The sequence below is a fragment of the Scyliorhinus canicula genome, chromosome 14 (assembly GCF_902713615.1).
Source record: "Scyliorhinus canicula chromosome 14, sScyCan1.1, whole genome shotgun sequence".
NCBI lineage: Eukaryota > Metazoa > Chordata > Chondrichthyes > Carcharhiniformes > Scyliorhinidae > Scyliorhinus > Scyliorhinus canicula.
This window is the reverse complement of record NC_052159.1, coordinates 121,312,472-121,456,650: the sequence shown is the minus strand read 5'-3', so window position 1 is coordinate 121,456,650 and position 144,179 is coordinate 121,312,472. Positions and strand designations below refer to the sequence as shown.

The 144,179-nt window shown below is 47.4% G+C and overlaps 1 protein-coding gene across 1 annotated transcript; it reads left to right on the top strand.

Annotated features, from left to right (window-relative positions):
* The first annotated feature begins 28,134 nt into the window (after positions 1–28,134).
* LOC119977239 (claudin-10-like) lies at positions 28,135–119,729 on the top strand. The gene is made up of 5 exons (XM_038817952.1): positions 28,135–28,354; positions 99,923–100,084; positions 104,480–104,561; positions 106,460–106,567; positions 119,594–119,729. Exons 1-5 carry the CDS (start codon positions 28,135–28,137, stop codon positions 119,727–119,729), a joined length of 708 nt encoding a protein of 235 aa, XP_038673880.1.
* Positions 119,730–144,179: the final 24,450 nt, after the last annotated feature.

The window sequence follows — 144,179 nt, the reverse complement described above, 5'->3', positions numbered from 1 at the left end:
CAGCTGTGATTAAGGAAGGCACTATGAAGGATTCGAGCAGTGAGGCAATATGGGCAGAGCTCAGAAATAGGAAGGGTGCAGTAACAATAGGCCGAGGGATGCAAATTATGTCCAAAATTTACTTGATTCTATTGTCATTTTTCAACCTTGTATTCATTTGTCCAAAGTGGAAGGATCACATACTTTGTCACCTTTGACCGGACAGTAAGTGACATATCACAATTGTGAATTGTGCCAGTCACAACTCAGTTGGCTGTTCATGTAGCCAGAATGCCTGACAATTGTCTACCAAAACAAATCTTTTACGGAGGGATTGAGTCTGAAGTGCACCCTAATGGCAGTCAAATAAAGCGCGACACGGACACTCTGTAGGTTACACTTCAGAGTTTTGATATTGATTTTGAATCCGGAAGAAGCTTGCTGAGGATTCCCTGGTGTAACCAAATAAAAAATGGTATGGTCTCCCTCAAAATCAAGTACAAATTAGAGACAGAAAGAAAATGCAAGGTGAGGAAACCCAGAGCCAGCCACTCATCCAAAATGCAATAATCTGAGGTGTCCGGTCCTATTTTCAGTAGAATCTTTGGGACCTATCAAACTCGTCCGATGATGAACATGGTTACCTTTGCCTTGAAGAACTTGTTTATAAGGCCTCTAGTTTTGGATTCTCCAAAAAGCAGGAAGACACATCTATCCAGTCTAGCTCATTAATTATATTAAAGATCTCTTTCGGGTCACCCCTAAATGTCCTCTTCTCCAATGCGAAAAGTTTCAATCTTTCCCAACAGTTGCACTCTGTCAGTTCTGATACCATTCTTGTAAATCCTTTTTGCACTATCTCCAATGCTTCAATATCCTTTTTTTAGTGTCGTGAGCAGATCTATGCACAGAATGCATAAGTGTGGCAAGACCAGAGCGCTACACAAATTTAACATAACTTCACCACTTTTTAATTCTTTTTCCCAGAAATATATTCCATGCTTTTTTAGCATTTTACTTGCTTTGCTACCCTGCAGAGGTTTCAATTTTTGTTCATCTGTATCCCTGAATCCCTCTACTGTTCCACTCCATTCAGTTTATTATTTTCTCAGATGTAGGTGATGTTTCTATAGTTCCTGTCCAGGTACGTCATCTGATGTTGAAATTTAATTCTGCACAGGTTTGTTGTTACATATCCATTACACAGATAAAGTTCAAATAGCTAAGATCTAAATTGCACTGGATCACAATAAGTATTTATAAAAGTTGTACACTGTGGTTTTTCAAAAGTATTATTTAGGAGTCACACAAAATGTGCACAGTCTGCGCATGTTTCAGAAAAAGTTTTTGTTAGTCTTTAAACATATTGGGCAGAATTTAATGCTTCCCCATGAGATGGGATTTCTCTCATCTACATCATGAATATATTGTGACTAGCTGGGGACCCAGCACCGATCCCTGCCGTACCTGCAATTCAGTCAAGGATGGGAAGACTTGAGGATGGCCTTTCTGCCTGGAGGCTAATTAAAGCCTGTAATCAGCCACTTACAGACCATTTAAGGACCTCATTTTGTTGGTATTCAGCCAGCAGCAGGCAGGGGTCGTGCTATATGGAAAGACCGCCAAGTAAACCCTAGCGGTGATGCCCACCCGTACTGGAGAGCAGCCAACTTCAATCTGGTTGACAGCTCTTAGAGGAGGTATGTCCATACCAGACAATATGGTGGGAAATGTCCCATGATAGAGCCTGGCAGCAAATAGAATGCATAATTGGGACTTAATCTATGTCAGGGCTCCTGGAAATAGCTGTGATGGGGTCTCCCCAGCTTTGTCGCTGGTGGATGAGCTGTCATAGAATCCCAACAGTGCAGAAGGAGGCCATTCAGCCCATTGAGTCTGCACCGTCCCTCTGAAAGAGCACCCACCCACTCCCCCGCCCTAACCCTGTAGCCACCTAACCGGCACATCTTTGGACTCTAAGGGACAATTTAGCAATACAGAAATAATGAATGTAACATTAGAGAGAGAGGAAATTGATAGTTGTTCATAGCAATCACACAAACAGTTTCAGAGAAAGTATAAATACAGCTTTTGTGTTTCTAAGCTATACTTTTCATTCGGAAAGTTTCTGCTTATTTTGAGGTTGCCAGTGGTACTTTTGTAAAACTAAGTTCACTTTCAAACAGCTAAGACAAAGAATAACTTTCCCTGGTGTACATCACCTCTTTCCCTCAATTACTTTCTGCAATGGATGAAAGATGTTGGTTCCTAGACATTTACACATTGGATTGGTGAATAAATAGTCTATTTGTGTCCTTACTCATTGCTTCTTTAGAAAGTCAGGGGAATACACTGACGTGCCATTTGTTCCTTCCAATAATGGTGTTGAGATGCAGAACCCCTTCCTGGCTTTCTGTTTGAAAATCAGATTTGATATGTTTGGCAAATGTCCTTATCAGTATGTCCCTGGACAAGACAGTGCAAGCCTTTATAATAATATAATCTGTCGCAACAAAAATGTCACTTAATAGACAGTTAATTGAATATTATTGATTGATGGTTTAATGAAGTGGAGAAAGCATCAAGTTCAAGGTCAGTTGTAAATTGCCCAAAACAGCTAATTTGCCAATATTCATACACGGTAAACCAGTTTGTTCCAAAGTATGTAATAATAATAATACTCTTTATTGGCACAAGTAGGCTTACATTAACACTGCACTGAAGTTACTGTGAAAAGCCCCAAGTCGCCACATTCCGGCACCTGTTCGGGTAACGGAGAATTTAGAATGTCCAAATTAGAACATAGAACATACAATGCAGAAGGAGGCCAGTTGGCCCATCGAGTCAGCACCAACCCACTTAAGCCCTCACTTCCACCCTATCCCCGTAACCCAATAACTCCTCCTAACCTTTTTCTTTGGACACAAACAGCATTTTAGCATGGCCAATCCACCTAACCTGCTGTGGGAGGAAACCGGAGCACCCGGAGGAAACCCACGCAGACATGGGGAGAACATGGGGAATCGTGCATATTCCGTACAGACAGTGACCCAGCCGGGAATCGAACCTGGGACCCTGGAGCTGTGAAGCAACAGTGCTACCCACTGTGCTACTGTACTGCTGTGTTGTAGCATGTGACCTGACCCAAAACTGAATGCAGACCTTGTGAAAAAGATCAATTCATGTTAAATTGATGGAATGAATTTGTGAAGTAGTCTGCAAAAGTCCGCTACTTTATATGTTCACGCGTGGCCTTTAGGAAGGAAACCTATTGTTTTTATTTGGCATGGCCTAAATAGAATTCAGTTCCAAATTGATTTTTAATTGCCTTTTAAAAGAAGCCTCGAAAGCGTCTTAATTGTACCAAATCTGGGATGGGCAATGTGTGTTGGCGGTAGAAACAAAGCTCACATCTCGAGAATGAATTAAATAAGATGATTGGGCCACTGTGTCCACTCTCACCTCCATCAACATGTTTGAGAAGCTCATGGACTTTAACATGAAGCTTGAGGCTATTCATTCAGATTGCTGCTTCGCTCCTTTCCTTGGCCGACTGGGCCGAATCTCCCCTAGGCTCCCTCTGCCCGATACTGTCTCTCCTCATGCCCTTTCTGAACTCAAGTCCAGGAGGACCTAAATCCCTGACCAACCAGCTTCCCTTTCTGGTTTTCACACCAGGTTTGGGTTTCCTCTCTTCAGGCACTATTCTCTTCCTTTCAAATATGCCATTGTGACTTCTCCCTTTAAAAGATACTTTATTGACTCCTTTCTTCCTTGACAAGGTGCTGCCCAATTCCAATCTGTGCCCACCTTTCCTGAAACTCCTTCAATATAGTTTCTGAACATGCCACACCACTCAAACAGTTGTAGATGTCACTAATGACATCCTGTGGATTGTGACAGTTCTGAATTATCCCTTCTTATCCTTACGGATCTATTGGTAGCCTTTGAAATGGTTGACATCATCGTCCAAAGTAAAAGGTCACATTCCATGCGTATATTGTTGGGGCCTCATTACTATCTCTCTTGACCATTCCACTGTCTCTAATTGTCACCCAGTAATTTCCTCCATTAATAATTGGGGAAACGGGCAGCACGGTGGCACAGTGGTTAGCATTGCTGCCTACGGCGCTGAGGACCCGGGTTCGAATCCCGGACTTGGGTCACTGTCTGTGAGGAGTTTGCATATTCTCCCCGTGTCTGCGTGGGTTTCACCCCCACAATCCAAAGATTTGCAGGATAGGTGGATTGCTAAATTGCCCCTTAATTGGAAAAAATAATTGGGTACTCTAAAAAAAAATAATTGGGGAAACCAAAACTCTATGCCCCAGCCACTAACTCCATTCCTCTCCCTGGCAGCTGTCTGAAGCTGAACCATAATACTCGCAACCTTGGCATCCTACCTGACCTTAGGTTAAGTTCCAATTCCATCACAAGACCATCTACCTCCACCTCTATAATGTTGCTGTCTCCTCCCTACCCTCAGTTCAGCTGCTGATGTGAGCCTCATCCTCACCCTCACCCTCATCCTAAAATCTGTCACCCACAGCTTGGAATATCCACTGCTTTCCTGGCTGACCTATCACCTTCTATCCTCTGTAAACTTGAGGTCATCCAAAGGGATGCTGGACACACATTAACTCTGATCAAACCTTATTTACCCTTCAACTCTGTGTTTGTGATTCAAGTCTCACTATGGCTTTGCTTCTCCCTATCTCTGGAATCTCCTCTAGTCATACGAACACTCGTGGTGCTCTTCCAATTCTTGCCTCTTGTGCCTCCCCAGCTTCCATCATACCACCATGGCCATGGTGCCTTCAGCACCTCGGAATGAAGCACTGGAATTCCCTCCGTAAACATCTTTAATTCGATAAGGTGCTGCACAAGAGGTTACTGCAAGATACACTGCAGTAACTCCCAAGGTTCCTTAGATAGCACCTTCCAAACCCATGACCATTTAGAAGGACAAGAGCAGCAGATACCTGGGAACCCCACCACCTGGAGGTTCCCCTCCAAGTCACTCACCATCCTGACTTGAACATATAATGCTGTTCCTTCGCTATCGCTGGGGCAACATCCTGGAACTCCCTCCCTAACAGCCCAGTGGGTGTACCTACAGCTCAAAGATTGCAGTGGTTCAAGAAGGCAGTTTACCACCACCTTCGAAAGGGCAAATCGAGATGGGCAATGAATGCTGGCGTAACCAGTGACGCCCACATTCCGTAAATGAATAAAAAATATACAAAATATTTGTATATTTGTGGATTTAGGATTAGTTAACAGAATACAGAAAATAGGAATTTGACCCATCAAGTCTGCACCAACCCTCCAAAAGAGCACCCCACCCGCCCGATCCCCATAACCCCAAATAACCTTTTGGACACTAATGGTAACTTAGCATGGCCAAACCACCTAACCTAGATATCTTTGGTCTGTGGGAGGGAACGGGAGCATCTGAGGATGCAGACACGGGGAGATCTTGCAAACTCCACACAGTCACCCAAGGCCAGAATTGAACCCGGGTCCCTTGCACTGTGAGGCAGCAGTGCTAACCATGGTGCCATTAGTCTGTAAACTGTGGAGTACCGCGAACATCAGGAATACAGGCAGCCCCTGTCAGTGACATAGATGAAAGGACTGAGTATAACATATCCAAAATTGCTGATGATTAAAAATTAGATGGGAAAGTAAGTTGTGAGGAGGACACAAAGTGTCCCAAATATAAACTCGTTAAGTGCAGAAACCAAATGAAGATACGGCAGATGCTGGAAATCTGCAATAAAAACAAAAAATTGCTGGAAATACCCAGGTCAGATTTCCACCATGATGGTGCTCCTCTAAATCATGGCAATTACAGCAGAAAAGCCCAAAATTCGCAAGTCCCTACCCCCAAACACGACACTTCCCATCTTCATAGGGCTAGCAATGGGGGTGTGGTGCAGTAAAATGGCCATTCAAATCATCAGCTGCCTCCACTGAAGTGGGATTTTTGTAGGCCGTTAGTGTGCGGATTAGATCAGGTGCGAACAGGTCTCAACATGGTGGATTCATTTGGTTCAGGGACACCTTTTGGGGAGGTAAGTACCCTCTTTGGTGGAAGGCATGGTTCCCTCCTCTTCCTGGTGTCCTCAAAACCCAACCGTGGACATCAATGGACCTGCTCTTTAGACCCAGCTCCCTCGCATGCTCATGGCCCAGAGAGCTCCTCCCCATACAACAAAAGGAAAAGCACATTCATGGCATGCTTACATTCCCACCCTGCCCAAACAGGGAGGCATCCTTTCCCGACACCCATCCTGCTGTTGGCAAGCTCAGCCTACCTCTAATGTTCTGAGAACTTAACTACAAAAGTTCACCCGACCATTGGGATTCTGAATTTTAGCCTCTGATGCAATTATGTTCCCTGGCCTGCCTCTCTTCCTAGTGCCAAGGAGCAGCCGAAGATTCTGCCCCTCACACTGTACTCATCTGATTCCGCTTAGGTGCTGAGGTCTGCCCATGGAGAATACATAGTGAGTTGGATCAGTAAGTTAAAGGGTGACAGAGGCATAGTTAGCATGGAGGGTATGAACGACATGGGGGTGGATAGAGGGCATGAGGTAGCATAGGTTGGCATGGAGAGTATATGTGGGGAAGGGGCAAGTGTTGGTGCAAGCTGTTTAATGTTTTATTCTTTATTTTTGGACACATTGCTGGAGCCCTTGTATTTTCCAGCTTTCCACAGTTTCACCTCAATTTGCTAATCTATTAATCTTACCCCTCTTCCATCATCTTGAATGTTATATATGTGGGTTGTTGTGATATTGTACGGTCACTTTAAGAGTTTAGCCATGTGTGCTTCATGTGTTTTTCCCTTAGTCTAGATCAAATCTTTGTTACAGCATTCTAATAAACCTGTGTTCAACCCATATGCTTCAGTGTTACATTCTTTTATCCTGCAAATAAAATCCACAACAGGATAAAAAGAAAACTAGCAACGAGGAACGGGTCAGAAGCAAAATTATTCTCCAATGACAAAAATAAATCAAAGTTTTCAACGGTCGACGTTGAGGCAGACCAACAGTAGGTCAGCGATGGCATTGGAATGGTAAGGTTGTTGGGCACAAATTTAAAAAAGGAAGTTCCATACCTTGAAGTTAATCTGCCACCCCAGAGAGCTCACACTGCAAAGCTTGCCATGTGCACTAGGGTAAAGCACGGGCATAGAGTGGGGCAAAGAAAATAATTCTGGTATCTGAAGCTGCTACAATTGGCTTATTCATCCTCATTAACTAGATTATTAAAAAAAACATATATATATTCAATGATGTTTAATTTATACACAATACAAAAACAAAACGACGCAACCAATCAGAATTTTAAAAAAACACACCCACCTGCCGCCCCCACAGATCATAGCCCCAGCCCTCCAAAAACATCTAACCACTGACCCCATTCCACCAAGCCTCCCCCCCCTCCCCCCCCCCCCTCCCCGCCCCGCCCACCACCGCCATTAGCAACTAGTTTTTTAAAATTGTGTTTCTTAGCCTGGGCAAATCAAATTAGCCACAATGCCATAGAGGAGGAATTCCTGGAGTGTATGCAGGATGGTTTTCTTGACCAATATGTGGAGGAACCAACTAGAGAGCAGGCCATCTTAGATGGTACTGTGTAATGAGAAGGAATCATTGCTAATCTGGCTGTACGAGACCCCTTGGGAATGAGCGACCATAACACGATAGAATTGTTTATCAAGATGGAGACTGAAGTAGTTGATTCGGAGACTAGGGTGCTGAATCTTAATAAAGGGAACTATGAAGATATGAGGAGTGAGTTGGCCTTGATAGATTGGGGAGAGTTACTTAAGGAGTTGACGGTGGATAAACAATGGCAAACATTCAAGGAAGCATGGGGGAACTACAGCAACTGTTCATTCCTGTCTGGCACAAAACCAAAGGAGGTAAGAGGGCCAATCCATGGCTTACAAAGGAAATTAGAAACAGTATCCGATACAAGGAAGAAGCATATAGATTGGCCAAGAAAAATAATGGGCGAGATTCTCCGCAAATGCGGAGAGTCGTAAAGGCTGCCGTGAAACCAGCCGTGTTTCACGGCAGCCTTCACGCCCGTTCCCGGGACCCGATTCTCCCCACCCATCGGGGCTAGGAGCAGGACCCCGGGAACGACCGTCGTTAAGGCCGCGCTCCAAGATGACGCGCGGCATGCTCCAACCCGCGCATGCGCGGGTGACGTTATCACGCCATTGACGGAACCCGAGCATGCGCGGTTCCGCATTTCTCCACCGCCGCCCGACAAGATGTGGCGGCTTGATCTTGTCGGGCCGCGGAGGGGAAATAGTGCGTCCCTTTTGGACGCAGGCCCGACGATCGGTGGGCACCGATCACGGGCCTGTCCTCTCCCGAGCACAACGGTGGTGCTCCCGCCCCAAACGGGCCTCTGAATGCCCCAAACGGGCATTCAGCACCCGTTTTTATGACGGCAGCAAGCAGGTGTGTTTGCTGCCGTGAAAAAACGGGCGTAAAGGCCCGGCTGCTCGGCCCATCGGCCGTGGAGAATCGCCGCTCGCCGTAAAAAACGGCGAGCGGCGATTCGTGACGTGGGTCGGGCGAAGGGGGGAGAATAGCGGGAGGGCGTGAAAAATGTCGGGAGGCCCTCCCGCTATTCTCCCAACCGGCGTGGGGGGGCGGAGAATCGCGCCCAATAGGTCTGAGGATTGGGAGCAGTTTAGAATTCGGCAAAGAAGGACAAAGGGATTGATTAAGAAGGGGAAAGTACAGTACGAAAGGAAGCTTGCAGGGAAGATAAAGACTGACATTAAGAGTTTTGATTGATATGTGAAGAGTAAGAGATTGGTAAAGAGAAATGTAGGCCCCCTACAGACTAGAAACAGGGAATGCATAATAAGGGACAAAGAAATGACTGTGCAATTGAATACATACTTTGGTTCTGTCTTCACAAAAGAGGACAAAAATCAGATCCCAGAAATGTTGGAGAATGAAAGGTTTAGTGAGAGGGAAGAACTGAGGGAGATCAGCATTAGTAGAGAAATGGTGCTGGGAAAATTGATGGGATTGAAGGTGGATAAATCCCCAGGGCCTGAGAATCTGCATCTCAGAGTGCTTAAGGAGGTGGCTCTGGAAATAGTGGATGCATTGGTGGCCATCTTCCGGGATTCTATAGACTCTGGAACTGTCCTTGCAGATGGGAGAGTAAGTCACGTCACTCCGATATTCAAAAAGGGAGGTAGAGAGAAAGCAGGGAATTATAGACCAGTAAGCCTAACATCGGTAGTGGGGAAATTGCTTGAATCCATTATCAAGGACTTTATAGCGGAACATTTAGAGCGCAGAGGCAGGATCAGTAAGAGTCAGCATGGATTTATGAAGGGAAAATTATGCTTGATAAATCTGCAGGAATTCTTTGAAGATGTAACCAGTTGACAAGGGAGAGCCAGTTGATGTGGTATATTTGGGCTTTCAGAATGTGTTTGACAAAGTCCCGCATGAGAGATTATTGTGCAAAATTAAAGCACATGGGATTGGGGAAATGTATTGAGGTGGATAGAAAACTGCTTGGCAGAGAGGAAACAAAGAGTAGGGGTTAAAGGGTCCTTTTCAAATTGGCAGGCAGTAACTAGTGTGGTACCACAGGGATTGGTGCTGGGACCCCAGCTATTCACAATATATATTAATGATTTGGATGAGGGAACAAAATGTAACATCTCAAAGTTTGCAGATGATACCAAATTGGGTGGGAGGGTGAATTGTGATGAGGATGCAGGGATCCTACAGCATGGTCTGGACAGGTTGGGTGAGTGGGGAAATCAATGGCAGATGCAGCAGAATTTGGATAATTCATTTCATAGAATTTACAGTGCAGAAGGAGGCCATTCGGCCCATTGAGTCTGCACCGGCTCTTGGAAAGAGCACTCTACCCAAGGTCAACACCTCCACCCTATCCCCATAACCCAGCAACCCCACCCAACACTAAGGGCAATTTTGGACACTAACGGAAATTTATCATGGCCAATCCACCTAACCTGCACATCTTTGGACTGTGGGAGGAAACCGGAGCACCCGGAGGAAACCCACGCACACACGGGGAGGATGTGCAGACTCCACACAGACAGTGACCCAAGCTGGAATCGAACCTGGGACCCTGGAGCTGTGAAGCAATTGTGCTATCCACAATGCTACCGTGCTGCCTGGTGTGAGGTTATTCATTTTGGAAGTAAAAACAGAAGGCAGATTACTACCTGAATAGTTGTAAATTGGGAGAGAGGAGTGTGCAGCGGGACCTGGGTGTCCTTGTGCACCATTCGCTGAAGGTAAGCATGCAGGTACAGCAGGCGGTAAAGAAGGCGAATGGTATGTTGGGCTTCATTGCGAGAGGTTTTGTGTATAGAAGCAGGGCTGTGTTGCTGCAATTGTACAGGGCCTTGGTGAGGCCACACTTGGAGTACTGTGTGCAGTTTCGGTCTCCTTCTCTGAGGAAGGATTTTCTTGCTCTCGAGGGAGTGCAGCAAAGGCTTACCAGACTGATTCCAGGGATGGTGGGACTGTCATATGAGGAGAGGTTGACTAGGTTGGGATTGTTCCCGCTGGAGTTCAGAAGAATGAGGGGGGATCTCATAGAGACTTGTAAAATTCTAACAGGACTAGACAGGGTAGATGCAGGGAAGATGTTACCAATGATGGGTGAGTCCAGAACCAGGGGTCACAGCTTGAGGATTCAGTGTAAACCATTTCGGACAGAGATAAGGAGACATTTCTTCACACAATGAGTGGTGAGCCTGTGGAATTCATTACCATAGGAAGTAGTTGATGCTAAAACTTTGAATATATTCAAGAGGCGGCTGGATATAGCACTTGGGGAGAATGGGATCAAAGGCTATGGGAAGAAAGCAGGATTACGCTATTAGTTGGATGATCAGCCATGATCGTGATAAATGGCAGAGCAGGCTCGAAGGGCCAAAAGGCCTCCTCCTGCTCCTATCTTCTACGTATCTATGTAACGGTGACCAGCTCTTTGTAATGCACAATAAACAGTTGCCATCTTTGGTAAAATCCCTCCATTGCTCCCCTCACTGTGTCCATGACTTTCTTGAGGTATAGGAACTCCATCAAATCTCCCAGCCGCACTGAGGCACTGGGTGGAGAGGCTGACCTCCACACCATCAGCACTCGCCTCCGAGTAATCAGCTGCACTCGCCTGCACCCCGGTGAGTCTGACACCCCAAATATGGCCACCAAGGGACAGGGCTTCAGAATCGCCAACATGGTGCAAATGCAGGAGTCCCAGAAAGCCACAAGCTTGGGACATGACCAGAACATGTGCACATAGTTGGCTGGACCCCTGGACAGCGCTCACACTTGTCCTCCACCCCTGCAAAGAACCGATTCATCCTGGACCTAGTTAGATGAGCCCGATACACCACTTTAATTTGTATCAAGCCAAGGCCTCGCACATGGGAACATGGCGTTTACCATTCGCAGGGCCTCACTCCACACATCATCATTCAACACAGGCCCCAACTCCTCTCCCCATCTGGCTTTAACCCCCTCCACTGATACTGAGTCCTCTGACATAATCCGCCCATAGATACCAGAAATTTTAATGAGAGAGAAAAATACAGCACAGAACAGGCCCTTCGGCCCACGATGTTGTGCCGAACTTTTATCCTAGGTTAATCATAGAATTTTGGACACTAAGGGCAATTTATCATGGCCAATCCACCCAACCTGCACATCTTTGGACTGTGGGAGGAAAGCGGAGCACCCGGAGGAAACCCACACACACGGGGAGGATGTGCAGACTCCACACAGACAGTGACCCAAGTTGAAATCGAACTTGGGACCCTGGAATTGTGCTATCCACAATGCTACCGTGCAGCCCTTAAGAAGAAATTAATCTACACTCCATTATTCTACCCTAATCCATGTACCTATCCAATAGCCGCTTGAAGGTCCCTAACGTTTCCGACTCAACTACTTCCACAGGCAGTGCATTCCATGCCCCCACTACTCTCTGGGTAAAGAACCTACCTCTGACATCCCCCCTATATATTTCACCATTTATCTTAAATTTATGTCCCCTTGTAATGGTGTGTTCCACCCGGGGAAAAAGTCTCTGACTGTCTACTCTATCTATTCCCCTGATCATCTTATAAACCTCTATCAAGTCGCCCCTCATCCTTCTCTGTTCTAATGAGAAAAGGCCTAGCACCCTCAACCTTTCCTCGTAAGACCTACTCTCCATTCCAGGCAACATCCTGGTAAATCTCCTTTGCCCCTTTTCCAAAGCTTCCACATCCTTCCTAAAATGAGGTGACCAGAACTGCACACAGTACTCCAAATGTGGCCTGACCAAGGTTTTGTACAGCTGCATCATCACCTCACAACTCTTACATTCAATCCCTCTACTAATGAACGCTAGCACACCATAGGCCTTCTTCACAGCTCTATCCACTTGAGTGGCAACTTTCAAAGATCTATGAACATAGACCCCAAGATCTCTCTGCTCCTCCACATTGCCAAGAACCCTACCGTTAACCCTGTATTCCGCATTCATATTTGTCCTTCCAAAATGGACAACCTCACACTTGTCAAGGTTAAACTCCATCTGCCACTTCTCAGCCCAGCTCTGCATCCTATCTATGTCTCTTTGAAGCCGACAACAGCCCTCCTCACTATCCACAACTCCATCAATCTTCGTATCATCTGCAAATTTACTGATCCACCCTTCAACTCCCTCATCCAAGTCGTTAATGAAAATCACAAACAGCAGAGGACCCAGAACTGATCCCTGTGGTATGCCACTGGTAACTGGGCTCCAGGCTGAATATTTGCCATCCACCACCACTATCTGTCTTCTATCGGTTAGCCAGTTCGTTATCCAACTGGCCAAATTTCCCACTATCCCATGCCTCCTTACTTTCTGCATAAGCCTATCATGGGAAACCTTATCAAATGCCTTACTAAAATCCATGTACACCACATCCACTGCTTTACCTTCATCCACATGCTCAAAGAAGTCAATACGACATGTAAGGCAAGACCTACCCCTCACAAATCCGTGCTGACTATCCCTAATCAAGCAGTGTCTTTCCAGATGCTCAGAAATACTATCCCTCAGTACCCTTTCCATTACTTTGCCTACCACCGAAGTAAGACTAACTGGCCTGTAATTCCCAGAGTTATCCCGATTCCCTTTTTTGAAAAGGGGCACGACATTCGCCACTCTCCAATCCTCTGGTACCGCCCCCTGTTGACAGCGAGGATGAAAAGATCATTGCCAACGGCTCTGCAATTTCATTTCTTGCCTCCCATAGAATCCTTGGATATATCCCATCAGGCCTGGGGGACTTGTCTATCCTCAAGTTTTTCAAAATGCCCAACACATCTTCCTTCCTAACAAGTATCTCCTCAAGCTTAACAGTCTGTTTCACACTGTCCTCTCCAACAATATGGCCCCGATCGTTTGTAAATACTGAAGAAAAATACTTGTTCCAGACCTCTCCTGTCTCTTCAGACTCAATACACAATCGCCCGCTACTGTCCTTGATCGCTCTAGGCATTCTCATATTTCTCACATATGTGTAAAAGGCCTTGGGGTTTTTCTTGATCCTACCCGCCAAAGATTTTTCATGCCCTCTCTTAGCTCTCCTAATCCCTTTCTTCAGTTCCCTCCTGGCTATCTTGTAACCCTCCAGCGCCCTGTCTGAACCTTGTTTCCTCAGCCTTACATAAGTCTCCTTCTTCCTCTTAACAAGACATTCAACCTCTCTTGTCAACCATGGTTCCCTCACTCGACCATCTCTTCCCTGCCTGACAGGGACATACATATCAAAAACACGCAGTACCTGTTCCTTGAACAAGTTCCACATTTCACTTGTGTCCTTCCCTGACAGCCTATGTTCCCAACTTATGCACTTCAGTTCTTGTCTGACAGCATTGTATTTACCCTTCCCCCAATTGTAAACCTTGCCCTGTTGCACACACCTATCACTCTCCATTACTAAAGTGAAAGTCACAGAATTGTGGTCACTACCTCCAAAATGCTCCCCCACTAACAAATCTATCACCTGCACTGGTTCATTACCAAGTACCAAATCCAATATGGCCTCCCCTCTGGTCGGACAATCTACATACTGTGTTAGAAAAGCTTCCTGGCCACACTGCACAAACACCACCCCGTCCAAACTATTTGATCTAAAGAGTTTCCACTCAATGTTTGGGAAGTTGAAGTCACCCATGACTACTACCCTGTGACTTCTGCACCTTTCCAAAATCTGTTTCCCAATCTGTTCATCCACATCTCTACTGCTATTGGGGGGCCTATAGAACATTCCCAACAAGGTGACTGCTCCTTTCCTATTTCTGACTTCAACCCATATTACCTCAGTAGGCAGATCCCCCTCAAACTGCCTTTCTGCAGCTGTTATACTATCTCTAATTAACAATGCCACCACCGCACCCCCCCCCCCCCCCCCCCCACCTCTTTCACCATCCTCCCTAATTTTGTTGAAACATCTATAGCCAGGGACCTCCAACAACCATTTCTGCCCCTCTTCTATCCAAGTTTCCAGGATGGCCACCACATCGTAGTCCCAAGTACCGATCAATGCCTTAAGTTCACCCACCTTATTCCTGATGCTTCTTGCATTGAAGTATACACACTTCAACCCATCTCCTTGCCTGCAAGTACTCTCCTTTGTCAGTGTTACCTTCCCCACTGCATCACTACGTGCTTTGGCGTCCTGAATATCGGCTTCCTTAATTGCTGAACTACAAATCCGGTTCCCATTCCCCTGCCAAATTAGTTTAAACCCTCCCGAAGACTACTAGAAACCCCCCCCCCCCATGATATTGGTGCCCCTCCGGTTCAGATGCAACCCGTCCTGCTTGTACAGGTCCCACCTTCCCCAGAATGCGCTATAATTTTCCAAATACCTGAAGCCCTCCCTCCTACACCATTCCTGCAGCCATGTGTTCAACTGCACTCTCTCCCTATTCCTAGCCTCGCTATCTCGTGGCACAGGCAACAAACCAGAGATGACAACTCTGTCTGTCCTGGCCTTTAACTTCCAGCCTAACTCCCTAAACTTGTTTATTACCTCCACACCCCTTGTCCTACCTACGTCATTGGTACCAATGTGCACCATGACTTCTGGCTGCTCACCCTCCCCCTTCAGGATCCTGAAGACATGATCCGAGACATCCCTGGCCCTGGCACCCGGGAGGCAACATACCTTTCGGGGGTCTCGCTCGCGACCACAGAATCTCCTATCTATTCCCCTAACCATTGAATCTCCTATTTCTATTGCTTTTCTATGCTCCCCTCTTCCCTTCTGAGCCCCAGAGCCAGACTCAGTGCCAGAGACCTGGCCGCTAGGGCCTTCCCCCGGTAGGTCATCCCCCCAACAGCATCCAAAATGGTATACTTGTTTTGAAGAGGAACGGACACGAGGGATCCCTGCACTGTCTGCCTGTTAGTTTTATTTTCCCTGACTGTAACCCAGCTTTGTCCAGTACCTTGGGTGTGGCTACCTCCCTGTAACTCTTCTTGATAACCCCCTCTGCCTCCCGGATGATCCGAAGTTCATCCAGCTCCAGCTCCAGTTCCCTAACACAATCTCTGAGGAGCTGGAGTTGGGTGCACTTCCCGCAGGTATAGTCAGCGGGGACACCAGTGGTATCCCTCACCACCCACATCCTACAGGAGGAGCATGCAACTGCCCTAGCCTCCATCCCCTCTTACTTTACAGAATTAGCTGCCCCGTAGACCAACTGGACGTCCGCACTCCGACTCTGCTTCCAGTCAGCTGTACTCTAAACTCTTGGCTCCCTTCACGCTCTTTGATAAATATAGGAAATGAAATGTAAGGAGCACCTTACTCCCTCCTCACCTAACTCCTTCAGTCACCAAACTCTCACTGTAGCACTCAAATGCAACAAGCTCAGCACTCCCTCAGTCATCAAACTCTCACTGTAGCACTCAAATGCAACCAGTTCAGCACTCCCTCAGTCACCAAACTCTCACTGTAGCACTCAAATGCAACAAGCTCAGCACTTCAGTGCTGAAATGCTCCCTTTCTCTGACCCTGCGAGCGAAAGAACCCTCTCCATCGCAAGGTTGGTGGCTATAGAGGCTAGGACACAGATCTATAAATATTTGTTCATAATAAACAGGTTACCACTGTTGCCTCGGTGCTCTGTCTAATGGGTCTGAGGGATGGGCCACTCTGGGTTGGTCGGAAGGTGGTAATAGTGCAGGCCCTGTGGGTGGCCCATGCTCCCCACCCTCCTCCCGCACTGCCCAGACCGTCCCACCACTGCCACCATCGCCTTTCCCAATTTCGGCATCGGCCGACGGAAAATCCCGCCCAAGGATTTCAGTAGCAGATGATCAGAGACTGGTGATGTTGTTGAGGTAGAAGTAGAAACACTTATGATGGAGCAATGTGGAGTTGAAAAGTAGGTTGCCAAAGTTCTGGATGTTCAGGTTCAGCCTAAGACAGTGGCCAAGGAGGAGAGAGAGTCAGTAGCGAGAGAAACCAAATTTATTGCGGAAAGAAATATTGGGCTGGATTCACCATTTCTAAGACTAAGTGTTGACGCTAGCGGAGGATGTGTGGAGTTTTACAACAGAAAAATTGTCACAACACCTGCACCAAGCCAGGAACTTTTAATGGGCTAGCACCGGCACCACGTGGAACACAATCAATTCCAGGAAAAACGGTGCCGGATTCGCCGGGTCCGTGATTGGCACTCAGGAGGCTGACACGCCGCAGCCGCACTGAAAGGGTCCTTCCCCCACACACACCGTCCCAGCCAACAAGATGGCTGGAAGGAGACCAGCGCCATGGTTCTGGGACTGAGCTGGACACCCTCCGAGACATGTTGGAGGAGAACAGATGACCCTATACCCTGGCCCAGGAGGAAGGCCGCCGGATGCCACCGTTTGCTGTGCCTGGCCGCAGGTGGCAGATGCAGTCACGCCATGGACAGCTTCACCCTAACTGGCATTCAGTGCCACGAGAAACTCCACAACCTTCTCAAGGTGGCAAGGGCGGGTTGGCTGCTCCGTGCCCCTGGCACTCACCTGCCCCCCTCCCCACACACCCGTAACCTGGCCCCTGACCCCTGGGGAACAGCCGAAGCTCCATCCTGCCCCACATGACAGAACCCATGCCATCCGCCATGCCGAGTGCCCTGGCCACTGACGCCACCTTCTACCCAACCCCTAGGTTGCATGCGTCGGAACGTCTAACACTGTCTTTGTATGTGTTTCCATCTAACCCCAGCTGGTGACCCAGAGGAAAGGAAGGTCGCCGTGGTGGAGTGCAGTCATGGACAAGCAGGTGAGATCCCGCAGAGTTGCGATTCCCCATGACACATGTGTCAAGACAATCCCTCACTCCCACACTCCCTCAACCCTCCACACCCTCACCCCCATTCAGTTTTGTTCTCAGTTGTATTTTCTAATTTACATTTGTCATCAGCACATTTTTTATTCCCTATATTAATTTCTAACTCTTTCACCATCCAGGGAGGTCTGAATTTGTTTGCTTCCCTTTCCCTTTCAAGGGAATATACCTTAGAACGTAGAACATACAGTGCAGAAGGAGGTCATTCGGCCCATTAAGCCCTCACTTCCACCCTATCCCTGGAACCCAATAACCCTTCCTAAACATTTTGGACACCATGTGCAATTTAGCATGGCCAATCCACCCAAACTGCACATCTTTGAGAGGAAACCGGAGCACCCAGAGGAACCCATGCACACATGGGGAGAACGTGCAGACTCTGCACAGACAGTGATCTAGTGGGGAATCGAACCTGGGGCCCTGGTGCTGTGAAGCCATAGTGCTAGCCACTGTGCGACCATGCTGCCCACCTTGACTCTGCCGGAATCATATTTTCGTTGAAGGGAGCCCATTGGTCATTTACCATTTTTCTTGCCAACCTTTTGCTCTAATTCAGCCTAGATCCATTCTTACTCCTTTGAAGTTGGCTTTCCACCGGGTAATTATTTGTACTCTGGCTTTATACATATGTAAAGAACATAAGAACTAGGAGCGGGAGTAGGCCATCTGGCCCCTCGAGCCTGCTCCGCCATTCAATGAGATCATGGCTGATCTTTTGTGGACTTCAAAAAACTATCTATCTTTATCTTGAAAACATTTAATGAAGGAGCCTCAACTGCTTCACTGGGCAAGAAATTCCATAGATTCACAACCCTTTGGGTAAAGAAGTTCCTCCTAAACTCAGTCCTATATCTACTTCCCCTTACTTTGAGGCTATACCCCCTAGTTCTGCTTTCACCCGCCAGTGGAAACAACCTGCCCGCATCTATCCTATCTATTCCCTTCATAATTTTATATGTTTCTATAAGATCCCCCCTCATCCTTCTAAATTCCAACGAGTACAGTCCCAGTCTACTCAGCCTCTCCTTGTAATCCAACCCCTTCAGCTCTGGGATTAACCGAGTGAATCTCCTCTGAACACCCTCCAGCACCAGTACATCCTTTCTCAGGTAAGGAGACGAAAACAGAACACAATACTCCAGGTGTGGCCTCACTAACACCTTATACAATTGCAGCATAACCTCCCTAGTCTTAAACTCCATCCCGCTAGCAATGAAGGACAAAATTTCATTTGCCTTCTTAATCACCTGTTGCACCTGTCAACCAACTTTTTGCGACTCATGCACGAGCACACCCAGGTATCTCTGCACAGCAGCATGTTTTAATATTTTCTCATTTAAATAATAATACCGTTTGCTGTTATTCCTACCAAAATGGATAACCTCACATTTGTCAACATTGTATTCCATCTGCCAGACCTTAACCTATCCAAATCCCTCTGCAGACTTCCAGTATCCTCTGCACTTTTTGCTTTACCACTCATCTTAGTGTCGTCTGCAAACTTGGACACATTGCACTTGGTCCCCAAATCATCTATGTAAATTGTGAACAAATGTGGGCCCAACACTGATCCTTGAGGGACACCACTAGCTACTGATTGCCAACCAGAGAAATACCCATTAATCCCCACTCTTTGCTTTCTATTAATTAACCAATCCTCTATCCATGCACTACTTTACCCTTAATGCCATGCATCTTTATCTTATGCAGCAACCTTTTGTGTGGCACCTTGTCAAAGGCTTTCTGGAAATCCAGATATACCACATCCATTGGCTCCCCGTTATCTATCGCACTGGTAATGTCCTCAAAAAATTCCACTAAATTAGTTAGCCACGACCTGCCCTTTATGAACCCATGCTGAGTCTGCCCAATGGGACAATTTCCATCCCGATGCCTCGCTATTTCTTCCTTGATGATAGATTCCAGCATCTTCCCTGCTACCGAAGTTATGCTCACTGGCCTATAATTACCCGCTTTCTGACTACCTCCTTTTTTGAACAGTGGTGTCACGTTTGCTAATTTCCAATCCACCGGGACCACCCCAGAGTCTAGTGACTTTTGATAAATTATCACTAGTGCATTTGCAATTTCCCTAGCCATCTCTTTTAGCACTCTGGGATGCATTCCATCAGGGCCAGGAGACCTGTCTACCTTTAGCCCCATTAGCTTGCCCATCACTACCTCCTTAGTGATAGCAATCATCTCAAGGTCCTCACGTCATAGCCTCATTTCCATCAGTCACTGGCATGTTATTTGTGTCTTCCACTGTGAAGGCCGACCCAAAAAACCTGTTCAGTTCCTCAGCCATTTCCTCATCTCCCATTCCTAAAACTCCCTTCCCATCCTCTCAAGGTCAAATATTTATCTCAGCCACTCTTTTTTGTTTTATATATTGGTAGAAAAATGTTTTTATATTCTGAGCAAGTTTACTCTCATAATCTATCTTACCCTTCTTTATAGCTTTTTTAGTAGCTTTCTGTTGCCCCCTAAAGATTTCCCAGTCCTCTAGTCTCCCACTAATCTTTGCTACTTTGTATGCTTTTTCCTTCAATTTGATACTCTCCCTTATTTCCTCAGCTATCCACGGTCGATTTTCCCTCTTTCTACTTTACTTCCTTTTTGTTGGTATAAACCTTTGCTGAGCACTGTGAAAAATCACTTGGAAGGTTCTTGACTGTTCCTCAACTGTTTCACCATAAAGTCTTTGCTCCCAGTCTACCTTAGCTAGTTCTTCTCTCATCCCATTGTAATCTCCTTTGTTGAAGCACAAAACACGAGTGTTTGATTTTACCTTCTCACCCTCCATCTGAATTTTAAATTCCACCATATTGTGATCGCTTCTTCCGAGAGGATCCCTAACTATGAGATCACTAATCAATCCTATCTCATTACACTGGACCAGATCTACGACCACTTGTTCCCTCGTAGGTTCCATTACATACTGTTCTAGGAAACTATTGCAGATACATTCTATGAACTCCTCCTCAAGGCTGCCTTGACCGACCTGGTTAAACCAATCAACATTTAGATTAAAATCCCCCATGATAACTGCTGTACCATTTCTACATGCGTCAGTTATTTCTTTTCTTTTTGCCTGCCCCACCATAATGTTACTATTTAGTGGCCTATAGACTACTCCTATCAGTGACTTTTTCGCCTTACTATTCCTGATTTCCACCCAAATGGGATTCAACCTTATCCTCCATAGCACCGATGTCATCCCTTACTATTGCCCGGATGTCATCCTTAAATAACAGAGCTACACCACCTCCCTTACCATCCACTCTGTCCTTCCGAATAGTTTGAGACCCTCGGATATTTAACATGTTTCAGTAATGGCCACTAAATCATAGTCATTCACGATCATTTGTGGCATCAACTCATTTACCTTATTGAGAATACCACGAGCATTCAGGTAAAGTACACTTATGTTGGCTTTTTACCTCTGTTTTGAATCTTAACACCTCGATCAGTAACCTCTCCTAAGTTATATTTCCTCTTAACTTTTCTCCTAGTTTTCCTTGTAGTTGAACCCATATCTTCATGTAACAATCTGCTTACGTTTTTACTTCCCGTTTTATTCCTTTTAGTATTACTGGGCCTATTTACTGAGTTTCCCCTCAGTCACTGTACCTTATACTGTCGCCCTTTTTGATTTTTGACTATGGCTTCTCTGCCTTACACTTTCCCCCTTACTGCCTTTTATTTCTGTCCCTGTTTTACTACCTTCCGACTTCCTGCATTGGTTCCCATCCTCCGCAACATTAGTTTAAACCCTCCCCAACAGCTCTAGCAAACAACCCCCCCCCCGAGGACATTGGTTCCAGTCCTGCCCAGGTGCAGACCATCTGGTTTGTATCTCCCCCAGAACCAGTTCCAATGCCCCAGGAATCTAAATCCCTCCCTCTTGCACCATCTCTCGAGCCACGCATACATCCTATCTATCCTGACATTCCTACTCTGACTAGATCGTGGCACAAGTAGCAATCCTGAGATTACTCCCTTTGAGGTCCTACTTTTTAGTTTAACTCCTAACTCCCTGAATTCTGCTTTTAGGACCTTGTCCCGTTTTTTACCTATATCGTTGGTGCCTACGTGCACCACGACAGCTGGCTGTTCACCCTCACTCCCCCAGAATGTCCTGCAGCCACTCCGAGACATCCTTGACCCTTGCACCAGGGAGGCAACATACCATCCTGGAGTCTCGATTGTCGTCTGCAGAACCGCCTATCTATTCCCCTTACGATTGAGTCCCCTATCACTACAGCCCTGCCATTCTTCTTCCTGCCCTGCTGCGCAGCAGAGGCAGCCACGGTGCCATGAACCTGGCTGCTGCTGCCTTCCCCGGTGAGCCATCTCCCTCAACAGTATCCAAAGCCGTATATCTGTTTTGCAGGGAGATGACCGCAAGGGACACCTGCACTGCCTTCCTACTCTTGCTCTGTCTTTTGGTCACCCATTTTCTATCTCCCTCAGTAACTTTCACCTGCGGTGTGACCAACTCGCTAAACGTGCTATCCACGACCTCCTCAGCATCGCGGATGCTCCAAAGTGAGTCCATCCGCAGCTCCAGAGCTGTCAAGCGGTCTAACAGGAGCTGCAGCTGGACACACCTCTTGCACGTGAAGGAGCCAGGGACAGTGGACGTGTCCCTGAGCTCCCACATCGCACACGAGGAGCATGACACGGGTCTGGGTTCTCCTGCCATGTCTTGAACCTTTGGTTAACTTATACAACTACAATTTCAAAAAATTAAAGGAAAAAAAAGAAAAAATTTAGACAATGAAAAGAAAACTGCTTACCAGTCACTTACCAGGGATAAAAAGCACCTCCTCCCCACCCAGCTTTGAATTCCCACCTCGCTTCAAATTTCCAAACTCACTCTCAGCTGCGTCTCACCCTGGCTCACTGGGGGAACTCACTGGGAGTGAGTTACGAGTTGCTCTTTTTAAATTGGCCTGAGTTGACTCCCCCTCCTCCACCTGCTTCTAGATCAAAGTAGAGAAGAGCGAGAGGGTAGCCAGAGAAAGGGTTGATCCAATCAAGGATATTGGAGGGAAATCTATGTTTGGAACCAGAGGAAATGGGTGAGATACAAAATGATTACTTTGCCTCAGTATTCACCAAAGAGAAGGACTTGGTGGCTGAGGAGTATAGGGTAGAGTGTGTAGATATTCTGAGTAATTTTGATATGAATAAAGAGGACGTGTTGGGCATCTTAAAAAGCATTAAAGTAGATAAGTCCCCAGGACCTCAAGGGATCTACCCCAGAATACTGCAGGAGGCAAGGGAGGAAATTGCTGGGGCCTTGACAGTAAGCTTTGTATCCTCATTGGCTGCAGGTGAAGTTCCAGAGCCAATGTTGTTCCATTGTTTAAGAAGGGCAGCAAGGATAATTCAGGAAATTATAGGCCGGTGAGCCTTACATCAGTGACAGGGAAAGCATTGGAAAAGATTTTTAGAGGTAGGATTTACTTACATTTTGAAACAAATGGACTTATTAGTGATGGACCGCATGGTTTTGTGAAGGGGAAGTCGAGCCTTACTAATTTGATTGCGTTTTTCGAGGCAGTGACAAAGATGATAGATGAGGGAAAGGCAGTAGATGTTCTGTACATGAACTTCAGTGAAGCCTTTGACGAGGTACCTCATGGTAGGCTGGTACAAAAGGTGAAGTCACGGAATCAGAGGAGAGCTGGCATGTTGGATACAGAACTAGCTTGGGCACAGAAGACAGAGGGTAGCAGTAGAAGGGTGCTTTTCTGAATGGAAGGTTATGATTAGAGGTATTCCACAGGGATTAGTTCTGGGGCCTTTGTTGTTCATGGTGTATATAAATGATTTGGAAGAAAATGTAGCTGATCTGATGAGTGAATTCGCAGACGACACAAAAATTGTTGGAGTTGCGGATAATGAAGAGGATTGTCAGGATACAGCAAGATATAAACTGGTTGGAATCTTGGGCGGAGAAATCGCAGATGGAGTTTAATCCGGACAGGTGTGAGGTAATGCACTTTGGAAGGTCCAATACATGTAGTAATTACACTGTAAATGGTAGAACTCTTGCGAGTACTGGCAGACAGAGAGATCTGGGCTTGCATGCCCACCGATCACTGAAAGTGGCAACGCATGTGGATAAGGTGGTCAAGAAGGCATACGGCATGCTGGCCTTCATCAGCCGGGGCACTGAATATAAAAATTGGCAAGTCATGTTGCAGCTGTACAGGACCTTAGTTAGGCCTCATTTGGAATATTGTGTACAATTCTGGTCGCCACACGATCAGAAGGATGTGAATGCTTTGGAGAAGGTACAGAAGTGGTTTACTAGGACAGTGTTTTCAAACTTTTTATCCGGGGATCCATTTTTATGAACTGGCCAACCTTCGGGACCCACGCCGGCCAACATTCGTGACCTATACCGGCCGACATTCGCGACCCACACCGGCTGACATTGACACAATAAATCAATCCATACCTTAAAAAAATCATCTTTAATCAGCTTTGTGCCTTATTTCAGCTTCTTCTTAATGGGCTGTTCACCAGAGGCCCTGGAGCTCATACCAACACTGCTTTGTCCTGCTGTGGATTCTCCTGAGCCACTATCTGCAGCTGGTTTAGTTGCGAGATCCTGGTCTGTTTGTGTCTCTGGCCCTCTCTTCCTTCTAACAAAATTATCCATTTTAAATAGAACATAGAACATAGAACATTACAGCGCAGTACAGGCCCTTCGGCCCTCGATGTTGCACCATCCTGTGAAACTACTCTAAAGTCCCTCTACACTATTCCCTTATCGTCCATATGCTTATCCAATGACCATTTGAATGCATTTAGTGTTGGCGAGTCCACTACTGTTGCAGGCAGGGCATTCCACGCCCTTACTACTCTCTGAGTAAAGAACCTACCTCTGACATCTGTCCTATATCTATCTCCCCTCAATTTAAAGCTATGTCCCCTCATGCTGGACATCACCATCCGAGGAAAAAGGCTCTCAATGTCCACCCTATCTAATCCTCTGATCATCTTGTATGCCTCAATTAAGTCCCCTCTTAACCTTCTGCTCTCTAACGAAAACAGCCTCAAGTCCTTCAGCCTTTCCTCATATGATCTTCCCTCCATACCAGGCAACATTCTTGTAACTCTCCTCTGTACCCTTTCCAATGCTTCCACATCCTTCCTATAATGTGGCGACCAGAACTGCACACAATACTCCAAATGCGGCCGCACCAGAGTTTTGTACAACTGCAACATGACCTCATGGCTCCGAAACTCAATTCCTCTACCAATAAAAGCTAACACACCGTACGCCTTCTTAACAACCCTCTCAACCTGGGTGGCAACTTTCAGGGATCTATGGACATGGACACCGAGATCTCTCTGCTCGTCCACACTACCAAGAATCTTACGATTAGCCCAGTACGCTGCCTTCCTGTTATTCCTTCCAAAATGAATCACCTCACGCTTTTCTGCATTAAGCTCCATTTGCCACCTGTCAACCCAGCTCTGCAGCTTATCTATATCCCTCTGTAACTTGTAACACCCTTCTGCACTGTCCACAACTCCACCGACTTTAGTGTCGTCTGCAAATTTACTCACCCATCCTTCTACGCCCTCCTCCAGGTCATTTATAAAAATGACAAACAGCAACGGCCCCAAAACAGATCCTTGTGGTACACCACTAATAACTGGACACCAGTCTGAACATTTCCCATCAACCACCACTCTTTGTCTTCTATCAGCTAGCCAATTTCTGATCCAAACTGCTAAATCACCCTGAATCCCATGCCTCTGTATTTTCTGCAATAGCCTACCGTGGGGAACCTTATCAAACGCTTTACTGAAATCCATATACACCACATCAACTGCTTTACCCTCATCCACCTGTTTGGTCACCTTCTTGAAGGACTCAATGAGGTTTGTGAGGCACGACCTACCCTTCACAAAACCATGTTGAACATCTCTAATCAAATTATTCCTTTCCAGATGATTATACATCCTATCTCTTATAAACCTTTCCAAGACTTTTCCCACAACAGAAGTAAGGCTCACTGATCTATAGTTACCGGGGTTATCTCTACTCCCTTTCTTGTACAAGGGGACAACATTTGCTATCCTCCAGTCCTCTGGCACTATTCCTGTAGACAAATATGACTTAAAGATCAAAGCCAAAGGCTCAGCAATCTCCTCCCTAGCTTCCCAGAGAATCCTAGGATAAATCCCATCCGGCCCAGGGGACCTATCTATTTTCACACTTTCCAGAATTGCTAACACCTCCTCCTTATGAACCTCAAGCCCCTCTAGTCTAGTAGCCTGTATCTCAGGTAGCCTGTATTCTCCTCGACAACTTTGTCTTTTTCCTGTGTGAATACTGACAAAAAATACTCATTTAGCACCTCTCCTATCTCCTCGGACGCTACGCACAACTTCCCACTACTGTCCTTGACTGGCCCACTCTTACCTTAGTCATTATTTTATTCCTGACATATCTATAGAAAGCTTTAGGGTTATCCTTGATCCTACCTGCCAAAGACTTCTCATGTCCTCACTTGGCTCTTCTTAGCTCTCTCTTTAGAGCCTTCCTAGCTAACTTGTAACTCTCAAGCGACCCAACTGAACCATCACGTCTCATCTTCACATAAGCCTCCTTCTTCCTCTTGACAAGTGTTTCAACTGCTTTAATAACCCATGGTTCCCTCACTCGACCACTTCCTCCCTGTCTAACAGGTACATACTTATCAAGGACACGCAGTAGCTGTTCCTTGAACATGCTCCACATTTCCATTGTGTCCATCCCCTGCAGTTTTCCTCTCCAGGCGATGCATCCTAAGTCTTGCCTCATCGCATCATAATTGCCTTTCCCCCAGCAATAACTCTTGCCCTGCGGTTTATACCTATCCCTTTCCATCGCTAAAGTAAACGTAATCGAATTGTGGTCACTATCACCAAAATGCTCACCTACCTCCAAATCTAACACCTGTCCTGGTTCATTACCCAGTACCAAATCCAATACGGCTCACCTCTTGTTGGCCTACCTACATACTGCATCAGGAAACCCTCCTGCACACATTGGACAAAAACGGATCCATCAAACGGTTATTTGTTTGCTGCTGACAAAATGGAGGAATCGCAATCGTGCCCAAAGCACATGATGTCAGTGTTCGGGGCGCATGACCTGCTCTCTGCCTCGCTTCAGGCAGGAAAATAACATTGAATTTAAAAAAAAAATCTTCTCCTGCGTCAGCGCGCTGATGTCAGGAGGAGGGGGTACTTCTAACTGGGTGCCGTGCATGTGCACTGATGAGCGGGCATGCATGTGCAGTGCGTCCACATTTATTTGTATGGTTGTGGCTGTCACATTCAAAGCAGCTCGCAGCCGGCATTGTTAAAAGCCTCCTGACACCTGCACGGGACACACCTGTGGGTCGCGACCCCCACTTTGAAAATGCCTATGCTAGGATGTTGTCTAGTATGGAGGAAATTAGCTATGAGGTGAGGTTAGATAAACTCGGTCTGTTCTCACTGGAACAATAGAGGTTGAGAGGTGGCCTGATAGAGGTCGACAAGATTCTGAGTGACATGGACAGAGTGGATAGTCGGATGCTCTTTCATAGGGTACATATGTTTAAAGTGCGTGGGGAAAAGTTTAGAACTGATGTGCGAGGTAGGTTTTTTACAGAGAGGGTGGTAAATATATGGAACTCGCTGCCTGGGGAGGTGGTGGCAGCAGGTACGATAGTTGCATTTAAAGGACATCTAGACGAGTATATGATTAGGGTGGGAATGGAAGGCTACGGACTCCGTAAGTGCAGATGGTTTTAGTTTAGGCAGGTACCATGGTTAGCCCAGGCTTGGAGGGCTGAAGGGCCTGTTCCTGTGCTGTATTGTTCTCTGTTCTTTGTCCTGTTCCGTAGTCATTCCTAAACATTATGATACAATGAACACTGCCCCCTGTACTGGGAAACATTCAAGAAGGTAATTCAATTAAATAGAATGTAATTGCTGCGTGCTCCAGATTACATCCTCTGTGTAAAACTATCAGATCCTCTCAGTTCGAGCATCCCTGGGAGATCTACTAAATATTTTCAATATTCCAAATGACGGTGGAAGGATTCTAGTGAAGAATCCAATCTTTGGGTTCAGTTTTTGAGAGTTAATGTTGTAGGGATACCTGAACTACTGCTGCATAAAATTCTACCATCTAATTTTTTCAGGAGATTATTTTGCCTGTTTTCAATTCGATGATAGACCTATTTTGAACTTACCCAATCAGTATTTACAGAAAATGTTCCCTTTAGTGTGTACATTAAGGTGTTAAATTGCTCACCAAGAACGTGATTCACTTTCCATTCAATATTGTGCTGGATTTGATCACACACATGAGATTGTGGACCAGGTTGATGTTGCTTTCCTGGAAATATCGTTTAGCAGCTTTGAAAATGTTTAACATATGTGGGGAGAGCCGCCTGTGCTACTTACCATATTTAAAGGTGTTGAACAGAGTGACTATCCTGTGACGTAAGGTAACTGATCAGGGCACAAGTTTCAGTAAAGTTCAGTTTGACTTTTTCTCCAGAGAAATTGAGGTTACGATGCAGATCCTGCCGAGGACTGGTTGCTTTTAGCTTCTTCAAAACCGAATGATACAAGAAAAGACAATCTGCTGAATTAGAATTAAGTTGTTTAAAATCACAACCAGACGACTAGACCATTACCATTCGAAATTCCTAAATATGGCGAATATGACAGTTGAAATCGTTGCCTTCATGCTGTCCGTATCTGGTTTTATCTTGGTATCTTCAACATTGCCCACAGACTATTGGAAAGTCTCTTCCATCGACGGCACAGTTATCACCACTGCCACTTTCTGGGCTAATCTTTGGAAAACGTGTGTGACAGATTCTACTGGAGTCTCCAACTGCAAAGACTTCCCCTCCATGCTGGCTCTCGACGGTTCGTGATTTTAATCAATAATCAGTCTGATTAATCCTTTCTAGCTCTCGGTCCTCGGCTCGCTCTGTGCTTGCCGCAGGTGTAATCATATCGAGCAGGTAGATTGCTGTTTCCACTTTCTGGGTCTATTGTTCCTTCAATTCCTGTCCAACACCGCGCGAGTAGAATGTTCTCGAAATACAGCAATTTGCCACATCTTGATTTTGGACATTTTGAAGGGAAGGGATTTTATCCGCTGTCGAAGAATTCTTGATTTGTTATTAAAAGAAGCTGCAAATGCTAGAATTACAGAGGAAGCTTCTGAATTAAAAAGCTGCGTCGACATTGGGGTTCTGGGTGGTTCTTTACTAATGGGTAAACTATTTTTTCTCAGAGTCTTACCAACCTGTGATAAGTGCAGGAATGTGCAGATTACCGATATTTGCAGTCTTGCCGATCGCTTTATAATTTACCTCTGCTCTTCCAACTTTCTATATCGTATTGTAAAAGAAGTATGCACCATGTACGATACATCATAGAATACATCATGTATCTTACACCATGTATCATACCTCATGTACCTTACACCATTTAGCTTGCATTATGTATTTTAAACCATGTATTATACACCATGTGTTACACATCATGTATTATACACCATTCATAATGCGTCACGTATTTTACACCATGTATTATACACCATGTATTATACATCACATATTATACACCATTTATAATACACCATAATACACCATGTACAATACACCATGTATTATACATCAGGTATAATACACCATGAATTATACACCATGTATAATACACCATGTATTATACACCATGTATTATACATCAGGTATAATACACCATGTATAATACACCATGTATTATACATCAGGTATAATACACCATGTATAATACACCATGCATAATACACCATGTATTATATACCATGTATAATACACCATGTATAATACACCATGTATTATGCATCAGGTATAATACACCATGTATAATACACCATGTATTATACACCATGTATAATACACCATGTATAATACACCACGTCTTATACACCATGTATAATACACCATGTATTATACACCATGTATTATACATAAGGTATAATACACCATGTATAATACACCATGTATTATACACCATGTATTATACATCAGGTATAATACACCATGTATAATACACCATGTATTATACATCAGGTATAATACACCACGTATAATACACCATGTATTATACACCATGTATTATACATCAGGTATAATACACCATGTATAATACACCATGCATAATACACCATGTATTATACATCAGGTATAATACACCATGTATAATACACCATGTATTATACACCATGTATTATACATCAGGTATAATACACCATGCATAATACACCATGTATAATACACCACGTATTATACACCATGTGTAATACACCATGTATTATACACCATGTATTATACATCAGGTATAATACACCATGTATAATACACCATGCATAATACACCATGTATTATACACCATGTATAATACACCATGTATAATACACCATGTATTATACATCAGGTATAATACACCATGTATAATACACCATGTATTGTACACCATGTATAATACACCATGTATAATACACCATGTATAATACACCACGTATTATACACCATGTATAATACACCATGTATTATACACCATGTATTATACATCAGGTATAATACACCATGCATAATACACCATGTATTATACACCATGTATTATACATCAGGTATAATACACCATGTATAATACACCATGTATTATACATCATGTATTATACATCAGGTATAATACACCATGTATAATACACCATGTATTATACATCAGGTATTATACACCATGTATCATACATCATGTACCTTACATATTTCGTATACATCACGTATTTTAAACCATGTATTCTACACCATGTATTGCACATGATGTGTTATACACCATTTATCATGCATTATGTATCTTACACCATGTATGATACATCACATATTATACATCATGTATTATACATCATGTGTAATACACCATGTATCATACATCATGTATCTTACACCATGTATTATACATCACATATTATACATCATGTATTATACATCATGTATAATACACCATGTATCATACATCATGTATCTTACACCATGTATTATACATCATTTATCTAACACCGTGTATTACACACCTTGTAAACACATCATGTTTTATACATTATGTGTTATGCACATTGTATTGGATATCTTGTATTTTTCACCATGTATTACACACCTTATGTAATACTGTGATGAATGCAGGATTGTGGATATATTGGATTATAAACATTTGGTAATTTAAAGGTAAAAGCCTGGGGTGGACTGTGTTTGAATGCAGTAGTCATATTTTAGTCATATTTTTTAAAATAATCTCGTTTTGCAGAGCCTGTCTTCCCAGTACTTTCCTTAAGCCACCAACACTGCAACTTCTTATGTCCAACTTTATTATAATGAAAACATATGTTTTCTTTTTACCCTGAGGCACACTCTCTTTTACATCACCAACTGACCTCCTTTGCATTGACGAACTGTGAATTTCTCATTTCCCTAGTTTCAATCCTTCACAGATTGAAATTGATGTTGAAAACCAGACCTTGGCTTGTGAACCAATTCAAAATCATCTGTCACATCTGCTGCCAGTCTAACAGTTTGAATCCTTAGCTCGTCCATATCCATTCTCACTTCTGTGGGAAGAGGCTCTTTAAAATGCTCCAATATGACTTCCGGTGGTGGCCATGGAGGAGTAGGTCACACATTTGATAGCTCCCACCTGTGACGGATTTTTGGACCTTTTTCCTGCATTTTTTTCTGGATTTTATGGGATAAATCGGTGAATAGCGGGACAGTAAGGAGAAATCCCCTCCGGTGTATGGAGAATTGGACCAGAAGTGGCTGTGTGAGAAGACTGCATTCTAAAAGGAATACACGAGCAGAGCTGGCAACGCGGGAAAGCATGGCGGAGAGCAAGGGCCGCGGGGAGACGCACAATGGTCGACAGAGCAGCTGGTGAAGTTTTTCGAAGATTGCTTCGCCAAGCTGAAGAAGGACCCGCTGGACCCAATTAAGGCTTTGATTGATCAAGTTGTGCAGAATCAAGAGACCCATGGGAGAGCGATCCAGGAGGTGGAGAATAGGTGGCCGAGAACGAGGAGTACATAACCGAGACCAAGGTGGAGATGATGAACGACCGCCAGAAAAGAATGCAGAAGCTGGAGGACCTGGAAAACATGTCCAGGAGGCAGAATCTTTGAATTGTCGGCCTCCCTGAAGGCAGTGAGGGATCGGATGCGAGGACTTATGTGACGGACATGCTGGAGAAGTTGATGGGGGCTGAGGCGTTCCCTCGGCCCCTGGAAGAGGGTAGAGCGCACAGAGCCCTCGCAAAGAAGCCCTGAGGGCCATGATGGTACACTGGTGCCACCTGCTAGCGAGTCGAGGAATAGGGAGAGAGAGCAGTTGAACACATGGCTGCAGGGATGGTGCAGGAGGGAGGGTTTCAGATTCCTGGACAATTGGGGCTCATTCTGGGGTAGGTGGGACCTCTACAAACGGGATGGTCTACACCTGGACCAGAGGGATACTAATATCCTGGGGGGGAGGTTTGCTAATGCTCTACGGGAGGGTTTAAACTAGTTCAGCAGGGGGTTGGGAACCTGAATTGTAGCTCCAGTACACAAGAAGTTGAGAGTAGTGAGGTCATGAGTAAGGTTTCAAAGTTGCAGGAGTGTACCGGCAGGAAGGAAGGTGGTTTAAAGTGCGTCTACTTCAATGCCAGGAGCATCCGGAATAAGGTGGGTGAGCTTGCGGTTTATTAGAGATAGGATGTATAATCATCTGGAAAGGAATAATTTGATTAGAGATAGTCAACGTGGTTTTGTGAAGGGTAGGTCGTGCCTCACAAACCTTATTGAGTCCTTCAAGAAGGTGACCAAACAGGTGGATGAGGGTAAAGCAGTTGATGTGGTGTATATGGATTTCAGTAAAACGTTTGATAAGGTTCCCCACGGTAGGCTATTGCAAAAAATACAGAGGCATGGGATTCAGGGTGATTCAGCAGTTTGGATCAGAAATTGGCGAGCTGATAGAAGACAAAGAGTGGTGGTTGATGGGAAATGTTCAGACTGGTGTCCAGTGGTGTACCACAAGGATCTGTTTTGGGGCCGCTGCTGTTTGTCATTTTTATAAATGACCTGGAGGAGGGCATAGAAGGATGGGTGAGTAAATTTGCAGATGACACTAAAGTCAGTGGAGTTGTGGACAATGCAGAAGGATGTTACAAGTTACAGAGGGACATAGATAAGCTGCCGAGCTGGGCTGACAGGTGGCAAATGGAGTTTAATGCAGAAAAGTGTGAGGTGATTCATTTTAGAAGGAATAACAGGAAGACAGAGTACTGGGCTAATGGTAAGATTCTTGGTAGTGTGGACGAGCAGAGAGATCTCGGTGTCCATGTCCATAGAGCCCTGAATGTTGCCACCCAGGTTGAAAGGGTTGTTAAGAAGGCGTACGGTGTGTTAGCTTTTATTGGTAGAGGAATTAAGTTTCGGAGCCATGAGGTCATGTTGCAGCTGTACAAAACTCTGTGCGGCCGCATTTGGAGTATTGCGTGCAGTTCTGGTCGCCGCATTATAGGAAGGATGTGGAAGCTTTGGAAATGGTACAGAGGAGATTTACCAGGATATTGCCTGGTATGGAGGGAAGATCTTACGAGGAAAGGCTGAAGGACTTGGGGCTGTGTTCGTTAGAGAGAAGAAGGTTAAGAGGTGACTTAATTGAGGCATACGAGATGATCAGAGGATTAGATAGGGTGGACATTGAGAGCCTTTTTCCTCGGATGGTGATGTCCAGCACGAGGGGACATAGCTTTAAATTGAGGGGAGACAGATATAGAACAGATGTCAGAGGTAGATTCTTTACTCAGAGAGTAGTAAGGGCGTGGAATGCCCTGCCTGCAACAGTAGTGGACTCGCCAACACTAAACGCATTCAAATGGCCATTGGATAGGCATATGGACGATAAGGGAATAGTGTAAGGGAATAGATGGGATTTAGATGGGTTTCACGGTCGGTGCAACATCGAGGGCCGAAGGGCCTGTACTGCGCTGTAATGTTCTATGTTCTATGTTCACTGTTTCCTGGACAAGGAACACGTTTTGTGGTGGGCCAAGAAGGAACGGAGCAGAAAATGGGAGAACTGTGAGCTGCGCATTTATCAGGACCTGAGCGCGGATCTGGCCAAGAAGCTAGCTGGGCTTAATCGGGGAAAAACAGCCCTCTTTTAGAACGGGGTGAAATTTGGGATGCTGTACCCGGCTGTGGGTCACATGAGGAACGGGACTTCTACTCTGGAACACCAAACGAAGTATGGACTTCTATTAAAGAAAAGAGGCTGGAGGCGAATTAAAAGCCACTGAAGCCCTGGAGAAGTATTGTGGCAATTTGTTGTGCTGGGTTGTATAAATATAAGGGGCAAAATTCTCCCCTACCCGGCGGGGCGGGTGTCCCGGAGTAGCGGAGTGGTTCACCTTTACGGGCTAGGCACGCGCTGGAGTGGCTCCCACTCCGCCGATTGCCTTTGGCGCCACGCCGCCCGGCGTCGGGGCTGCCCGAAAGGCCTTCGCCAGTCGGCATGTGTCTGCGCATGCGCCGGACGCCAGCGGCCGCTGACGTCACCACCGGCGCATGCGCGGTGGAGGGGGTCTCTTCCGACTCTGCCATGGTGGAGGCCGTGGCGGCAGTGGAAGAAAAAGAGTGCCCCCATGGTACAGGCCCGCCCGCCGATTGGTGGGCCCCAATCGCGGGCCAGGCCACCGTGGGGGCACCCCACGGGGGTCCGCTCGTGCCGCCTACTGCAGCCGGCACAGAGGTGGTTTAAACCACGTCAGCGGGAGAGGCCTGACAGCAGCAGCACTTTGGCCCATCACGGGCCGGAGAATCGCCGCAGGGGGCCCGCGGCGCGATTCCCGCTCCCGCCGATTCCCGGGTGGCGGAGAATTCCGGCCACGGCGGGGGCGGGATTTATGCCGGCCCCGGGCGATTCCCCGACCCTGAGGGGGTCGGAGAATTCAGCCCAAGCAGTGCTATGTGTAATAAGGGGCTGTTTGGATGGCTAACGGTAACTTTGTCTTGCAGGGAGCCGGTTAAGGGGGGATGGACTTTGGGGTTGGTTCTGCTTTTTGGATGATTATTTTTCTTAAGTGGCTGTTTCTTCCCTGTTATTTCTGATGTTTGTTTACTGGGGAATGTGATGCTTTTAAAGTGTTTGTCCATGTGGGGGGAGAGGGGAAAGAACAATGGGGAGACAGACTGCTTGATGCTAGGGGCGGGGCGCTATCAAGTCAGCAACAAGTCAGCTCTCGGAAGCGTAGTGGGGGTTGGGCAGGTGTTAAGCTGGAGCTGGACTTGGGGGGGGGTTGGGTTTCTGGTGTTGTTGCTGGGGGTGGGGGGTGGGGGAAGGGAGGGATGGAGCTGCTTTGCTGACAGGAGAGGAGCTGTTCTAGGGAACAAATGGGAGGTCGGGAATGGCGACTGCCCGAGGTGGGGTGCGCGAGGAGGGCGGAGGGCGTGAGCTCAAGGCTGGCCTAAAACGGGTGATGGCTCATCAGCGAGGCTGGGGGGGGTGGGGGGGGGGGGGGGGGGGGGGGGATGCGCGGCTGGAAGCCCCCCAACCAGGCTGATTACATGGAGCGTCAGAGGGCTGAATGGGCCGGTCAAGAGGGCTCGCATGTTTGCGCATTTGAGGGGGCTGAAGGCGGACATGGCAATGTTACAAGAGACCTAAAGGTTACAGACCAGACGAGATTGAGAAAGGGGTGGGTTAACCAAGTATTCCACTCAGGGCTGGACTAAAAGACCAGGGGGGTAGCGCTCTTGATCAGCAAACGAGTGACATTTGAGGCAGGGAGAATCATAGGTACATAATGGTGAGTGGGAAGCTGGAGGGAGTGCAGGTGTTACTCGTGAACATATATGCTCCGAATTGGGGCGATGTGGAATTTATGAGGTGGGTATTAGGTAAGATCCCAGACTTAGAGTCATATAACCTGATAATGGGAGGAGACTTTAACACAGTCATTGATCCGGAATTGGACCGGTCAAAATCCAGGATAGGGAGGGTGTCTGCTGCGGCAAAGGAATTGAAGGGGTTTATGGAACAGGTGGGGGGGGGAGGGGGTAGTACACCCATGGAGCTTTGCACGGCCAAGGGCGAAGGAGTTTTCCTTTTCTCCCATGTGCACAAGGTAAACTCTCGCATTGACTTTTTTGTTCTGAGCAGGGCTCTAATACCGGGGGTGGTGGATACTGAGTACTCGGCAATCGCAGTGTCGGATCATGCCCCACATTGGGTGGATCTACGGGTTAGTGTGGAGAGAGGGCAACACCCGCTATGGAGGCTGGATGTGGGGGTTGCTAGCGGATGAAGCGATCTGTCCACCCAGAACTACCTGGAAACAAATGATCCGGGGGTGGTCTCCGCAGCGACGGTTTGGGAAGCTCTGAAGGCAGTGGTCAGAGGGGAATTAATCTCGATACGGGCCCACAGAGAAAAGGCGGAACAGGCTGAGAGCGATAGGTTCGTGGAGGAGATACTCCAGGTAGACAGGAGATACTCGGAGGGCTGGACGCAGGGGTACTGATGGAGCGGCGGAGGTTACAGGTGGAGTTTGGGCTGTTGACCACAAGGAAAGCGATGGAACAGTTGAGGAAGGCAAGGTGGGGGGGGGAATTTATGAGTACGGGGAAAAGGCACGCAGCATGTTGGCGCGCAGCTCAGGAAAAGGGAGGCGGCGTGGGAGATATGTAAAGTAAAGAGTAGACGCTGTAATACTGTCCTGGACCCAGCGGGGGTGAACGAGGTGTTTAAGGACTTCTATCGCAAATTATATGAGTCGGAACGCCCGGCTGGGGTGGAGGGGATGAGGCAGTTTTTGGATCAGTTGAGGTTTCCGAGGGTAGGTGAGGATCTGGGTAGGGCTGGGAGCCCCAATTGAGATTGAGGAAATAATCAAGGGGCTGGAGGGCATGCAGTTGGGCAAGGCCCCGGGGCCTGACGGCTACCCGGTAGAATTCTACAAGAAGTTTTCAGAGATATTGATCCCACTGCTGGTGAGGATATTTAACGAAGCAAGAGAAGGGAGTCCTCCCCCAAACAATGCTGCAGGCCTCAATTTAATTGATCCTGAAACGGCAGAAGGATCCGGAGCAATGCGGGCAATTTCTCTACTGAATGTGGATACCAACCTGCTGGCTAAGATACTGGCCACAAGGATAGAGGACTGTGTCCCGGGGGTGATAGGGGAAGACCAGGCGGGATTTGTTAAGGGCAGGCAACTCAAGGCCAATGTTCGAAGCCTTTTGAATGTTATTATGATGCCCTCGGAAGGAGACGAGGTGAAGGTGGTGGTAGCGATGGATGCGGAGAAGGCTTTTGATCGGGTGGAGTGGAATTATCTGTGGGAGGCACTGGGAAGGTTTGGGTTTGGTGAGGGCTTTATTCACTGGGTGCGGTTGCTCCATCAGGCACCAGTAGCAAGTGTGCGTACGAACCGACTGAGGTCAGGGTACTTTAAACTACATCGAGGGACGAGGCAAGGGTGCCCCCCTCCCTGCTACTCTTTGCTCTGGTCATGGAGCCATTGGCCATGGCATTAAGAGCCTCTAGGAACTGGAAAGGACTGGTTCGTGGAGGGCTGGGGGGGGGGGGGGTTGTGGTAAACCACTGTTACTGTATTATATATATTGTGGTAAACCACTGTTAGTGTATTGTATATATTGTTTGTTGTCTCTGCTGGCTCCGCCTGTGGCCCCTCCCCTCAGGCTCTGTATAAAGGTGGCCGTCCTCAGGCCCTGCCGCAGTTCGGGATCAGTTGCCAGCAGGTTCTCGTTTAGCTTATTAAAGCCACAGTTTTGTTCCACAACTCGTCTTTGTTATAATTGATGGCACATCAGTGGTGGAGTACTGGGTCTCGCTTTACGCAGATGACCTGCTCTTGTATATTTCGGGCCCGTTGGAGGGGATGGGGGAAGTAATGCTAATCTTGGGGGAATTTGGCAATTTCTCGGGATATAAATTGAACATGGGAAAAAGCGAGATGTTCACGCTCCAGGCTCGAGGGCAGGAGAAGAGACTGGAAGAGGGTCCGCTTCGAATGGTAGGGAAGAGCTTTGGCTATCTGGGAATCCAGGAGGCCCGGGAATGGGAGGCACTGCACATGTTAAACCTGTCCCGGTTGGTAGAACAAGTGGAAGGGGACTTTAAGAGATGGGATATGCTCCCGCTATCACTGGCGGGGAGGGTACAGACCGTGAAAATGACGGTCCTCCCAGATTTCTGTTTGTCTTTCAGTGCCTCCCCATCTTCATCGCTGAGGCCTTTTTCAAGCGGGTGAATAAGATTGTTTCGGGCTTTGTGTGGGCGAGTAAAACCCCGCGAGTGAAGAAAGTGTTGCTGGAGCGCAGTCGGGGAGGGAGTATATGTTGGCGCTGCTGAACTACTGCACACTGGCTAAATCGCTGGCTTTGAAAGCAAACCAAGGCAGGCCAGCAACACGGTTTAATTCCCGTAACAGCCTTTCCGAACAGGCGCCGGAATGTGGCAACTAGGGGCTTTTCACAGTAACTTCATTGAAGCCTACTCGTTACAATAAGCAATTTCATTTTCATTTTAATTTCATTTCATTTCAATTACTACTGGGCAGCTAATATAGCCATGATTAGGAAGTGGATAGTGGGGAAGGGGTCAGCATGGGAGCGGATGGAGGCGGCGTCATGCAAAGACACCAGTTTGGGAGCACTGATAACGGCACCTCTTCCATTCTCACCGGCCCGATTCTCCACAAGTCCGGTGGTGGTGGCAGCTTTGAGAATCTGGGGGCACTGGAGGAGATATAAGAAAGTGCAGGGAGCATCGGTTTGGACCCCGATTTATAATTATCATCGTTTTGTACCGGGTAGGCTAGATGATGGGTCCCGGAGTTGGCAAAGGGCAGGAATCAGAAGGATGTGAGATCTATTTATAGATGGGAGCTTCCCCAGTTTGAAAGTCTTGGAGGATAAATTTGAATTGCCAACAGGGATTTGCAGGTGCAAGACTTTCTGAGAAAACAGGTGTCGGCCTTTCCGCTGCTGCCGCCACGGGGGATACTGGATAGAATAGTCTTCAGGACTTGGGTGGGACAGGAGAAGGTTTCAGATATTTACCAGGAGCTTTCAGAGGCGGAGGAGCTCCGGTGGAGGAGCTTAAGGGCAAGTGGGAGAACGAGCTAGGAGGAGAGATAGAGGCGGGTCTATGAGCGGATGCCCGAGGCAGGGTTAGTACCTCCTCATTGTGCGCCAGGCTTAGCCTAATACAATTTAAGGTAGTCCACTGGGCACACATGACAGTGGGTAGGCTGAGCAGGTTTTTCGGGGTAGAGGACAGATGTGCGAGGTGGGCAGGAAGCCCAGCAAGTCATGTCCACATGTTTTGGGCATGCCCGAAGCTTGGAGGGTTTTGGCAGGGTTTCGCTGAGGCAATGTCCACGGTGCTAAAAACACGGGTTGTGCCGAGTCCGGAGGTAGCGATCTTTGGAGTGTCAGAAGAGCCGGGAGTTCAGGGGGCGAAAGAGGCTGACGTCTTGGCCTTTGCCTCCCTGGTAGAACAGAGACGGATCTTGTTAATGTGGAGGGACTCGAAGCCCCCGAGTGTAGAGACCTGGGTTAGTGACATGGCTGGGTTTCTCAGTCTCGAGAAAATAAAGTTCGCCTTAAGAGGATCAATGTTCGGGTTTGCCCGGAGGTGGCAGCCGTTCGTCGACTTCCTCGGGGAAAATTAAAATGTCAGCGGATGCAGTATTCCAAGGGGAGGGCCAGATTGTTGTTGTATGGTTGGGGAGTGTGAAGATTGAGATGTGTGGGGGGAATGTTTATTATACCATGTTGATGTCATTGTCTATGTTAATTTTATAAAAACGTTCAAATACCTTAATAAAAATATTTTAAAATAATAAAATAAAATCTTCCAATATAATCTTTTCTCCAATAATGTCTACTGTTAATGCTCTTATCCACCTATCAAAATTATTTTATTTAATTCTTGCGGATTCTATATATGTCTGACCTGGCTCTCTCCATCCGTAGGCTTCTGGCACTAGTTTTTCTCACCTCATCATAATCCCTAGATACCTCTTCTGATAGAAATGTGAACACTTCACGCGCTCAACCTACCAATTTTGTTTGAAACAACACTACCCACATAGTCTTTGGCCAATTCAATTGTTTCGCCACTTTCTCAAATGAGATTAAAAAGGCTTCCACATCTTTCTCATCAAATCATGGCAATGCTTGAATATATTTAAACATATCCCTACTAAGCTCTTGACTGGGTAGTATTTTTCCTTCCTCTAGACCATCCTCAACTTCTGCCTTTAACTTGCGGTTCCAGTTTCCGAAGTTCAAATTTTCTCTCTTTTTCCTTATCTCTTTCTGCTCTGATAATTTTTCCATTTCTACCTCAAGCTTTCCATTTCCATTTGAAAAGACCTCTCTTATTCCTTTTCTTCCATTTACAATTTCTTCACTTCTATTTATAATTGAATTCTAGCTAGTTCTAATGATTCAGGCTGTGTCTGGAAAATGTTAATGTTGATCTATGGTTTGTATTATCTCTGCCTTCCTCACCCCTTTTGATAAGGTTAACTGCAGATTCTCCACCAAACCCAAAGGTTTTGTTTTAGTCTCCCTTTGTAAATCGCCCTGAGTAATCTCTTCCACACCACGAAAAACTTTTCAACTGAAAGAGCCATCGCTAGTCATTCCCTATTTAAACTTCAAAACCTGAAAGAATGCAATTATTCCACATACACTCACTGCCTTTAAGTTCAAAGATCACAAACCAAGCAAGTAATTATACTTAAGATCCTGGTGAAGAGTTCCGAATTTTATTATGATCCCAGACCAAGCCCCAACAGTGGCTAGTATATTGCACCGAACCCCCAATATTTTATTTTATTTATAAGACTGCAGAAAGAATACTTGGTTCCAGGAGTGACTGCACAAAGAAACAGGGATTTGGTATTTTAATGCAAAATGTTATTATTAACACATTAACACAGCATGGTAACATAGTGGTTAACACAATTGCTTCACAGCTCCAGGGTCCCAGGTTTGATTCCCAGCTTGGGTCACTGTCTGTACGGAGTCTACACGTTCTCCCCGTGTGTGCGTGGGTTTCCTCCGGGTGCTCCGGTTTCCTCCCACAGTCCAAAGATGTACAGGTTAGGTGGATTGGCCATGCTAAATTGTTCTTAGTGTCCAAAATTGCGCTTAGTTTTGGGTGGGGTTACTGGGTTATGGGGATAGGGTGGGGGTGTGGGCTTGGGTAGGGTGCTCTTTCCAAGAGCCGGTGCAGACTCGATGGGCTGAATGGCCTCCTTCTGCACTGTACATTCTATGATTATTAAACTCTTTAACATCGCACCCAAAAATAACTTGCAATTACCCCTTTAACGATGCTACTCAACCCAATAAATACAATACCCTCTATTCCCAATTAAACAACAAGGAAGAAAGAAATACAGCTCTCAAACCATCCAACATCCCAATGACACAGTGGGCTAAATAGCTGGCCTTTAAAGCAGACCAAGGAAGGCCAGCAGCACGGTTCAATTCCTGTACCAGCCTCCCCGAACAGGCGTCAGAATGTGGCGACTAGGGGCTTTTCACAGTAACTTCATTGAAGCCTACTTGTGACAATAAGCGATTTTCATTTCATTTTTTCATTTCATTTTTTCACAGAATAACACTTGCTTTCAGGAACAAATTTAGCTCTTGTTAGAACCTCTGCACACTCTGGCTGAATGTATTCAAAAAGCTGTCTCGACTAGCTTGATTCAGCTTATTCCTTGTCCTCAGACAAATCCGCACTGCTTCAAATACTATTAATCATTTTAATATTCTACTGTGAGCGCAAAATACTTTACTTGTGATCAAAAGGGTGGCTAGATCAAAAACTCAACTCAAAAATTCTTTCTCAAAATGTCCGAATACCTTAGCTCCACCCAGCAATGACATCATCTCCGCAAGCTGAAATCAAGTTAACTCCCCAGGCTGAAAACACATTCACTCCACAGGGAATCCCCTGAGTCAAATGCAACAGTGCATTAGCCCAGGCTTTTAACTCTGGTCAATTTTACCTCTGGCTCCGAAAAGCTTTCTGGTCTTGCAAAACAAGATTAGTTTTTAAAACATGACCACTGCAGTCAAACACACTCCAACCCAGACCCTTGTGTGATACACAGTTTATTCTACATCTTGTAATACACACATGCATTATACATATTATACACCTTGTATTATACACAGTATATTATACATCTTGTATTCTACACTATTATGCTGCATGCATTATACAACTTGTATTTGTGTATACCCACCATGTATTATAATGTATTATACATTATAATGTAACCCACCATTACATTATAATGTAGCATAATGACACAGTGGTTAGCATTGCTTTCTCAAGGGGCCCGGGTTTGATTCCAACGTCAGGTGACTATCACATCTTGTATTATACCGCATAGTATATAAACTGTGTATAACATTTTGCATTACACACCTTGTATTATAACAGGTAATATACCAGGTAATATACACCACATGTTATGCACTTTTTATTATGCATCTGGTATTGTACACCATGTATTATAGACATTTTATCATGCACCATATATGTCGTGGAAATTATAATAAAGACAAATTCTTCGAGGTTCAATTGAAGGAAATTTATTTACACAAATATTTGCGGAGAGGGGAGTGGTCTGGCTGCATAGCCATTCCACAGCACTCTGAATTATACAGTTAAAAACCATTATATTTATAGTGTGAAATAAACTACTTTGAAGAGATAAACCTTGAGAACATACACAAGTGGAAATACAACTGTTTTGCCCTTGGTTTAAAAACAAGTACGCATTTTGTTGTCCTTCAGAAGAACAACTTATCATAATAAGGCCGAGTCTAAAATATTAAGCAGTATTTTGTTTACGTTACCTGACCTACTTATTTTCATTCAAAACTAGTGTTAAAGTATAGTTCAGCATTTCCCAGCATGCTTCTAAGTGGGCAACTCATTAATTTCCCTTCCACAATATACCTTGTATTATACACCATGTGTTATACATCTTGTACTATACACCCTGTATTATACATCATGTATTCTACACCATGTAGTATACACCATGTTATGCACCTTGTAGTATATCCATTTTATTGTACACCATATATTATACACCATATGAAATGAAATGAAAATCGCTTATTGTCACAAGTAGACTTCAATTAAGTTACTGTGAAAAGCCCCTAGTCGCCACATTCCAGCGCCTGTTCGGGGAGGCTGGTACAGGAATTGAACCGTGTTGCTGGCCTGCCTTGGTCTGCTTTAAAAGCCAGTGATTTAGCCCAGTGTGCTAAACCAGCCCCTTATATACCATGTATTATACATCATATATATACATGTATTATAAATGTTTTATTGTACACCATATATTATACGTTTTATTTTACATTATGCATTTTACATGATGTATTATACACAATGTCTTTCTCATTTGAAGCAACACTTTTCTCTCTTATATTCCCTTTCCACCTCGTGGAATTCTCTCCTTAGCTTTTATATTTTGCCAGTCATCTATTTTTCTGATAGTTTTCTATATAACCTCCTTTCTGAGCATTTCTTTGCTGTTTTCTCAATTCTATTGCTTTCCTTTATCTTCCAATATCCACATTTTTGCTGTGAATATATTTCATAATCTTACAGCGTTTGAAGAAATCTTTTTCATATTACTTTCCTTTTAATATCACACCCTCTGTTTCTCCACTAGGAGCGGAAGGGAATCTGTGGACTTGTGCAACCCCAATTGCCAAAACTAAATTGCTAGCCGTGAGCCACTAATTGCCATGAGACTATTTGAATAAACTAAAGCAAACACAGTTGGCCTTACACCCCTTTCATCAGGGGTACCTCTAGTTCTGGATTTTGATCTATACTTATCTGAAATGTCAGTTCATTAATGGTAATTTGGATGTTTTGCATCATGAGATCTTTATCATTAAATACTGCGGCGCTGTGTTCACTATTGTCTTTCTCCAGACACTGCAAACCTATCTGTTTAGATGGAAGTACCTTCTTGTTCGTGTTATCCTAGCCACTTGTTTAGGCCCATTATCCTTGTACCAGTTTCAATATAGATGAAAGAGATCAGAGTCATGAGATTTGCTTGTCTTACCTTTGTGGAACAGAGCCGGCCTTGTCCTTACAAACTAAATCATTTCCATATCGACAAGCATATTGTATTCGTGAACACACTGAAACTAAACTCATTGGGTAAATGGCTGTCGTAATCGATACATTTGCTGCACCGAAGTTATATTATCTCGGTTAAAATAACCCCATCCAGCTCTTTTCCAGTTTCTCACCATCCCTTCCACCGATCTGTCCACACAGAAAATAGTGGCTGACTGAATTGAAATTGTTTCGCAACCATCATCAAGAGGAAAGTTAATTGTGACAAATGATGGAACAGGAATATTTCTCTTCATGATGTGGCCAATAAAATTAAAGATGCATTCTTAATATGTTCAGGATTTCTGCAGATATGCACACGGAGTGAATCTGTATTCTGATCAGATTGTGCTGAAATCAAAAGTTCTCATATGAAAACTGTATTACGCTTTATTTATTTATAATTCATAGTGATCTCTCTTTATAGGAGTTTTTAAGAGTAACGCCTCCCGGGAAACATGGAATGTGAACAGAAACTGCTACAAACATTCGGGGCATATTTATCACTGAGCTCTTGTCGCCCTGGTCAGGTCAAATTATCTCTCGTCATCGAGGCACGTTTACTTGTTCACGTCTTAAAAGATCCCTGTTCTAAAGTTAACATCCTTATGTATAGCAGATTGCTAGATATTACGAAAGGTTTGAGACATCAAATAATCGCTTGTATTTTTCAAAAAAATCCATAACCGATCTGACAAATTAATACTGAAACCCTTTGTAAATGTATTGAAACATATCAGAATAACCATGTGGTTTAATATTCGAGTGGAACTATAACTTCTCTTTTCCATGATCCGCTGGAATTCCAAAATTTCAAACAACAGATTTTCAGTTTTACTATTTTACAATACTTTGAATATTTAAAAAAATATGTATTGGATTAGATTTAAGGAGTGGGGATCTTAACATTCAAAACATGTCTAGACATTTTAGTGGTATTTTGAAGAGTTTATTAAACTGAGATAGTGATATGGCAATACTTCAGGTAAGAAAATGAACTTACTGAAACTCATGATTTCAATTAAAAATCTATGGATTTGATTTGCTTTGATTTATTATTGTCACATGCTGTACACCTGACGGAAGAAGGTGGAAGAGAGTATGTCCTGGGTACATGGGGTCCTTAATTATGCTGGCTGCCTTTCTGAGGCAGCGGGAACTATAGATAGAGTCAATGGATGGGAGGCTGGTTTGCGTGATGGACTGGGCTACATTCACAACCTTTTGTAGTTTCCTGCGGTCTTGGGCAGAGCAGGAACCATACCAAGGTGTGGTCCAACCAGAAAGAATGCTTTCTATGGTGCATCTGTAGAAGTTGGTGAGGGTCATGGCTGACATGCCAAATTTCCTTAGTCTTCTGAGAAAGTACAGTCGTTGGTGGGCTTTGTTAACTATAGTGTCGGCATGGGGGGACCAGAACAGGCTGTTGGTGATCTGTACTGTCATAATATGCATTCAGGCACATAATGAGGTAAAGGCAGGCAGTGATAGACACCCAGGTTAGCCAATCAACACACAGGACAGAACACAACCAATCACGAGACACAACACGAGAGGGGGGGCTTCCCATTATAAAACACACGAGACATCAGCACTCTGCCTCTTTCTACTGGTGACAACTGTAGTGACAGTCATGGTGTATATATTAGTTAGCACCTTCTACATGTGGCTCAGGGCTAGCCTGGTCTAGTTAGTTAGAGTTAGTATACTTAGAGTAGTAGAGTGTTAACCCACAGCAAGCTGTGTGCCTTGTCACAGAAGTTCAATAAATCTTATTGAACCAACATCTAAGTTTGGTGTCTGCTTTACAGTCTAACTGCATGCAGGTGCAGTCCGTATTATCCCAGGATTAATAACACGCCATGTACACCTAAAAACCTGAAGCTCTCGACCCTTTCTACTTCTTCCCCATTGATGTAAACAGGGGCATGTTCTCCATTAAGCTTCCTGAAGTCGAGGACAATCTCCTTCGTTTTGTTGACATTGAGGGAGAGATTATTGTCGTCGCACCAGTTCACCAGATTCTCTATCTCATTCCTGTACTCTGTCGCATCATTGTTTGAAATCCGATACACTACGGTGGTGTCATCAGCAAATTTGAAAATTGAGTTGGAGGGGAATTTGGCCACACAGTCATAGGTGTATAAGGAGTATAGTAAGGGGATGAGGACACATCCTTTTGGGGCACCGGTGTTGAGGATGATCGTGGAGGAGGTGTTGTTGCCTATCTTTAATGATTATGGCCTGTTGGTTTGAAAGTTCAAGATCCAGTCGCAGAGGGAGGAGCCAAGGCCAAGGCCACGGAGTTAGGAGATGAGTTTCGTATGAATTATGGTGTTGAAGGCTGAGCTGTAGTCGATAAATAGGAGTCTGACATAGGTATGTTTGTTATCTAGGTGTTTCAGGGTACAGTGCAGGGCCATGGAGATGGCGTCTGCTGTGGACCTGTTGCAGCGGTCAGCAAACTGTAGTGGATCAAGGCAACCGGGAGGCTGGAGTTGATTCGTGCCATGACTAACCTTTTGAAGCACTTCATGATGATGGATGTCAGAGCCACTGGACAATAGTCATTAAGGCACGCTGCTTGACGATTTTTTGGAATAGGGATGATGGTCGTCTTCTTGAAGCAGATAGGGAACTCAGATTGTTGTAAAGAGAGGTTGAAGATGTCTGCAAATACCCTCGTCAGCTGATCTGCGCAAGACCTGAGTGCTCGTCTGGGTACCCCATCTGGGCCAGGGGCTTTCCGTGGGTTGATCTTCGAAAAGGCTGCTCTGACACCTGCAATGATGATCTCAGATACAAGTTAATCCGCGGCTTCTGGGGTGGAGGGCTTGCTCTCGCTGCCCTCGTGCCCAAAGCGGGCATAGAATGCGTTGAGCTCATCAGGGAAGGGTGTGTTGAAGCCGGCGATTTTACATGCCTTCATCTTGTACCTTGTTGTGTCTTGCAAACCTTGCCATAGACGACGGGGATCCGTGTGGCTAGCCTGAGACTCGAGCTTGGTCCGGTATTGTCTTTTGACATCTTTGATGGATTTCTTTGGATCATATCTGGCTTTCCTGTAGAGGTCAGGGTCAAAAGGGACAATGCTGGAAAATCTCAGCAAGTCTGGCAGCATCTGTAGGGGGAGAAAAGAGCTAATGTTTCGAGTCCGATGACTCTTTGTCAAAGATAAAAGACAGAGAGAGTGGGAAATATTTATACTGTGAGAATGAAAGATGAGTCATAGCCACAGAAACCCAGGGGAAAGAGTTGTCACGAGTAGGCTTCAATGAAGTTACTGTGAAAAGCCCCTAGTCGCCACATTCCGTCGCCTGTCCGGGGAGGCTGGTACGGGAATTGAACCGTGCTGCTGGCCTGCTTGGTTTGCTTTAAAAGCCAGCGATTTAGCCCAGTGAGCTAAACCAGCCCATGTGAGCTAAACCAGCCCCTATATACATTAATAGATAACTATATACATTACTGTGAATATGCATATCACCACATCCACCTTCCTTTGGAAGTGTTAACATTTACAAACGTAACTGTGCTTCACCAAACATGATACGCATAACAATTTGAAACATGTAACTACACACATTTCACTACAAGTTCAGTCTCTCAGGTTTACAACATAATCTGGTTGATCTCCTGAGCAATGGCTGAATAGGTGATCATGTTCCACCTTCATTTATTGTTGGTGTTCCTGCTTCTTCTGTCTTTATTGCTGCGGATGTTTCTCTGAACGTTGGCTCTGATTGGTGGTCTGTATCCCCTTCAAATGTTTTGGGATTATATACAAATCAGAATAGTTGACAACTCACTGGAACCAGATCAGATGCATCCAAGGATATTGAAGTAAGTGAGAACAGAAATTGCAGGGGAGCTGGCCATAATCTCCTTGTTTTGCCTAGACTCAGGGGAGATGCCAGAGGATTGGAGAATTGCAAACGTTACGCCGTTTTTCAATAAAGTGTTGTGTGGATAAGGCGAGCAATTGCAGACCAGTCAGTTTAACTTCAGTTGTGGGGGAACTTCTAGAAACAACTATTTGGGATAGGATTAGTAGTCAAATAGAAAAATGTGGGTTGATTTGGAAGAGCGAGTATGGATTTTAAAAAAAAAAAATTTTTTTTATTCTCCTTTTTCACATTTCCTCCCAAATTTACACCCAATAATAAACAATAATCAGTAATGAATGCAATGTCAATCCCCATATCAATAACAACGATCCCATCCTCCCACCAAACCCCCAAACATTAGCCCGCATGTTAACATAAACAAATGACAAAGTGGAATCAGGAATCACCCATAGTCACCATTAACACATACAGTCCCTCTCCCCCCAAACCCTCCCAGCCCACAACCCCCCTAATGTTCGATGTGATCCAATTCTCAAAAGTGCATAATCAATAATGCCCATGAATTGTAGAACCCCTCCATCCTTCCCCTCAGTTCAAATTTGACCTTTTCTAGCGTCACAAATTCCAGCAGGTCCCCCTGCCACGCCAGGGCACAGGGTGGAGAGGTTGATCTCCACCCTAACAGGATCCTCCTTCGGGCGATCACCGAGGCGAAGGCTACAACATCTGCCTCCGCGCCCGTTTCCAACCCCGGCTGGTCCGACACCCCGAATATGGCCTCCTGAGGGCCTGGGTCCAGTTACACGTGCACCACTTTATTTATTTATTTAATTATTTTAATAATATTTTATTAAGGTATTTGAAAATTCTTATAACAGTAACATAAACAATGACATCAACATGGTAAAATAAACATTTCCTCCACAGCCCAATCATCACGCACCTCAACCATACAACAATCCGCCCGCCATCCCCACCCCTTTGGAATACTGCATCAGCTGACATTTTAATTTTCCCCGAGAAAGTCGACGAACAGCTGCCACCTCCGGGAGAACCCTAACATTGACCCTCTTCAGGCAAACTTTATTTTCTCGAGACTGAGAAACCCAGTCATGTCACTAACCCAGGTCTCTACACTTGGGGGCTTCGGGTCCCTCGACATTAACAAGATCCGTCTCCGGGCTACCAAGGAGGCAAAGGGCCAGACGTCAGCCTCTTTCGTCCCCTGAACTCCTCGATCTTCCAAAGATCGCCACCTCTGGACTCGGCACCACCCGTGTTTTGAGTACCGTGGACATTGCCTTAGCGAAACCCTGCCAAAACCCACTTAAGCTTCGGGCACGCCCAAAACATACGGACGTGATTTGCTGGGCTTCCCGCACACCTCGCACACCTATACTCAACCCCGAAAAACTTGCTGATCCGAGCCACTGTCATGTGTGCCTGGTGTACTACCTTAAATTGTATCAGGCTAAGCCTGGCGTACAATGAGGAGGTGTTAACCCTGCTTAGGGCATCCGCCCATAGCCTGCCTCCATCTCTTCCCTATCTCGTCCTCCCACTTACCCTTAAGCTCCTCAACCAGAGTTTCCTCCGCCTCCGAAAGCTCCTGTTAAATATCCAATACCTTCCCCTCTCCCACCCCGGTATGGAAACTACTCAATCCTGTATCCCCCGTGGTGGCAGCAGCGGAAAGGCCGGCACCTGTTTTCTCAGGAAGTCTCGCACCTGCAAATACCTAAACCCATTCCCTGCTGGCAATTTAAATTTATCCTCCAAAGCTTTCAAGCTGGGAAAGCTCCCATCTATAAATAGATCCCCCATCCTTCTAATTCCTTCCCTCTGCCAACATGCCATCTAGCCTACCTGATACAAACCTGTGGTTGTTATAAATCGGGGTCCAAACCGATGCTCCCTCCACTCTTTTATATCTCTCCCACTGCCCGCAGATCCTCAGAGCCATCAACACCACTGGACTTGTGGAGTATCGGGCCGGCGGGAACGGCAGAGGTGCCGTTACCAATGCGCCCAGACTGGTACCTTTACATGACGCCGCCTCCATCCGCTCCCATGCCTCCTCCTCCCCCACTACCCACTTCCAATTCATGGCTATATTAGCCGCCCAGTAGTAATTGTAGAAGTTCGGCAGCGCCAACCCACCCTTCCCTTTGGGGCAGCAGGGTAGCATGGTGGTTAGCATAAATGCTTCACAGCTCCAGGGTCCCAGGTTCGATTCCCGGCTGGGTCACTGTCTGTGTGGAGTCTGCACGTCCTCCCCCTGTGTGCGTGGGTTTCCTCCGGGTGCTCCGGTTTCCTCCCACAGTCCAAAAATGTGCGGGTTAGGTGGATTGGCCATGCTAAATTGCCCGTAGTGTCCTAATAAAAGTAAGGTTAAGGGGGGGTTGTTGGGTTACGGGTATAGGGTGGATACGTGGGTTGAGTAGGGTGATCATGGCTCGGCACAACATTGAGGGCCGAAGGGCCTGTTCTGTGCTGTACTGTTCTATGTTTTATGTTCTATGTCATTTAATTGGATTTGGAAGTTTGCATCTGGCGAGGCTAATGCCTCAGCGGGCGACATGGAGTGAACCCGCTGCACAAGATTCAGGATTTTGCAGGCCTGGGTACCGAGCAAGGAAGCTTTGTTGGATGCTACAATTTCGAAATGCAGGGTGGCTCTTGAAGAACGATGAGATACCACAAGCTGGCAAGAGCCACTGGCAGCAATGGCATTGCCATTGTAGGCGAGAAGCTGGCTGGCCGATGGAAGAATGTTCGGCTTGACATGGATGGTATCCAGGTCAGACTGCGAAATTAGGTTAGCTGAACTGCCAGTGTCCAGCCTGAAGCGTATGCGAGATTTGTTGACCGTAGGGTGGCACACCACTCGTCATCCGGATCAATGCTCATCACTGGGAGTGGTTTAGCCTTTTTTGCGGAAAGCATCGTCTGCTTGGTGATGATGCCCACCCGGAATGGGGATGTGAGATCCTCGGTGTCTGGATCTGGAACCATGTCGGAGTCGGAATCTGCATCGGGTTGCTGCACTGACAGGACGTTCCTGTGCTGCCGCTGGGATCGATGTGTGATGGGCAGTTGAGCAGATCTGTACAGGGCTGCGTAGTGGCCAAGCTTGCCATACTGGAGACAGCGTTAAGATTTCGCGAGACATTGCCGCTTTAAGTGGGCAGAGCCACAGTTGTTGCACCTCATGGCACCGACGTCAGGACACTCTGTGCGCTACCGTGCATGCGCGGTGCGGTCGAACGATGTACGCACCTGAGCAGTTCGGTCCTCGGCCTTGCCGTCCCCTCGGTCGTTGCTCGCCTGCGCAGGAGCCCGGGAAAAGCGCGCAAAATGGCTGCCCTCATCCAGACTCAGGCCCTGGCTCTGTTTTACGGCCTGCACCCGCTCCGCATCGTGGGGGCCTTGCCGTGCCGTTTCTACCGCCTTGATATGGGAGTACCGGCTATTAGCGTGCTCATGCCGGACGCAGGTCTCGATGGCGATGGCGATGGCGATTGCTTTACTTTAAGGAGCTGCTGGCGATGGGATTGGAGTTGACCCCGGAAACGATCTGGGCACGGATCATGGAGTCGGAAGTGGAGCCGTAGTTGCAGGATTGCGCAAGGATACGGAGATGGGTTAAAAACCCATAAAAGGTTCATCCTTACCCTGAAGCCTCTGCTGGAACACATAGCGTTCAAAGCTCTCGTTGACTTCGATGTCACAGTGGCTGTCGACCTTCAGCAGGACTGTTTTGAACTTTGTCTTGTCCTCACCTTCAGCAAAGGTGAGGGAGTTGAAAATGTGGATAGCGTGGTCCCCGGCTGTAGAAAGGAAGAGAGCGATCTTCCTGGCATCCGATGCGGCTTCGAGGTCGGTGGCTTCAAGATATAGCTGGAACTTCTGCTTAAAAATCTTCCAGTTGGCACCGAGGTTGCCGGCGATGCGGAGTGGTGGGGGAGGGCAGACGCTGTCCATGTTACCGGATGGCTGACAGCTGGTCAAAGGCAGACTATCTCAAGGTAGGTCCGTCAAACTCTAACATGACTCACTGGTACCATGATGTGTTGGGTATGCTGGGTCTGCGAGGACTGCATTTACTGCTGTGGTGAGAGAGACAGGCTTCCAACACTTGAAGAAATGCAACTCTATTTTATTGAACTCTTAACTATTAAACATACTTTAACCGTGGGTTGACACTATGCTGAGTTGACTGGAGACCTGAGGCTAACCTGACCAGACTATCTTACTACCACATGGTGCATGTTCTAGTTGTTGCTCACGGGCTCTGGCTGTCTCAGAGGCTGCATCCCAAGAGAGTGGGAAAACTAGTGCCCTCTGGCTTTATAGTGGCCGTGTCCTGTCTGGTGATTGGCTGCTGTGTTCTGTGTGTTCATTGGTCATCCTGTGTGTCAATCAATGTCTGTCTGTGCACCATCATGTACTTGTGTGTATATTATGAAAGGTGTGAGCCATTGTTTTTAGCGTCAGACAAAAATCCTGTTTTGTTTGTTTGGGAGAAGGAATCTGCATTTTATAATCCTGCTCTTTGCAGCTGCTGTTAACCCTTTGTGGGGTCTTGCCCTGTATTCTCTCATGTTTCTGAGACCAGATATTGCCAGACTTCCATGTTTCAAATGACACATCTTTCCATGTGTTTTAATTGGGATACAATTTCTTTTGCTCCAGACACCATGGGCGAGATTCTCCGCACTCCTGACGGTGCGGAGAATAGCGTGGCTCGTAAAATTTTACGGCCACGCTGTTCCGACGCCCTCCCGCTATTCTCCCCCCCCCCACGCCCAACTCCCGACACGAATCGCTGCCGCCGTTTTTTTTACGGCCGGCAGCGATTCACAGCTGATAGATGGGCCGAGTTCCCAGCCCTTTACGGCTGTTTTTACGAACGGCAAACACACCTAGTCTGGCCGTTCGTAAAAACGGCCGTAAACACTCGCATTTTATAACCATGGCACCGATTGGCACGGCAGTACCACGGCCGTGCCAAGGGTGCCATGGGCCCGCGATCTGTTGGCAACCGATCGCGGGCAGCGGGGCCCGATGCCCGCGCACTATTTGTCCTTCCGCCGCCCCGCAGTATCCATTCGTGGGGCGGCTGAGGGGCATCCCGGCCCGCGCATGCGCAGGTTTCGCGCAAATACGCGATGACGTCATTCGCGCATGCGCGGGTTGGAGTCTTCCGATCCGCGCATGCGCGGCTGACGTCATATGACGCATCAGCCGGCGCTAACTCCGGCAAGCGGGCTTAACAAAATTCGTTAAGCCCGTGATACCGGAGCTTACGGCGTCGGGCTGCTAGCCCCGACCGGGGACCAGAATCGGTTCCCGGTCGGGAAGGGGGGGGGTTGGCGTCAAACCCGCCCGGATTTGACGCCAGCCTTACGATTTCTCCCCATATGGGAGAATCTCGCCCCATGCTTCTCTAATTCAACTGTATGTTTACCCAGATTCTGAATGATCTTGGGCGAAATTCTCCGACCCCCCGCAGGGACCGGCGAAAATGCCCCCCCGCCCTGTCGGGAATTCTCCGCAACCCGGGAATTGGCGGGGGCGTGAATTGCGCCGCGCCGATCGGCGTGCCCTCCTCGATGATCGGCGAGCCCCTTGCAGCGATTCTGCGGCCCGAAGTGTCCTATTCTTCTGTCATCTAAATTGCCCTCCGTTTCTCATTGGAATGGGAAATTATGATATCATGTACCACCCACTGATTCCCTTGCTTCATTAATTTAAAAGGTTATTGGGTTACGGGGATAGGCTGGAAGTGAGGGCTTAAGTGGGTCAGTGCAGACTCGATGGGCCGAAAGGCCTCCTTCTGCATTGTATGTTCTATGTTCTATTATATATAACAGTCCCTACCAATTTACATGACATTTCTTCCTTAATAACTATTACAGCTCTTCAATGCAATATTGTTTGCTGCATTGGTAACAACTTTCCCACCTTGGCATCAAGCTACAAAAATTCAATCTGGTCGAAACCTGACCCCGATACATTACTGATATTGCTACTGCATTTACTTTAATTACTTTATTTTGATTACGAACAGATTTTTATGAAGGTAAGTTCCAAACATGACATTTTAACTTTATCATCTGTCCAATCAATGCTGCTAATGGGTTTTAATTCACTGTCTTCCCACCAATTGGGTCATATGTTTTAATTGTGATACAATTTCTTTTGCTCCAGACGCCATGCTTCTCTAATTCAACTATATGTTTACCCAGATTCTGAATGATCTTGGGCGAAATTCTCCAACCCCCCGCAGGGACCGGCGAAAATGCCGCCCCCGCCATGTCGGGAATTCTCCGCCACCCGGGAATTGGCGGGGGCGTGAATTGCGCCGCGCCGATCGGCGTGCCCTCCTCGCCGATCGGCGAGCCTCCTGCGGCGATTCTGCGGCTCGCGATGGGCCGAAGTCCCATCGCTGAGAGGCCTCTCCCGCCGCCGTGGTTTCAACCACCTCTGGTGGGGCGGGAATGGCGGCGCGAGCAGGCCCCCGGGGTCCGACCGCACCGCACCCCCCCCAGGTGCCCCCACGGTGGCCAGGCCCATGATCGGGGCCCACTGATCAGGGGGCGGGCCAGTGCCGTAGGGGCACTCTTTTACTTCCGCCGCCGCCACAGCCTCCACCATGGCGGAGGCGGAAGAGAACCCCCCTACCGCGCATGCGCCGGTTGTGATGTCAGTGGCAGCTGACGCACCGGCGCATGCGCGAACCGGCGAAGGCCTTTAGGCCAACCCCGACGCCGGCCGGCCGGCGTCAAAGGCCGTTGCCGCCGGTTTTGGCGCCAGTCGGCGTGTCGCCAACCACTCCGCACCTTTGGGGAGGCCCGACGCCGGAGTGGTTGGCGCCACTCCGCTACGCCGGGACCCCGCGCCCCGCCGCGTAGGGTAGAATCCCGGCCCTTATCTTTACATTTTACAGCTGTTGCACGTTTTACTATGGGCGTAAAACGCGTTTATTGGGGTGTATTAACTTCCAAGTGCTTAACACCACTAGGCTCTGTCTTATGTATTTATTCAGCTTTAGGAGTCGCCAGTTGCCGTGTAGACAACGTCACGAGTATTCCAAGGTCAAGTTCAAAGTAATAAAGACGATACACCGATTAGTAAGGTCCAAACGATAATATTTATTATACAGTAATAATAAATATTCATGCACACACTAAGAGACTAAGCTATGACTAAACTAAAGTAATCAGAATACTTATCTAACAGGAACAGGCAAGGTCAGGGAGCGAGGCCTTCGTCCTGGTCTTGGGCTGCAACCTTCAGCAAGCGTTCTGGTCACTGGGGGTTCTAGCGGGCTTAGTTCGCGTAGCGAGCGTCGTACTGGCACTTACGGTTCGGCGGCTGGTGCTCAACGGCTGGAGTCAGAGTGGATCTTCAAGGTCGTGGTCAGAGCCGGAGCACGGAAAAGCAGACCGGACAACACGAGGTCCCTATCTTTTATAGGGGTTCCATTGTCCTTCCCTCTTCTTGGGCGGGCTCTACCTATTGGGTCAATTCCTCATCGATACTGTTTTAATTCCCCAATGCGAGGGGGTCTCCGTGATGGGGGGGGCGTTTCTTATGCCCTTTTGTTTGGAGGTTTCTGGTGCCTCGATGTCTGGGCCTTGATTAAAATGTGTCCATTCAGAATCAAATGTATCTATTGTGTGGGTGTTCAGGTCTGATTGCCTCATTAGCATGCAAAGCGTTTTGCCATTTGCACCTAGCTAAGGTCTTCTCACCTGAGCCCAAACTGGTTTCTGCTGCTGCAGAATGCAAAAATGCTCTCTTTGCAGACTGCTGTTCTGGCTAAACTGTCTGTTTCCCAGCAGTCTTAGCGCTTGGCTTAATTTGTAGCTCAGCGTCCATTTTAGGTGGCTACATTCCCTCCTTGTGATCCTCACAATCAAAATATTGTGAAGGATCACCTATGTACGTCGCCTTGAGTGCATCTGGGTTGCCTTCTTGGTGTCCCCTGACCTCTTGCCAGTTCCTGGGCTACTCTGTCTTAAACTATGGGAAGAAAATTTTTTACCTAACATCTCTACTTGGCGCTATGTCAAAGGGGACATGCATTACCATAAACTGGGAACCTCTACCTATCACACCACAACATCACATTTCCTAACTCGGCAGTCGAGTATAGGACAATACAATACAGGGTCGAATTTTTTTTATTCATTACACAGTGCTTTATTCATCATGGGGCAAAGGGGATTGATGAAATCGGAAAATCGGAGATCGAACTCCATAGACGGAAGGGCAAGAACGGGAGGCTCTCCTCTTCCACTTCCTCAACCTGAGGGTCTGTACAAGGATAACGAGGATCGCAATCACCAGTAGTGATTCGATTACATATGACATGGAGTACCATGTCATAAATTTAGTGCACCAGGTCTGAACCTCACTGATCAGAGCTGAGCACTGGGGAGTGGTTGTAAGGGAAACATTTACTGTGGGGGTTGTGGGGGAAACGTGTCTTGTTTCCACACAAACAAATGCAACAGTTAACAACAATAGGTGAGCTTCCATCATCTTTAACTTGGTTTCCTTCTTTCTTCCTCCTGTATGGACAATCCTTGCTTCGATCCCTGTCTCTTCCTTCGAAAGCTATGGGATCAAGCACAGTATCTGTCAATACACAGTTTAAGATCTTTACCTGTTAGTGCATCTGTCTTTTATATTCCGATTGACCCTTTAAAAATGACTGGCCAAGTCACACCCTGTGACTCCCCTCATTTTTTTTCTTTTTCAAAAGCGAATTTGAAGACCAGAATACACCTAACAATCCTTCTCGTGCGAGCCGTCTCGCAGGCTTTGCTAGTTCACCATCCGAATGTTCCTGGATGTAAATAGCATGTGGGATGGCGGCCGAAGGGCTGCCTAACGAAAAATGGAAACAAAATTTTGAAAGAAACGTCCGAATGAGTTGCGTATGGGCCGCTACGGGTACGATTTGGATGGGATCCCCGGGTAGGGCGTGCTGTGCCATACCCGAGCTTGGCTGACCAAAGTGGGTTCTCAGACAGGGCCGGTCCTCAGTGCCGTTTGTCCACTGCCTGAGTAACCTGGAGTAAAACGGGTACGAATGTGTTAACCGTGACTTGCAGCCTCTATTCACCGAATAGAGGGGCACCTAAAAACAATGGAGCCAAGATGCTCCTTTTGGGAAATTGAGCTGGGCTTCAGACAATTTAGCTGATAAGGTGAGCTGCTCACCATAGAAGTTCTCAGACGTATCTGCAGATAAACTATTGGGTGTGTAAGGCTGTCACAAGTCTTACAACTTTGAAAAGATCTCCAATCAAACTGGTGTTTTGGAACCGAAGTTCTCAAAGGTATCGGCGGACAAACTAACGTGTATGTGAGGTGGTCACAATCTTTTCAGCTGAAAAGAAGATGTCCATCCTCCAGCTGAACCATTTACATTCCTGAAACAAAACAAACATAAAACGAAGACAAACATACGTGCAGGTTCCATCAGAAAGGACATCGTTTCCCTCAAACGATTCCTATTTTACATCATCTGGACACCTCACTTTTCCTCTGTCTCTGTGAACAGGGTCACAAAGGGGTTGCCGTGTCGGGATTCAGACACCGTGTCGTCCTGCTCTCCCGGATCCCACACCCTTGTGTGGATCAGGCATGCTATTTTCGAATTGTGTGACCGGGGGTCACTTTCGTCATTGCGGACAAGTCTGTACGAATTGTCCCTGTGCCACAGTGTTGTGTCAAGTGTGTTGTCGGGGTAGTCGGGGTCGGGTGGTGGTTCTGGGTTTTTAAGGTAAGTGACTTCCATGGGGTCACTGGAGTCGGGGTCGTAGTTGGTGCAGTGTGGGCTGTATGGCTGTGTGCTGTCGCTGTCCTCAGAGTCAGTGTCTGTCCTGGTGTCTCTGCTGTGGCAGCTTGTGGGCGTTTCGGGGCGTGGTCTGTCGTGGTCTGTGGGCGGAGTCGTGGGCGAGTCCGTTGATGAACTGGTCTGTGAGGGGGATGGTGGAAAAGTGTCTCTAGTGGGCGGGGTGAAGTGTTCTGCTGCATCTAGCAGTACATGATGAGCATGGTTAGACTGTGTCCCATATGCTTTAAGCTGGTTAATATGGAACCACGCGGTCTTCCCATTAGGATATTTTACCCTGTAAACTGAGGGGCTAATTTTATCCGAAATTGAGTAGGGACCGGAATATTTTGGAGCCAAAAAACTGCTGGGGTTGTAAACAGATAACATTACCTGTTGCCCAACCTGGAATTCTGTGGGGTGTACGGTCTTATTAAAACAAGCGGTGCGTTGTTGACGGCGTTTTCCAAGCTGAACTGCGGCTGCAATCTGTGCAGACCTCACAGTCTCAACCAAGTCTCTAACCGTCTTTTCGTGTGTGAGGGCTGTCACCTCGGGGCTGGTCATGTCCAGTCCTAAAAGGAATTCTGTCCCTTTCATAGGGCGTCCGGTCATGAGTGTGTGTGGTGTGTAGCCTGTGGAAGTGGAAACAGAGTTTCTTATGAACAGGAGTGCAAATGGGAGCACTGAATCCCATGTGGAGTTATTCTCCTGAACCATTTTTCTAAGGGTAGTTTTTAGAGTCCGATTCATGCGCTCCACAATCCCGCTGGACTGTGGATGATACGCAATATGGAAATTTTGTTTTATCCCAAATATTGTCAGGACGTTCCTCATGACCCGTCCTGTAAAGTGAGATCCCTGGTCCGAATCAATACTTCGGGGTAAACCCCATCTCGTGAAGATGTGGTGGGTCAGGATCTTTGCAGCTGTCTTAGCTGTATTTGTTCTGGAGGGGAATGCCTCTACCCATTTGGTAAAGGTGTCGATGACCACCAGAACGTATTTATAGCCATTCCTGCAAGGGGGCAATGGTCCTATGAAATCGATCTGGAGGTTTGTCCAGGGGCCGTTTACTGGGCGAGTATGCCGAAGTTGTGCCTTCTTAGAATACCTCTCCGGGTTATTCTGAGCACAAATAAGGCAATTCTCTATGTAATGCGTGACATCAGTCCTGAGATTAGGCCACCAACAGAGTTGCCTGAGGTGCCTCGTTGTTGCATCAATTCCCTGATGCCCGTGGTTATCATGGAATAAAGCAATCATTGCATTCCTGTCCTGCTGCGGGACCACATAAAGTTGTTCCTTTATGATCACACCCTCATGTGTGGTCAGTGCGTGTTTAAAGCTCTCGTACTCTGGCACAAGGTTGCCTTTAAAAACCTCCCGGAGGTCCTTATCCTGCTTCTGTGCTGCCACAAGATCTTTAATATCTGTCTGTGAGATTTGGACTGCGCTCACAGGGGCGCTAGCTGGTGCGCTAGCTGGGGGGTCCATAAGTGTCCTCGCCTGGAACCTGCCTTAGCCAGTGCGTCGGCTTTTACATTCCCAGGGGGGGATGACCTATGGTGACTTCTTACTTTTATTATTCCGAAGGTCCTGTCCTTCGCTTTTTCTAAAATATGCTGGAGTAGAGGGGCTGATGGAAGGGGTTTCCCGTCTGCGGAGACAAAACCTCGTGTCCTCCACAGGGCAGAAAATCTGTCAAGCTATTACAGACATATAAGCTGTCTGAATATATGTCTGCTGGGCTGGGGAAAGAAGCGGGGTGGTCCACTATATACGCTATGGCCGCGAGCTCTGCTGCCTGCGCGCCTAAGTGACCTGGTAATTTAAGAGCGATTTCTTCGAGAGCGCGCCCCTGCGCGTCCTCTACATAGATGCCGCATCCTGTGATACGCTCACCATTTAAAACTGTGGAGGAACCGTCTACGTAAATCCTCAGTGGTCCACACGTGTCTGTGGGTTGGGGGCTTTGTTTTGGGTTCCCTATCTTCCTGGGGGGTGTCTTTGCTATAAAGGGTCCTGTGTTATGCAGGGGAGCTACAATTTCACAGTCATGGGGCTGTCCGGGGTATTGGAGGTTGTCTGCTAAATATGTGTGTGTGTGCGGGTCCGTTTTACTGTAATGTCCCGTCCTTGTAAAAGTAGTGTCCGTCTAGCTGCCCTAATCTGGCTAACTGAACCGTCCTTCAGTCGACCGTCTAGGAGTAGCTGTGTGGGTGTGTGTTCGGTCAGAATAGTAATGGGGTTGAGTCCGGTAATGTATGAGAAATATTGCACTGCCCAGAAGACAGCAAGGAGGTGCCTCTCACAGGCAGAGAATCCTTGTTCTACCGGGTCTAACAGTCGGGAGGCATAAGCCACTGGTCTTAGCTGCTCGTGCCGTTCCTGAAGCAACACGGCCGAGAGGGTCAGATCGGTGCTCGCTACCTCTATTGCGTAGGGTGAAAGTTGGTCTGGGACTAGCAGCGCGGGTGCTGCGCTAAGGGCTCGTTTTAACTCCTCCACAGCGCCTGTATGCTGCGGAAGCCATTCCCAGGGGGCTCCTTTCTTAAGGAGGTCTGAGAGTGGGGCGGCTTTTGTCGCGAATCCGTCGATGTGGTTCCGACAATAGCCAACCAGTCCTAAAAACGACCGGAGGGCTGATACATTTTGGGGAAGGGGCAATTTGACAATCAAATCAATTCTTTTGAATTCGATCTCGCGTTTGCCGTGTGTGATGACTGTTCCCAAATACATCACTTTACTTTCCAAAATCTGGGCCTTTCTTGGGTTAACTTTACATCCAATTGAAGTCAACAGTTCCAGGAGTTCGGCCAGAAGCGTAATGTGCTCTGCCTTTGTGTCTGTCTGCAGTAGTAGGTCGTCTACATACTGTACCAGACATTCGGGGCGGGAGAATTTCTCTAAACCACTTGCCAACTGTCGGTGGAAAATGGAGGGGGAATTGTGGAATCCTTGTGGAAGGCATGTCCACGTATACTGCTGCGATTTGAAAGTGAAGGCAAATTTGTACTGGTACGCTTTTGCCAATGGTATTGACCAGAATCCGTTACTGATGTCCAATACCGTGAAGTATTTGGAGTTGAGTCCCTGCTTGAGCATGGTCTCGGGACTAGTAGCTACCGTTGGGGCTACTGCGGGGGTGACTTTGTTGAGTTCCCGATAATCGATGGTCAGACGCCATGATCCATCGGGCTTCCTCACTGGCCAAATAGGGACATTATTGGTCGAGGCTACCGTTCTGAGGACACCTTGCTCCAATAAGCTTCCTATCACCTTTTCTATTTCCACCTCTGCTTCCAGGGGAAATCTATACTGTTTCTGTGGTCGGGGGTCCTGTCCGGTAACGTGAACTAGTCCAGTCATTCTGCCACAGTCATAGAACATAGAACAGTACAGCACAGAACAGGCCCTTCGGCCCTCAATGTTGTGCCGAACAATGATCACCCTACTTAAACCCACGTAACCCGTATACCCGTAACCCAACAATCCCCCCATTAACCTTACACTACGGGCAATTTAGCATGGCCAATCCACCTAACCCGCACATCTTTGGACTGTGGGAGGAAACCGGAGCACCCGGAGGAAACCCACGCACACACGGGGAGGACGTGCAGACTCCACACAGACAGTGACCCAGCCGGGAATCGAACCTGGGACCCTGGAGCTGTGAAGCATTGATGCTAACCACCATGCTACCGTGAGGCCCCACCATGACGGTGACTTGCAAATGCTGTCCTGTGTTTGTTCAGTAGGGCTTTTATTTGTCTGTCGGTGTGGAGTGTAGTCAGGTCGAATGAGTACTCTCCCACTGCGCTAATCCGATTAGCGTAGTCTCCTACTGTGAGGGTGGCTGGTGCTCTGTCTGATCTAGCCATTCGCCAGACACACTGGTTCACTGGGTCGAACGACAAGCTATGAGCATTCATAAAATCTATCCCCAGGATGTGTTCTGCTGTCCGGGGGAGATTTACTAAAACTACGGGGTGTTTGGTTGAGATGTTCCCTAGCTGGATCGCTACGGGTGCTGTGATATGTCCCTGCTGCGAGTGTCCGGTGAACCCGCTAAGTGTAATGGTGGAGGTGGTCGGCCACGTGTCTGCGTGTGCCGTGGTCGTAGAGTTAATGGTGGTGCGGGAGCCTCCTGTGTCCCACAGTAACTCTATGGGCTTCCCTTTTACTCTGGCTGTGACTACGGGTCTCCCTGATGAGTCCCAGAGTGTGTCACAGACCCAAGTGGGGGAGCCCGAACACCGTCAGTTCGTCTCGTCCACATTGGTGGGTCCTGACTGTACTGCTACATTGTGGATGGGTTTTGCCTTACTGCGGTTCAGAGTGCCTGTCTGCTGGCCTCTCTGAGATCGCTGGGGTGCATTGCATTCTTTTGCCCAATGCCCTAACTGTCCACAGTTATAGCATTCCTGGCCTTTCTGCTGTGGGCTGTTCTTCCCTTCATTGACCCATGCGGGTTTCTGATGCTCTCTCACTGCCTGAATATCTGCGGCAGCCTGAGCCTCTTCTGGGGATTGAACCTTACTTTTTGCCTGAATTGATTTCTCCCAAGCGCGGGACAACCTTTTCAGGACCCATTTCTCATTATGGGCCTCTTCTGAGGGGTCATAACTGTTGCAAGCGCTCTGTCCTGCCTCTGTTGCGTGTGAGATTATGGTTCGCGTCCATTTGACCATATTTTCCCGGTTCAAATGCGCTCTGTTTAACTCGCCGAAAACTGCATTGAAATGAATCCACAGCCTTCCTGCGAATGCTGTGGGGTGTTCGGATCTTTTCTGCCGGCACTTATTAAGACCTTCTACGGGGTCACCTCGATTATACCCGATGGCATCTAAAATGGAGGTGTGCATCTCTTCTAGGGTGCCTCCTGCAACGTTCTGTGGGTCGGGGAGGGCTGCTACTACTGACTGGTCTAAGCTCAGCACGGTGAGCTTAACCTGCTCTCTCTCATCCAGGCCGTACATGGTAGCCTGCTGTTTCACTTTAGCGAAGAACTGGTGGGGGTCTGCGGTGGGGAGGAACGGAGTGATCTTCTCACATGCGTCCCTGAGCTGGGTTACAGTTAAGGGGGTGGTGTAGGTTATATCTGGTGCGCCTTCTGTTATGGCTTTTCTCTGCGTGGTTACTGGATTCATGGGTGCGGTTCTGATCTGATCTGTGGGGGGTGGGGGTGCCTGCCTTTTCTGTTGCGCTGCTGGCGCACATGTTCCCTGAACATATCGCTGTGCTGTTTCACTTAATTCTTGCCAATCTGGGGCATTTTCTCCATCTAACTGGGTTCCAAAGGTGCTTTGGAACCCATTTTGCACCGAAAGCAGCGATTGCAGCTCTGCAATCTGTTTCCTGCATTTCGCGTGATCCACAGTACTTTGCCTTTGCTCTGTGGTTGCAGCATGGAGTGCTCTCAAAGCTGCTTTGAGATCAGAGCATTGCCTCTGCAACGCCTCCACCTGCTTCTCTGATTCCTCCCTTATCAGAACGGCACGTTGCACGTCCTGATAAGCCTTTTCGTACTGGGTCTGGGAACTGCTGAGATGGGCTCGACAAGACTGATGTGCCCTCTTGGCATCATCCACCTCTCTACCTTTCTCTATCAACTTCCCTCTTAGATCCAGATTCTCTTTCTCAATGTCCCTGACATCGACCTTACTCATTCGGTTCCTTTCCTCTAATTCTGCCCGGAGCGTCCTGACGACCTCCTCTGTGCCTCGCAATTGTGCCAAACAGGACACAATCGCCATCGGCTTGCGTGCTTTACTGAGGTTCTTTTTGTGAATTTGAGAGAGGTTCTCCCACCAAGTATGTCCTATACTTCCGGGACCTGTCTCCTCATTCAGACAAAACTCTTTCCAAAGGGGCCATCCCTTTCCTTGTAAATATTTGCGGAGTTCCAGCTCCCACGTGGGACACTGGCCTACCCTGCTACTGTTGCTGGTCGCTGCGACCACAAACTTTTCTGGATCCATCAGACGTTCCATTGCCTGCATGGCCATTTTCTCTGACTCTCTTTTAGTTAATTTGGAACAGGGGTTGCTGGGGTTGTGTTTCAAGAAACGGGTACGGCTTACACTATGTTCCGTTCACAAAACTGCCGAAAGTTTGTCGCAACAAAAATGCTTTCAGTTTTACCTTACAGCCCTGTTAGTACGCATGCACTAAACACACTTCCGAATTACGCTTATTAGTTTGAACACCTTGAATACTCGTGATTTTCTTTACTTTCTTACTTTCTCTGTAATTTGGAGTTCCAATTCAAATTTCTGGGTCCTGGACGGTGTGGGGTTTCCACTTACAACCGTGTCCCGTCAGGAAGTCGCCACTAAATGTTGCACGTTTTACTATGGGCGTAAAACGCGTTTATTGGGGTGTATTAACTTCCAAGTGCTTAACACCACTAGGCTCTGTCTTATGTATTTATTCAGCTTTAGGAGTCGCCAGTTGCCGTGTAGACAACGTCACGAGTATTCCAAGGTCAAGTTCAAAGTAATAAAGACGATACACCGATTAGTAAGGTCCAAACGATAATATTTATTATACAGTAATAATAAATATTCATGCACACACTAAGAGACTAAGCTATGACTAAACTAAAGTAATCAGAATACTTATCTAACAGGAACAGGCAAGGTCAGGGAGCGAGGCCTTCGTCCTGGTCTTGAGCTGCAACCTTCAGCAAGCGTTCTGGTCACTGGGCGTTCTAGCGGGCTTAGTTCGCGTAGCGAGCGTCGTACTGGCACTTACGGTTCGGCGGCTGGTGCTCAACGGCTGGAGTCAGAGTGGATCTTCAAGGTCGTGGTCAGAGCCGGAGCACGGAAAAGCAGACCGGACAACACGAGGTCCCTATCTTTTATAGGGGTTCCATTGTCCTTCCCTCTTCTTGGGCGGGCTCTACCTATTGGGTCAATTCCTCATCGATACTGTTTTAATTCCCCAATGCGAGGGGGTCTCCGTGATGGGGGGGGCGTTTCTTATGCCCTTTTGTTTGGAGGTTTCTGGTGCCTCGATGTCTGGGCCTTGATTAAAATGTGTCCATTCAGAATCAAATGTATCTATTGTGTGGGTGTTCAGGTCTGATTGCCTCATTAGCATGCAAAGCGTTTTGCCATTTGCACCTAGCTAAGGTCTTCTCACCTGAGCCCAAACTGGTTTCTGCTGCTGCAGAATGCAAAAATGCTCTCTTTGCAGACTGCTGTTCTGGCTAAACTGTCTGTTTCCCAGCAGTCTTAGCGCTTGGCTTAATTTGTAGCTCAGCGTCCATTTTAGGTGGCTACACAGCTTCACTGATTATTATTCCTGCAGTTTTAGTTGGTAGCTTCACACAAATTTCCTCTGTATTATCAATTGGTTTTAATATCTTAATTTTCCTGCATCTATTTGCATTAAATCTTTTCCTGCCATCAGATTTTCTGATACTGCAAGTAATTCTCCTAATCTAATTTTTGGTCCAATATTTTTATTCTCCAAAACTCCTTCTACAATGTATTTTACATGCTAAACATCATGGTGGTATTCTCCCCTACCCGGCGGGGTGGGGGGTCCCAGCATAGCGGAGTGGTGCCAACCACTCCGGCGTTGGCCCTCCCTAAAGGTGGGGAATTCTCCGCACCTTTAGAGGCTAGGCCCGCGCCGGAGTTTCTCCCGCTCCGCCGACTGGCACCAATGGCCTTTGGCACCACACCAGCCAGCGTCGGGGCTGGCCGAAAGGCCTCTGCCAGTCGGCGTGAGTCCGCGCATGCGCCAGAGCATCAGCGGCTGCTGCCGTCACCACCGTCGCATGCGCGGTGGAGGGAGTCTCTTCCGTCTCTGCCATGGTGGAGGCCGTGGCGGCGGTGGAAGAATAAGAGTGCCTCCACGGCACAGGCCTGCCCGCCGATTAGTGGGTCCTGATTGCGGGCCAGGCCACTGTGGGCCCCCCCAGGACCCCGGGGCCTGATCGCGCCGCCAGCTCCCGCCGGCAAAGAGGTGGTTTAAACCACGTCGGCGGGAGAGGCCTGACAGCGGCGGGACTTCGGCCCATCGCGGGCCAGAGAATCGCTGTGGGGGGTCCGCCGACCGGCGCGGGGGTCCGCTGACTGGCGGGGCGCGATTCCCACCCCCACTGATTCCCGGGTGGTGGAGAATTCCGGCCACAGGGGGGTTGGGATTTACAAAGGCCCCGGGCGATTCCCCGACCCTGCGGGGGTCAGAGAATTCCGCCCCATTACTTTTGTTAGTGACATTTATGTGATCGGCAGGCACTAGGACCCTGCAGAACTATGCAGTGTCAATTTCAACGCATCAGTTTCAAAGTAATTTCCTGCACACAGCTGACTGCTGCTGAGTACAAACTCTTTATCTGTTTATTCTGTGACCAATTTAGTTCTGAACATACTGATTTACTACCTCATAATACTGATCACATTTCTACCTGCCATTTATAACTTCCAATTGATGTGAAACTTGGTTTTGCAAAATACAACATTTAAAAAAATACAAACACCAAAGGAAATTCACAAATTCTTATTAAACATACACACACTCATTCATCCACTCAGATCGTGGACCTCTACTCTGTAAGATTTCACAAAAACTTATTAAACACACACACCTGCCAGGGGCTGTTTAGCACAGGGCTAAATCGCTGGCTTTGAAAGCAGACCAAGGCAGGCCAGCAGCACGGTTCGATTCCCGTAACAGCCACCCCGAACAGGCGCCGGAATGTGGCGACTAGGGGCTTTTCACAGTAACTTCGAGGGGCTGGTTTAACTCACTGGGCTAAATCGCTGGCTTTTAAAGCAGACCAAGCAGGCCAGCAGCACGGTTCAATTCCTGTAGCAGCCTCCCCGGACAGGCGCCGGAATGTGGCGACTAGGGGCTTTTCACAGTAACTTCATTAAAGCCTACTCGTGACAATAAGCATTTTTCATTTCATTCATTTATCCATTGAGATCTTGGACCTCTATTCAGTAGGGTATTAGTTACCCTTAACAAAAATTGAGACCCCTCCGTGCTGATAAGTCTCTCTTATGTAGGAGTTTGTAGCCTCTGTTAAGCTTTTCCACTCTTGTTTCATTGCTTCAACTCTCTTGACCGTGTTTCAGAGCAAGAGGATTATTCTAATTGCCATTTTTCGGAATTCTAAGTTCTGTTCCTGGTTGTCCCTTTCAGTTGCAATCTGAAATTAAGGATGAGTATCCTTTCCGGGGCCCCATCCAAGGCTAACTAAGGCACTATCTTCCCGTTTTAGTTAAGGGTCGATTGGTCTCTAAAGATTCTAGACGTCCCTATACCTCTACGATTATCCCTCACAACCTGCCTTACTCTCAGGATGATTTATTTTTTGGCCTCCTTTTACCAGTAATGGATGCAAGATTTTTGTGCTGTCACCAAGATGTCTTGCAGACATTTTCTCAGGGTCAGCATCTTCCTAGTCTGCTGATTTTCACACCCAACCTGAGTTTTAGTCCCCTCGATCCACAGAATATCCTTACAAAAGTCAATCACACATGACTTTCCAGACTAAACTCGGAAGGTAAAGTCTGACTCACACATAGACCAGAAAGTAATACGGGCCTATACATAGAACAGTACAGCACAGAACAGGCCCTTCGGCCCTCAATGTTGTGCCGAGCCATGATCACCCTACTCAAACCCACCCCCCCCCCCTTAACCTTACTTTTATTAGGACACTACGGGCAATTTAGCATGGCCAATCCACCTAACCCGCACATCTTTGGACTGTGGGAGGAAACCGGAGCACCCGGAGGAAACCCACGCACACAGGGGGAGGACGTGCAGACTCCACACAGACAGTGACCCAGCCGGGAATCGAACCTGGGACCCTGGAGCTGTGAAGCATTTATGCTAACCACCATGCTACCCTGCTGCCCCACACTCCGTCGGATCCTTATCTTTTTTTAGCAACAGGGAAATCGATGCCTGCCCCAAAGTTTGTGGCAACACCCCCTTCCCTATCACCTCCTCAAACTTCCCCACCATCAGGGGTGTCAGCTTATCCTTGAATTTTTTATAATATTTCACCTGAAACCCATTCGGCCCTGCCACCTTCCCCGACTGCATCCTCCCAATCGCATCCTTTATCTCCTGCTCCCCTATCGCTCCTTCTAATGTAGCCCTGTCCCCCTCCCCTAACCTCGGGTACTCCAACCCATCTAGAAATTGCTGCATCTCCCAACCTCCCCCAGGTGGCTCTGACCTATACAATCTCTCATAGAATTCCTGAAACACCTTGCTGATCATATCCGGAGCCACCACCAACTTCCCTGCCCTATTCCTCACCTGAACAATTTCCCTTGCTGCTGCTTCCCTCCGGAGCTGACCTGCTCACATATCTTATCTCCATGTTCGTAAACTGCACCCCTTGCTCGCCTCAGTTGGTGCACCGCCTTCCTGGTACATAGTCGGTCAAAGCTCGCCTGTAGTTCCTTCCTCTTTTCCAGTTTCACTGGGTCCCCATCCTCTGCATAACTCCTATCTACCTCCAACATCTCATCTATTACCCTCTGCCACTCCAACCTCTCCTCTTTGTCCACCCTGGCATTAAAAAAAAATCACCTCACCGCTCACCACCGCCTTTAGAGCCTCCCAGACAACTGCCTTCGACACCTCACCCGTGCAGTTGAAACTTACATATTCCTTAATTACCTTTTCAATTTTCTCACAGAGCACTTGGTCCCCCAAAAGTCCCACGTCTAATTTCCACCCCGGCCTCTGCGCTACCCCCTTCTCCAGCACCATATCCACCCAATGCAGAGCATGATCTGACACTGCAATTGCCGAGTATTCCGAACTATTAACCCCAGCCAGCAAAGTCTTCCCCACCACGAAAAAAGTCTATCCGCCAGTATACCTTATGGACTGCTGAGAAAAACGAGTACTCCCATTCCCTCGAGTGCAGAAACCTCCAAGGGTCCACCCCTCCCATTTCCACCAGTAGCCCAGCCAACGCCTTTGCCCCCCCTGAAGGGTCCAGCGAGCGCGGCTGTGACCTGTCCAACCTTGGCTCCTGCACCAAGGTCCAGTCTCCCCCCCCCCCCCCCCCCCCCCCCCCCCCCCACTATCAGTTTGTGTGTGTCCAAGTCGGGGATGGCCCCAAACACCTTCTTCGCGAATCCATATCGTCCCAATTGGGACCGTATACACTTAACAGCGCCACTAACCTCCCCTCCAGTGCCCCTGTCACAATCACATATCTACCCTGTTGATCGGCAACCACATTCTCCATCTGGAAGCGTACTCTTTTGCTGACCAATACCGCTACCCCTCGAGCCCTTCCATCAAATCCAGAGTGAAACACCTGACTAACCCAGCCCTTTTTAAGTCTCACCTGGTCCTTCACCCTCAAGTGAGTCTCCTGCAGCATTGCTATGTCGGCTTTCAGACTTTTAAGATGTGCAAGCACCCTTGACCTCTTGACCTAACCCCCTCATGTTCCACGTGACTATCCTAACTGGCGTCTCTCACCCCCCCCCCTTTCTTATCCACCATCGTCATACCACCGGGCCATGCCCCATGAGCCTGACCCACCCCTATCCATTATTAACACCGAACCCCTTCCACACCTCCCAAACCACCCCACCCCCCCCCGCCGACAGTTCCTCTCGAAAAAACATCTCACTCCCCCCCCCCCCCCCCCCCCCCCCACTCACCTCGTAGGCCCATCAAAACCTGCTAACCAGGCTCCAATGTCATCAGCCCTTCTCTCACCTCACCTCCGTTCACTAGCCGACTTTAGTTAGCTAGCGTGGGTGGCTGCCCTCACCACGCTATACTGTCCCGTCACTCCCAGTCCCAGAGGAAGAAAAAACCACAACAACCCATACAATTCACTAAACCAAGATATAACCGTCGCATCACAGAATGCCAATCAACCCAACCAATAACTTTAACTCTGTAACAATGTGAAGAGAAGTAAATTACAATACATGTCAGTAAAAATAAAGTTATAGCATTTATACATTTTCCAGCTCCCCAATCACAGTCCACAGTCTCTATTCCAGCTCCGCTCCTCACGTCTGTCCCAAGCCTTCTGCCCTCACGAACACCTCAGCCACTTCCGCTGTCTCAAAATAAAAGTCTTTGGCATCATACATCACCCTCAGCTTTGCCGGGTATGCCATACTAAATCGTACCCCCTTGTTGTACGGTGCCACCTTCACTCGCCCGAACGCCGCTCATCTTTTTGCCAACTCCACCATCAGGTCCTGGTGGATCCGAACTTTAGCACCATCCCACTGCACCTCGCGCTTCTGCTTCTCCCAGCGTAACACCTTCTCCTTCATGCAGTCCTTATAGAAGCAAATAATTACTGCTATTGGCGGCTCATCACTTTGACTTTCAGCCATAATGACTGATGAGCTCGGTTCAGTTCGTACTGAGAGGGGTTCTCACCCTCCCCCATCCGCTCCGCCAACTTCTTAGCGAAGTATTGTGTTGGCCTTGGGCCCTCTGTCCCTTCGGGCAAGCCCACAATTCTCAGATTGTGCCGCCTCGAGCGGTTCTCCAAGTCCTCGAGCTTTACTCGGAGTCCTCTGTTGACCTCCACCACCCTCCGCAGCTCGTCCCCCATCGAGGTGAACTGGTCGCTGTGCTGTGTCACGGCCTCCTCCACTTCCTTCATCTTCTCCCCCTGCTCTCTCACCTCGGCCAATGTCTTTGCCACAGCTACTCTCACTGGGACGATTGCCTCCTCCACCAATGACTTCAATGCGACTGCCAGCTCCTTCCTCAAAGCCTCCATGTGCCTCGCAAACTGCTTTTCCAGCTCCACCGCCATCACCTCGGTCATCTTCTCCACCGTAAGTAGTGCGGCCCCACCATGCGGTCCGCCATCCGCCATCTTGTCCGCACTTTTGCTGGCCTTCTCATTCAACGGCGAGCCCGCATTTCCTCCCCTCTTCAACGCTGCTCTTAGCATCCTTTAACGGCTTATTATTTTTCCTTTTTTTTCTCACCCTTCTTTCCTTCTTTTTTTTCAGAAAAAAAAAATGTTTTTTTCCTTCCTTCAAAAAAAAGGGGGAAAAAACCTTTCACCAAATTTCTTTAAAACTTCTTTCTCTTCTTTTTGTATTCCTCCAGAATTTTCTTGGGACCGGACTTCAATCTTCTCACCACATTCTAGGCGGGAGCCATCCAATGTGGGGCATCTCACCGACATCGCACCCTGGCTTTGGGCCTCGGCCTCCGTTTAGCTCCACCCCCGCTGCTCCGACCTCTGCGCGTGCTGGGCCCGACGCCTCAGCACCAACCGCCCGACACCTGCATGGGGTTGCTCGCTGGTTTCCAAACTGGCCCCGCTTGCTACCCGGGACCGCCCCACAGGCCGCCAATAATCGGGGGAGGGGGGGGGAGGGGGGAGAGAGAGAGAGCGAAGAATCAGGGAAACTCCCAAAGTGCCGCAAATAGTGGCCACCGGCGGGAGCTCTTCTCGATGCGGCCGACCCGCTCGCAAACGCCACCGGATGTCCCCAACGACTTTGTTAGTTGACCGTTGAAATGTGGCTGGGGCGTTTTTCATACCAAATGGAATAACTTTGAATTGGGATATACCATCTGGAGTCACAAAAGCTGAAATCTCCTTCACTTTATCGGATAAAGGTACCTGCCAGTAACTTTAAAGTAAATCCAGTTTGGAAATAAAAGCTGATTGTCCCACTTTCTCAATGCAATTCTCCAAACGTGGGATAGGATAAAAGTCCATTCTTGTATTAACCTTTCTATAGTCCACACACAACCATTGGCTACCATTTGGTTTAGGTACCATCACTTTGGGTGAACTCCATTGGCTGCACTTGAATTTTGCCATTTTTAAGCATACTCTCAATCTCTTTGTTAACCTGCGCCAATTTTAAAGGGTTAAGTCTATATGGATGTTGTTTGATTGGAACAGCATTTCCCACATCCACATCCTGTATAGCCATTTTAGTACTTCCCAATTTATCTCCACAAACTTCCCCATGTGATATCATGGGCAGCAGGGTAGCATGGTGGTTAGCATAAATGCTTCACAGCTCCAGGGTCCCAGGTTCGATTCCCGGCTGGGTCACTGTCTGTGTGGAGTCTGTGTGGAGGACCCCCCTGTGTGCGTGGGTTTCCTCCGGGTGCTCCGGTTTCCTCCCACAGTCCAAAGATGTGCGGGTTAGGTGGATTGGCCATGCTAAATTGCCCGTAGTGTCCTAATAAAAGTAAGGTTAAGGGGGGGGGGGTTGTTGGGTTATGGGTATAGGGTGGATACGTGGGTTTGAGTAGGGTGATCATGGCTCGGCACAACATTGAGGACCGTAGGGCCTGTGCTGTACTGTTCTAAATAACTCTTTCAGGTCAGTCCGTTTTTCCTCTGGAAGGTAACTCAACAATTTATCCCAACTTTTAAGAACATGCTCATTTTCCAATTTAATTTGAGGTGTGTCAAATTCACAGTCATCTGGATTTGGTTCGTCACTTTGCGTTAGAATCATTAAAACCTCATCCTTTTTCTCTCCTTCCCTTTCAAAGTACCTCTTAAGCATATTCACATGACACACTCGGTGAGTTTTTCTTCTATCTGGTGTTTTTACCACATAATTAAATAGGTCCCCACCAAGCCTTCAATTGTGACTCTCTTTCTCACTATCCTCATCACTATCCACCAACTGTACGTTTCCCTTTACGTCTGCCAATTTTAACTGACTGTCATGTTTCATGGCCATTTTCTGAAGTTCAAACTTTCTCGCTTTATCTTTTTCCCTGATCTGTATCTCCCTTTCTCTTTCTTTTTGTTCTGCAAGGGCATTTCTTTATTTTCTCCTTTCTTCTCCTTTTCTTTTTCCTCTCGTATTCAAGCTGCTTTAATTCTTTCGCATGTTTCATTTGTTTAATTTGTAACTGAATTTTTGCCATTTCCAATGAGTGAAACTGTATCTCAGGCAACATTAAATGCTTAGCCACCGCCATAATTACCTCATCTTTATGCATTTTGTCAGGTGATGTTAACTGCAATGGTTTTGCCAAATCTAACAGTCTGCTTTTAGTTTCTGTCGGGAAGGTACTGTGTGTGACTATCTCCACCCCCAAAAACTTCAGAGCCTCTGAAAGAGCCATTGTCTACAACACATTCCCTACTTAAACTAGAATATCACACCTGAAAAGCAACCACAAAAGCTCACCCCTCACTGTCTTTAAGTTCACTGAGCCAATCCAATAGATTGACTGTTATTCCGGACGAGCCCCCAATTTGTTATGGGCCAGGGTTAAGAGAACCCCAAAGTGTATCATGGAGTTCACCTGACCCACAACTTTTAATAGATTGTGGTGTGGTGAACACACAGCCCACTCTACAGGTGTGGTACAGCAAAAATGGAAAAGTATTTTTTAAAGAAAAACAATGTTTATTCTATGATCTCGTTAACCTTTTTCAAAACATACAGTGAACATCTTAGCAACCATTAATTCAAATACAACCCCCAAAGACTACAACATTAAGTAATCCTTTAAGCTTTCCTTTTAACATCCATAAGACTTAAAAACAAAATCTTTAACAGAAGAACCTCAGGTTTAACTTCACTACGGAGAACAGTTACCACGTTGAAATCAGCAAATGGACATTCATAAGCTTGCAGAGATTCATACACATCCTACTGTGATTGCAACGTCTCCAAAACTAAACACCCTGCAGCAAAAAGCCTAAAGCAAAAGTAAAAAACTGACAGACAGCCCAGCTCCACCCACTCTCTGACATCACTGCAGTAATAAACACTGATTTCTTAAAGGAACTCTCACTACAGATATTTATGTACACACCCATTTATAAACACCCATTTCTTAAAGGTACTTTCATGACAGGTCAACGAGGGTAATGCTGTTAATATGGTGTATGTGGACTTTCAAAAGGTATTTGACAAAGGTCCTACACAATAGGGTTGTTAAAAAAGTCATTTGTCAATGAAAGAAAAGTGACAGTAGCAACATGGATACAAAGTTGACTGAGGAATAGGAAACAAAGTTTGTTAAATTAATTTACGGGATGCGGGCGTCGCTGGTAAGGCCAGCAGTTATTGCCCATACCTGACCAACAGTAATAGAATCATAGAATTTACAGTGCAGAAGGAGGCCATTCGGCCCATCGAGTCTGCACCGGCTCTTGGAAAGAGCACCCTACTCAAGTCCACATCTCCACCCTATCCCCATAACCCAGTAACCCCACCCAACACTAAGGGCAATTTTGGACACTAAGGGCAATTTATCATGGCCAATCCACCTAATGTGCACATCTTTGGACTGTGGGAGGAAACCGGGGCACCCGGAGGAAACCCACGCACACACGGTGAGAACGTGCAGACTCCGCACATACAGTGACCCAAGCCGGAATCGAACCTGGGACCCTGGAGCTGTGAAGCAATTTTGCTATCCACAATGCTACCGTGCTGCCCGGTAATGGTCAATGGATATTTCAGGCTGGAGGAAGATTTGTGGTGGAGTTCCCCAGGGGTCAGCATTGGGACCCTTGCTTGTCCTGATTTATTTTTATGATCTAGATCCCGGTGTACAGGAGACAGTGTCACGGGAGGTCCCTTTAAGAAAGGTTTTTGTCTTATCACATGGCTTCAGTGATGTCATTTTGCGGCTTGTTTTACTTTCACTTTCAGTTTTGACTGCTGTGGACTACAGACAGAGAAAATAAGTGTTTTGGCCTGTCTCTCTCTATTTTCATTTTGAAGAGTTGTTCCAGAAAAAAACCATTGATTATAGCTACCTGCTTTGGTAACTTAAAAGATATTGTTGGCTTTCTGGAAGGCTTTAAACCTGCTGGTGAGATGGGATCAGAATCTCAGGAAAAGCCAGTCTTATTCAAATGCCCTTGAAAATGTTTTTTTTTGGTTCATGGGATTTTATTTTTGAATTTACATAGATTTACATAGAATTTACAGTGCAGAAGGAGGCCATTCGGCCCATCGAGTCTGCACCGGCTCCTGGAAAGAGCACCCTACCCAAGGTTAACACCTCCACCCTATCCCCATATCCCAGTAACCCCACCCAACACTAAGGGCAACTTTGGACACTAAGGGCAATTTATCATGGCCAATCCACTTAACCTGCACATCTTTGGACTGTGGGAGGAAACCGGAGCACCCGGAGGAAACCCACGCACACACGGGGAGGATGTGCAGACTCCACACAGACAGTGACCCAAGCCGGAATCGAACCTGGGACCCTGGAGCTGTGAAGCGATTGTGCTAGCCACAATGCTACCGTGCTGCCCTTTGGAACAGTATTGGAATTGGAACAGTAAAGGGGAAATTCCGTAGATTACTGTTGTGGTGATCCTCGCCTGAGTCACCAGGGGGCAGCGCGGGGACACCCATAAAAGGAACGCCGAAGGCCCGCCTCCGCCACTTGATACCGGAGGGGTTGGAGTGGCAAGAGGTGCAAGGAGCTGAAGGGTGCTAGTCTGTTTGGGGCCTAGTTGCAGAACATTGAAGAGCAGCCTTTTCTCAAGTGTAATCTGTAATTTATTGTGGGACACAATAAATCATCCTTAACCTAAAAGACGACTTCGAGCATTCTTTCAAGAAGCATAACATGGTACAGGAGTGGATTCTCTGAACAGAGGGAACCAGCGCTACCAGCAAGACAAAGAAAGACAAAGACAGCAGACAAAGAAGAAGCACCAGCAACAGGCAGGCCACCAGACTTTGCAGCCTCTCAACTTCAGACGACTTTCTGCAACAATGGAACACACGGCACTTCCAGCGCCAATGAGAGCTACAGGTAATTTAAATTATAATTGGAAAATGTTCAAACAACAATTTGAAATGTACTTGTTAGCTCAGGACTTACATACAGCCACCGATGGAAAGAAAATTGCACTTTTAATCACATCGTGTGGCCAGCAACTGGTAGACACATATAACTCGTTCACATATGCGGATACTGAAGACAAAACTAAGTTTCAAGTGATAATGGCAAAATTGGATGAACACTATAAGTCTCAATCCAATGAAATCATTGAAAGATTCACCCTCCGTCACAGACTCCAAAAACAAGGGGAGACTATCACCCACTTGGTCACAGAGTTACGCTTGCTGGCACAAGGCTGCAACTTTGGTGATTTAACAAACTCACTCATCAGAGATCAGCTAATCTATGGTCTTGCTGACAAAAAACTAAGAGACTCACTATTACTGCAAAACGATTTAACACTAAAAACTACCATAGAAAAATGCTTGTTACAGGAGCAGAAAATGCAGCAGGTACAGGAGCTATTTGAAAAACATTCCTTACAAAACATCCACCACGAGGACGATATAAAGATGGTGAATTCCCCTCACAGGTCGTCTCTTCCGTTTTCCAGGCCGTCTCTTCCGTTCTCTGGCCCGTCTGCGCATGCGCACCGTCCTGAAAGACGCGATCCCGGAAGTGATCGGTCCGCGCATGCGCACTACTCGCAATACCGGCCCTGGTCTGAAAACCGCAATGCGCATGCGCGAACGCAGCATACGCATGACGTCATGACGTGTTATTACTGCGGCTCCTCCCACTTAAAAGGGCAATGTCCTGCCCAAGGAAAAAGGTGCAGAAAGTGTTCAAAAATGAATCACTTCGCCTCCCAATGTCAATCCACAGCTAAATTTCACTCGTCCACTCAACGGCATGGCAACCTGAAAGTCCGCACGGTTGATGTCACGAACACTCAGGCTCCCGACGACAATTTTTCCGACCATGAAGAATTCAACTCCTGGGAGCACACGTACAGCATTGGCATTATTAATGCCACAGCGGGACCACAGGAGCTGACGACACAACCTCGACACGTGCATGCCATCAACTCTGCAAGTGAATGGACTGCCACGGTGCACGTACAGGACTTCCCCATCACGTTCAAACTGGACACGGGAGCCTCAGCAAACTTGCTAACGAGCAAAGATCTCGCATCGGTCCCAGGGACGCACGAGGTGTTACCTGCAGCATGCAAGCTCACTGACTACAACGGCAACCCGATCATCTCCAAGGGATCCTGCCACCTACAAGTTGCCAACAAAACTGTCGTAACAGGCCTACGCTTTGAGATTGTGGAAGACAACAGGTCCTCGCTGCTCGGCGCTCAAGCCTGCAAGGATTTGCAGCTCATTCAGCGGATTTTCATGCACACGGCTGCATCATCACGCATTTACGAGGACATACAGCTGCTACTCACCGACTACCCCCGACGTTTTCTCGGGCATGGGTACACTGCCCTACACGTACAGAATCTTGCTCAAGAGACAGCCATACCGGTTGTTCATGCCCCACGGAGGGTCCCGGCTCCATTGCGGGACAAGCTAAAGCCGAACTTCAGCGTCTCCAGACTCAAGGCGTCATCTCAAGAGTCACACAGCCGACCGACTGGGTCAGCTCGCTGGTGTGCGTCAAGAAGCCGTCTGGTGAACTTCGGATCTGTCTAGATCCCAAAGACCTGAATAAGAACATTCGCAGGGAACACTACCCGATCCCCAAGCGCGAGGAAATCACGAGCGAAATGGCAAAAGCTCGCATCTTCACCAAGCTTGATGCCTCACAGGGTTTCTGGCAAATGCAGCTCGATGAGTCCAGCCGCCTGCTATGCACCTTCAACACGCCGTTTGGAAGGTACTGCTATAATCGGATGCCCTTCGGCATTATATCTGCATCCGAAATATTCCACAGAATCATGGAGCAGATGGTAGAAGGCATCGAAGGCGTACGTGTCTATGTGGATGACATCATCATATGGTCGGCGACGGAGAAAGACCATATTGCGAGGGTGAAGCAAGTCTTCCAGAGGATACACCACTTTGGACTCAAGCTCAACCGGGCCAAGTGCACTTTCGCACAGTCCTCTCTGACATTCCTGGGCGACACAATCTCAGAGCACGGGGTGAAGCCGGACGCTGAGAAGATCGCTGCAATTCAGAGCATGCAGCGACCACAGGACAAGAAAGCGGTTCTAAGGTTCCTGGGATTCGTCAACTTCCTTGGTAAATTCATACCCAACCTGGCAGCACGGACAAAGGCGTTGAGGAACGTGACAAGGAAGGACACGGAGTTTGCCTGGACCCAGGCTCACCAGGCTGAATGGGATGATCTAAGATACCAGCTGATGGCAGCTCCAACGCTTGCATTTTTTGACCCGGTGAAACCTACCAAGATCTCCACTGACGCCAGTCAACATGGGATTGGTGCTGTGCTACTGCAACAGGATGACCAGTTGGACTGGGTTCCAGTGGCTTACGCTTCACGGGCGATGACCGCCACAGAGTGCAGGTATGCACAGATAGAAAAGGAGTGCCTAGGGCTAATAACAGGAGTGACCAAATTCCACCACTATGTGTACGGTCTCCCCACTTTCATCGTGGAAACGGATCATAGGCCGCTGGTCAATATCATTGACAAGGACCTCAATGATATGACGCCGCGCCTACAGCGCATGATGATGAAGTTGCGCAGGTACGACTTCACGCTGGTCTACACCCCTGGCAAGGACCTTGTGATAGCTGACACGTTATCACGAGCCATGGACGCTGACAACCCGCCACTGGCGTCCATCAATGATGTGGAAGCTCATGCACAGTGGTGCAAGGAGACGCTCCCGGCAACGGACGAGAAGCTGCAGCAAATTCGTCAGGCGACACAGGAGGACGCCACCCTCCTTCAAGTCCTACACAACCTGCAGCATGGCTGGCCAAAGGGGCGGTGCCCACAGTTCCAGAATGTCAAGACTGAACTATCCGTGGTCGATGGCATTATACTGCGGAACGACAGGATCGTCATTCCAATGGCTCTCCGGGCGGACATCCTCCACAGGATTCACGAAGGGCACCTTGGTGCCGAAAAATGCAAAAGGAGAGCGCGCCAATCTGTTTACTGGCCAGGGATTAACGAGGACATCACCAACATGGTGCTCTCCTGTGACACGTGCCAAAGACATCGACCGGCACAATGCAAGGAGCCACTGCAGCAGCATGAGATGGCCACGTCACCATGGGACAAAGTGGGCATTGATTTGTTCCACTCCATGGGCCGCAACTATGTCCTGATCATTGACTACTTCTCCAACTTCCCGGAAGTCCTGCAACTCCCGGATCTCACAGCAGCAGCCGTCATCAAGGCCTGCAAAGAAACTTTCTCCAGGCATGGCATCCCACGGACGGTCATGTCCGACAATGGTCCTTGTTTTGCCAGCTGGGAGTGGACGGACTTCGCCAAGATTTACAATTTCCAGCACATAACGTCGAGTCCCCACTTTCCGCAATCGAATGGCAGGGTGGAGAAAGGTGTCCACATAGTCAAGCAACTCATCAGCAAGGCTGCGGACTCAAAATCTGACGTACACTTGGCCCTCCTATCGTACCGTTCGTCACCTTTGAGCTCGGGACTATCACCAGCTCAGATGCTTTTCAACAGGGATGTGCGGACAACTTTACCAGCGCTACACTTCACCAATCCTGATCACTCGCCTGTCCTGGATCAAATGCGTCAACAGCGCCAAGCGCAAAAGCAGCACTATGACAAGCAGGCCAAGGTACTGCCACCGTTGGCCATCGGCGACACAGTGAGGCTGCGAAACCCAGCTGGGGGTTGGTCCAAAATGGCGGTGGTCCTCCGCCTAGCATCGCCACGGTCCTACGTCGTGCAGTCGGATGATGGAACAATGGTTCGACGAAATCGGCGAGACCTTCTGAAGGTCACACCTCGTCCACGGGTCCTTCCGACACTCGATCTGCAGGACACACTGGATCCACAGGACACGGTCATACATCTTCCTGACACCCCAGCAGCAGATGTCCGCACAGACACAAACGACCCTGGATCTCCAAGCCCACTCAGGAGGTCTACACGGATCAGACGTGCACCTGACCGTCTGAACCTGTGAACATGGACTGACAAATGCATCGCCCTGCCCTGTTCTGTGTATATACATATCTAAACCTAACTCTCTACCTTTGTGTTTTACTACAGCTCTGCAACTACGAAAAAAAAAAAAAAAAAAAAAAAAGTGAAGAAGGGGGATGTGGTGATCCTCGCCTGAGTCACCAGGGGGCAGCGCGGGGACACCCATAAAAGGAACGCCGAAGGCCCGCCTCCGCCACTTGATACCGGAGGGGTTGGAGTGGCAAGAGGTGCAAGGAGCTGAAGGGTGCTAGTCTGTTTGGGGCCTAGTTGCAGAACATTGAAGAGCAGCCTTTTCTCAAGTGTAATCTGTAATTTATTGTGGGACACAATAAATCATCCTTAACCTAAAAGACGACTTCGAGCATTCTTTCAAGAAGCATAACAACTGTAGCTCTGCGGGATCTGTATGTTTGTAATTGATTTAAAAATCTTGCCGTTTATTTATATATATATATATATATATATATTTATGTTAACTAAGTTCTTAGAATAAAGCTTATTTTCATTACAGTGTCGAGGAAAATTGTTGAATCACACCTGAAGGGAAGGCTCATGTGCTCATCCTCACCAAATTATACATAAAGGTTGTAGGTCAGGTGGACTTCATAATATACTTTGGAGTTTCTAAGCCCTGGCCCAGAACAACAGCTTCAAAGTTTGTGGATGACACAAAATTTTAAAGTATTGTAAACAGTGAGGAGGACAGTGTAGAACATCAAAAGGACAAAGACGTTTGGTGGAGTGGACAGATAAAATAAGTCATCATCGTCCCAGATGACCATAGCCTGCTTTTCCCTTTGAGGGGAGAGCTGATTGGTGGTGATTTAACCTGAGGATCACCACATCTCAGGTGAGGGACAAAGTTGAGAAGGTGGGGTCTTCATGAATAACTTCAGCCAGTATGGAAATTGAATCCACACTGTCGGCCTTGCTTTGCATTACAAACCAGCTCTCCAGCCAACTGAGCTAAACCTGCAGGGTCGGTTTAGCTCAGGTAGGTGGCAGATGAAGTTCAATGCAGAGAAGTGTGAGGCAATGCATTTTGCCAAACGTGGACAGACAATATAAAATAAGGGCTAAAATTTTTAAGGTGTGCAGGGGCAGAGGGGCCTGGGTGTATATGTGACTATACCATTGAAGGATGGGTGGAGAGACCAGTTAATACAGCATATATTATTCTGAGCTTTATTGGTAGGAACACAGAAAACAAGGTTATGCTGAATTTATACAAGACACCACTTAGACCTCAATTGGAACAGCTCTGGGTGTCACATTATTGGAAGGATGGGAACACATTGGAGAGAGTGCAGAAGAGATTTACAGGAGTTGTTGCAGGGATGAAAATCTTATGAGGATAAATCAGAGAGGTTGGGACTGTGCTCCATGGAGAAGAGAAGACGAAGAGGGGATTTGACAGAGATGTTCAAAATCATGAGGGGGCTGGACCGAGTACATTGGGAGAAACTGTTCCTGCTTATGAAATGATCAAGAGCAAGAGGGCACAGATTTAAAATAGTTTGCAACAGATGCAAACGTGATGCAGGAGAAATCTTTTTCACTCAGGGAATGATTTGGGCCTGGAATGCACGGCCTGGAAGTGTAGTGGAGGCAGGTTCAGTCAAGATATTCAAGAGGGCATCAGATGATTATATGAATCAAAACAATGTGCAGAGGTTCAGGGGAAAGGCAAAATAATAGCACTAAGTCATGATGCTCGTTTGGAGAGCTGATATGGGCATGATGGGCCAAATGGCCTCCTTCTACAACATAACAGTTCTGTGATCTCTGGCAATATTTTACTATGATCTCAAACATACGGATTACCAAGGAAGACTTTTTAAAAGTTGTTTTTATTGAAGCTTTCTCAAACAGAATTTTTACATAACTAATAACAGAAAAATAAACGAAAAATATTTAACAAAACTAGGTGGCTGTTATCATTATACAAAATGAAAATATACATTAAATACAGTTCACCTGAGCCACCCCCCCCCCCCCTCCCGCCGATTGCTGCTGCTGACATTTTACCGCTCCCCGAGAAAGTCAAGGAAAGGTTGCCACCGCCGGGAGAACTCCAGCAAGGACCCTCTCAAGGCAAACTTTATTCACTCCATGCTGAGGAACCCAGCCATATCGCTAACCCAGGTCTCCACACTCGGGGTTTCGAGTCTCCCCACATTAACAAGATCCGTCTCCGGGCTAGCAGGGTGGCAAAGGCCAACACCTCGGCCTCTTTCGCTTCCTGCACTCCCGGATCCTCTGACACCCCAAAGATGGCTATTGTTGGACTTGGCTTCACCCGCGTGTCCAAAATCTTGGACATAGCCCTCGCAAAGCCCTGCCAGAATTTTTAAAGCGCCGGGTATGCCCAGAACATATGGACATGGTTCATCGGACTCCCTGAACACCTCGCACTCCTGTCCTCCACCCCAAAGAACTTTTGAGCCCGGTGCACCACCTTAAACTGAATTAAGCTGAGCCTGGAACATGATGAGGAAGAATTCACCCTGCCCAGGGCATCAGCCCACAGGCCCTCATCTAGCTCCTCCCCTAGCTCCTCCTCCCATTGCCCTTCAGTTCCTCCACCTCCTGCAGCTCTTGGTAGATGTCTGACACCTTCCCCTCTCCTACCCAGATGCCAGACACTACCCTGTACTGTATCCTTCGAGAGGATAGCAACGGAAATGTCCCCACCTGTTTTTTGAGAAAGTTGTGGACTTGGAGGTATCTGAAGGCATTTCCCAGGGGTAGGCCAAACTTCTCCTCTAGCGCCTTCAGGCCAGGGAAAGTCCCATCTATAAACAGATCTCCCATCCTTCTAATGCCTGCCCTATGCCAGCTTGCAACCCCCGTCCATCCTACCCGGAGCAAATCTATGGTTGTTCCATATCAGGGTCTAAATTGAGGCCCACTCCTTCTTCCTGTGCCTTCTCTACTGACCCCTGACCCTCAGTGCCGCCGTCACCACCGGGCTTGTGGTGTATCGTGCCGGCGAGAATTGCAGCGGTACCGTTACTAGGCTGGTGCCTTTGCATGACGCCTCTAGCCGCCCCCACGCCGGCCCCTCCTCAATTACCCATTTCCTATTCATGGCCCAATTAGCTGCCCAATAGTAGTTATACAAGTTCGGCAGTGCCAACCCTCCCCTCCGACTGCGCTCCAACAACAGCCTTTTAACTCACAGGGTCGTGTTTGCCCACACAAATCCCGTGATTAACCTGTTCACCCACTTGAAGAAGGAGTTGGGGATGAAGATGGGAAGGCACTGAAAAACGAACAGGAATCAGGGGAGAACCGTAATTTTCAAGGTCTGCACCCTTCCCGCATGGGAAAGCGGGAGCATGTCCCACCTTTTAAAGTCTCCCTCCATCTGCTCTGCAAGCCGAGATAGATTGAGCCTGTGTAGGGCATCCCAGTTCCTAGCCACCTGTATACCTAGGTAACGAAAGCTTCTCTCCACCATCTTGAGCGGGAGCTCCCCCAGTCTCTCCTCCTGACCCCAAGCGTGGATCACAAATAGCTCACTTTTCCCCACGTTCAACTTGTACCTCGAGAAGCTCCCAAAGTCCTTTACAATCCACAAGACCTCCCCCATCCCCTCTATTGGGTCCGAAATATACAATAGCAGGTTGTCTGCATAGAGGGAAACCCGGTGCTCCTCCCCCTCCCCCCCCCCCCCCCCCCCCCCCGGAACTGCCCCCTCCAATTCCTTGAAGTCCTCAACAGCTCTGTTGCCAGGGCAAATAGTAGCGGAGATAGGGGGCACCCCTGCCTCGTCCCTCGACGCAGTCTAAAATATTCTGACCTCAGCTGGTTCGTGGATACACTCGCCACGGGAGCCTGATACAGTAGCTTGACCCACCCTATGAATCCCTATCCAAATCCAAACCTACCTAACACTTCCCACAGGTACCCCTATTCCACCCTGTCAAAGGCTTTCTTTGCATCCATTGCAGCCGCTACTTCTGCGTCCCCTCCTTCTGAGGGCATCATCATAATATTCCGGAGCCTCCTCACATTTGTGTTCAATTGCCTGTCCTTGACGAAACCCGTCTGGTCCTCCTCAATCACTCCGGGATGCAGTCCTCTATTCTGGTAGCCAGAATTTTTGCCAGCAGTTTGGCATCCACATTCAGGAGCGATTTTGGCCAAAATGAGTGAGATCAATGCCTGCGACATCGTCGGGGGGAGGGGGGGGAGGGGGGGGGGCGGGGGGGAGGGGGGGGGGAGGGTTCCTCTCGCCTTTGCCTCATTAAAGGTTCTCAGTAGGAGTGGGCTCAGTAGCTCCAAGAATTTTTTTATAAAATTCTACAGGGAAGCCGTCCGGACCCGGGGCCTTGCCCGACTGCATACTTCCTAGGTCCTTAACTATCTCCTCCAACTCAATCGGGGCCCCCAGTCCCTCTAGCAGATCCTTGTCCACCCTTGCGAACCTCAATTGATCCATAAATTGCTTCATCCCTTCCCCTCCCCTCGGGGGTTCTGACTCGTCCAGTTTACAATAAAACTCCTTGAAGACTTCATTGATCTTCTCTGGGCCCAAGACCGTATTACCTTCCTTATCCCTCACTCCCCCGATCTCCCTGGCCGCCTCTCTCCTGCGAAGTTGGTGCGCCAGCATCCTACTTGCTTTCTCCTCATACTCGTAGACTGCCCCCTTCACCTTCTTCAGCTGTGCCTCCGCCTTCCCAGTGGTCAGCAAATCGAACTCCGCCTGTAGTCTCCGCCACTCCTTCAGCAGCCATTCCTCGGGGGTCTCCGCGTACTTCCTGTCTACTCTAAGTATCTCTCCCACCAGCCTCTCCCTCTCCGCCCTCTCCCTCTTCTCTCTGTGGGACCTAATAGAGATTAACTCCCCTCTGATGACCGCCTTGATAGCCTCCCAAACCGTTGTTACTGTTACCTCCCCTGTGTCATTTATTGTCACATAGTTTTGGATGCTCCTTCTTATCTGCCCACACACCTCTTCATCCGCTAGCAGTCCCACATCCAGTCTCCAGAGAGGGCGCTGCCCTCGCTCCGCCCAGTCTCAAGTCCATCCAGTGCGGGGCATGGTCCGAGACCGCAATGGCCGAATACTCAATTCCCTCCATCCTCGGAATTAACGCCCTGCTCAACACCACAAAAAAGTCAATCCGCGAGTAGACTTTGTGGACGTGGGAGAAAAAGGAGAACTCCTTCGCCCTTGGCCGCATAAATCTCCATGGGTCCATGCCCCCATCTGATCCATGAACTCCCACAAGGCCCTGGCCCCTGCCGGTCTCTTTCCCGACCTGGACGTAGTGCCGGATCCAGGACAGTGACAATCCCCCCCCCTATGATCAAGTTACTTGACTCCAAGTCCGGGATTTCACCTAACATGCACCTCATGAATTCCACGTCATCCCAGTTCGGGGCATAGACGTTCACTAACACCACCCGGGCCCCCTGCAGCTTGCCACTCACCATTGCCCCCCTTGTCCACCACAATACCCCCCTTGTCCTGCCTCGACTGCCACCCGTTTACTAACCAGAATTTACGGTTTGCACCTGAACCAGAGGGGCACCAATATCCTGGGAGGGAAATTTCCTACGGCTCTTCGGGGGTGTTTAAACTAATTTGTCAGGGGGCTGGGAAAACGAGCTGTGGTCCAGAAGCCAGTGTTGAGAGTAGTGAGATACTGAGGAGGGTATCAAGGTCGCAGGCGTGTACCGGCAGGCAGGAATGTGGGTGGAAGTGTGTCTACGTCAATGCAAGGAGCATCCGGAATAAGGTAGGTGAACTTAGAGCATGGATTGGTACTTGGGACTACGGTGTTGTGGCCATTACGGAGACATGGTTAGAACAGGGACAGGAATGGTTGTTGGAAGTTCCGGGGTATAGATATTTCAGTAAGAGTAGGAAAGGTTGTAAAAGAGGTGGAGGAGTAGCATTGTTAATCAAGGATAGTTTAACAGCTGCAGAAAGGCAGATCGAGGGGGATCAACCCACTGAGGTAATATGGGCCGAAGTTAGAAATAGGAAAGGAATGATCACGTTGTTAGGAGTTTTCTATGGGCCCCCAAATAATAATAGAGATGCGGAGGAAGAAATTGCAAAACAGATTATGGATAGGTGTGGAGGTCTCAGGATAGTTGGCATGGGTGACTTTAACTTTCCAAATATTGATTGGAACCTCTATAGGTCGAACAGTTCGGATGGGGCAGTTTTTGTACAGTGTGTGCAGTGGGGTTTCCTGACACAATATGTGGATAGGCCGACAAGATTTGGTACTGGGTAATGAACCGGGCCAAGTGTTAGATTTGTTTGTGGGAGAGCACTTTGGAGATAGTGACCACAATTCGGTATCTTTCACTATTGTAATGGAGAGGAACAGGGCCATACGGCAGGGCAAGGTTTATAATTGGGGGAGGGGTAATTATGTGATTAGGCAAGAATTAGGGAGTATAAGATGAGAACAGAAACTGTCAGGAAAGACACAAATGAAAAGTGGATCTTGTTCAAGGAACAAATACTGCGTGTCCTTGATAGGTATGTCCCTGTGAGGCAGGGAGGAAATGGCCGTGTGAGGGAACCATGGTTCACAAAAGAGGTTGAATGTCTTGTCAACAGGAAAAAGGAAGAGTATGGTAGGATGAGAAAACAAGGTTCAGTTGGGTCACTTGAGGGTTACAAGGTAGCAAGGAATGAGCTAAAAAAAAAGGGCTTAGGAGAGCTAGGTGGGGGCATGAGAAGGCCTTGGCAGATCAGATGAAGGAAAACCCCAAGGTTTTTTACTCTGATGTGAGAAATAAAAGAATGACCAGGGTGAGGTTAGGGCCGGTCAAGGACAGTAGTGGGAACTTGTGCATGGAGTCAGAAGAAATAGGAGAGGCATTGAATGAATACTTTTCTTCAGTGTTCACCAAGGACGGGGCCATGTTTTTGAGGATGAGAGTGTGATACAGTCGGGTAGGCTGGAGGAGGTAGATGCTCTGAGGAAGGATGTATTAGCAATTTTGAAAAACCTTAGGGTCGACAAGTCCCCTGGACCAGATGGGATAAATCCACGGATTCTTTGGGAGGCAAGGAATGAGATTGCAGAGCCTTTGGCTTTGATCTTTGGGTCCTCACTGTCCACGGGGATAGTGCCAGAGGATTGGAGAGTGACGAATGTTGTTCCTCTGTTCAAGAAAGGGAATAGGAATGACTCTGGTAATTATAGGCCAGTTAGTCTTACTTCGGTGGTTGGTAAGTTAATGGAAAAGGTCCTGAAGGATAGGATTTATGACCATTTGGAAAGGTGCAGCTTAATCCGGGATAGTCAACACAGATTCGTGAAGGGGAAGTCTTGCCTCACAAATTTGATTGAATTATTTGAGGAGGTAAATAAGTCTGTAGATGAAGGTAGAGCAGTTGATGTACACATGGATTTTAGTAAGGCATTTGATAAGGTTCCCCATGGTCGGCTTATGAAGAAAGTAAGGAGGTGTAAGATAGGGGGAAATTTGGCCAATTGGATAAGTAACTGGCTATCACATAGAAGACAGAGAGTGGTGGTGGATGGGAAATTTTCAGACTGGAGACCAGTTACCAACGGTGTACCACAGGGATCAGTGCTGGGTCCTCTGCTATTTTTGATTTTTATCAATGACTTGGAGGAGGGGGCTGAAGGGTGGGTCAGTAAATTTGCTGATGACACCAAGATTGGTAGAGTAGTGGATGAGGTGGAGGGCTGTTGTAGGCTGCAAAGAGACATTGATAGGATGCAGAGCTGGGCCGAAAAATGGCAGATGGAGTTTAACCCTGATAAGTGCGAGGTGATTCAATTTGGTCGTAAAAATTTGAATGTGGATTACAGAGTCAACGGCAGGGTTCTGAACAATGAAGAGGAACAGAGAGATCTTGGGGTTCATGTCCACAGATCTCTGAAGGTTGCCACTCAAGTGGATAGAGCCGTGAAGAAGGCCTATAGTGTGTTCGCGTTTATTAATGGGGGCTTGAGTTTAAGAGCTGCGGGGTTGTGCTGCAACTATACATGACCCTGGTGAGACCACATTTGGAATATTGTGTGCAGTTCTGGTCACCTCATTATAGGAAGGATGTGGAAGCATTGGAAAGGATGCAAAGGAGATTCGCCAGGATGCTGTCTGGTTTGCAGGATAGGTCTGATGAGGAAAGGTTGAGGGAGCTAGGGCGTTTCTCTTTGGAGTGGAGGAGGATGGGAGGCAACTTAATATAGGTTTATAAGATGGTGAGGGGGATAGATAGAGTGGACGTTCAGCGACTATTCCTCGGGTGGATGTAGCTGTTACAAGGGAGCATAACTATAAGGTTCAGGGTGGGAGATATAGGAGGGATGTCCAAGGTAGGTTCTTTACTCGGTGAGTAGATAGGGTGTGGAATGGACTGCCTGCTGTGATAGTGGAGTCGGACACTTTAGGAACTTTCAAGGAGTTATTGGATAGGCACATGGAGCACACCAGAATGACAGGGAATGGGATAGCTTGATCTTGGTTTCGGAGAAAGCTCGGCACAGCATCGAGGGCCGAAGGGCCTGTTCTGTGCTGTATTGTTCTATGTTCAGAAGACCCCTCTGGTCTTTGAGTCCAGCCCCAAATGGAAAACCTGGCCCACCCATCCCCTCCTTAACCTTGTTTGGTCAGTGAGTTTTCAGTGCGTGTCCTGTAGCATGGCCACGTCCGCCTTTAATCCCATTCAATGCGGGAGCACGCGGGCCCTCTTGACATCCCGTTCAGACCCCTCACATTCCACGTGATCAGCCTGGGTGGGGGGTTGACCCCCCCCCCCCCCCCCCCCCACCGACTCGCCATCTCCCTTTTTCGGCCAGCCGCGTGCCCGCGCCCCCCGCTCACTCCAGCCCTCCCGCCGGAGGCCCCCCAATGCGACTCTCCATCCATCCCCAACAGTTGGCTCCCCTTCAGTCAGCAAAGCAACGCCCCATCTCACCCCAGCACCCCAATCCCTACACTACCCAATCCTAAGCACCCGCTTAGCACTGATTTCCCCCCCCCCATTCCGCTTCCGTAAGTCAGCTGACCCATGCCACTCCCGCCTCTATCTCCAAACTTACTATTGTCTCCTCTTTTGAGCCCCCAACCCCCCCTCCCCCACAAGGTAAGAGGGCAAGAGCCATCCTGATTCTTCCCGTGCAACGATAAACACAACGATTTTGACAACGTTACCCGCCCCCTGAGAGAAACACAGAAAAAGAAAAAAACCCAGAAAAAGAAAAGCGAACAACTTAAATTCTACTACCAATCTTACATCAGGTCAACAACCGGTTACACCTCCCCACCAGAGTGTTTCACCCACGTGCAGCTGCCCCTTAGTTCGAGTCCAGCTTTTCATGTTTAATAAATGTCCATGCTTTGTCCGGCGTATCAAAGTAATGGCGCCGGTCCTTGTACGTTACCCAGAGTCTCGCCGGATGCAGCAGCCCGAACTTCACCCCTTTGCTGTGGAGGGCCGCCTTAGCCCGGTTGAATCCTGCACGCCTCTGAGCCAGTTCAGCTCCCAAGTCCTGATATATGCGAATCTCGCAGTTCTCCCACTTACTGCTCCGCTTCTCCTTTGCCCAACGCAAGACACGCTCCCTGTCTGTAAAGCGGTGGAACCTTATCACCATCGCTCTTGGTGGTTCATTTGCCCTTGGCTTCATCGAGAGTTCCATGGAGCGCGGGAAGGCCTCCGCGCCCATCAACGTCCCCGGTATTGTCGTCACATACGTGCTCATGTCTGCACCCTCCACACCTTCAGAGGGGCCCAGAATCTGCAGGTTGTGACTCCCATACCTATACTCAAGGTCATCCAGTCTCCTGCCATCTCTTGTGTAGGGCCTCGTGCGCCTCCACTCTGACCACCGGGCCCAGGATCTCATCCTCATTATCAGATACCTTCCTCTCCACCTCTTTAATCGCCTTCTCCTGCACCTTCTGAGTCTCCACCATCTTTTCCATGGAGGCCTTCATAGGGGTCAGCATCTCCGTCTTCAGCTCTGCGAAGCAGCTTCTCAAAAACTCTTGCTGCTCTCTCGACCACTGGGCCCACGCTGCTTGGTCTGAACCGGCCGCCATTTTGTCCTCCCGGACCCGCTCCGCTCGCTTCCCCGCAATCGCTCTTTTAACGGCCCCGCTCCTGGTTCCCTCCATGCGGCAGTGGGGGGAACCTCTTCTGCGTCCTTTCCCACGCCGGGAATCACCGCCAAAGTGCCGTAGCTGCTCCGTTTAAAGGCCCGAAACTTCAATCTCGGCGGGAGCTGCCGCGTGCGCGACCTAATCGGACATGGCCGCTTCCGGAAGTGATGAAAAAGACTTCAACACAGTCCAGGAGATATCCCAAAGCTGTATGTACATTACAGAGTTTGAATGATAGAATGGCAAGCTAGCCAATCCTGTTATGATAGTTGCTTCAATATAATCACATCCCACAGATTTCTCTTTCTCATATCCAGTGTATATTTTTGTGTAGGAATCAACAATCTCCCAAATGATTAACTTACTGAGGTGAATGCAACCCTATTATTATTATATGAGACATAAATTGATTACTACTTTCTTTTTAACTGAGACAAAGCCTGTTTGAATGGTATGGTCTCACAGATTCTCAATATTTCTATGCATTTCTTTGTGCTGTTTCAAAGGTTCAGTTGTTGATGAATTGCTGTATACTCTCAGATATGCATGTTTGATATAAAATTATTTCAATCTAAAGTATTCCAAAAAGCTAAATAAAGTAATTTTACATTTGTAAAGTAGATTTGCCACTTTTGGCAACCATTTACTGTCCTGAACAATTCTAGTTAATCTCAGGACACAGCCAACATTACTTACATTTTCTATCCTGGCAGGAAAGAGATTGTCTTCAGTGAATCAAGTGAACACTTGTAGCATTAGTTGACTTGACATCATTGTTTGAAGATATTGTCTGGCTCAACTGAAAGATTAAGTTTCTACAGAAGCATGTCCCCCTTGAATAGTGACAATATTGCTGGTAATAAGCACCAGCTGTCACACAAAAAGTGCCTTTCTTTTTCTACAAGGGGTATCTAATATGCATTTATCCAGTAACAATGACTTCATTCTTCAAGGATGGCTGTAAATGCATCATTTCTTTTAGTCTACGGTGTCCCCAAGTATAAATCGGAATATATCATCTGGCCTGATTTAACTACAGAAGTCAACACTGGCAAAGCATATCAAGTTGAACATGTGCTATCAAATTCAGCTTTTAGTCTTTCCAACTTGTAATGGAAGAAACATATTCCCTAAGTAGCCCACAGGAGTTCAACAGCTTATCCTTCTGCTACATGAAGATAAAGTACTGAACTAAAACAACACACAGGGCGCGATTCAACAGATAAATCGATGTCCGGTTTTGCGTGCGATTAGTGGGGTGTTTCTCGGTGGCTGCGTCATCGAGAAATACCGTTCTATTCAACGGCACTTTGCTGGGTTTTTTTGACCTCGGGAGTTTCTCTCTGCCAAGGTCACACTTGAGTCATTTCTTGCTGGCAAGCCCAGCAGGAAAGGCCCCTCGCAGATTGGGACTTTCCCAATTCTCGCCCCCCCCCCCCCCCCCCCCTTTCAGCACCCCCCCACCATTTTCGACCATCCCCACAAGCTTGGGGAAGCTCCCCAGAACACCTCCTCATGCCCCCTCTACCTGGTAAGGCCCCTCCCCAGACTCAATCCCTGGAAGTGTCAACCTGGTACCCGAGCATCCTGGCACTGCCACCCTGGTATCCTGGAATTCCCCTGCCAGCCTGGCAGTGCCAAGGTGCCGAGATGCCAGATGAAATGCCAGTGTGGCACCCTGCCCTGTCCCCAACCACCCGGGGGTCTCTAATGGCCTGGGAGGACCCCCCCCCCCCCCCCCCCCCCCCCCCAAGGTGCCATTGCGACTGGTTCATGTTTGTGGAACCCAGTATTAAATGGTGCCCTGGTGAGGTCTCTGAGGCGCAGCCGTTAGATCCCGGGTGCTGGGAGAATCCTGCCGGAGCGTTTTGCCTCATTGAAATATTTAAAACGAAGAACCAGGCTGAACGACAAGGTTCAGTGGGAGGTGAGAAAGGAACAAAAGCGACTGCATTAAAAGAGATTGGCTGCAGCATAAAAGATAATCCCAAAGTCTTTTATGGGCACACAAATAGCAAAAGGATGGTAAGAAGGAGGGATTGGGCCAATTGGGGACCAAAACGGAGATTTCCACATGGAGGCAGGGATTATTGCTGAGACACTAAATTATCATTTGCAACTGTATTTACCAAGGAAGAAGGTGCTGCCCAAGACAGGCTTGAAGAGGAGGTAGTTCAAACATTTGAAGGATTTAAAACTGATAAGGTAAACATATTGGATAGGCTTTCTGAATTAAAGTTGATAAGGTACAGATGAAACTATTTATTTCCAAGTCCTTTCTTATTGGCCTCTCCTTCGATAGCTCAGCTGGTAGAGCGGACGACTATAGATGATTAAAACTGACATCCTTAAGTCGCTGGTTCAATTCTGGCTAGAAAGGAAGCCTGCCCTCCCTTTACCTGGGGCTGGTTTAGCACAGTGGGCTAAACTGCTGGCTTGTAATGCAGAACAATGCCAGCAGCATGAGTTCAATTCCCGTACCAGCCTCCCCGAACAGGCGTCGGAATGTGGCGACTAGGGGCTTTACACAGTAACTTCATTGAAGCCTACTTGTGACAATAAGCAATTATTATTATTATTGCTGATCTAGCTGCAGCATCAAAGGGTCTTTTCAAGAGCAACTAGGGGTGGAAAATAAAAATGCAGGCTTAGCCAGCAATACCCATGTCCCATGACAGAATACCAGGAATTCAGGGCTGTTGTGAATTTGGAGTGAGTACAAGGTTCACTTACCCTATGAGTGTGAGATCATTGACACGTTTCCTGAACTGCAGGGTGGTCGCCATTGGCATGCACAGGCGCCGACTACTCTGACCACCTCCTTCCAAGCGACTATGCTCAGGCGGGAGGGCCTCCTGCAAACATCCATTGGAAAATCCTGCCTTTCCTCAATGGCCTGAAGGAGCACATCCAGGGAGGCATCGCTGAACCAAGGGCTTGCTGCCTTTTCACAGTCTTTGAAGATCCTGGTAAAGTGACTGAATGCTGTACAGGCGTCTTTTAAATCCGGCACCTGGACATGACAACAGAGGGGCTGATGTCCTGCCTGCCGTGAGATTCAACATGAAGCTTGTGGCTGTACAGCTGAACATTCTGCCTTCCTAGATCAGTGATATTACCACTATGCCACTGTGGTGATATGCATCACTGTAAATACACAAGTGGTTAATGTAAATACACGTAGACTAGATAGACACTAGAGGGAGCACCAGAGACACGACACACAGACAGTCAACCAATAGGTCAATAAGATAGGACACGACCAATGGGCATTCACGATACACACAGAGGTGACACTACCACAGGAGGGCATTACACCCACCCATATATAAGGACACAGCACACATGATCTTCCTCTTTCCAGTGGAGACACTTAGTGAGTACACAGGGTTGATTGAACCACATCACACCCACCACATGGATTGTAGCAGACTGGTTAGATATTCTGAGTAGCTATAGCAGGATTAACAGGAGAGTCGAATCCAAGTAGGAGAAATGTTAACAGTTTAATAAATGTGTTAAAGGTATCTCCAAGGCTGAACCTTTTGTCAGAGTGCACATCAAGGAAGCAGCTTATGCTATGTCAAGAGCATAACAAAACAGCCACCATCTCTCCATATTGGTTGAGATTGCAGCTTTGGAAGATGCTGCCAATGAAGCCTTGGTAAATTGTTGCAGTGCATCTTAGAATCATAGAAACACACAGCACTGAGGAGGCCTTTTGGCTCACTAAGCCTCACGGTAGCATGGTGGTTAGCATCAATGCTTCACAGCTCCAGGGTCCCAGGTTCGATTCCCGGCTGGGTCACTGTCTGTGTGGAGTCTGCACATCCTCCCCGTGTGCGCGTGGGTTTCCTCCGGGTGCTCCGGTTTCCTCCCACAGTCCAAAGATGTGCGGGTTAGGTGGATTGGCCATGCTAAATTGCCCATAGTGTAAGGTTAATGGGGGGATTGTTGGGATACGGGTTACGTGGGTTTAAGTGGGGTGATCATTGTTCGGCACAACATTGAGGGCCGAAGGGCCTGTTCTGTGCTGTACTGTTCTATGTTCTAAGCCTAGGCCAACAAAAAGAAACATTACTCTAAATCTGCACTAATCCCACTTCCCAGCACTTGGCCTTTAGCCTTGAATGTTATGACAATTCATGTTCCCATCCAAGTACTTTTTAAAGATTGCGAGATTTCCTGCCTCAACTACCCTCCCAGGCAGTGCATTTCCTGAAATTATATTTCCTCAAATACCCTCTTAATCACCTTAAAATGATACCCCTTCAACGGAGGGAAACGGCTGCTTTCTATCCACCCTGTCCATGTCCCTCTTCATCTTATACACCTCAATCAGGTCCCCTCTCAGCCTTCTTGCTCCAAAGAAACAGTAAGAAGTCTTACAACACCAGGTTAAAGTCCAACAGGTTTATTTCGAATCACTAGCTTTCGGAGCACAGCTCCTTCCTCAGGTGAATGAAGAGGTCCGTTCCAGAATCATATATATATAGACAAAGTAAAAGATGCAAGACGACACTTTGAATGCAAGTTTTTGCAGGTAATTATGTCTTTACAGGTCCAGACAGAGCAACTGGAGAGTGGGATAATCACAGGTTAAAGAGGTGTGAATTGTCTCAAGCCAGGACAGTTGGTGGGATTTCGCAAGCCCAGACCAGGGGGTGAATGTAATGCGATATGAATCCAAGGTCCCGCTTGAGGCTGTACTCATGTGTCCGGAACTTGGCTAAAAGTTTCTGCTCGGCGATTCTGCATTGTTGTGCGTCCTGAAGGCCGCCTTGGAGAACGCTTAACCAAAGATCAGAGGCCGAATGCCCTTGTCTGCTGAAGTGTTCCCCGACTGGTGAACATTCCTGCCTGGTGATTGTCGCGCGATGTCCATTCATCTGGTTGCAGCATCTGCATGGTGTCGCCAATGTACCATGCTTCGGGACATCCTTTCCTGTAGTGTATGAGGTAGACAACATTGGCCGATTTTCACGAGTATGTACCACGTACCTGGTGGGTGGTGTTCTCATGTGTGATGGTGGTGCCCATGTCGATGATCTGGCACATCTTGCAGAGATTGCCATGGCAGGGTTGGTTGCTATTCTGAAGTCTGTTTGAGGTTGCGCGGTTGTTTGAAGGCAAGCAGTGGGGGTATGGGGATGACATTGGCAAGATGTTCATCTTCATCGATGATGTGTTGAAGGCTGCAAAGAAGATGTTGCAGTTTCTCTGCTCCGGGGAAGTACAGGACGGTGAAGGATACTCTGTCGTTTCTGTCCCGTTTTTGTCTTCTGAGGAGGTCGGTGCGGTGTTTTGCTGTGGCGCATTGGGACTGTTGATCGATGAGTCGAGCGCCATATCCCGTTCGTACGAGGTCATTTTTTTTTTTAGATAAATGTTTTTTATTGGGTTTTTGAACAAAGTATATTTACCGTTATGGACACAGAATAAGATATATATATATATATATATAGAGAGAGATAGAAGAGAAGGGCACACACAAATATAACAAAAAAAAAATAATAATGAAAAAGAAATAAAAAATAAAATAAAATAATTGGTAAGTATTATGTACCAGCTCAACAGCAGCAACTCTGTACAATTGGCAATATTATTTACAACACATAAGTAGGCATCTGCTTAGGGGGGGGGGTTGAGACTGGGGAGGTACATTTGGTTGCCGGAGAAATAATTACAGGGGGCAATACTCGAATGGGTCTGGTGCTGGTGCTGTCACTTGCTTCTCCTGGACGGATTTCGCTGCCGTTGTCGTCTAGCGTATGCGCAAACGGACTTTCCTTTACTGCGTGCGTTTTTCGGAACTGCACATCGCGCGTGCGCAAAACACTGGTTTGCCGGATCGCGTCTTCTCGGGAACTGCACATGTGCGGCTCCTTGCTCAAGGTGGCTGCCAATCAAAATTGCCGTTTGCTTTGGTTGCAAGCCTACCTTTGCCTCGTGGTAAGTATAGGCACAAGTTTTACCAATTTATGTTGTGTTCACCTCGCAGTAGTTTTCAAACTTGTCCAGGACTGTCTGGAAGTCTCACTTGTCCTGCCCTTTGGAGTACTTGAAAGAGTTGAAGATTTCTGTTGCACTTTCACCTGCAATTTGAGTAGAAGATCTATCTTCTCAGCATTGGCCCCGCCATCTAGGTCAGATGCTACCGTGTAAATCTCAAATCTCTGCTTGAATGCATGCCAGCTGGCACTGAGATTGCCATGGTATCCGAGCTTCTGAGGAACTGGAATCTCGATCATCTTGCCTGGGTGCTGTTGCTGGTAGTCACGGATCATGCTGAGTTCAACTATATAGATTCAACAGGCACAACTGGTACCATGTTGTGTTATGTACTCTGGGATAACACAGGCTGCAACCCAATGCAGCTTTGACCAAAAGATACTCCAGACTTTGAAGTAAGTTCAATGTGATTTATTGAACCATTAGCACAGTTCTCTATGAGTTGCACTCTCCTGCTAATCTTGCCATAGTAACTCAGTCTAACTAACCAGTCTGCTCTCAGCCACGTGGTCGGTGTGATGCTTCTGATCTGCCCCTGTCCTACTCTCTAAGTGTCGCCTGTGGAGGCAGAACATGTGTGCCTTGTTCTTTTAAATGGGTTGTTTAGTGCCCCCTTGTGGTAATGCCACCTCTGGGTGTCTTGACTGCTCATTGGTTGTGTCCTATTCTAAGTGTTCATTAGCTGTTTGTCTGCATGTCATGACGTCTCTAGTGTTCCCTCTAGTGTTTACTTGGTCGTAGTGTATTCACATTAACCCCTTGTGTATTTACAGTGATGCATATCACCACACACAGCAGGTTAAAGTCACTACTGGGAGCAGTTATTAGTTTTCAATCACCAAAGAATCGATTTACAGTCTTTAGATTATAGAGAGAGAGAGACCCCTTCTGGCTGTGACTGCGGCTATCTAGCTCTGAAAATGAAACTAAAACACACCCTGCAGCAAAGAGCCTAAAACGAAAGTAAAAAGCTGACAGACAGCCCAGCTCCACCCACACTGACATCACTGATAAACATCCATTTCTTAAAAGGTAAATTTCCTAAACACCTATTTCTTAAAGGTACTCTCACATGACAGGAACCAAAACAGAAAATGCTGGACAATCTCAGCACGTCTGACAGCATCTGTTGCGAGAGAACAAAGAACAATATAGCGCAGGAACAGGCCCTTCGGCCCTCCAAGCCTGGACCGGTCATGTTACCAACCTTTGCCAAAAACCCTCAGCATTTCCTTGTGCTGTAACGCTCTACCCCATCCTATCCATGTGTTTGTCACAATGCCTTTTCCACAACCTTCCCTGGCAAAGCGTTCCAGGCACTCACCACCCTCTGTGTAAAAAAACCTGCCTTGCACATCTCCTCTAAACTTTGCCCCACGGACCTTATACCTATGTACCCTGGTGACTGACCTCTCCACCCTGCGAAAGAATTCCTGCTCATCCACTCTATCCACGCTCCTCATAATCTTGTAGACTTCTATTAGGTCACCCTTCAACCTCCGTCTTTCAAATGAAAACAGTCCGAGTCTATTCAGCCTCTCCACATAGCAAACACCCTCTAGACCAGGCAACATAAACCTCCACTACACCCTTTCCAAAGCCTCCACATCTTTCTGGTAGTGTGGCGACCAGAATTGTGCACAATGTTCCAAGTGCGGCCTTACAAAGGTTCCATACAACTATAGCATGGCTTGCCAATTTTTATACTTTATGCCCCGTCCAATGAAGGCAAGCATTCCATATGCTTTCTTGACTACCATGTCCACTTGTATTGCCACCTTCAAAGATCTGTGGACATGCACACCCAGATCTCTCTGGCTATCTATATTTCTAAGTGTTTTACCATTTACGGTATATTTCCCCTCTATGTTAGACCTACCAAAATGCATTACCTCACATTTGTCCGGATTAAACTCCATTTGTCATGTCTCTGCCGAAGTCTCCAACCTCTCTGTGTCCTGCTGTATCTTCTTCAATCCTCAACACCATTGCCACTCCACCAACCTTGGTGCCATCCGCGAACTAATCAGACCATCTACATTTTCCTCCAAATCGTTTATGTACACTACAAACAATAGAGGCCCCAGCACAGATCCCTGTAGAACATCACTAGTCACAACCCTCCATTCAAAAAACACCCTTCTACTGCTACCCTCTGCCTTCTGTGACCGAGCCAGTTCTGTATCCATCTTACCACCTCACCTCTGATCCCATGTGACTTCACCTTTTGTACTAGTCTGCCATGAGGCACCTTATCAAAGCCTTTACTGAAGTCCATGTAAAAGATATCGACCGCCCTCCCCATATCAATCATCTTTGTCACCTCCTAAAAAACTCAATCAAGTTAGTGAGGCACGATCTCCCCTTCACAAAATCATGCTGTCTATTCATTTCCAAATCGGTATAAATCCTGTCCCTGAGAATTCTCTCCAATAATTTACCGACTACTGACATGAGGCTCACCGGCCTATAGTTTCCAGGATTATCCCTGCTACCTTTCTTAAATAGCGGTACCACATTAGCTATTCTCCAGTCCTCTGGGATCTCACCAGCAGCAAATGAGGGTACAAAGGTGTCAATTAAGGCCCCAACAATTTCATTCCTTGTTTCCCTCTGTATTCTGTGATAGATCCCATCCGGCTCTGGAGATTTATCTACCTTAATATCTTTTAAAAGACCCAATACCTCCTCCTTTTCGATGTTAACATGGTCCAGACTGTCCACAGACCTTCCCCAAGAATCATCTTCCACAAAGTCCTTTTCGTGGGTGAACACTGATACAAACTACTCATTTAGTACCTCGCCCATTTCCTCTGGCTCAGCACATAGATTCCCCCCACTGTTCTTAAGTGGTCCAATCCTTTCCCTGGGCATCCTCTTGCTTTTTACATATTAATAAAAAGCTTTGGGATTCACCTTAATCCTACTTGCCAAAGACATTTCGTGACCCCTCTCGTCCTCCTAATTTCTCGCTTCAGTACTTTCCTACTTTCTTTATACTCTCAAGAGTTTTGACTGTCCCCACCCTTTTAGAAGCCACCTTTTCAACTTTGGATGTCACTTTGACAAAGAGTCATCCAGACTCAAAACGTTAGCTTTACTCTCTCTGCACAGATTCTGTCAGGCCTGAGATTGTCCAGCATTTTCAGCAGGGGCTTTTCACAGTAACTTCATTTGAAGCCTACTTGTGACAATAAGCAATTTTCATTTTCGTTTCATTTTCTGTTTTGGTTTCAGATCTGTATATCCACAGTAATTTGCTTTTATCCCATTTGGCAATACTGAGAGTCCATAATTTGTGGGTCTATTGTAGATAAATAATGCAGGTTGTTGAAAGTCGCAGTTTGGTCCTTAAAAACAAAATAGGTGCTCATCAATTTGACACAGACGTATCTCGGGGGTGTTCAAAAAGGAAATGGGGAAGGTACAGGCCCAACATGTTCCCTCTCGGGTAATAGGAAGTAGTAACAAGCCCAGAGAACCAGGGATAACCAGAGATATTCAGGATTCGATGAGAAGAGAGGCTTTCAGCAACTACAAGAGGAACAAACTAGCGGAGGGAGTACAGCAAGTGCAGGATGGAGCTTAAGAAAGCAATTAGGAGAGCGAAGAGGGGATATGAGAAAGCACTGCGAGGTAAAAGGAGGGAAAATACCAAGATATTTTATAAGTATTGTAATAACCTGCATGGAACACACGGGGCTGGGTTGATTGCTTTCCCCTTGTGGCTCGAGGAGTATGAGCTCCCCCCGCTAACTATGGGGGCTGAAACCATGTTGTATACATTGTACATTGTAAACATTGTTTTGCTTTAAAAAATCCTTTTCAATTTCTGCTGTACCACACCTGTGGAGTGGGCCGTGTGCTCCCCATCCCACAATCTATTCAAAGTTGTGGGTCAGGTGAACTCCATGATACACTTTGGGGTTCTCTAAACCCTGGCCCATAACAGTGACTCTGGGTGATTCCTGATTCCTTTTTGTCATTTGTTTATGTGAACATGCGGGCTAATGTTTGGGGGTTTGGTGGGAGGAGGGGATCGATGTTATTGATATGGGGATTGACATTGCATTCATTACTGATTGCTGTTTATTGTTGGGTGTAAATTTGGGGGAAAATGTGAAAAAGGAGGAGAATAAAAATATTCAAAAAATATATATATAATGCAGATCAATATCGTATTCTAACTCAAAAGAATGGGACGCTTTCCTTCACCTAGCCTTCCATCCTTTAAAATCCAAGTTTACTTTTGGCAGTTGCTGTTTCTTCTCTCTGACTGTATTTAGCCCATCTGGTGTCTTTGGGCAGTAGAGCTAAAAACAAATCTGACTGGCCATTGTATTTGACAGAAAAAATGTTTCACATCAGCAATTTGTTTTAAATCCTAATTTATAATGCAAGAAATACCAAATAATCTAATATCTTTCTGAACCTTTGAAATTTGCTAATGTTTGGTTTCTTTTTCGTTCAGCTTATATACAGGTCTGCAGAGGTCTCATGATTGCTGCCGTTTGTCTGGGATTTTTTGGTTTCATATTTTCACTGGTGGGGATGAAGTGCACAAAAGTTGGAGGCTCAGATAGAATTAAAGGAAAAATTACTGTTTGCGCAGGAATGTTATTCATTTTTTCTGGTAAGACTGATCACAAGTATGGAAAGGTTGTATCCAATCCTCAGCTGGTTTTCAACGTGTGTTTTACTCCGGATTCAATTATAACATGCAACTCATTCAAGAGATAACAAGTCAGGTTATTCACGACTTAGAAAATAAGGCCAATACTCGGCTGTCAATCTTGTGCAGAGTAAGAAGTCTTTCCTCAGGTGTTGAAGGAGCGACACACCAAAAGCTAGTGACTCCGAACAAATCTGTTGGACTTTAACCTAGTGTTGTAAGACTTCTTACTGTGCCCACCCCAGTCCAACGCTGGCATGTCCACATCCTGATCTTCTGCAGAACTAATAAGAATATTATGAACTATTAAACTACATTTTAAAAATTAATTCTCAGAAGGTGGGTTTTATTGTCTATCCTGAGATGCCTTTGGAAAGATGGTGGAAGGCAGGTTTCTTGGACAACTGCAGTATTTGCAGTGGGTTTGAAACAACTGAACAGCATGGCAGTGCAGTTACATATGGACCTGATCAAATATAGGCAGCGAGTCTTTTCCCAAGAACATTCACAACAATAGCATAAATCTAATGAATCAAAAAGTTCCAAGGCACTTCATGGGAGTGCTGTCAAAGAAATATGATATAGAACTAGATATGCCTCACGGTAGCATGGTGGTTAGCATCAATGCTTCACAGCTCCAGGGTCCCAGGTTCGATTCCCGGCTGGGTCACTGTCTGTGTGGAGTCTGCACGTCCTCCCCGTGTGTGCGTGGGTTTCCTCCGGGTGCTCCGGTTTCCTCCCACAGTCCAAAGATATGCGGGTTAGGTGGATTGGCCATGCTAAATTGCCCGTAGTGTAAGGTTAATGGGGGGATTGTTGGGTTACGGGTATACGGGTTACGTGGGTTTAAGTAGGGTGATCATTGCTCGGCACAAAATCGAGGGCCGAAGGGCCTGTTCTGTGCTGTACTGTTCTATGTTCTATGTTCTATGTTCTATGTAGATGAGGAGGTATTTGGACAGGTTACCAAAAGCTTGGAGGTAGGTTTTAAGCAGACTCTTAAAAGAGAAGCAAGGGTGATAAAGAGGTAAAGAAGCTAGGAAGGGAAGTTCAGAGGGCACAAGCAGCTCAGAGCACAGTTATCAGTCGGCAAGTAATTAAAATAGGTGATGTGCAGGAGGGCAAATTTGGAGGAGTGCAGAGGCCTCAATGGGTTGTGGGACTGATGGAAGTTACAAAAATAGGGAGAAGGGGAGATGGGTATTTAAGACAATCTAAGAATGTTGCGGTTATTTTTAATTTTTACTGATTTTTTTGAACAGAATACAAATCCTCAAACTTCTATCATGTAATTTGAAGTCACATTTTCTGGATTCTTCATCCAGACCTCTTGATTACTAACATAAAAACAGGAAATGCTGGAAGATTTGGCAGCATCTGTGGAGAGATAACCTGGTTATGTCCTGGATTTTCACTGAGTCAGGTTGACTCAGAAGCCCTTTAAGAACATAAGAACATAAGAACTAGGAGCAGGAGTAGGCCATCTGGTCCCTCGAGCCTGCTCCGCCATTCAATGAGATCATGGCTGATCTTTTGTGGACTCAGCTCCACTTTCCGGCCCGAACACCATAACCCTTAATCCCTTTATTCTTCAAAAAACTATCTATCTTTACCTTAAAAACATTTAATGAAGGAGCCTCAACTGCTTCACTGGGCAAGGAATTCCATAGATTCACAACCCTTTGGGTGAAGAAGTTCCTCCTAAACTCAGTCCTAAATCTACTTCCCCTTATTTTGAGGCTATGTCCCCTAGTTCTGCTGTCACCTGCCAGTGGAAACAACCTGCCCGCATCTATCCTATCTATTCCCTTCATAATTTTAAATGTTTCTATAAGATCCCCCCTCATCCTTCTAAATTCCAACGAGTACAGTCCCAGTCTACTCAACCGCTCCTCATAGTCCAACCCCTTCAGCTCTGGGATTAACCTAGTGAATCTCCTCTGCACACCATCCAGTGCCAGTACGGCCTTTCTCAAGTAAGGAGACCAAAACTGGACACAATACCCCAGGTGTGGCCTCACTAACACCTATACAATTGCAACATAACCTCCCTAGTCTTAAACTCCATCCCTCTAGCAATGAAGGACAAAATTCCATTTGCCTTCTCAATCACCTGTTGCACCTGTAAACCAACTTTCTGTGGCTCATGCACTAGCACACCCAGGTCTCTCTGCACAGCGGCATGCTTTAATATTTTATCGTTTAAATAATAATCCCGTTTGCTGTTATTCCTACCAAAATGGATAACCTCACATTTGTCAACATTGTAATCCATCTGGCAGACCCTAGCCCATTCACTTAACCTATCCAAATCCCTCCGCAATCTTCCAGTATCCTCTGCACTTTTTGCTTTACCACTCATCTTAGTGTCATCTGCAAACTTGGACACATTGCCCTTGGTCCCCAACTCCAAATCATCTATGTAAATTGTGAACAATTGTGGGCCCAACACTGATTCCTGAGGGACACCACTAGCTACTGATTGCCAACCAGAGAAACACCCATTAATCCCCACTCTTTGCTTTCTATTAATTAACCAATCCTCTATCCATGCTACTACTTTACCCTTAATGCCATGCATCTTTATCTTATGCAACAACCTTTTGTGTGGCACCTTGTCAAAGGCTTTCTGGAAATCCAGATATACCACATCCATTGGCTCCCCGTTATCTACTGCACTGGTAATGTCCTCAAGAAATTCCACTAAATTAGTTAGGCACGACCTGCCCTTTATGAACCCATGCTGCGTCTGCCCAATGGGACAATTTCTATCCAGATGCCTCGCTATTTCTTCCTTGATGATAGATTCCAGCATCTTCCCTACTACCGAAGTTAAGCTCACTGGCATATAATTTCCTGCTCTCTGCCTACCTCCTTTTTTAAACAGTGGTGTCACATTTGCTATGTAGGTGGGTTCCGATTCTGAGATTCCCAACTTATTCCTGGGTTGTCTGATTTCCAGGAGTACCTTTAAAGGGTGGGTTGGCTGGCTCCTGTCAAAAGCCCATTTCTGGCACTCCCAATCAATTCCATTGCAGAGAGAGGCATGTCCTATTCCTCTGTAGTATTCATGGAGTTGGGCCAGGTTTTTACAGAGTTGTGGTTTACGGTCTCTTAGAGAGGTCATGGACATGTGTCTGCATAAGGGGACCTTTTAGAAAGCAAGTTCAAAAGGTCCTTTCTATGCCTCCATCTAGGTCTGCCCTTCCACCAACCCCTATGGCCCGACATGTCTACTATGCCAAGCTTTGCCTTCCACCAACCCCGTATGGACCCTCATTCATTCTTTGACAAACTATGGCAGTCCATGTCTATTGATTCACTGTGCACGAACAAAGAACAAAGAACAATACAGCACAGGAACAGGCCCGGTGGCCCTCCAAGCCTGTACTGGTCATGATACAACCCTTGGCCGAAACCCTCAGATCTTCCTAGTGCCATATCCCTCTATACTCATCTTCCCCATCTATTTGTCGAGATGTCTTTTGAATGCAGTTAATGTATCTGTTTCCACAACCTCCCTTGGAAGTGCATTCCAGGCACTCACCAACCTCTGTGTAAAAATCCTGCCTCGCACATCTCTTCTAAACCTAGCCCAACAGACTATGCCCCCTAATGACTGACCTCTCCACCCTGGGAAAGAGTGCTGTGCATTCACTCTATCCATGCCCCTCATAATCTTGTAGACCTCTATGAGGCACACCTCAACCTCTGTCTTTCTAATGAAAACAGTGCGAGTCTATTCAGCCTCTCTGAATAACTAAAACCCTCCAGACCAGGCAACATCCTGGTCAATTTCCTCTGCACCCTCTCCAAAGCCTGAACATCCTTCTGCTGGTGTGGCGACCAGAATTGTGCGCAATATTTCAAGTATGGCCTTACCAAGGTTCTATATAACTGTCCCATGACTTACTAGTTTTTATACTTGAATACAACTGTAGCATGACTTTGAAAAAAAAGTAATTCATTTGTAACTTTCTCCTATTTTAAAAAAGTCTGCACAAGCTAATGCAAGTTTCAATCATCCAGGCCCATGTAAATATCAAAATCACAAACCCTTGAAACCACTTAACCTATGTAAACAAACATTGTAAAATTCACAGTGGAGGCCAGAGAGCCTGAACTGTCAATCAAATGACATTTCCTCTGGGGAACAGCTGTTTCAACAAGGGTAATATACGTATGGGCTCTCAGCCAAGCCTCATTATGTATGCTTGGCTGTTAGCCAAATGTGAGAACATCTGCTCTCCAAGGGAAACATTGTTTTATTGGGTGAAATTCTCTGTCTTGTTCCGCCGGTGATTAGTTCTGCAATTAGTTATTCTTCTTGGACTAATGCAAATCTATTCCCTACAGGATTGGCATCTGTAATTGCTTTTTCTTGGTATGCAAATCGAATTACTGCAGAATTCTATGATCCCATGATTGTAGAACAAAAGTAAGTTTGCATTATAGTCCAGCTTAATTTTCGACTAAGCTATTAAATCTAATGACAGGTGACATCTAATGAAGCTGAAATTGTCATCTCCAAAGTACTCTATCAAGGAAATCTATTAGTACTGCAGTACAGTCCTCGCAACAGCATTCTTTGAGATTTATTAATTAAAAACGTTTGCATTGAAAGTTGCATATTTCTGTATATTGTTAAATTAAATAATGCACTGAAACAATTTTGTTTCCTTAATTTGATGTGGTAATATATAATTTGTCAATTGCAATGGACAGAGGTATACCATTGGTCCTAAATAATGGCAAATTTTGTAATTTGTGCCAGGCAAAGTCACTATTGTCCCAGGCGGCCAGAGGCTGCTTTCTCCTTTGAGGGGTAGAGCTGACTGGTGGTGATTATACCTGAGGATCACCACCTCAAGTGATCGAGGTTGAGATATTACCACAAAATTGTTTCAGGGCATTATTTCAGTTAACAATATAAAGAAATATGCAATTTCCCATGCAAACATTTTTAATTAACAAATCTCAAAGAAAGCTGCTGGACTTGTTCTGTGTCACAAACCAGCTGTCTGGCCAAGTGAGCTTGTACTATGGCTCATTTTAAGTGTGCATTATTAATAAGCTCTGGGTTCAAATTCCACCCCAGGATTTGATGGCTAAGGAACGTGCATTCATAATGCAATCAAACAAGTTGAGTGTGTCAACCTGCAGATCCTTTCAAACACACCAATGACTGGCGGTACAAGTGGGATAGACTCCTGGCCAGCCACGCTGATGTAGAGTGGTGCCCCTGAAGCTATAAGCCCCTGGTGACAGGCGTGTGACCATTTCGGGGAATTAGTAGTTATGGAAACAAACAAATGTCTGCCTCAGTGAAACACTAGATGCGGGAAGAAAATCGGAATTAATAATGGTCACTGTGGGTCGGACGGAAGTAATGCTGAATCCTTCATTAATCTGTCAATAGATGCTAAATAAATTCTGCTAGATTAGGAAACTAAAGCTAATTAGAAATGGGAAAATAGAATTTTCTTGTCCTTTTCTGCACTGGAATCTGAACTCAATTTTCAGTGATGCTCATTTATGGTTCTTTGTGGTAAAGATAGAAAAAGTGTAGTTGTCTATTTTGTTCATGTGCTGATGTTCCTTACAATATTTAAGATTGAGGCCATTAAATTTGGTTGCCCAGCATTCAAAATGACATCTACTTTGTGAGCTCACACACCTGGTGCTGGCATACTGAACATCAGTTTGGGTAGGCCTTTGGCCCAGGCACTGGGAGTATATAGAGTAGGTAGCAAAGGAAGGTAATTCAACATTATATGCAAAACAAGATGAATACATTTAATTTTCCCTTGCCGGAAGCAAGCAGACAGCGTGAACATGTGGCTTTGCCAGGATAACATGTTTCCTTATTGTGTAGGGTGCCATTGACTTGACACACATCACTTTGTAGATGACACCTTTAAATTCAGCAACTATGGGAAGGAGTACCACGCCCTCAATGTCCAGCTAGCGTGCAACCATACTCATGCAGATTAGTGCTCAGTATCTTGGCAGCATGATGTCTTCATTCTGCACAAGTCCATTATAGCATCAGCACGTGAGCCTCCGCAACAAACCAGTGACGTACATAGAGACATACTGAGAAAATAGAAGCAGGAGAAGGCCATTCAGGCCATCGAGCCTGCTCCGTCATTCATTATGATATGGCTGATCATCAAGTTTAATACCGTGCTGGTGACATTTTAATAGTGTACTGGCCTCCTGGTCCTGAATTCCTCATTTATATTCCTGTCACAAAAGCTGAATATTTGGAGTATTAAATCATAACATCAAACTTGTCAAGGAGAAAAAGTAAATATGTTTATGTTGCTTCTGCAGATATGAATTAGGAGCTGCTTTGTTTATTGGTTGGGCTGGATCTTCACTTTCCATATTGGGAGGTGCAATGTTTTGTTTCTCCTTATCTAATGGGAAAGATCCTCCAAGGTAAGATCAAATAAGCTTCATGAGATATTACATAGATTGAAGAAGTGTATTTAGAATCCTATATTTATGAAAACAAACATGTCATGATGAGTGCACTTGCAACAAAGTATTCATTGCAGCGGATTTACTCCTTTATCAAGTTGGAGGAACAGCATTCTTATCTTTCCATGGTGCATTACAGCCCTCAGGATTCAGCAATGAATTTAACAACTTTACACGGTGACCTTTCTGAACCCTATTTTTTCATATCTGGACCACTCGGGCCACTCGCGGAATTCTCCTGACATGGCGGGATTTGTGCTGGGCGCAACCCGGCGGAGAATTGCCCCCAAAGTCCCCAGTAAGAGGTTTGTGTGCAAAAGTAAAGCGCATGGTATGTTGGCCTTCATTGCAAGGGAATTTGAGTTCAGGAGCAAGGATTTCCTATTGAAGCTGTACAGGACATTGGTGAGATCATCCCTGGAATGCTGTGTGCAGTGTTGGTCTCCTTGCCTCAGGAAAGATATATTTTCCATAGAGCGAATGCAGCAAAGGTTTGCCAGATTGATTCCTGGGTAGGCAGGATTGTCGGAGGAGAGATTCGGTTGACTAGGCCTACATTCACTGCAGTTTAGAAGAACGAGAGGGGTTCTTATTGAAACATAAAATTCTGCCACCCGCCATCACTGCACTGATGACTGTCCCAGAACACGGACACATTTCGTCGACGACGAGCCGGAGGAGGCCCACCGCCTTAACTGCATTTCGGCACCACGGGTGGTGCCTATCTAGGTTATGGTCCAGATCAATGGATTCCTGATTAAGATGGAACTTGATACCAGAGCCGCTGTCTCTGTGATCAGCCACCGCACAAAATTAGCTCTGGGATACGTGTTGAAATATACTGATGCCTGGCTGGCGACATATACAGGGGAATTGTTGGAAATCGTGGGCACCTCGGAAGTTCCCATGCAATACGGGTCTCAGTCGGCGAATCTACCACTGGTGGTGGTGGAAGGTTCTGGCCCAAATTTGTGGGGAGCGACTGGCTAAAATGCCTCCATTTGGACTGACAGCAAGTACGCCAGAAGTACCCTGATGGACCAGATGCCGTGTTGGCATATTTCCCAGGGGTGTTCCAGGAGGGCCTCGTTACCATCCCGGGGCCTCTGCCAGGTTATCAGTGGATCTGGAGGTCCAACCATGCCATTTCTGGTTCCGACCTGTTCCTTATGCTTTGAAACCGAAGGTAGATGCCGAAATGGACCATCTGTCTGGTGCACTTTGCAGATTGGGCCACGCGGTCATGCCGGTTATGAAGCCTGAAAGGCCCGTCCACATTTGCAGGGATTACAAGATTACAGTCAATCGGGCGTCCCATTTGGATCGTTACCAAGTACCGAAAATTGAAGACCTATATGCAAGGCTCAGCAGCGGAAAGACTTTTACCAAGTTCAACATGAGCCATGCCTAACTCCAGCTAGTTTTGGTCCCATCCTCACGCAAAAAATGTGACCATCAACACGCAAAGGGGGTTGTATGAATACACCAGACTGCCATTCGCTGTTTTTTCAGCATGTGCCACATTCCAGAGGGTGATGGAAAATATCCTCCGAGGGTTGCCGCAGGTGGCAGTTTAGCTGGACGATGTGCTGATCACCGGTTTCTCCGATCAGGAGCATCAGAAACACCTGGAGGATGTGCTACGTAGGTTCGAGGCAGCCAGGTTCTGCCTGCGGCGTGAAAAGTACATGTTCCATGTAATGGAAGTGGTCTATTTGGGCTACAGAGTTGACATGCACTGACTACACCCAATAGATGATAAAGTTCACGCCATCCGGAAGGCGCCAGCACCAAAGGATTCCACGGAGCTCCATTCGTTTTTGGACCTCGCAACTGTTCCGGCAAGTCCTTGCCAATGGTTTTGGCCCGGCTGCAGTTGTTGGTAAAGAAGGACCAGCGGTGGATTTAGGACCCGCCGCAACAGGGAGCATTTGATGAAGTAAAGCGGCAACTGTCGTCTTCCCATTTGCTGGCTCACTTTGACTCGGCGAAGCCTTTGTTGCTCACATGTTATGTCTTGCCCTATGGAATTGGGACGACCTTCGCACACATGATGGATGATGGTACCAAGTAGCCCATTGCATTTGCTTCATGCACCTTGGAGGCGGCAGAACAAAATTACACCCAAATAGAAGAGTTGGCATTGGTGTTTGGCGTCAGACAATTCCATCAATATGTCTATGGCCACGCATTCATGGCTTAACTGACCATGAACCACTTTTAGGGTTGTTAAAAGAGGACCAAGCAATTCCCCCAGTGACTACCGCCCACATTCAGCGTGGGCTGTCTTGGCGGTGTCCACGTATATTTTTGGACATTGCGCAGGGACGAAGATTCCCCACACGGATGCTCTCAGCTGTCTCCTGCTGCCCACCAGCGCACCAATGCCAGCGGCATCGGACAAGGTAGTCGCAACCTTGTCTTCTATGGACTCATTGCCGGTAACGGTGGCCCAAGTAAAGCCTTCGACACAGACGGACCCGCTGCTGGGGAGCAGCACCGAACCCTCCCGGAGGACTGAGGACATAGAACATAGAACAGTACTGCACAGAACAGGCCCCAGCTCCCTCAACCTTTCTTCACAAGACATGTTCTCCAGTCCAGGCAGCATCCTGGTAAATCTCCTCTGTACCCTCTCCAAAGCATCCACATCCTTCCTATAATGAGGCCACCAGAACTGGACACAATATTCCAAGTATGGTCCAACTAGGGTTTTATAAAGTTGCAGCAAAACATCACAGCTCTTAAACTCAATACCCCTGTTAATTAAAGCCAACACACCATGGGCGCGATTCTCCGCTGCCCACGACGGGTCGGAGAATAGCGGGAGGGCCTTCCCGACATTTTTCCCGACCTCCCGCTATTCTCCCCCCCCCCCATGGCCGCCCCACGACACGATCCACTGCTCGCCGTTTTTTACGGCGAACAGCGATTCTCCCCTGGCCGATGGGCCGAGTTCCCAGGCCTTTACGGCCGTTTTCACGAACGCAAACACACCTGCTCTCACCATTCGTGAAAACGGCCGCAAAGTGCCGTCCCGGGTTGGAGTCGTCCAACCCGCGCATGCGCGGGTGACGTCATCGTGCGCGTCAGCCGCCGTGACGCTTGGCGCGCGGGCTTAGCAACGGTCGCTAAGCCCGTGATGCCGTTCTTCACAGGGCCGCGCTGCTAGCCCCGACAGGGGGGGAGAATCGGGTCCCGGGAGGGGGCGCGGAGGCTGCCGTGAAACACGGCCAGTTTCACGGCAGCCTTTACGACTCTCCGCATTTGCGGAGAATCGCGCCCCATATGACTTCTCAACAACCCTAGGTGGCAACTTTGAGGGATCTAAGTACGTGGACCCCAAGATCCCTCTGTTCCTCCACACTTCCTAGAATCCTGCCTTTAACCCTGTATTCAGCATTCAAATTCGACCTTTAAAATGAATCACTTCACATTCATCAAGGTTGAACTCCATCTGCCACTTCTCAGCCCAGCTCTGCATCCTGTCAATGTCCTGTTGGAACCTGCAACAAACCTCGACACTATCTACAACTCCACCAACTTTCGTGTCATCGGCAAACTTACTAACCCACCCTTCCACTTCCTCATTCAAGTCATTTATAAAAACCACAAAGAGCAGAGGTCCCAGAACAGATCCTTGCAGAGCTATAGTGATAGGGGACTCAATCGCAAGGGGAATAGACAGGCGGGTCTGCGGACGCAATCGAGACTCCAGGATGGTATGTTGCCTCCCTGGTGCAAGGGTCAAGTATGTCTCAGAGCAGCTGCAGGACATTCTGGGGGGGGGGGGGGGTGGGGGGTGGGAGATGAACAGCCATCTGTTGTGGTGCACATAGGCACCAACGATATAGGTTAAAAACGGGACGAGGTCTAACAAGCTGAATTCAGCGAGTTAGGAGTTAATCTAAAAAGTAGGACCTCAAATGTAGTAATCTCAGGATTGCTACCAGTGCCACGAGCTAGTCAGAATAGGAATGTCAGGTTAGATAGAATGAATGCGTGGCTCGAGAGATGGTGTAAGAGGGAGGGATTCAAATTCCTGGGGCATTGGAACCGGTTCTGGGGGAGGTGGGACCAGTACAAATCGGACAGTCTGCACCTGGGCAGGACTGGAACCGATGTCCTTGGGGGTGTGGGGGTGTTGCTAGAGCTGTTGGGGAGGGTTTAAACTAATGTGGCTGGCTGATGGGTACTGATGCAGGATGTCAGAAAGTAGTAAAACAGGGACAGAAACAAAAGGCAGTAAGGGGGAAAGTGTAAGGCAGAGAAGCCACAGTCAAAAATCAACAACGGCGAGCTCAGTGAATAGGCCCAGTAATACTAAAAGGAATAAAACAGGAAGTAAAAACATAAATGGTAAGCAATGTGACAGGTTGTTACATGAAGATGTGGGTTCTACGGCAAGGAACATTAGGAGAAAAGTTAAGAGGAAATATAACTTAGGAGAGGTTACTGATCGAGGTGTTAAGATTCAAAACAGAGGTATAAAAGCCAACATAAGTGTACTTTACCTGAATGCTCGTAGTATTCGGAATAAGATAAATGAGTTGATGGCGCAAATCATCGTGAATGACTATAATTTAGTGGCCATTACTGAAACATGGTTAAAGGATGGTCACGACTGGGAGTTAAATATCCGAGGGTACCAAACTATTCGGAAGAACAGAGTGGATGGTAAGGGAGGTGGTGTTGCTCCGTTATTTAAGGATGAAATCCGGGCAATAGTAAGGGATGACATCAGTGCTATGGAGGATATGGATGAATCCATTCGGGTGGAAATCAGGAATAGTAAGGCGAAAAAGTCACTGATAGGAGTAGTCTATACGCCACCAAATAGTAACATTACGGTGGGGCAGGCAATAAACAAAGAAATAACTGTTGCATGTAGAAATGGTACAGCAGTTATAATGGGGGATTTGAATCTACATGTCAATTGGTTTAACCAGATCGGTGAAGGCAGCCTTGAGGAGGAGTTTATAGAATGCATCCACGATAGTTTCTTAGAACAGTATGTAATGGAACCTATGAGGGAAAAGTGGTACTAGATCTGGTCCTGTGTAATGAGACAGGATTGATTAATGATCTCATAGTTAGGGATCCTCTCGGAAGGAGCGATCACAATATGGTGGAATTTAAAATACAGATGGAGGGTGAGAAGGTAAAATTAAACACTAGTGTTTTGTGCTTAAACACAGGGGATTAAAATGGGATGAGAGAAGAACTATCTAAGGTAGACTGGGAGCAAAAACTTTGTGGTGAAACAGTTGAGGAACAGTGGAGAACTTTCCAAGCAATTTTTCACAGTGCTCAGCAAAGGTTTATACCAACAAAAAGGAAGGACAGTAGAAAGAGGGTAAATCAACCGTGGATATCTAAGGAAATAAGGGAGAGTATCAAATTGAAGGAAAAAGCATACAAAGTGGCAAAGATTAGTGGGAGAAGTGAGGACTGGGAAATCTTTAGGGAGCAACATAAAGCTGCTAAAATAGCTATAAAGAAGAGCAAGATAGATTATGAGAGTAAACTTGCTCAGAATATAAAAACAGACAGTAAAAGTTTCTACAAATATATAAAACAAAAAAGAGTGGCTAAGGTAAATATTGGTGCTTTAGAGGATGAGAAGGGAGATTTAATAATGGGAAATGGCTGAGGAACTGAACAGGTTTTTTGGGTCGGTCTTCACAGTAGAAGACACAAATAACATGCCAGTGACTGATAGAAATGAGGCTACGACAGGTGAGGACCTTGAGAGGATTGTTATCACTAAGGAGGTAGTGATGGGCAAGCTAATGGGGCTAAAGGTAGACAAGTCCCCTGGCCCTGATGGGATGCATCCCAGAGTGCTAAAAGATATGGCTAGGGAAATTCCAAATGCACTAGTGATAATTTACCAAAATTCACTAGACTCTGGGGTGGTCCCGGCGGATTGGAAATTAGCAAATGTGACACCACTGTTTAAAAAAGGAGGTAGGTAGAAAGTGGGTAATTATAGGCCAGTGAGCTTAACTTTGGTAGTAGGGAAGATGCTGGAATCTATCATCAAGGAATAAATAGCGAGGCATCTGGATGGAAATTGGCTCATTGGGCAGACGCAGCATGGGTTCATAAAGGGCAGGTCGTGCCTGACTAATTTAGTGGAATTGTTTGAGGACATTACCAGTGCGGTAGATAATGGGGAGCTAATGGATGTGGTATATCTGGATTTCCAGAAAGCCTTTGACAAGGTGCCACAAAAAAGGTTGCTGCATAAGATAAAGATGCATGGCATTAAGGGTAAAGTAGTAGCATGGATAGAGGATTTGTTAATTAATAGAAAGCGAAGAGTGGGGGTAAATGTGTGTTTCTCTGGTTGGCAATCAGTAGCTAGTGGTGTCCCTCAGGAATCAGTGTTGGGCCCACAAGTGTTCACAATTTACATAGATGATTTGGGGTCAAAGTTTGCAGATGACACCAAGATGAGTGGTAAAGCAAAAAGTGCAGAGGATACTGGAAGTCTGCAGAGGGATTTGGATAGGTTAAGTGAATGGGCTAGGGTCTGCAAGATGGAATACAATGTTGGCAAGTGTAATGTTATCCATTTTGGTAGGAATAAGAGCAAAAGGGATTATTATTTAAAAGATAAAATTTTGAAGCATGCGGCTGTGCAGAGAGACCTGGGTGTGCCAGTGCATGAGTCGCAAAAGTTGGTTTACAGGTGCAACAGGTGATTAAGAAGGCAAATGTAATTTTGTCCCTCATTGCGAGAGGGATGGTGTTGAAGACTAGGGAGGTTACGCTGTAATTGTATAGGTGTTAGTGAGGCCACACCTGGAGTATTGTGTTCAGTTTTGGTCTCCTTACCTGAGAAAGGACGTACTGGCGCTGGAGGGTGTGCAGAGGAGCTTTACTCGGTTAATCCCAGAGCTGAAGGGGTTGGATTACGAGGAGAGGTTGAGTAGACTGGGACTGTACTCGTGGAATTTAGAAGGATGAGGGGGGATCTTATAGAAACATATAAAATTATGAAGGGAATAGATAGGATAGATGCGGGCAGGTTGTTCCCACTGGCGGGTGAAAGCAGAACTAGGGGGCATAGCCTCAAAATAAGGGGAAGTAGATTTAGGACTGAGTTTAGGAGGAACTTCTTCACCCAAAGGGTTGTGAATCTATGGAATTCCTTGCCCAGTGAAGCAGTTGAGGCTCCTTCATTAAATGTTTTTAAGATAAAGATAGATAGTTTTTTGAAGAGTAAAGGGATTAAGGGTTATGGTGTTCGGGCCAGAAAGTGGAGCTGAGTGCACAAAAGATCAGCCATGATCTCATTGAATGGCGGAGCAGGCTCAAGGGGCCAGATGGCCTACTCCTGCTCCTAGTTCTTATGACACCACTGGTCACCGACCTCCAGGCGGAATACTTTCCATCCACTACCACTCGCTTGTCTTCTTTCGATCAGGAAATCGTGTATCCAACAGCGTAATTTACCTGTATCCCATGCCCCCTAACTTTCTGAATGAGCCTGCCATGGGGAACCTTATTAAATGCCTTACTGAAATCCATATACACCACATCCACTGCCTGACCTTCATCAATGTGTCACATCACATCCTCAAAGAATTCAATAAGGCTTGTGAGGCATGACCTGCCCCTCACAAAGTCATGCTGACTATCTTTAATCAAACTATGTTTGCCTAAATAATCATAAATCCTATCTCTGAGAATCCTTTCAAATATTTTGGTCACCACAGTCATAAGACTGACTGGCCTGTAATTCCCAGGGATTTCCCTATTCCCTTTATTGAACAGAAGAACAACATTTGCCTCCCTCCAATCATCTGGTACTACTCCAGTGGAGAGTGAGGACGCAAAGATCATCGCCAACGGCGCAGCAATCTCCTCTCTTGCTTCCTGTAGTAACCTTGGGTATATCCCTTGATATACCTGAGGGCTTTTACCACAAAAATGGCGGAACTCAGCATAGTGGACGGCATTCTCCTGTGGGGTGCCCAAGTGGTCATCCCCGAACACGGCCAGGGAGCAATTTTGCAGGACCTCCATAAAGGACACCCAGGGGTCTCAAAAATAAAATGTTTGCCCAGAGCTATGTGTGGAGGCCTGACATTGTCGCGGAAATCAAGAAATTAGCAAAACAGTGTACCAGGTGCCAGGAGCACCCGAAACTCCCAGTGACGTAAACTGACAAAAAGACACCATTATATGCAGTTGCTTTCCCAAGCCTGGACAGTTCTGTTTCCATGGTAACAGTCAGTCAGGGTCATAATGACTTTTTGAAAACTGTGTTAATCTAATTAATGTTAGAGGCATAATGGTAAGCCAGAGTATGGAAAATTACACCAAAACATTTATCTCATAAATTGACAGACAGTTTGGCTGAATTGTGAGAATTATCAACTAGTCAAAGCCAATCGCAGCTGTAAAGAAGGCGAAACTTTAAGATAATGATCTCCTTAAAAATCATTTGTCGGGATGGAAAAATCCATTCCGGAATCAATCTATCACTTTCTGAAACCTATTTCTTTGCTGCTTGCTTTTGTTAAATCGCCATTTTTCTTTTGTTTAAATCAATGCGTAATTTTGAATTGTGTATCATGATTTGTAAAATTACCACAATCTGTATTTTAAACTCAACCACTGTATTCGCCAAAGACAATCAATCTGACCTAAGTTTGTATTGTAACTAAATTTACCAGTGAACACTAAAGCTAACAATAAAGTTCAATGAAACTTTGCCAAAAAGCACAGCCTGGAATCTCTGTTATTTGGAACTCAGAAGGGATAACACAAATCCAGGGTTCCGAATAGACTCAGAGATCCATTTTTGCAGGACCTTCATTAAGGACACCCAGTGGTCTCAAAAATAAAAATGTTTGCCCGGAGCTACGTGTGGAGGCCTGGCATTGTCACGGAGATCAGGAAATTAGCGAGACAGTGTACCCGGTGCTAGGAGCACCCGGAACTCCCCCCGGCAGCTCCACTTCACCCATGGGAATGGCTGGCCATGGTCCAACCTCCTTGTGGATTTTACGTGGCCTCTCCGGGGGATTGTACCTACTGATAGTAGACGCACATTCAAAATAGATGGATGGACACCAGATGACAACGACTGCATCACGTGCCACCACAAATGACTACGGCAGACCTTTAGCATTCACGGACTCCTGGTGGTCCTCCTGTCAGACAACAGCACTGTGTTCACTAGTTTTTGAATCAAGGTGGAGTCCATCATGTCCGCACTACGCCTTATCACATCCTCGAATGGGTTGGCAGAACATGCTGTACAGACTTCAAAACTGGTGATGGGAAAACAGACTGGAGGTTCACCAGAAACCAGCCTCACCCATTTTCTGTTCTACTATAGGGCCACGCTGCACGTCACTTGGGTGACGCCTGTGGAGCTTTTGATTGTCACTTGCCCATGCGGTTGAGCCTTGTTTCGCCAGACATAGGGGATTCCGTGACTAGTAGAAATAGACTAGAGCGCAGCGAGCTTGGCCCATGAGAGAATTCACTGCTGGAGACTGCGTTTAAGTACGACATTTTACTGACGGGCATTATGGATTCCAGGAATCGTCATAAAACGCAACAGGCCGGTCTCGTATAAAGTTGCAGATGCAAGGGAAGGACCTGAATAAGCACATGGATCATCTCCGGAGCCAGGTGGATACCTGAGGACCAACCATGAATCCTGGACTGGGTGATGTCCCTCCCTCCGCAACAGTTGCCGGTGGTACCCAGTGAGGCCGCTGGACCCGGTGACTTGGAAATGGGGGAGATCGACCAATCCGACCAGGAATCGGACATGGAGTTTTTGCCAACGGACCGACGCAGGTCAAGGGGTGACCACCGAGTGAAAGGCAGCAAAACCTCCCCAGTCCATTATCCCCCTCCGGGCCCGGAACGGCAGCTGCCAGATAATCAGTCTTTGCCAAAAAGAAATTTGTAGAATGTTTAAGTGATGGGGTTTTTGAGCAGCTTGTGGCAGAGCCCACGGGGAACAGGCAATTTTGGATTTGGTGATGTGTAATGAGGCAGACGTGATTAAGGTTGTTGTGAAGGAACCCTGAGGGTCTCCCCTCAATATGATAGAATTTACCCTGAAGTTTGAAAGGGAGAAGCTGGAATCAGATGTGATTAAATAAGGGTCACTACAAAGATATGAGGGAAGAGCTGGCCAGAGTTGATTGGAAAAGGAGCCTAGCAGGGAAGACCCTGGAACAGCAAGGAATTTTTGGGGTTATTCGGGAGTCACAGCAGAAATTCATCCCAAGGAGGAGGAAACGTGCAGAACAAGGAATCCACAGTTGACGAGGAAGTCAAGGACAACATAAAAGTTAAAAAAAAACATTTAAAGTGGTGAGGATTAGTGAGAAGCCAGAGGATTGGGAAGCCTTTAAAAGCGAGCAGAGGACAACTAAAAAAGCAATAAAGGGAGCGAAGATGAAATATGAGTGCAACCTAGCTAGTAATATAAGAGATAGGAAGAGTTTTTTTCAATATATAAAAGGTAAGAGAGAGGCAAAAATAAACATTGGACCACTGGAAAACGTGGCTGGAGAAGTAATAATAGGAAACAAAGAAATAGAGAGTTACTTTGCAACAGTCTTCACGGTGGAAGACACCAGTGGGAAGCCAGCGCTCCAGGAGAACCAGAGGGCAGAGGTGAGTGCAGTGGCCATCACTCAGGAGAAGCTTCTGAGGAAACTAAAAGGTCAGAAGGTAGATACGTCACCTGAACCGGATGGATTACACTGCAGGGTTCTAAAAGACATAGCTGAGTAGATTGTGGAGGCATTGGTGGTGATCTTTCAGGAATCATTGGACGCAGGTAAGGTCCCAGAGAACTGGAAGATGGCTAATGTAACATCACTGTTGAAGAAGAGAGGGAGGCAGAAGATGGTAAATTATAGGCGGGTTAGCCTGGCTTTGGTCATTGGTTAGATTTTAGAGTCTGCAATTAAAGATGAGATTGTGGAGTACTTAAAAGTGCATGATAAAATAGGACTGAGTCAGCACGGCTTTGTCAAAGGCAGGTCACATCTGACAAATCTGTTCAGAGTTCTTTGAGGAAGTAACGAGGAAATTTGACAAAGGAGAACCAGTGGACGTGATTTATTTAGATTTCTAGAAGGACTTTGACAAGATTCTACATCGGAGGCTGTTAAATAAGTTAAGAGCCCATGGTGTTAAGGATAAAATCCTGGCATGGATAGAGGATTGGCAGACTGGCAGAAGCCAGAGAGTGGTCTTTTTTCAGGATGGCAGTCGGTGACTAGTGGTGTGCCTCAGGGGTTTGTGCTGGGACCACAACATTTCACAAAATACATTAATGATCTGGAAGAAGGAGCTGAAGGCACTGTTGCTAAGTTTGCAGATAATACAAAGATCTGTAGAGGGACAAGTAGTATTGAGGAAGCAAGGGGACAGGCTAGGAGAGAGGGCAATGAAGTCGCAGATCAAATACAATGTGGCAAAGTGTGAGGTTATGCACTTTGGAAGGAGGAATTTAGGCATATTTTCTAAATTGGGAAATGCTCAGGAAACCAGAAGCACAAAGGGACTTGGGAGTCCTTGTTCATGATTCTCTTAATGTTAACGTGCAGGTTTAGTCGACAGTTTGGAAGGCAAATACAATGTTAGCATTCATGTCAAGAGGGCGAGAATACAAGAGCAGGGCTGTACTTCTCAGGCTGTATAAGGCTCTGGTCAGACCTCATTTGGAGTATTTGTGTGCAGTTTGTGAGCAGTTTTGGGCACCCTATCTAAGGAAAGATGTGCTGGCCTTGGAAAGGGTCCAGAGGAAATTCACAATGATGATCCCTGGAATGAAGAGCTTGTCGTATGACGAACAGTTGAGGACTCTGGGTCAGTACGCGTTGGACTTTAGAGGATCTTATTGAAACTTACAGGATACTGCGATGCCTGGATAGAGTGGACATGAAGGGGATGTTTCCAAAAACTAGAACCAGAGGACACAATCTCAGACTAAAAATAGAGATGAGGAGGACTTTCTTCAGCCAGAGGATGGTGAATCTGTGGAACTCTTTGCCTCAGAAGGCTGTGGAGGCCAAATCACTGAGTGTCTTCAAGACAGAGATAGATAGGTTTTTGATTAATTAGGGTATCGGGGTTATGGGTAAATGGTAGGAGAATGGGGTGAGAAAAATATCAGCCATGATTGAATGGTGGAGCAGACTCGATGGGCCAAGTGGCCTAATTTTGCTTCTTATGGTCTTATGGTCTAAAAGGGCAAAAGACTTTCCCCCTTCCATCGACATGGACGACGTATTGGACATGGGGGGGTAGGGGGTGTTATAACTCCACAGGAGGCCCAGGGACCTGCAACGCCAGAGTCCCTGTGGCCTCTCCTGAATACTATCTATCCAGTTAAGGGGGCGGGGCTAACCCACTTTTTGCAGGATTGCTGGGTTATAAAAAAACCTACCCAGGGAGACCTTTCATGGAGTAGGTGTATAGCAACCTGAATGTCGCTTTTGAATGGTCGCATGCCTGAGGCTTTACACATCAGCCAGAGTTTCTTCCTCCTAATCACTACACAAATATGCCTGATGATATTGCACACATGTATAAGGTCAGAAAATGCCTTCAATGTGATACCCAGTATGGTAACTAACTTGCCAAAAGTATCTTGCGCTCGCATCTAAGCAACAGGCAGTGGGTGAAATGTGTGGAGGGGTGACAGGCACCACAACATGAAAGGGAGAGGGAACAGGTGGTAATAAATACACTTCAGAAACACTACTGTGTTCAAAATGACAGATTTGTCAGTTTTGATAAGGTGTCTCTATCAGGCAGCCAAGAACGAGAATTTCAAATTTGCCAACATCGTTATGATTGATCAAATCATTATCAGTGCAAGAAGTCAAAACAAGATTATTGAAATATAATTTTTATCGATAACTTTTAAATTTAATATGGAACTGAATTGACTGTTGAACACATTAATTATTTGAATCTTTCTTTCAGAATGGGTTATGGCTACAATGCTACAGCATCCCTCTTTTCTTCCCGGGCAATGACACACAATGCCACTGAAGACATGAAATCAACGAGGAATGGAGGGATCCCTCCAAAGCAATTTGATAAGAATGCATATGTTTAAGCAAAGCAACCCAAAAATAAGATAAAGATTAAATTACTTTAATCAACTTAAGTTCATAAGAAATCTTTAATTTACAGAAATATATCCAATTTGTATTTGCATCTCACAATAATGCCAAAAAATAACAAACTGCATTTTTTCAAATTACTGCTTTTAAATTGAGAAAGTTTTTTTGTCAATGCATAGCTTTGTAGAAAAACAGATCTTTTAATGCAACCAATTTCCTTGTTTTAAAAAATATCATATTTCAATTGTGCAGCAGTTAATTTGGTGAAACATGCAGATTTGACTACTGCAGCAAAAATTATTTACTGTTAGATGAAATATTTTTGGTTTTTTTCATATGCTTCAGCTGGTTAATTAGTTGCAAGAAAATAAAATGTATTGCTCTTTGACGATGTTTATTATTTAGAAAAACAGTATTTGTAATGGAGCTTCATAAACAAACAATTGTGTCAAGAAGTCATGGAAATGTAACCAATTTATGTTTCAGACTTTACTGCATATACGTATCTATATCTTACTAAAAATGCACATCTATGCAAACTTCTTATCAGCAGACATTGACTTTTTCTGTCAAATATGTGTCGTAGATTTTGCAGGTCATATTAACCAAACTCGCACTGGCAGATATAACTGGTGGGATTGGATAAAATGGTGGTTTGACAACATGTTGAATTTTACTTTAAACTAACTTTCTCACTGTGTAGCTTAGGTTAATATGACCACGCACATTTTTGAGCAGGCCACCAAATGGTAGCCAGTGCTCCAACAGAAAACAGGCAGAAATCTTCGATCACCATCAAAATCCATGTATAATCTTTGATAATGGTGGTCCCAGCACTGAAGACTAAATGCGGCAAAAAAAGGGCTGGATTGTCCACAGCCCCGCGCCAAAATCGTGGCTCGCACGGGGGCAGACAATCCACTTTCACACCGTAATCGGGCCTGGCGCCAGTCCGCCGATTCTCCGGCCCCGAAATGCCCGGATGCCCGCCCAGCAAACCTCCGCTCCCGACCAGCCGAGTTCCTGATGGCATGGAACTAACCACCTATTGCCAGTCGGGATGCTGCCGTAATGGCTCTGGACTCAGTCTGCGGCCGCCCTGGTCGGGGGCGGATAGATTGGAGGCTAGGGGGGCCTTATAGGCGACCATGGTTTAGATCCGTGGGGTTAGATGCTCGGGCGCGTGGCCGATCGGGGAGGTCTCATTTCTCGGTGTGGCTCTGAGGCCGCAATCGCGTGCATGCGTGGACTCCGAACCGCATGTGCGGGGGCCCATATCTGCAGCTAAAGCTGCGAGATTTACTCCGGGTCCCTGCTAGCCTCCTGCAGGGCATTGAATAAGGTCAACTTTTTAAAATCGGAATTTCGAGAGTAAAACTCCACAGTCTTTACGCCGGCATAGGGACATAGTCCCATTTTGTGAGAATCCTTTGGTACACCTTTTTATCCAAATATTCTCTTATAGAATAATAGAATTTACAATGCAGAAGTAGGCCATTCGGCCCATCGAGTCTGACCAGCTCTTGTCAAGAGCACCCTACTTAAGCCCGTACCTCCACCCTATCCCCGTAATAACCCAATAACCCCACCTAACCTTTCTGGACACTAAGGAAATTTAGCATGGCCAATCCACCTAACCTGCACATCTTTGGACTGTGGGAGGAATCCGGAGCACCCGGAGGAAACCCACGAAGACACAAGGAGAACGTGCAGACTCCGCACAGACAGTGACCCAAACCGGGAATCGAACCTGGGATCCTGGAGCTGTGAAGCAACAGTGCTACCCACTGTGCTACTGTGCCGCTTTGACTCGTGGCTGCTTAGTTATTGGAATTGCCTCCATCCCATAAAGGACTGAATTCCAACACAGTTCTGTGAAAGACTGGCTAAGATTCTGCAGTTTCCTCCTTCTCCTTGCTGCCCTCCCCAAACCCAGTTGTCAATTCGCCAATTCCATTCACTAAATCAGCAAACACCTGCTGCCTACCGGATGCATTAATATACATTTTAAGGGGAGGATTAAAGGATTTCAGGATCTGCTGGCATGAAACCAGCTTTGGGATAGCTTTATAGTAGCGACCATGTGTCCACATTTAAACTTGTAGCTTTTGCTGGACAATGTGGCAACTTGATGGCTCTGTAAAGCTGATTTGAGTGTTCCATCACCATACTGTATAGCTTTTTTTTTAGCTTTTCAGACAAAAAGCACCATTGGCTGGATTCTCCGGTCGCCAATGCTGAAATAGTGGGCGAGATTTTCCGCAAATGCGGAGAATCATAAAGGCTGCCGTGGGACAGGCCGTGACCCACGGCAGCCTTCACGCCCACTTCCGGGGCCGTTTCTCCCCCCCCGGGCGGGGCTAGGAGCGCGGCCCCATGCGTCACGGTGGCGCGGCCTTGATGACGGTCGTCAAGGCCGCACGTCAAGCGTCACGCTGGCTGACATCGGCCGCGTATGTGCAGGTTGGACAACGCCAACCCGTGCATGCGCAGTTGGCATCTTTTCCCTCAGCCGCCCCGCAAGACGTGGCAGCTTGATCTTGCGGGGCGGCGGAGGGAAAAGAGTGCGTCCCTTTGCACGGCCGTGGTACGGCCCGTGCCAATCGGGCCCCCAGATGCCCCAAACGGCCATCTGCCGCCCGTTTCACGATGGCAGCGAGCAGTTGTGTTTGCTGCCGTGTTGAAACGGGCGTGAAGGCCCGGCCACTCGGCCCATCGGCCCCCGCTTTCGCGATGCTCCACTCCCTGCAAAGTGGCGTACCCTCCGAGTACGCCATGCTACGTATCGACGGCTTCAGGACATTACTTGAGACCCGCCTCTCGGTGTACCGCCCCCGACCCGCTGAGTTCCCGAAAGCGTGGGTCTCTCATGGTTTCACCCGTCGGGAACTCAGCGTGGTGGCTGCGGACTGAGTCCAGCGCCACCACAGTTGTGGGAGGGCTGATCCTCTGGTGGGGGGGGGGGGCATTATTCGGGGCTAGGGGAACTGTGTGGGGGTGGTGCAGGGCACGCAAGCCAGCTGAAGGGGGGAACTATTTTGCAGGTCTGGATCACAAGCGGCCGATGCCATGTAGCAAAGCGTAGCTGCTGCAGGCCGCCACCGTGCGCATGCGCGCCACAGACCTGGCAATTCTCCAAGGCATATCGGCAGCTGGAACCGTGTGCTCTACGCTGCCGGTATGCTAGCCCCCACCAAAACGGGAAATTGGTAACCGTTTTGCGCCAGTTTTTTCCCACACCGGCGTGGGGACATAGCCCCAGAATCGGAGAATCCAGCCCCATGAATGTTAGTCCCAGCAACTGGCTTCAGTCCAGGGAGAGAGCCCAGAAAGCAGCGGGAGTTCAGAGACAGAGGGAGCCCAGAAAGCGGCGGGAGTTCAGAGACAGAGGGAGCCCAAAAAGCAGCGGGAGTTCAGAGACAGAGAGCCCAGAAAGCAGCGGGAGTTCAGAGACAGAGAGCCCAGAAAGCGGCGGGAGTTCAGAGACAGAGAGCCCAGAAAGCGGCGGGAGTTCAGAGACAGAGGGAGCCCAGAAAGCGGCGGGAGTTCAGAGACAGAGGGAGCCCAGAAAGCGGCGGGAGTTCAGAGACAGAGGGAGCCCATAAAGCAGCGGGAGTTCAGAGGGACACAGGATAAAAGAGCGCGAGGAGAGCGGCAGTGAGTCAGTGAAAGAGCGGGAGGGGACACATTGAGAGCGGCGGGGTGCCAGTGGGAGCAAAGATAATATAAGGCGGGAACCGGAAGTACGACCCGCGGACTTCTGGGAAGGATTTTCTCCTAGCCAATAAATTCTGGTGGAGAGGATACCCGAGACACTACACGTATAGTGTCTCCCACCCGCCCTCCTCCTCTAACCTAATAATAAGACCCATTGGTGTGAGCAGGTAAGTGCTATATTATATTATTATTTTTTATTTGTTTTATATTTGTTTACCAGAACTTGGTTGGAACTTAGAGGGATGGCAGGGAAGGCAGTGCAATGTTCCTCCTGCAGGATGTTTGAGGTGAGGGATGCCGTTAGTGTCCCTGCTGATTTTACCTGCAGGAAGTGCAGCCAGCTCCAGCTCCTACAAGACCGAGTTATGGTACTGGAGCTGGAGTTGGATGAACTTCGGATCATTCGGGAGGCAGAGGTGGTCATAGATAGGAGCTTCAGGGAAGTAGTTACACCAAAGACTGGAGATAGATGGGTAACTGTAAGAGGGACTGGGAAGAAGCAGTCAGTGCAGGGACCCCCTGCGGTCGTTCCCCTGAGTAACAAGTATACCGTTTTGGATACTTGTGGGGGGGACGACTTACCAGGGGTAAGCCATGGGGTGCGGGGCTCTAGCACGGAGTCTGTCCCTGTTGCTCAGAAGGGAAGGGGGGAGAGGAGCAGAGCATTAGTAATTGGGGACTCAATAGTCAGGGGCACAGATAGGAGATTTTGTGGGAGCGAGAGAGACTCACGTTTGGTATGTTGCCTCCCAGGTGCAAGGGTAAGTGATGTCTCGGATCATGTTTTTCGGGTCCTTAAGGGGGAGGGGGAGCAGCCCCAAGTCGTAGTCCACATTGGCACTAACGACATAGGTAGGAAAGGGGACAAGGATGTCAGGCAGGCCTTTAGGGAGCTAGGATGGAAGCTCAGAGCGAGAACAAACAGAGTTGTTATCTCTGGGTTGTTGCCCGTGCCACGTGATAGTGAGACGAGGAATAGGGAGAGAGAGCAATTAAACACGTGGCTACAGGGATGGTGCAGGCGGGAGGGATTCAGATTTCTGGATAACTGGGGCTCTTTCTGGGGAAGGTGGGACCTCTATAGACAGGATGGTCTACATCTGAACCTAAGGGGCACCAATATCCTGGGGGGAGATTTGTTAGTACTCTTTGGGGGGGTTTAAACTAATTCAGCAGGGGCATGGGAACCTGGATTGTAGTTTTGGGGTGCGAGAGATTGAGAGTAGAGAGGTCAGGAGCACAGATTTGACTTCGCAGGAGGGCGGCAGTGTTCAGGTCGGTGGTTTGAAGTGTGTCTATTTCAATGCCAGGAGTATACGAAATAAGGTAGGGGAATTGGCAGCATGGGTTGGTACCTGGGACTTCGATGTTGTGGCCATTTCAGAGACATGGATAGAGCAGGGACAGGAATGGTTGTTGCAGGTTCCGGGGTTTAGGTGCTTTAGTAAGGTCAGAGAAGGGGGCAAAAGAGTGTGGCGCTGCTAGTCAAGGACAGTATTACGGTGGTAGAAAGGATGCAAGATGGGGACTCTTCTTCCGAGGTAGTATGGGCTGAGGTTAGAAACAGGAAAGGAGAGGTCACACTGCTGGGAGTTTTCTATAGGCCACCTAATAGTTCTAGAGATGTAGAGGAAAGGATGGCGAAGATGATTCTGGAAAAGAGTGAAAGTAACAGGGTAGTTGTTATGGGAGACTTTAACTTTCCTAATATTGACTGGAAAAGATATAGTTCGAGTACATTAGATGGGTCGTTCTTTGTACAATGTGTGCAGGAGGGTTTTCTGACACAATATGTTGGCAGGCCAACAAGAGGTGAGGCCACTTTGGATTTGGTTTTGGGTAATGAACCAGGCCAGGTGTTAGATCTGGAGGTAGGTGAACACTTTGGAGACAGTGACCACAATTCGGTGACCTTTACATTAGTGATGGAAAGGGATAAGTATACCCCGCAGGGCAAGAGTTATAGCTGGGGGAAGGGCAATTATGATGCCATTAGACATGACTTAGGATGTGTTGGTTGGAGAAGTAGGCTGCAAGGGTTGGGCACACTGGATATGTGGAGCTTGTTCAAGGAACAGCTATTGCGTGTTCTTGATCAGTACGTACCAGTCAGACAGGGAGGAAAGGGTAGAGCGAGGGAACCGTGGTTTACCAAAGAAGTGGAATCTCTTGTTAAGAGGAAAAAGGAGGCCTATGTGAAGATGAGGCGTGAAGTCTCAGTTGGGGCGCTTGATAGTTACAGGGAAGCGAGGAAGGATTTAAAGAGAGAGCTAAGACGAGCAAGGAGGGGACATGAGAAGTCTTTGGCAGGTAGGATCAAGGAAAACCCAAAAGCTTTCTATAGGTATGTCAGGAATAAAAGAATGACTAGGGTAAGAGTAGGGCCAGTCAAGGACAGTGGTGGGAAGTTGTGTGTGGAGGCAGAGGAGATAAGCGAGATACTAAATGAATACTTTTCGTCAGCATTCACTCAGGAAAATACGGAGGCTGGGGATTGAGGGTGATTTAGAGATGTGGATCAGAAATTGGCTAGTTGAAAGAAGACAGAGAGTGGTGGTTGATGGGAAATGTTCAGAATGGAGTTCAGTTACGAGTGGCGTACCACAAGGATCTGTTCTGGGGCCGTTGCTGTTTGTCATTTTTATAAATGACCTAGAGGAGGGCGCAGAAGGATGGGTAGGTAAATTTGCAGACGACACTAAAGTCGGTGGAGTTGTAGACAGTGCGGAAGGTTGTTGCAGGTTACAGAGGGACATAGATAAGCTGCAGAGCTGGGCTGAGAGGTGGCAAATGGAGTTTAATGTGGAGAAGTGTGAGGTGATTCACTTTGGAAAGAATAACAGGAATGCGGAATATTTGGCTAATGGTAAAATTCTTGGTAGTGTGGATGAGCAGAGGGATCTCGGTGTCCATGTACATAGATCCCTGAAAGTTGCCACCCCGGTTGATAGGGTTGTGAAGAAGGCCTATGGTGTGATGGCCTTTATTGGTAGAGGGATTGAGTTCCGGAGCCATGAGGTCATGTTGCAGTTGTACAAAACTCTAGTACGGCCGCATTTGGAGTATTGCGTACAGTTCTGGTCGCCTCATTATAGGAAGGACGTGGAAGCATTGGAACGGGTGCAGAGGAGGTTTACCAGGATGTTGCCTGGTATGGAGGGAAAATCTTATGAGGAAAGGCTGATGGACTTGAGGTTGTTTTTGTTAGAGAGAAGAAGGTTAAGAGGTGACCTAATAGAGGCATACAAAATGATCAGAGGGTTAGATAGGGTGGACAGCGAGAGCCTTCTCTCGCGGATGGAGGTGGCTAGCACGAGGGGACATAGCCTTATGTTGAGGGGTAATAGATATAGGACAGAGGTCAGAGGTGGGTTTTTACGCAAAGAGTGGTGAGGCCGTGGAATGCCCTACCTGCAACAGTAGTGAACTCGCCAACATTGAGGGCATTTAAAAGTTTATTGGATAAGCATATGGATGATAAGGGCATAGTGTACGTTAGATGGCCTTTAGTTTTTTCCATGCCGGTGCAACATTGAAGGCCGAAGGGCCTGTACTGCGCTGTATCGTTCTATGTTCTATGTTCTAATTCCATATTTTCCCTTATGTTTAATATTCACAAATGCTCCATATTCGCACATGCACATACACATGGGTACCTTGAGAAAGATATCTCTTCCCTTTTGATCTGGAACTGTGTTAATGTTGATATTGTTACAAAACTGTCAGCAGCTTTGAATCTTATGATAACCCTTTTCGAGCAATCACCAGGCCAGGCAGGAATGTTCCCTTCCAGTCAGGGAACACTTCAGCAGTCAAGGGCATTCAGGCTCTGATCTTCGGGTAAGCAAAGGCGGTGTTCAGGACACGCAAAACTTATAGCCAAGTTCCACACACATAACTGGGACCATGTATTCATGTTGCATTACATTCAGCCCGCACCATCTGGCCTGAGCTTGCAAAATCCTACCAACTGTCCTGGCTTGAGACAATTCACACCTCTTTAACCTGTGATTATCCCTCTCTCCAGTTGCTCCATCTGGACCTGTAAAGATTTAATTACCTGCAAAGACTCGCATTCAAAGTATCATCTTGCATCATTGACTTTGCCTATATATGTGTTTGTGTAACCCACCTCTTCACTCAGCTGATGAGGGAGCTGTGCCCTGAAAGCTAGTGATTCGAAACAAACCTGTTGGACTTTAGCCTGGTGTTGTCGGACTTCTTACTGTGCTCACCCCAGTCCAACGCCGGCATCTCCACATCATAACTTTTTTCTAAACACTCCAGAGAGGCTGTTTAGGCCTCAAGTGGTTCATCCAGATCAGCTTCATTCCTCAAAGCTTTCTCTCCTTCCCACCACAAACCCTCAAGACTCCATCTCTGTTCCTCTGCTGACTGTCTGCAAATATATCACTTACCAGTTACTTGATTGTCCACTCATTCCCAAACTTCTTCACAAAAATTTAATTCTTCTATATCAGCTCCCATCCCATTCATTTTGGATTGAGTCCAGTGGTTGCTTCTTAATTCAGTGTTCAGGACCACTCAGCACCTGAGTAATCAATGTGCTCTCCATCTATTGAAACTCGATCCCTAGCTTTTGGAATATGTACCTTTTCTCAGCCACTGCCTGAGTCTGCTAAAACACACATATTAGGAGTAGGCCAATCAACCCCTGAGCCTATTCTGCATTTAACAAGATAATGGCTGATATGATTGTGGCTTCAATATCACTTTCCTATCTGCCCCCTATCACCTTTGACTCCCTTGTCAGAATTCTAATTCAGCCTTATTCAACCTCCGCTGCTCTCTGGGTAAGTTAATTCCACAGACTAATGACACTCTCAGAGAAAATGTTATTCCTCCATTCAGTTATCCTAAATTATCGCGATTCGAAACTCCCCTACAAGTGGAAACATCCTCTCAGTTACACCTTGTCAAATCCACTTAGGATCTTATACATTTCAGTACAATCACTTCTCATTCTTCTAAACTCCAATGGATATAGGCCAACCTGATCACCATTTCTTCATTGATGAACCCTTCCTTCCAGAAATCAGTTGAGTGAACCTTCTCTGAACTGACTCTAATACAATTCCACTTTCGTAAGTAAAGAGACCAAAACTGTGGGTTAACTAAGGCCCCTAAGTTGCTGTAGCAAAACTCTTGCTTTTATACATGATTCCCCTTGCAATAAACACCAAAGTTGCACTTGCCTCCCTAATCACCCACTCTTCCTGAATAATCTTTTGTGATTCATGTCCCAAGACTCACATATCACCGTATTATAGATTCTTTAGTCGCTCTGCTTTCAAATAATTTGCTGCTTTTCTATTATTCTTCCAAACAAAGAGGGTAGGTCCGATCAAGGACAGTAGCGGGAGATTGTGTATTGAGTCTGAAGAGATAGGAGAGGTCTTGAACGAGTACTTTTCTTCAGTAGTTACAAACGAGAGGGGCCAAATGAAATTGCAGAGCCGTTGGCAATGATCTTTTTGTCCTCACTGTCAACAGGGGTGGTACCAGGGGATTGGAGAGTGGCAAATGTCGTGCCCCTGTTCAAAAAAGGGAATAGGGATAACCCTGGGAATTACAGGCCAGTTAGTCTTACTTCGGTGGTAGGCAAGGTAATGGAAAGGGTACTGAGGGATAGGATTTCTGAGCATCTGGAAAGACACTGTTTGATTAGGGATAGTCAGCACGGATTTGTGAGGGGTAGGTCTTGCCTTACAAGTCTTATTGACTTCTTTGAGGAGGTGACCAAGCATGTGGATGAAGGTAAAGCACTGGATGTAGTGTACATGGATTTTAGTAAGGCATTTGATAAGGTTTCCCATGGTAGGATTATGCAGAAAGTAAGGAGGCATGGGATAGTGGGAAATTTGGTCAGTTGGATAACGAACTGGCTAACCGATAGAAGTCAGAGAGTGATGGTGGATGGCAAATATTCAGCCTGGAGCCCAGTTACCAGTGGCGTACCGCAGGGATCAGTTCTGGGTCCTCTGCTGTTTGTGATTTTCATTAATGACTTGGATGAGGGAGTTGAAGGGTGGGTCGGTAAATTTGCAGATGATACAAAGATTGGTGGAGTTGTGGATAGTGAGGAGGGCTGTTGTCGGCTGCAAAGAGACATAGATAGGATGCAGAGCTGGGCTGAGAAGTGGCAGATGGAGTTTAACCCTGACAAGTGTGAGGTTGTCCATTTTGGAAGGACAAATATGCATGCGGAATACAGGGTTAACGGTAGGGTTCTTGGCAATGTAGAGGAGTTGAGAGATCTTGGGGTCTATGTTCATAGATCTTTGAAAGTTGCCACTCAAGTGGATAGAGCTGTGAAGAAGGCCTATGGTGTGCTAGCGTTCATTAGCAGAGGGATTGAATTTAAGAGCCATGAGGTGATGATGCAGCTGTACAAAACCTTTGTAAGGCCATATTTGGAGTACTGTGTGCAGTTCTGGTCACCTCATTTTAGGAAGGATGTGGAAGCTTTGGAAAAGGTGCAAAGGAGATTTACCAGGATGTTGCCTGGAACGGAGAGTAGGTCTTACCAGGAAATGTTGAGGGTGCTAGGCCTTTTCTCATTAGAACGGAGAAGGATGAGGGGCGACTTGAGAGAGGTTTATAAGATGAGCAGGGGAATAGATAGAGTAGACAGTCAGAGACTTTTTCCCCGGGTGGAATAAACCATTACAAGAGGACATAAATTTAAGGTAAATGGTGGAAGATATAGGGGGGATGTCAGAGGTAGGTTCTTTACCCAGAGAGTAGTGGGGGCATGGAATGCACTGCCTGTGGAAGTAGTTGAGTCGAAAACATTAGGGACCTTCTAGTGGCTATTGGATAGGTACAATGATTATGGTAGAATAATGGAGTGTAGATTAATTTGTTCTTAAGGGCAGCAAGGTAGCATTGTGGATAGCACAATTGCTTCACAGCTCCAGGGTCCCAGGTTCGATTTTGGCTTGGGTCACTGTCTGTGTGGAGTCTGCACATCCTCCCCGTGTGTGCGTGGGTTTCCTCCGGGTGCTCCGGTTTCCTCCCACAGTCCAAAAATGTGCAGGTTGGGTGGATTGGCCATGATAAATTGCCAAAATTGTCCAAAATTCTATGATCTATGATTAACCTAGGACAAAAGTTCGGCACAACATCGTGGGCCGAAGGGCCTTTTCTGTGCTATATTTCTCTATGTTCTATGTTCAAAGTCGACAAGTTCACATTTCTCCACATTATGGTCCATCTGCCAAATTTTTGCCCATACGCTTAACCTATCAAATTTCTTCTCGGACTCATTGGGTGTGATTTAATCGCCATGTCGTGCTTAAGTGAGAGCACGGTGAGGCCGTTAAATTGCGCGAGAGGCCAAAATCGAGAACCGCACCTGGCGGCGATCTGTTTGCGAAACCAGGATCTTCACATAGCATAGCAAGAAATCAATAATCACCACTTAAGGTCAATCTCCATTCAATTAACGGGAGCGACCCCCAACCTAACGGCCTCCCCACAAGTGGTCACACGGACGTCGATTAGAAGTCCTTTATAAAAATGTGAAGCTGGTGGAAGGGCTGCTGCAGGGACCGGAGGAGATGAATAGCCATCTTTGTTCACAGGCAAAGGGAGACTGGGGGCACAGGGATTGCTGCCCTGGTGTTCGGGGGGGGGGGTCGGGATAGCCTCTGGGTTGTGGTAGGCCGCCATGGTGGGGGGGGGGGGGGGGGGGGGATCGCGTTTGCGAAGCAGAGCGGGTGACTGCCCATGGCCTGGGTTGGGCAGGGCTGTGGGGGCAGTGGGTGTGGGAGATGGCTGTCTCAACGCCCACCTGAGTCCGCCGTGCCAATCCCTGGACTGTGTGGTCCCGTTCCGCGGGCAACACCCGCCCACTTGACACATCGACCACCCATAACTCCCCTCAACCGCAGAGGCCTCCCGCCACCCATAACTCCCCTCAACCGCAGAGGCCTCCCGCCACCCATAACTCCCCTCAACCGCAGAGGCCTCCCGCCACCCATAACTCCCCTCAACCGCAGAGGCCTCCCGCCACCCATAACTCCCCTCAACCGCAGAGGCCTCCCGCCACCCATAACTCCCTCAACCGCAGAGGCCTCTAGCCACCCATAACTCCCCTCAACCGCAGAGGCCTCCCGCCACCCATAACTCCCCTCAACCGCAGAGGCTTCCCGCCACCCATAACTCCCCTCAACCGCAGAGGCCTCCCGCCACCCATAACTCCCCTCAACCGCAGAGGCCTCCCGCCACCCATAACTCCCCTCAACCGCAGAGGCCTCTAGCCACCCATAACTCCCCTCAACCGCAGAGGCCTCCCGCCACCCATAACTCCCCTCAACCGCAGAGGCCTCTAGCCACGCAGCTGAAGGCTATTGGAAATTGGCAATCGTAGTTAAGTGAGCACTTCACAGGGGGTGGGGGAGAGATGGGGGGGGGGGGGGGGAAGTGAGCACTTCACACATTCCAAGTGGATCCCGTGGGTAGGTGTGCCATGTAGCAAGTGGGAGTTATTGCCTAGCATCCCAATCAGACCGTGATGCCTGGACACTGTGCTTGAACACTATGGGAAGGAACAGCTAGGACGCAGTGGCCAACATCTGAACACCCAAGGACTGGGCCCCAGCATCAGGGATATTTGCGCGACCAGAGGGCGGATGTGAGCACCGGGGAGGGAATAGTGCACGATCCAGGTAACGTTACATGCGGGTGTGTGGGGTACAGGGTCTGGGGTCTGGTGAGCAGGGGCCCCTGCTGTGGCCGGGGTGTGTGGGCAGGGCATGCCGGGTATGGGGGGGGGGGGGGGGTAATGGGGGATCTGGGGTGAAAGGCACAACTTGTTGCAGTCTTGCACACTCTCCCAATTCCTGACAGATAGTAAACGGAATGGATGATCTCTTGGACCCCGCGGAAGCTGCCCTTGCAGTCCTGCTGCCAGGCCAGGAGGCGGCAGCAGCATTGACAGATGCTCATGTGCTCGGCCCGCCCCACACCCTGAGGACCTGGCCACTCAACAGGCCAGGAACGGGCCCAGTGAGAGAGGCCCATGGTGATCCAAGCTGGTCTTTTTGAACAAATGATGGACAGCGTGTGCCGCAGCCGGTTCCATCTCAACAAGGGGACGGTGCAGAACCTGTGCTATGCTCTTGCGGATGGGAGGGGGGCGGGGGCTGGCTGCTGGGGGAAGAGGCATCCAGGGCTTCCATGTCCGGGTGGATGGGGCATGGAATTGGTGCTTGGCCTGTATTGCGGAAGAAAGGGCCAGAGGCGTCATATTGGTCGAGGTCAACAATCTTTAATAATTTATATGTGTCCCTAACTGCCCCAAACCCCTACTGGTGCCACCCCACTCTCCCCATCTCTCTCAGACTTCCCCCCGACAATGCACCCCCTCCCGCCCCTCACTGATCCTCGACCTGCTTAGCCTGCCGTGCTCTACCGCTGGATGTGCCCCCAGGATTCACATCAGAAGTGGAAGTAGTCTGCTGCCTAATGCGTCCCACGGCCTTCGATGCCCCTAGTGTGCATCCTCTGGTGCGGCAGAGCCCTGACGCCCTTGCCGGAAGCATTTCCACCGCCGTGCCACCCAGTTCCGGGTGCTGACTCCGAGATGAGTCATTGTCGGGGGGAGGGGGGGGGGGGGGGGGGGGGGGGGAGGTCTCAGGGGAGTGGGTGGACGCCGTCGCCACTCTGTAAGGTGGCTCCAGGTTGGCACCCAGCACCCCCTCCCAGTTGCTGCCAATAGGACCCTGGGATTCACCTCAGGATGGAGGGGAAGCTGGATTCAGCCTGGCTGCCCTGGCATCACCTGGCTTTGCCAGCCCTGACAGCTATCCAATGTCTGCAGCACAGTGTCGACATCCTCTGCAATGCTCCTCGGTGACTGGAGCATGCTTTGGCCAGCCCACCTGCAACCAGGACATGCTCTGCAGTGCCTCTGCTACGCCCAGAGAGGACATGGAGACCTCCCCCAGTGACTGGGACATGCTCTGGCGGCCTCGGTAATGCCGACCTGAGACCAGGACATCAAGGTCCGCCTGGGAGTGGGGCACGCAGTTGACGCACTCAGCCATGGCTTTGGACACTTCCACACATGCTGCTGCCATCGTGCACCAGGCTCTCTACTGCTGTCGGCACCCTAGCAGTGTTGGCCTCAGTGTTATGCATTGCCAGCACCATCTACTGCACCCTTAGCCTCTGGGACTCCCTCAATCTCCCTTCTGGAGGACGCTACTATTCCCCCTCTGAATCTCACAGCCACACTGCATCTGCATCAGCTCCGGGTAAATCTTGTTCAGAGGTTCAGCATCTGACTGGGACCCAGCTGGGTGCTGGGATCCAGACCTCTGCCTGCTGTCTCGTCTGGGCATTCCTGCCTCCACCTAATGTGCAAAGGTAACTGTGTGGTGCTCACCAAAATGCGCCCCAGAAGCCTACCCACTACTGTTGTCCACCGATGTGTGTGTCTCTGCGCTGGTGGAGGGTGGGGATGACCGCTCTGATGCATCAACGGTGGCATCTTCAGAACTCAACTCCGAGGTGTTCTCATGGGAGGCAAGGGGTACCCACCCCAGATGGGCCAGCACCGTCAAGTGAGATCCTGCGGAAGAATAACCATGCGGTCAATGGGAGGGATGGGTCATTCTCTATTGCAGCAACAACTCACATGTGACAGAATCACAGAGTAATAGTGAAGAAGAGGCCCTTTGGCCCATTGAATCTGCACCAATGCATGACTCTGCCTATCTAATCCCGTGATGACGTGCTTATCCAGGTACTTTTTAAAGTATGTGAGGCAAGCCGCCTCTACCGCCCTCCCATTCAGTGCTTTTCAGACCACCACCACCCTCTCGGTAAAAAGGTTTTTCCTCAAATTCCCACTAAACCTCAAGCCCCTTACCTTGAACTGTGTCCATTTGTAATCGACACTTCAACTAAGGGGAACAGCTGCTCCCTATCCATCCTGTTCATGACCCTCATAATCTTGTACACCTCGATCAGGTCGGCCCCATAATTTTCTCTGCTCCAGCGAAAGCAACCCAAGCCGATCCAACCTCTCTTCATAACTTAAATGTTCCTTCCCAGTTCACCTGGATGGGGGCCAGTGGACCCTCATCTCTGCACCATACGCCGACCTCTATGTTGGTGATGGATCTGCCCTCGGACTCCAGAGCCTGTTCTTCATAGTGGGTGAGGACTCTGATGTCAGGCACTCCGCTGCCCGTCTGGTCCTTCTCCCATCAGTTGTGGGTCAGCCTCTCCTGTGGGACACAGAGTGGGCATTGTGAGCCGCAAATGTCATTCACTGTGGGGATGAGGGGATTTGGGGGCCCGGGCAGGGGGGGGGATTTCAGAGGGGGGGAGGGGGTGGTTGGGGACCATATAGGCGGGTTGGGAAGGACATGCAGGGTGGGGGGAATGGATGCAAGCCATCAAGTCCAGGTGACTTGTCAACCTTTAGTTCTAATACCCAGTATCTGTTCCCCAATGATTGTGACTGTTTTAAGTTCTTTCCTTTCCTTGACTTCTTGATTTTTAAGTATTCTTGGATTTTTTTGGATCTTCTACAATAAAGGCAGTAAAAAAATACCTCACAGAATTGGTACGGCTCAGAAGGAGGCCATTTGGCCCATTCTGTTTGCACTTGATTAATGCATCTGCTATTTTCTTGTTCCCATTATTAGTTCTCTCATGTCATCCTCTAAGGGACTAGCACTAGTGGAGGCCTTGTGGTACAGTGTAGCACCCCTACCTCTGGACCAGGCGCACTGGGGGTCAAATCCAATGCAAGGATTTGTTGTCCACGGAAGGAGTGTTCATCATGATTCAACAGATGAATAATCAGCTCAGAAATCCTTCTATCCATTCCCCCATTATTCCCCAAAGGGTAAAAAAACAGCATGGGTGTGAAGATTTGCCAAACAAACAGTGACCAACTACTGACTTTAGTTGCTCATTTCCTTTGGAAATGCTTAATATTAGAAATAAATTAGAATTTTAAAAAATGTTTCCAGCTAACTTTCTCATTTACTCAAATTCCTCCCTCATTATTAGCTTTGTCATTCTTTGCTGGTTTCTAAAATTTATCCAATCTTCAGACCTATCTTTGTAGTACTGCACACTTTTTCTTTCAATTTGATACTATTCTTGAATATGTATTCACCTAAATATGTCTACATGAGATCTACCCAGTGCCCGGGATTGAATTGCCTCGTCTCAGAGTCCCCAAGAAGACACCATTTAGCACTGGTTTCCACAAACGTGGACCAGGTGTACCACCACTTTGGGGGGCTTTCCCAGATGATCAGGGGACCCTGGGTAGACAGCTTCTGGGCAGGGCAGTACCCTGGCACCCCCAATGCCATCTGGGTACTGCTGACCTGGCACCCTGACAGTACCGCCTTGGCAGTGATAGTGACAGGTTGGCAGTGCCAAGGTGCCCAGCTGGAATTGTGCTGGTGATTGGGCCCTTGGGTGCACTGCCCTTATGAGTCGGGGTGCGGAGGACTCACCTAATGGGTGAGATGGGGGGGGGGGGGGGGGGGGTCCGGAGGATGTGGTGGGGTATCCTAGAGATCCGGGCGCCATTTTAAAATGGTGCCCCAATCTCTTCTTGCCTCCTACTAAAAGTATTTTTTTCTCAATCTTTGTTAAGAGCTCTGAAATATCTCATTCAAGGTCCACCATTGTTTCTCTACTGTCCTATCTTTTAACCTATTTTCCACTCTCACTTTAACCAACTATGTCCTCATACCCTTGCAATTACCTTCATTTCAGTTTGAGAATCAGACCACACTTCCAACCTTCAAACTGAGGGAGTGATCTATCAGCCCCATTGCACCCGACTTCAGGCCCAAGGCCGGGAGGCCCAGTAATGAAGCAGAGTCCCGTTTAATAGCAGGATTGTTTTCAGCACTGTTAGCACCGGGAAACACCCGACCAATCGCGCCCTGAATGTGCAATTCGATCAGATTATCATCGCTGTTGCTTTCTAGGCTTCTTTATTGTCAGTTAATTAATTAATCCTGTCTTATTGCACTATACTAAGTCTAAAATAGCCTACTCCAAGATTGCTCTTTGCACTCATCTTCCAGGCGACCTTTGCTAATATGATTTGTCCAATCTATATGAAGATTAAAATCACCCATTGTTATTGAACTTTTTACAAACCCCATTATTTCTTCCTGTATGCTCTATCATAGATCATAGAATTTACAGTGCAGAAGGAGGCCATTCGGCCCATCGAGTCTGCACCGGCTCCTGGAAAGAGCACCCTACCCAAGGTTAACACCTCCACCCTATCTCCATAACCCAGTAACCCCACCCAACACTAAAGGACACTAAGGGCAATTTATCATGGCCAATCCACCTAACCTGGACATCTTTGGACTGTGGGAGGAAACCTGAGCACCCGGAGGAAACCCACGCATACACGGGGAGGATATGCAGACTCCGCACAGACAGTGACCCAAGCCGGAATCGAACCTGGGACCCTGGAACTGTGAAGCGATTGTGCTATCCTCAATGCTACCGTGCTGCCCTCTATCCTACATTAGAAAGTCAGCATTGGCCCAGATGACCATAGCTGCTTTCCCCTTTGAGGGGGAAAGCTGATGATTGGTGGTGATTTAACCTGAGGATCACCACACCGGTTTAGTTCAGTTTGCTGGAAAGCTGGTTTGTGATGTAGAGCAGGGTCAACAGCATGGCTTCAATTCCTGTACTGACTGAGATTATTCATGAAGACCCAGCTTCTCAACTTTGCCCCTCGCCTGAGGTGTAGTGGTCCTTAGGAAGATTTGAGCTCGGGAATAGTGATGTCTTACTTCAATTATATAGGAGCTTGGTTAGACCACACTTGGAGTACTGTGTGCAGTTTTGGTCCCCTTGCACCATTGCCAGACTGCTTGACTGTGACACTGACTGCAAAGACAATATTCCAAGATCTCAGCAACGATACCATTCCCAGGCTGCATCACTGCAATGCTGATTGCAAGGACACCATTCCCAGACCGCTTCATTGTGACACTGACTGCTAGGACACCGTTCTCATCCTACCTCATTGTGATGCTTTCTGCGAGGACACTGTTTCCATACCACTTCATTGTGATGCTTTCTGCGAGGACACCGTTCCCAGACCGCTTCATTGTGACGCTGACGGCCAGGACACTGTTCCCATCCTACTTCATTGTGATGCTTTCTGCGAGGACACTGTTCCCATACTACTTCATACTACTTTCAGGACACCATTCCCAGACGGCTTCACTGTGATGTTGACTGTGAGGACAATGTTCCCAAACCCTTCACTGCAACACGGTCTGTGAGGCACCGTCCCCAGATTAATTTACTGCGGGACTGGCCGCAAGGACTCCGTTCCCAGACATTTCTGAGGTACTGGTTGTAAGGACACCGTTCCCAGACCGCTTCATTGCGATGCTGATGGCAAGGACGCTGCTTCCAGACTACTTCATTGCGACGCTGACTTTGAGGACACCATTTCCAGACCGCTTCACTGCGACGCTGACTGTGAGGACACCGTTGCCAAACTGCTGCACTGCAAAGTTGACTGTGAGGACACTGTTCCCAACCAGCTTTACTGCAAGTTGACTGCTGGGACATCATTCCTAGACCGCTTCACTGTGATGCTAAACTATAATAGGAGAGAGATGGAGGACAGATTGGGTGGCAGATCTTGGAAAGGTGCAGAAGTTAACAGAGTTGTTCTCATGGGTGACTTCAATTTCCCTAATATTGACTGGACATTCCTCAGTGCAAATGGTTTGGATGGAGCAGATTTTGTTAGGTGTGTACAGGAAGGATTCCTGACTCAATATGTAGGTAGGCCGATTAGGGGGGAGGCCATATTGGATTTGCTGCTCGGCAACGAACCAGGCCAGGTGTCAGGTGTCTCGGTTGGAGAGCATTTCGATGACAGTGACCACAACTCCTTGGTCATGGAAAGGGAAAGGAACAGACAGTATGGGAAGGTATTTAATTGGGGGAGGGGAAATGATACTGCTATTAGACAGGTGCTGGGGAGCATAAATTGGGAACAGCTGTTCTTGGGAAAAAGCACAACAGTAATGTGGGGATTGTTTAAGGAGCACTTGCTGCAAGTGCTGGATAGTTCTGTCCCACTGAGACAAGGAAGGAATGGTAAGGTGAAGGAGCCTTGGATGACAAGAGAAGTCGAGCTTCTCGTCAAGAGGAAGAAGGAAGCTTACGTAAGGTTGAGGAAGCAAGGATCTGACTCGGCTCCAGAGGGTTACAAGGTAGCCAGGAAGGAACTCAAAAATGGACTCAGAAGAGCGAGAAGAGGGCATGAAAAAGCCCTGGCGGGAATGATTAGGGAAAACCCCAAGGCGTTCTACACTTATGTGAGAAATAAGAGGATGATCAGAGTGAGAGTAAGGCCTATTTAGGGGTAGTGGAGGGAATATGTGCCGAGAGTCTGAGATGGGGAGGTCCTAAATTCATATTTTGCTTCAGTATTCACTGGAGAGAGGGACCTTGCTCGTGAGAACAGTGTGAATCAGGTTAATAGGCTCGAACAAGTTGATAAGAAAGAGGATGTGCTGGAAATTTTGAAAAGCATGAGGATAGATTAATCACCTGGGCCTGACGGGATATAAGACCATAAGACATAGGAGTGGAAGTAAGGCCATTCGGCCCATCGAGTCCACTCCGCCATTCAATCATGGCTGATGGGCATTTCAACTCCACCTACCAGCATTCTCCCCGTAGCCCTTAATTCCTCGCAACATCAAGAATTTATCTATCTCTGCCTTGAAGCCATTTAGCGTCCCGGCCTCCACTGCACTCCGCGGCAATGAATTCCACAGGCCCACCACTCTCTGGCTGAAGAAATGTCTCCGCATTTCTGTTCTGAATTTACCCCCTCTAATTCTAAGGCTGTGCTCACAGGTCCTCGTCTCCTCGCCTAACGGAAACAGTTTCTTTGCGTCCACCCTTTCTAAGCCATGTATTATCTTGTAAGTTTCTATTAGATCTCCCCTTAACCTTCTAAACTCCAATGAATACAATCCCAGGATCCTCAGCCGTTCATCATATGTTAGACCCGCCATTCCAGGGATCATCCGTGTGAATCTCCGCTGGACACGCTCCAGTGCCAGTATGTCCTTCCTGAGATGTGGGGCCCAAAACTGGACACAGTACTCCAAATGGGGCCTAACCAGAGCCTTATAAAGGCTCAGTAGCACATCGCTGCTTTTATATTCCAACCCTCTTGAGATAAATGACAACATTGCATTCGCTTTCATAATCACAGATTCAACCTGCATGTTTACCTTCAGGGAATCCTCGACTAGCACTCCCAGATCCCTTTGTACTTTGGCATTATGAATTTTCTCACCGTTTAGAAAGTAGTCTATGCTTGGATTCTTTTTTCCAAAGTGCAAGACCTCATATTTTCTCACGTTGAATTGCATCAGCCATTTCCTGCACCTATACCCAAAGTTACTACGGGAAGCGAGGGAGGAGTTTGCTGCGCTGTTGGCGATGATCTTTGCATCCTCACTCTCCACTAGAGTAGTACCGGATGATTGGAGGGAACAAAGAAAGAACAAAGAAAATTACAGAACAGGAACAGGCCCTTCGGCCCTCCCAGCCTGCGCCGATCCAGATCCTTTATCTAAACCTGTCTCCTATTTTCCAAGGTCTATTTCCCTCTGTTCCCGCCCATTTATATACCTGTCTAGATGCTTCTTAAATGATGCTATCGTGCCCGCCTCTACCACCTCCGCTGGTAAAGCGTTCCAGGCACCCACCACCCTCTGCGTAAAAACCTTTCCACGCACATCTCCCTTAAACTTTCCCCCTCTCACCTTGAAATCGTGACCCCTTGTAACTGACACCCCCACTCTTGGGAAAAGCTTGTTGCTGTCCACCCTGTCCATACCTCTCATAATTTTGTAGACCTCAATCAGGTCCCCCCTCAACCTCCGTCTTTCCAACGAAAACAATCCTAATCTACTCAAATTTTCTTCATAGCTAGCACCCTCCATACCAGGCAACATCCTGGCGAACCTCCTCTGCACCCTCTCCAAGGCATCCACATCCTTCTGGTAATGTGGCGACCAGAACTGCACGCAGTATTCCAAATGTGGCCGAACCAAAGTCCTATACAACTGTAACATGACCTGCCAACTCTTGTACTCAATACCCCGTCTGATGAAGGCAAGCATGCTGTATGCCTTCTTGACCACTCTATCAACCTGCGTTGCCACCTTCAGGGTACAATGGACCTGAACTCCCAGATCTCTCTGCACATCAATTTTCCCCAAGACCCTTCCATTGACCATATAGTCCGCTCTTGAATTTGATCTTCCAAAATGCATCACCTCGCATTTGCCTGGATTGAACTCCATCTGCCATTTCTCTGCCCAACTCTCCAATCTATCTATATTTTGTTGTATTCTCTAACAGTCCTCCTCGCTATCTGCAACTCCACCAATCTTAGTATCATCTGCAAACTTGCTAATCAGACCACCTATACCTTCCTCCAGGTCATTTATGTAGATCACAAACAACAGTGGTCCGAGCACGGATCCCTGTGGAACACCACTAGTCACCTTTCTCCATTTTGAGACACTCCCTTCCACCACTACTCTCTGTCTCCTGTTGCCCAGCCAGTTCTTTATCCATCTAGCTAGTACACTCTGAACCCCATACGACTTCACTTTTTCCATCAACCTGCCATGGGAAACCTTATCAAACGCCTTACTAAGTTCCATGTATACGACATCTACAGCCCTTCCCTCATCAATTAACTTTGTCACTTCCTCAAACAATTCTATTAGGTTTGTAAGACATGACCTTCCCTGCACAAAACCATGCTGCCTATCACTGATAAGTCTATTTTCTTCCAGATGTGAATAGATCCTATCTCTCAGTATCTTCTCCAACAGTTTGCCAACCACTGACGTCAAGCTCACAGGTCTATAATTCCCTGGATTATCCCTGCTACCCTTCTTAAACAAAGGGACACCATTAGCAATTCTCCAGTCCTCCGGGACCTCACCCGTGCTCAAGGATGCTACAAAGATATCTGTTAAGGCCCCAGCTATTTCGACCCTCGCTTCCCTCAGAAACCTGGGATAGATCCCATCCGGTCCTGGGGACTTGTCCACCTTAATGTCTTTTAGAATACCCAAAACTTCCCCCTTCCACATGACAACTTGACCGAGAGTATTTAAACATCCATCCCTAGCCTCAACATCCGTCTTGTCCCTCTCCTTAGTGAATACCAATGCAAAGTACTCATTAAGAATCTCACCCATTTCCTCTGAGTCCACGCATAAATTCCCTCTTTTGTCTTTAAGTGGGCCAATCCTTTCTCTCGTTACCCTCTTGCTCCTTACATACGAATAAAATGCTTTGGGATTTTCCTTAACCCTGTTAGCCAAAGATATTTCATGACCCCTTTTAGCCCTCTTTATTGCGCGTTTGAGATTCGTCCTACTTTCCCGATATTCCTCCAAAGCTTCATCAGTTTTGAGTTGCCTCGATCCTATGTATGCTTCCTTTTTCATCTTAGCTAGTCTCACAATTTCACCCGTCATCCATGGTTCCCTAATCTTGCCATTTCTATCTTTCATTTTCACAGGAACATGCCTGTCCTGCACTCTAATCAACCTTTCCTTAAAAGACTCCCACATTTCAAATGTGGATTTACCCTTAAACAGCTGCTCCCAATCCACATTCCCTAGCTCCTGCCGAATTTTGTTATACTCTGCCTTTCCCCAATTTAGTACTCTTCCTTTCGGACCCCTCCTGTCCTTGTCCATGAGAAACCCTCCTGCCATGGGAAACTTTATCAAATGCCTTATTAAAGTCCATGTATATGACATCTACAGCCCTTCCCTCATCAATTAACTTTGTCACTTCCTCAAAGAATTCTATTAGGTTTGTAAGGCATGACCTTCCCTACACAAAACCATGCTGCCTATCACTAATAAGTCTATTTTCTTCCATATGTGAACCACGTTCCCCCTGTCGATGGAGGTCCGCCAGGCCTTTAGCCGCATCAAAGCAGACATTGCAAAGGCCACGATGCGCGCTATCGACGAGTCCCTCCCCTTTCAGGTCGAGAGCGACGCGTCTGATGTTGCTCTGGCGGCCACCCTCAACCAAGCGGGCAGACCCGTGGCCTTCTTCTCCCGGACCCTCCACGCTTCCGAAATCCGACATTCCTCGGTCGAGAAGGAAGCATAGGCCATAGTTGAAGCTGTGCGACATTGGAAGCACCAGCTGGCCGGCAGGAGGTTTACCCCCCTCACAGACCAACGGTTAGTAGCTTTCATGTTTGATAATGCACAGAGGGGCAAGATAAAGAACGATAAAATCTTGCGATGGAGGATTGAGTTGTCCACGTACAACTACAACATCTTGTATCGTCCTGGGAAGCTTAACGAGCCTCCCGATGCCCTGTCCCGTGGCACCTGTGCCAACGCACAAGTGGAGCGCCTTCAAACCCTCCACGCAGACCTTTGCCACCCGGGGGTCACCCGCTTATTCCATTTCATAAAGACCCGCAAACTGCCCTACTCCATCGCGGAGGTCAGGACAGTCACTAGGGACTGCCACATCGGCTCGGAGTGCAGGTCGCACTTCTACCGCCCTGAACGAGCGCACCTGATAAAGGCTTCCCGCCCCTTTGAACATCTCAGCATGGACTTCAAGGGTCCCCTCCCCTCCAACAACCGCAACACGTACTTCCTCAACGTGATGGACGAGTACTCCCGTTTCCCTTTCGCCATCCCCTGCCCCGACATGACCACAACCACCATTATCAAAGCCCTGCATACAATCTTCTCCCTGTTTGGTTACCCCGCATACATTCACAGCGATCGGGTGTCCTCATTTATGAGCGACGAGCTGCGTCAATTCCTGCTCAGCAGGGGCATCGCCTCCAGCAGGACGACCAGTTACAACCCTCGGGGTAACGGGCAAGTCCAGAGGGAGAACGGTAAGGTCTGGAAGACCATCCTGCTGGCCCTACGGTCCAGAAATCTCCCAGTCTCCCACTGACAAGAGGTCCTCCCGGATGCCCTCCACTCAATCCGGTCACTTCTCTGTACCGCCACTAACCAAATGCCCCATGAATGTCTACTTGTTTTTCCCAGGAAGTCTTCCTCAGGGACCCCGCTCCCGACCTGGCTGGCTAACCCCGGGCCCATTCTGCTCCGGAAACATGTGCGGGTGCACAAGTCGGGCCCGTTGGTCGAAAGAGTCCAGCTACTCCACGCAAATCCGCAATACGCATATGTGGAGTATCCCGACGGCCGACAGGACGTGGTCTCCCTCCGGGACCTGGCACCCGCCGGATCTCGGCCACACCCCCAAGCACCAGCCACCCTCCCCCCTCCGACACCCACTGCCCCCAGCAAAAACGCACCCAAATCTCAGCGGACAGGGACCCCCTCCCCCAGCCTGGCCCCCGCTATCTCCGACCAGGGGTACGGACACAGAAACAAGATCATCACTCCCGGAATCACGGACGACCACCGCTCCGACATCACCGGCACCACTACGCAGGTCAAGCAGGACATCGAGGCGCCCACTCGACTGATTGAATCGATGTGACCTAGGGGTGGACTTCTGTCTGCGGATGGACTCTTGTGAATTTTTGTTCTTTAACTATTCACCCATTCCCCCCCCCCCCCCCCGCCCGATTATGCACACTGTACATAGTTATTGTTCTTTTC

Coding starts and splice junctions, on each gene's coding strand:
- LOC119977239 (XM_038817952.1), top strand. CDS start 28,135: ATGGCGAATATGACAGTTGAAATCGTTGCCTTCATGCTGTCCGTATCT. Junction 28,355..99,922: donor CTCCATGCTGGCTCTCGACG/GTTCGTGATTTT, acceptor TTTTTCGTTCAG/CTTATATACAGGTCTGCAGA. Junction 100,085..104,479: donor AATGTTATTCATTTTTTCTG/GTAAGACTGATC, acceptor TATTCCCTACAG/GATTGGCATCTGTAATTGCT.